Below are 141,270 nucleotides of genomic sequence, written 5' to 3'. Positions count from 1 at the left end.
AAGTACCTGGGAAGGGACGAGTTGACCAGGCAGTTGCAGAGGGAACGGTCTCTGCGGAGAGCAGAGAGGGGTGGTGATGGGAAGATGTGGCCAGCAGTGGGACCCTGTTGAAGGTGGTGAGAATTACATGTTGTATGCGACGGCTGATGGGGTGGAAGGTGAGGACAAGGGGGAAAATGGGGGAGGAGGAACAAGATATCCTGCGGGATATCGAGAAGACCCTAGTGAGAGCATCTATATTGGAAGAGGGGAATCCCTGTTCACTAAAGAATGAGGACATCTCTGGTGACCTGGTATGCAAAACCCTCATCCTGGGCGCAGATGCGGCGTTAACAGAGGAATTGGGAGTAGGGAATAGAGTCTTTACAGGAAGCAGGGTGGGAAGGTGCAGTCTAGATATCAGGGTGGTGTTATGGGAATAGCACACCCGGTGGTGCAGTACCGGGGATATATTACCCATGAGGCTGTAGCCAGAGAAGTCCTGGATTAAAATGGCTGAACCCAAGACTCGAGTGTAAAGCCTCTGTTAATTAGTTGTGTAGCTGTACTGTAGCAGGTTACAGAAAGGAAACACACAAACAAAACATGGTGTCAGATCGGGGCCTGCTTCAGGATCAATCGAAAGGACGACAGCAGACGACGTTTGTGAGTAATTACTGCTGAGAGACGACTGTGGGGCCTACATTGTTTCCATCGATAAAGGGGCAGATTTATCAGGAAAATGGAGCAGCTGAAGCCCCCTAGGCAAATTAATTTTGAGGCAAGGGACCTGCCAATGGAGTGGAGACAATGGAGGGAAGAGTTTGAGCTCTATGTTGATTTGAGCATGGAAGGGAAGGAGGACAAGACAATGAGGAAACTGCTAATGTACCTAGTTGGACCGCAAGTGAGAGAGCGCTACCAGACGCTCGAGACACGGACGCCGGAGGGCAACGTACAAGAGGTTACGCTAGCGCAGGCACTCGATGCTTTCGAAAAGCATTGTCAACCCGTGAGGAACGAGACCGTCGACAGGTATAGATTCTTTATGCGGAGCCAAGAAGAGGGGAAACTTTTGATTCGTTTTTAATAGAACTGAAGCTCTTGGCAGCTCATTGCGGTTTCAGAGAGTTGAAGGATTCACTGATACGTGATAGAATAATATGCGGCATAAGGGATGACATGCTGCGGGAAAGACTTCTCCGAGAAACCTCACTTGACTTAGAAAAGTGTGTGAAGGTATGCCAGGCTTCGGTGCTGGCCAAGGCCAGAGTTGATGTCCTGTTAGGGGACCAGCGACAAGATGTCTGTGCAGTGAGGCAGGAGGGGAAACGATACCAGTCAACCATAGAGTGCAAATACTGTGGATACAAACATGAGAGAAAGAAGGAGAAATGTCCGGCATATGGCAGGGAGTGTTTCAAATGCCATCAGAAAGATCATTTCGCCTCACAATGCATGGAAAAGCAGGGGCAGCAGACGAAAGAAAAGAAAGGGAAAAAACCTGTGCATCCAGTGGTGGAAGTGGAGAGTTCCAGTGATGAATATGATGACAGTCAAGAGGTTGATGAAATTCACACAATGGAACTACAACCAGAAGCAGGAAAAACAGATATGTACAGGAACTTTACATGTATAGCCATAAATTAAGTTCTTCCATGGCATCTTAGTTCAGTGCTCGGAATTATCTAAACTTTGAACAACGCATGTCTGGTTCCTCATTCCCTATGTGACAATAAGATACAGACCAGGGAAGGAGATGCAGCTTGCAGATACGCTGAGCAGAGCATATATTCAGACTGGCAAGACTGACAAGACCATGAGAGAACTGGAGACTGTAAACCTGGCAATGCACATCCCAATAGCACAGCCTCTGCTAAATGGCATAAGGGATGCAACAGGAGAAGATGAGACTATGCAGAAACTGCAAGAGGTGATCAAACGAGGCTGGCCAGAGAACAAGAAGGATGTTGACCCAGAGCTCATCTCCTATTTCCATGTGAGGGACGAGCTGAGTGTTGGAGATGGTCTCATATTTAGGGGAGAGAGAGTAATCATCCCTAAAGCCAGGAGACGCGACATGCTCACAAGAGTACATGATTCCCACATTGGTGTGAATGGCTGTCTAAGAAGGGCAAGAGAATGTCTGCACTGGCCCGGAATGAGTGCAGAAATCAAGGACTTCATACAAAAATGTGAGACATGTCAAGCTCAAGGGAAAGAGCAACCAAAAGAAACGCTGCATTCCCATGAAATTCCAGAGAGACCATGGGCGAAGGTGGGTGCAGATTTGTTCCACTTGGATGGAAGGAACTATTTGATCACTGTGGACTATTTCTCAGGATATTGGGAAATAGACTATCTAGAGAAAACACTGGCAGTGAATGTCATCCATAAAATGAAAGGCCAGTTCACAAGATATGGAATACCAGATCAGCTCATCACAGATAATGGGCCACAGTTCACAGCTGAGGAGTTCAAGAGTTTTACCAAGAAGTGGCAGTTTGAACATACGAGCACATCACCCTATTATCCACAGAGTAATGGAAAGGCGGAGAGCAGTGTGAAAGTTGCGAAGTCATTGCTGAGGAAGGCTAAGGCTGCCGGAGCTGACCCTTACCTGAGCCTACTAGCTTTTCGCAACACACCAACACCTGGCATGAGTAGCAGTCCAGTTCAAAGATTGATGAACAGACGTACCAGGACCATTCTACCGACTACTCAGAGGCTGCTCAAACCTGAAATTCCGAAAAAAGTAAGAGATGAGTTGAGAGCAGCTAGAGACAGACAAGCAGACTACTACAACAGAGGATCTCAAGATCTGATTCCCCTGAAAGCTGGCGATCCAGTTCGAGTGAAGCCGACCGATAATCGACATCAGTCCTGGAGGAAGGCTGTGGTTGTAGGCCGTGTTGCGCAACCCAGATCTTATGAAGTCAGAACCGAGGACGGCGTCGTCTATCGTCGAAATAGGGCACTGTTAATCAGTCTGTAAAGGTCGGGAAGTTGGAGAGAGGACGACCATTGGCTGAAAGTAAGTACCTGTTAAATAGTGGTAGAAACGGCAGTTTAAAAAGAGCGCCAATAGGGCAGTGTTAATCAGTCTGTAAAGGTCGGGAAGTTGGAGAGAGGACCACCATTGGCTGTAAGTGAGTGGGAATTACAGTGTAATAAGTCAGTCAGAAGAGAATACCTGGATTGGTTGATCATTTAAGTGTGAAGTCTGGTAAATTGGACAATCAGGCAATTTAATTGGTGATATAAGCAAGACTTGCAAAAGGGTGCAGCCCTGTCCGGGTGCAGCCCAGTGAGGGAAGTGCGAGTCTTTGTCTGCGAGTCTTCGGTGAGGAGGTTACAATTGTTTTAAGCCAGACACAAGGTAATGGCGGAAAAGTTGGTGCAGTGTGTTTCCTGCAGGATGTGGGAAGACAGGGACGTCGCTAGAGCTTCTGGGAACTACACCTGCAAGAACTGTGTCCAGGTGCAGCTCCTGAAGGGACGTGTGGTGAAGTTGGAGAGGCAGTTGGATGACCTCAGGGCCATCCGGGAATGCGAGAGTTTCCTCGACAGGACCTATTGTGAGGCTGTCACGCCAAGGGTCCAGGTCGAGCGAAGGTGGGAGACTGTTTCAGGGGGGAGTGGACGAGGACTACAGGAGACCCCAGTGGCTGTGCCTATTGCAAATAGGTATACCCTCTTGGGAACTGTCGGGCAGAAGACGGTTCCAGTCCGAGTGGCGGACCTGTTGGCAAGGATACTCGACAGGGGAGACCGAAGTCAGGAAGAGCCGTAGTGGTCGGTGACTCCATCGTCCGAGGGACGGACAGAAGATTCTGTGGCAGCAGGAGGGACTTGAGGATGGTCTGTTGCCTCCCTGGTGCCAGGGATCAACACATCACGGACCGACTTCAGAAAATCCTAGTGAGGGAAGGCGATCAACCTGAAGTCGTTGTGCATGTGGGCACGAATGACGTCGGGCGGAAGAGGAAGGAGGTGCTACAGCGGGAGTTTAGAGAGTTGGGAAAAACGCTGAGAAGTAGGACGTCGAAGGTGGTTATCTCTGGACTGCTACCGGTACCTCGTGCTGGTGAGGCCAGGAACAGAGAGATAGAGGGTATGAATATATGGCTGAGGGGCTGGTGCAGAGAGCAGGGATTTAGATTTCTGGACCACTGGGATCTCTTCTGGGCTAGGGGTGACTTGTACAAAAGGGACGGGTTACATCTTAACAGCAGGGGGACAAACATTCTGGCAGGCAGGTTTGCTAGTGCGACACCTGTGGCTTTAAACTAAGTAGTGGGGGGGAGGGGTTGACAAATTGTGAATATGAAGATGAGGTAAAAAAAGGGAATACAGGAGATATTGCAAAAGACTCTCGGAAGAAGGGGAACAGATGTTCTAGAGGGGAAAAGAAATTAAGGGCAGGGCCAATTGTGACCGATGTGAGAGGGGAGGTAAATACAGAAGTTAAAGTGTTGTACTTAAATGCGCGTAGTATAAAAAATAAAGTGGATGAGCTTGAGGCTCAGTTAGTCATGGGCAAGTATGATGTTGTAGGGATCACTGAGACATGGCTACAAGAGGACCAGGGCTGGGAACTGAATATTCAGGGGTACACAACATATAGAAAAGACAGACAGGAGGGCAGAGGGGGTGGGGTTGCTCTGATGGTAAGGAATGATATTCATTCCCTTGCAAGGGGTGACATAGAATCAGGAGATGTTGAATCCGTATGGATAGAAATGAGAAATTGGAAGGGTAAAAAGACCCTAATGGGAGTTATCTATAGGCCCCCAAACAGTAGCCTCGACATAGGGTGCAAGTTGAATCAGGAGATAAAATTGGCGTGTCAAAAATGTAATGCTACGGTGGTTATGGGAGATTTCAACATGCAGGTAGACTGGGAAAATCAGGTTGGAAATGGACCCCAGGAAAGAGAGTTTGTAGAGTGTCTTCGAGATGGATTCTTAGAACAGCTTGTACTGGAGCCTACCAGGGAGAAGGCAATTCTGGATTTAGTGTTGTGTAATGATCCTGATCTGATAAGGGGACTAGAGGTAAAAGAGCCATTAGGAGGCAGTGATCACAACATGATAAGTTTTACTCTGCAAATGGAAAGGCAGAAGGGAAAATCGGAAGTGTCGGTATTACAGTATAGCAAAGGGGATTACAGAGGCACGAGGCGGGAGCTGGCCAAAATTGACTGGAAGGAGGCCCTAGCAGGGAAGACGGTAGAACAGCAATGGCAGGTATTCCTGGGAATAATGCAGAGGTTGCAGGATCAATTTATTCCAAAGAGGCGGAAAGACTCTAAGGGGAGTAAAAGACACCTGTGGCTGACAAGGGAAGTCAGGGACAGCATAAAAATTAAGGAGAGGAAGTATAACATAGCAAAGAAGAGTGGGAAGACAGAGGATTGGGACTCTTTTAAAGAGCAACAAAGGTTAACTAAAAAGGCAATACGGGGAGAAAAGATGAGGTACGAGGGTAAACTAGCCAATAATATAAAGGAGGATAGCAAAAGTTTTTTTAGGTACGTGAAGAGAAAAAAAATAGTCAAGGCAAAAATGTGGGTCCCTTGAAGACAGAAACAGGGGAATTTAATATGGGGAACAAAGAAATGGCAGACGAGTTAAACCGTTACTTTGGATCTGTCTTCACTGAGGAAGATACACACAATCTCCCAAATGTTCTAGGGGCCGGAGAACCTAGGGTGATGGAGGAACTGAAGGAAATCCACATTAGGCAGGAAATGGTTTTGGGTAGACTGATGGGACTGAAGGCTGATAAATCCCCAGGGCCTGATGGTCTGCATCCCAGGGTACTTAAGGAGGTGGCTCTAGAAATAGTGGAAGCATTGGAGATCATTTTTCAATGTTCTGTAGATTCAGGATCAGTTCCTGTGGATTGGAGGATAGCAAATGTTATCCCACTTTTTAAGAAAGGAGGGAGAGAGAAAACGGGTAATTATAGACCAGTTAGTCTGACATCAGTGGTGGGGAAGATGCTGGAGTCAATTATAAAAGACGAAATTGCTGAGCATTTGGATAGCAGTAACGGGATCATTCCGAGTCAGCATGGATTTACGAAGGGGAAATCATGCTTGACAAATCTACTGGAATTTTTTGAGGATGTAACTAGGAAAATTGACAGGGGAGAGTCAGTGGATGTGGTGTACCTCGACTTTCAGAAAGCCTTCGACAAGGTCCCACATAGGAGATTAGTGGGCAAAATTAGGGCACATGGTATTGGGGGTAGGGTACTGACATGGATAGAAAATTGGTTGACAGACAGAAAGCAAAGAGTGGGGATAAATGGGTCCCTTTCGGAATGGGAGGCAGTGACCAGTGGGGTACCGCAAGGCTCGGTGCTGGGACCCCAGCTATTTACAATATACATTAATGACTTAGACGAAGGGATTAAAAGTACCATTAGCAAATTTGCAGATGATACTAAGCTGGGGGGTAGTGTGAATTGTGAGGAAGATGCAATAAGGCTGCAGGGTGACTTGGACAGGTTGTGTGAGTGGGCGGATACATGGCAGATGCAGTTTAACGTAGATAAGTGTGAGGTTATTCACTTTGGAAGTAAGAATAGAAAGGCAGATTATTATCTGAATGGTGTCAAGTTAGGAGGAGGGGGAGTTCAACGAGATCTGGGTGTCCTAGTGCATCAGTCAATGAAAGGAAGCATGCAGGTACAGCAGGCAGTGAAGAAAGCGAATGGAATGTTGGCCTTCGTAACAAGAGGAGTTGAGTATAGGAGCAAAGAGGTCCTTCTACAGTTGTACCGGGCCCTGGTGAGATCGCACCTGGAGTACTGTGTGCAGTTTTGGTCTCCAAATTTGAGGAAGGATATTCTTGCTATGGAGGGCGTGCAGCGTAGGTTCACTAGGTTAATTCCCGGAATGGCGGGACTGTCGTATGTTGAAAGGCTGGAGCGATTGGGCTTGTATACACTGGAAATTAGAAGGATGAGGGGGGATCTTATTGAAACATATAAGATAATTAGGGGATTGGACACATTAGAGGCAGGAAACATGTTCCCAATGTTGGGGGAGTCCAGAACAAGGGGCCACAGTTTAAGAATAAGGGGTAGGCCATTTAGAACGGAGATGAGGAAGAACTTTTTCAGTCAGAGAGTGGTGAAGGTGTGGAATTCTCTGCCTCAGAAGGCAGTGGAGGCCAGTTCGTTGGATGCTTTCAAGAGAGAGCTGGATAGAGCTCTTAAGGATAGCGGAGTGAGGGGGTATGGGGAGAAGGCAGGAACGGGGTACTGATTGAGAGTGATCAGCCATGATCGCATTGAATGTCGGTGCTGGCTCGAAGGGCTGAATGGCCTACTCCTGCACCTATTGTCTATTGTCTATTGTCTATTGAAATCGGCGCCATCTGAGGAAGACCAACGAGCCATTTCATCGCGTTGATGTTGACCTGGATGACCTGGTGACGTTGCCTGAAACGGAGCGAGAAAATCGACCTATGAGCCGACCACCGGTCCCCAGGGAGCATCAAACCCTGACAACAATATCTGGTAGATGCGTTCGAAAACCACGCTATCTGCAGGATTATGTGCCCACATAAGGATAGGGCCTGTACGTAGTTGAATATAGATGTAAAGGATATTAGGTTATGTTTAAAAAGTTAATGTGATATTTTTGGTTATAGTTTGATATGCATTGTTTTATGTAGAAGTAGTGGTAATGGCTAATAAAAACTGAATAAATAAAAAGGGAAAGGGAATGAGGAACCAGACATGTGTTGTTCAAAGTTTAGATAATTCCGAGCACTGAACTAAGATGCCATGGAAGAACTTAATTTATGGCTATACATGTAAAGTTCCTGTACATATCTGTTTTGTAAATAAAGGGGGATGTTATGGGAATAGCGCACCCGGTGGTGCAGTACCGGGGATATATTACCCATGAGGCTGTAGCCAGAGAAGTCCTGGATTAAAATGGCTGAACCCAAGACTCGAGTGTAAAGCCTCTTTTAATTAGTTGTGTAGCTGTACTGTAGCAGGTTACAGAAAGGAAACACACTAACAAAACAGGTGGGAAGAGTGTAGCTTGCCTGCTTTCAAGAACGGGGAGATCTGTCCCTGCATATATACAAATTTTTGAAGATGGGTGGACAGATTGAGAAGGTGTCATGTTTTAAATGCCATAGCCTGTCTTTTAAAGAATGCAGAAGCAGAGATGTGAGGTGTCGTGAATCTATTACCTGTTAGGGCAGCAGAAACAAATTCAATTGGGGTTTTCAAAAGCTGTTGTGTTATTCTCTCTAGTAGCTGTTCTTTCCTTAAATATGCAACTCCCTGTCTCGTTCTGTAGTTTTTGGGTAAGTCGTGTCAGAAGTGTACTTCTGGGATACTCACAAACCTACAGCATGATTTCCCACCATCCAGGGAACACCCTCTAACCTGCAATCACTTGGTGCTATAGTTGTTGAACTACAATGGGGTGACACCAGATGGTGCTGCAACTCTTGCATCCGTTTTTGTATCTTTTAGAGTATTTTGAGTAATTTTGTATCCTTTGGAGCAATTTGTAATGGTGCTGCCATAGTCAAAATAGTCAACCAAAATCCAATTATAGATTGTATAGGTTGTAGAAATTCTCAAAGACTTCTTCCTGAATCACATTCTTTCCACCTTTGTGGTCAACAAGGTGCACCAGAATCTTTACTTTCTGTTTATTTCCCTTTATATACCGGAGCACCCAGGGAAAACCCACACGTTCAAAAGGAGAATGTTATGGCTAGTCTGGAGGCTTGTACTTTGTTAAAGAAGTTTATTGCGGCAGCAATATTCAATTACAAAGGATAACAAACGAGATTACAGACAACCATTAACTCAAACTGTTCACATCGAAGTTCTCTTCCCACTGACTGGTTTTGGGTGCTAAAACCACCACGTGACCTTGCTGGCCACTCCGAGGGTTCGATTCTCAGGACCAATCCCTATGGTCGCTACATGACCCCCCCCCCCCCAGAACCCGAGGTACGGAACCTAGCAGGGAGCCGGATTTCGCGACCAGAACGAGTAAGGAGAGGGGCTGCAGGAACCACAGGAGCCGACCAGGACAGGGCGGTCCTGATCCAAGTGTGCAGGTTTGAGCCTGGATACAGAGACGAGCTCACTCCTGCCCCCAACATCCAAGGTGAAGGTGACCGTCCCTTTACGCAACACGCGGAATGGTCCTTCATAGACCCTCTGCAACGGGGAACGATGGGCATCTCTACGCAGAAACACAAATTCACAGTCCTTCAAGGCAGGCGGTTCATGCACCATGGAACACCCGTGACGCGAAGTAGGAACCGGAGCCAGGGAACCCACTCGCGCCCGGAGGGATGCTAAAACCGACGGAACCGAGGGCTGCTGACCAGAGGACTCCGGAAGGAAATCCCCGGGCAATCTGAGTGGCGAGCCATATACCAGTTCCGCGGACGAAGTTCCGAGATCCTGCTTAGGAGCAGTACGGATGCCCAAAAGGACCCAGGGGAGCTGGTCCACCCAGTCAGGGCCGTCCAGCCGTGCACTGACGGCCGCCTTAAGTTGCCTGTGAAAACTCTCCACGAGCCCATTAGCCTGTGGGTGGTACGCCGTGGTCTGCTGCAACCGGGAACCGTACAGCTCCGCTAGCGTAGCCCAAAGGGCAGAGGTGAACTGGGACCCCCGGTCGGTGGTAATGACGGATGGAACACCGAAACGGGACACCCAATGGAGGGCCAGGGCCCGGACACAAGAGGCGGCGGAGGTGTCGGACAACGGGAAGGCCTCTGGCCAACGGGTAAATCGGTCAACCACCGTGAGTAGGTGAGTGTAGCCCCTGGAGGAAGGTAAAGGCCCAACTAAATCAACATGAATATGGAAAAAACGGACCGCAGGGACCGCAAACTCCTGCACCGGAGGTTGGACATGCCGGTGAACTTTAGCGGTCTGGCAGGGAACACAGGATCGGGCCCAAGCAGCTACTTGCTTCCGCAGGCCATGCCACACAAACCTAGCGGCTACCAAGGCAGAGGTGGAGCAAATGGACGGGTGCGCCAGCCCATGAATGGCATCAAACACCCGGCGCTGAAGGGCGGCCGGCACCACCGGCCTGGGGCGGGGAAGGGAAACATCACACCAGACTTTTGTACCCGCAGGCCCGCAAGCCACGGGCCAACTTCAACCCCGAAGTGGTGGACTGGTATGCTGAGGCAGTGTCTGCCAGGCGCTGTGCCTCCGCAAGCTCCTGGAAATCCACCTCGCATTCCACCGCTGAAATTGGGGAAATGGCTGGCCTGGACAGGGCATCAGCAACAGCATTAAGCTTACCCGCGATGTGGCGGACATCGGTGGTAAACTCTGAGATGGCAGTCAGGTGCCGCTGCTGGCGGGCCGACCATGGGTCGGACACTTTCGAAAAAGCAAAAGTCAATGGTTTGTGGTCAGTAAAGGCCACAAATGGGCGGCCTTCTAGAAAATACCTAAAGTGGCGGACAGCCAGAAGCTCTCGGTCAAAGGCGCTATATTTCAGTTCAGCCGGATTAAGCTGTCGGCTGAAAAACGCCAAGGGCTGCCAACTGCCATCCACCTGCTGTTCCAAAACCCCTCCCACCGCCACGTCCGACGCATCGACCGTCAGGGCCGTGGGGGCGGAGGCGCTTGGGTGGACGAGCATGGTGGCGTCTGCCAGAGCCACTTTAGCTGCCTCAAAGGCCGTCTCAGCGGCCGCGGACCACTCCAACTCGACAGGTTTGCCTGCGAGACACTGGAAGAGCGGACGCATGATCCGTGCCGCTGCCGGCACGAACCTGTGATAGAAATTCACCATCCCCACGAACTCCTGCAACCCCTTTACTGTGGTGGGTCACGGGAAGGCACGAACAGCCTCCACTTTTTCGGGCAAAGGAGTGGCGCCGGCTGAGGTGATCCGGTGTCCTAAGAAATCAATGGAGGGGAGGCCAAATTGACACGGAGGGGTGGATGATGAGCCTGTGGTCTTGAAGCCGCCGGAACACGGTCCGTAAATGGACCAGGTGTTCCTGCTCCGAGCGACTGGCGACCAGGATATCATCCAAATAAATGAAAACAAAAGACAATTCCCGACCAACATGGTCCATAAGCCGCTGGAAAGCCTGTGCATACCGAAAGGCATACGCAACCATTCGAACAACCCGAACGGAGTGATCGTGGCACTCTTCAGCACGTCTTCCGGATGCACAGGAATCTGGTGGTACCCCCGCACCAAATCAATTTTGAAGAATACCATGGCACCTTCCAGCCTAGACGAGAAGTCTTGGATGTGCGGTATGGGGTAGCGGTCTGCCGTAGTGACGGCGTTAAGGCGCCAGTAATCTCCACATGGTCTCCACCACCCAGATGCTTTGGAGACCATATGCAATGGAGAGGCCCACGGGCTGTCGGACCGACGGACAATGCTCATTTGTTCCATCTTCTGAAATTCTTCACGCGCTACCATCAGTTTGTCCGGCGGCAACCTCCGGGCCTGAGCGAAAACGAGGGGCCCCTCGGTGGAAATGTAATGGACAACGCCGTGCTTTGCAGAAGGGGCGTCGAAACGCTGAACGAGCAGCTCCGGAAACAGCCAGGACCGCAGCATACGGGTCGGAGGCCGCGACAACGGCCTGGACAGTTGGGCTGGGCGGGGTGGCCGGCGGTGGAGCAGCGGCTCATCGCTGCTGGCGGAGCTACGAAGGCCTTTACCTCGGACATCGGCTACTAGCGAAAATGCCCAGAGGAAATCTGCGCCCAGGATCGCCTGACCAACTTCCGCGACGATAAACGACCATTCGTACGTGCGGGTGCCTAAAGACAGAGACATTGCCCGCGTACCATACGTGCGGATGGGGCTACTGTTAACCGCGATGAGGGTAGGCCCTTTCTTACCCGATCGGGCTTCAAGGTCGGTCGGCGGTACGATGCTGACTATGGCTCCCGTGTCGACCAAGAACTCTGTGTCTGTGAATCGATCTCTGACGTAGAGGCGTCGGTTCTGGCCAATCGCAACTGCCTCTATGTACGATCGGCCGAGGCATTTCCCGAGAAAGTGCAAGGTGAGCGGCAGTTGCGGGCTTCTCCACCCCATCTCAGATGATAATAACACCAGAAGCACTTGTGCAGATCTTTTTGGTGGGGTTTCAGAGAAATGGCGGGAGTCGCGGCGCCATTTTGATGCCACTGCGGGCTGCCCGATGGTGCCGAGACCGTGTTGATCGAACTGTGTTTTTTCGATTTCGACGCCATGAGCGCATCAGCTTTCTCCGCGTATGCCACGGGGTCCTTAAAAGAACAATCCGTGAGCATAAGCCTAACATCTTCTGGAAGTTGCTCTCGGAATGCCTGCTCGAACATGAGGCAATGCTTGTGCTCACCTGCCAGCGCCAACATTTCGGCCATGAGGGCGGACGGCAGCCGATCTCCGAGATCCGGTAGGTGCATATGCCTCTCAGCTCGATCATGCCTACTGAACCCGAAGGCTCGAAGCATGAGTACCTTCAGCTCCTCGTACTTGCCCTCTGCCGGAGGGGCGGTGACGAACTGCATCACCCGTGCGGACGTCTCCGGCGGTAGGGCGCTGACCAGGTAATAATACTTTGTCTCATCCACCGAGATGTTTCTCAGGTGGAACTGCGCTTCAGCATGGGCAAACCAAAGGTGTGGTTGATGCGCCCAAAACGGAGGAAGATGAACGCTGACCGCGTTTAGCTGCGGTACGCCGGGTGTTAGAACCAAAGCAGGGGCGTCGTGTCCCTCCATGGTAGATGATCGGCTAGATCACGTCGGGGTCACCAATATGGCAGCAATATTCAATTACAAAGGATAACAAACGAGATTACAGACAACCATTAACTCAAACTGTTCACATCGAAGTTCTCTTCCCACTGACTGGTTTTGGGCGCCAAAACCACCACGTGACCTTGCTGGCCACTCCGAGGGTTCGACTCTCAGGACCAATCCCTATGGTCGCTACAATGTACAAATTCTGTACAGACAGCATCTGTCATCAGAATCGAACCCGGATCTCTGGTACTGTAAAGCAGCAACTGTGCGTCCGCCCAAAGCTGGGAAAGTTATACATTCTACTGTAAGCTATATTCATGAAGTGCTGAGAGGACACTTTAGAAACCAGAGGGTATTTACACATCTCTGCACAAGTGAGGCAGGACATGGAAGCTGCAGAGTAGGCTTTGTTAGTTTTCTATTTTTTAATTTAGAGATACAGCCCGCCGAGTCCGCGCGGACCAGCGATCCCTCCACATTAACGCTACCCTACACACACCAGGGACAATTTACATTTCTACCAAACCAATTAACCTACATACCTGTACACCTTTGGTGGGAGGAAACTGAAGATCTCCGAGAAAACCCACGAGATCACGGGGAGAACGTACAAACTCCGTACAGACAGCGCCCATAGTGGGGATCAAACCCGGGTCTCTGGCGCTGTCAAGTAGCAACTCTACTGCTGCACCACCCAAAATGACGACGTTTGTGGGTATCATCTAGATCAAGTTTACAGGAGACCCCAGGACCCCCAGCCGAGAAATTACACCAACCCCAGCCAGTACCGATGAATCATGTAGAGTCAACAAGTCGGGCCCCGCTGAAAGAGAGGGGTCAGTGTCCCCTGAAAGCCCCTGGTTGGTTGGACATACAGCTCGCAACGATAACAAACAAATTCACAGGGCCAATAAGCCAGTGGACTAATACTTCTGAAAAGTATTTTCTCGATTGCTTCTTCGAGATAGGTTTCATGATGGGGCTCGCCTGATCCTATTTCCCCAATTTGTTCCACTTAGGGCAATTGTGATCGTGGTTTAGAGACAGGAGATTGAGTCAACGCCTTCACATGCATCTGTCACTATGTGATGATACTGGGGATTACTGTGTTCACTGAATCATTTTAATTGTTTGACATGATACCATACCACTTGGTCAGAGTCCAACATCACCTTGTAGACTGAGGGGCTTGCTTTATCAACTACAGAATGGGGTTCAGAATATATGGGGACGGAAAGGTACTTGGTTGCTGAATCCTGAGCATACCTTCTAGCCCTACCTTGGGATTAATAGGCTTCACCTTGCCATTACAGATAAATGATGATTAGTGTCAGAACAGCTCAAGACATAGGACTGATATATAATCTAATCGAGGCATGTGCCTTGTAGGTGGCATAATGTGAGTACATTCTGGTACAGATGCACCATGTTGTAAATGTGCTAATGACGACAGAATGCAATGTATGAAGAGTCCAGAGTTGGTTTGGTGATACTGGAGGGAAGGTTGGATTCCCAATTGAAGGATTACTTATTGTGGACCGAGAAACCCCAGAGTTTCTGAGATGCCCTTCTTAGGGTACTTTGGACCTTATTAAAATGGGCCTACCTGGCGAACAGGAAATGGCCATGGGATGTGCAGAGCTAATGGGAGGCCTGAGGAATCTGATAGGCAGGTGGCCATCTGTTTTACATTTCCATGCATGATCCCATCCAAACCTTCAGCCGCCCGTACAGTCTTTTCAGTGCCTGCTGAAAACAGCAAGAAATAAGGATTCAGACCTAAGACCCATATGAGAAGAGGCATATTTAATAACGTCAGCACAGCCTATAGTGTTGGAATGTCCATTGTCAAAGCCCTTGATCTGGAAAACTTAGAATGCAAACTGCAGGTCCTAGCTCAGAAAGTTAAGCAATAGTGAGTCAAGCCACGTAAGTCAAGTCAAATTAAATAATAATAGTAATAAGATAGACTTGGAAGGAAACATACCCGGGAATTGGATCACGTGACAAGTGATCAAAGCTCTAGAAAGCCATGCAAAACCAATGAATCAGATCATAAAGGGAAGACTGAAGATAATGAGCTCCAACAAAACAGGACACTGTATATTATCTATGAGAAATTGGTGCTACTGTTGGAATGATTCACACTTGACGTGAGTGACTATCAAACTGTAGCTACTTTATTTGCAATAAGCAAGCAACACTCGTCGAACGAGGGAAGCAGTAAATCAAAATACTGCTCTACAGATTCAAAGCATGCCAAACCGGTTTGTGATGCAACCAGTTAATATGCTCTCTAATGTACACCTGTAGATGCTCAAGAGAGTATTATTTCCTGCATATCCATGTCCCTATCCAAAAGCCTCTTAAATGTCACTATCAAATCGGCCTCCACCCCCACTCCTGGCAGCCTTTTCCAGACATCCATCACTCTCTGTGTAAATAATCAGCCCAGCACATCTCCTTTAAACTATGCCCCTCACCCAAAAGCAATGCTGACTATTGTTTGACATTTCAACCCCAAGATATAGGTTCTGACTGTCTACACTATCTGTGCCTCACATACTTTTTTGTACTTCTGTCAGGTCTCCCCTCTGCCTGAATTCACTGCACTTGATTAAATAGAACAACCTGTTGAGGAATGCAATCAATTTTCCAAAAAAACACATCTGCTGCATTATCTCTGTTGAAAGAATCGATAAACATTGGAAAAAAACCTCACATCCTGTTTAATATCCTGGCATGATTTATATCCACCTGTCTAATGTTTATCTTCGGTTTAAATCAGCATCTGCTGTTCCTTCCCATGCACCACCTGTTTCCTTTACATCCGCAAGAACAGGCGACTGTTTCACTGAACACTTGAGCTTGGCACACCAAGGCCTGCTGGATCTTCCGGTTCCTAACCATTTTAGCTCACCTTCCCATTCCCATACTGACCTCCCTGTCCTGGGCCTCTTTCATTGCCAGAGTGAGACCATTCATAAACTGGAGGAACAGCACCTCATATTCCACTTGGGAGGTTTACAACCTGAATGTATGAAAATTGAATTCTACAATTTTAGGTATCTAACCTACAAAGAGCCCCCCTTTCTTTCCTCCTCTCTTCCCTGTGCCTCATCTGGATTTGAATCAATTTCTCTCCTTCTCCCTCCCTCTATCTCCTTCCACTTATATTCTTACCTCTGGTTTCACAATTTGTACTATCCTTATCTCACACTCTCTTTCTTTTCATTTCTGGCCTTTGTCCAACCATCTGCCTATCAACCCCCTCCCCTCCCCCACCTGTAACCACCTGTAACCACCTATCACTTGCCAGGCTTTGTCCTGCCCCTCTTGTCTTCAAGCTCTTCTCCCCCCTATTCCGCGCCCCCGTCACCCCCTCCTCCACTCCCTCCTCCATCCCCTCCCCGACTACAATCAGTCTGAAGAAGGATCCTAACTCGGAACGTCATCTAACCATGTTTCCCACTGATTTGCCTGACTCGCTTAGTTACTCTGCGTCTTTTTTTAAACCGGCATCTGCAGTTCCTTCTATCATCTGTTTCCTTTCAGTTTCTCTCAAGCTTCTTTAAATGCAAAGCAAATGGATCTGCAAAGCAGCTTACCCAGCAATATTTTGCACCATTTGGGTTCCTTTGACTGCTTATTGATGTTCAGTGTTAATGGTTGCAAAAGGGAATGGGAAGGATCACTTACTTTGCATTGGAACTGTGATGGTGGAAGGTGTTTAGCTATAAGCGAATCTCTCGTTCCCAAATTAGGCATGACCTCCCTCTTCACTAGATTGGAGAGGAAGCTGCTGATATAGAGCAGAATCAAGCACTGAAGGTTTTTAATCATCATCCTGGTCCTCTTGCATTAGCTGTTCCTCTGCATGAGTTTCTTGATTCTGTTTTGTTTTGTTGTTCTTCCAAGTGTTATCTTCCATTTGCCAGATTTTGCAGCACTGGGTACTTTGCTGCACCATCACCCTTTGCGCATGCATTGCTGTTTGCCCCTGGAAGGAATGAGGCAGCAAAATCTTATCAGGCTCCAGTGGCATTCTCAATTTAGTTCTTTTAATTGAAGACTTTGATAGGCTCCTTATAGACAGCATCCATCATTGTGCCCTCATCATTCTTCTTGTGTAGGAAGGAACTGCAGATGCTGGTTTAAACCGAAAATAGACACAAAATGCTGGAGTAACTCCAGCAGGACAGGCAGCATCTCTGGAGAGAAGGAATGGGTGATGTTTCGGGTCGAGACCCTACTTCAGTCAGAAGACAGTCTTCTTGGTAACCTCTTCAAAAAACTCCTTCGTGAATGACACCGATCTCAAAAACCCCTTCAAACAACTCCTTCGTGAATTACACCGATCTCCGAAAGTCGGACTACTTTCTGATTAACTAATTCATTGATTCATTTTGAAAAAGTGATTAATCATTAATTAATCACTTTGCCCCATTTAAAATGATTAATTTTCAAAAATCAAATCATTCTTTCTTGGCAAATTTACTTTTCTTTCAAAAACGTAAGCCTACTTTAGATGTGTCATTAGGTAAGATCTCAAAGACGTGAGGTATCAATGGTCTCGTCACTCAATGATGTGCGCAATATCGTGACAGAGAGGCCAGCAGCACTAAAACATTTTTCAGATTCAATTGAACTAGGAGGGATTGTCATGAGTCATCAGTACACTTTTTCAAGTGTGTTTGGGTGTTTCAACGTGCTTTCCAGGACAGCTATTTCTTGCTACGATATCATGGTGGCACAGTGGCCGAGTTGCTGCCTTAGTGCCAGGGTTAAATCCTGACTACAGGTATTGTCTGTTCAGAATTTGTACGTTCTCCCTGTGACCCGTATGGGCTTTCTCCAGGAGCTCCAGTTTCCTCCCACACTCCAAAGACGTACAGGTTTGTGGGCTAATTGGCTTGGTAAAAAAATTGTAAATTGTTCTTAGTGTGTGTAGGATAGTGTTAGTGCGCAGGGATCGCTGGTCGGCATGGACTCGATTGGTCAAAGGGCCTGTTTCCACACTATATCTCTAAACTAAACTAAACTAAACTAAACTTAAAATGTCTTGCGGGTTTGATTATGACTCCATTGACTTTGGCTTCTTGACATTCTTGATGTTGACATTTTTGGACAAAGTGGCTGAATTCTGTCCAAAGCTGTCAAACATGCAATAATAAATTCGTGTGTATCGCTTTTCTTCTTGAAATGCAAAAGATTTATTCCCTGATTTGTGCAGGATGGAAAGCCAATTGACCTTTTTTGTAGACAACTGGTCATACTTGATCACATGTTTGTGTTCCAGATGATATTTGAATGACCACGGGGATGACTTGTATTTGAACGTGGTTTCACAATGTTGGCATTTCACTGAACCCCTATTGTTTTTGTTCAGAAGAAAGTTGTATGGCGTGATACTTTATTTGTCACATACTGAGGTGCAGTGAAATTCAATTTTGTATACAGTTCAGTACAAGTATCACTTAGTATAAGCACTTAGATATATCTTAGATAAGTATCTCAGATACAGTACAAGTGTATTGTAGTGATACACTGAGACACTTTTCAGAGTTGTTTGTTTGGCACCATTTTCAAGTCCCAGTTGTTGTAAATGCAGGGTTCATGTCCATGAAGGCCCGTTGCCCTGCCGCCATTGCAGGGTTGGCCTGGCTAAGTGTAGCCATTGTGTCCTCCACTGTTGCTCCACCACTATATGCCGTGTCCGGTCAATGCGCTCGACCTTTGGGTACGGCACCTGATCCAGCCGAGCCCCAGGCTGTTGCAGGGCCTCCAGCATCACCATCAAGGCAGAGCATTCCCACCCGCAGCCGGTCTGCTTACCGGCCCTCCGTCTGACTTCTTTCACTCTGGGCGGGCGAGCCAGGCGGGTTCCAGTTTGCGGTGCGGGTCTGATGTCCGCGGTGGGTGAGTCCCGCCTACCCAGTGGGTTCTCTCTCCACGGCTGGTAAGTCCCGCCTACCCAGTGGGTTCTCCGTCCGCGGTGGGTGAGTCCCGCCTACCCAGTGGGTTCTCTGTCCGCGGCGGGTGAATTCCACCTACCCAGTGGGTTCTCTCTCCACGGCTGGTAAGTCCCGCCAACCCAGTGGGTTCTCTGTCCGCGGCGGGTGAATCCCGCCTACCCAGTGGGTTTGTCCACGGTGGGTGAGTCCCGCCTACCCAGTGGGTTCGCTGCGGGTGAGTCCCACCTACCCAGTGGGTTCTCTCTCCGCGGCGGGTGAGTCCCCAGTCTGCCGGGTGCGAGCTGGGCCTTCCGGGCAGGTTCCAGTCTGCGGTGCAGGTCCTCCGTCCGCGGTGGGTGAGTCCCCAGTCTGCGGCAGGTGAGCCAGGATTTCTGGGCAGGTCCTCCCTCCTCGGTCCGTGGTTGGCAAGCTTGACTTTCCAGGCGGGTCCTCAGTCTTTTGTCCATGGTGGACGGTCCGGGGCTACTGGTGGGTCTGGCCACGGCTTGCCGGTATACTCCCGCTGCGCACGGCTTGCAAATGTCCAACTTCTTGCCTTGACAATCAATCCAGTTATTGAATATTCTGCTGTTCGAAATTTCCTGAATGCATTTAAATAGTTTAGTTTAGTTTAGTTTATTGTCACGTGTACCGTTACAGTGAAAAGCTTTTGTTGCGTGCTAACCAGTCAGTGGAAAGACATTACATGATTACAATCGAGCCATCCACAGTGTATGGATGCATGATAAGGGAATAACGTGAATAATGTTTTGTGCAAGATAAAGCCCGTAAAGTCCGATCAATGATAGTCCGAGGGTCTTCAATTAGATCGATAATAGTTCAGGACTGCTCTCTGGTTGCGGTGGGGTGATTCAGTTGCCTGATAACAGCTGGGAAGAAACTGCCCTGAATCTGGAGGTGTGCGTTTTCACACTTCTATATCTTTTGCCCGTTGGGAGAGGGGTGAAGAGGGAGTGGCCAGGGTGCGATTCATCCTTGATTTTGCTGCTGGCCTTGTCGAGGCAGCGTGAGGTATAAATGGAGTCAATGGAAGGGAAGTTGGTTTGTGTGATGGTCCGGACTGTGACCACATTTCTCTGTAATTTCTTGCGGAGTCTTGGATGGAGCTGTTAACAAACCGTGCTGTGAAGCATCCCAATAAAATGCTTTCTATGGCACATCTGTAGAAGTTGGTGAGAGTTGTTGAGGACATGCTGAACTTCATAATCCTTCTACGGAAGCAGAGGCGTTGGTGTGCTTTCTTGGCCATTGATTTGATATGGGTGGTCCAGGAGAAGTTGTTGGTGATATTTACTCCTAGGCATCTGAAGTTTTCGACCATCTCTACTTTGGCGCCCTCAATGCAAATCGGGGTATGTGTATCGCGTCACTTCCTGAAGTTGATCACTATCTCCTTTGTCTTGCTGGCATTGGGAGAAAGGTTGTTGTCTCGACACCAGGGCACGAGGTTTTCAATCACCTTCCTGTACTCTGGTCAGGAAGCCGAGGGCCCAGTTACAGAGATGAGTGCTGACTCCAAGTGTGGCGAATTTGGTGATGAGCTTGGATGGAGTAATGGTGTTAATGGCAGAGCTGTAGTCTATGAATAGGAGTCTGACATAAGTGTCTCTCTTATCCAGGTGTTCCAGAGATGAGTATTGGGCCAGGGAGATGGCATCGTCCGTGGACCTGTTGTGGCGGTAGGTGAACTGATGATTGTTTTTTTTTAGTTTTGCTTAGCTTTACTAGATAAACTGGTTGAAAAGTTACCAATCATTTATTTACAAAACTAAGTATTCTTGTACCATCCTATTCTTGCACTAACTTTAAAGATGAGAGAGCTTAAAAATGTAATCACTTTAATTGTCATTAAAGTCATTGCTGATCTCAGGATCCAGGTACAATGTAGTATCCCTGAAGATGTACTATACATTGGGACTGCAGAAGTCACAGTGTAGAGAATCCCTGGGGGTCTCTCAGCTTCCTCCTCGATGTCTCTGGTAATGTTGTCACCAGTGTTACCACTGAGGCATCCGTGGAGTGAGTCCGACAAGCAGGCCAATAGGGAGATTTGCTGATAGCTGAAACAGGGCATGCCAAGGGCAACATCAGGACTCTACTAAGATGAGTGACAGGACCATCATACAGCATTAGCACAGAAATAATCTGGTCTAAGACACATGCAGCCTGGTTCTGCTAGGATCACAGCCCAATAAGGACTAAACAATATTCAGTCCCAAATTGACGACTGATGGTCTGATGGCTTGATGGTCTCTTGCCCAGAGTAGGGGAATCGAGGACCAGAGGACTAGAGGTGAAGGGGAAAAGATTTAATAGGAATCTGAGGGGTAACGTTTTCACACAAAGGGTGGTGGGTGTATGGAATGAGCTGGCAGAGGACGTAGTTGAGCAGGGACTATTGCAACATTTAAGAAACAATTAGACAGGTACATGGATAGAGCAAGATTAGAGGGATATTGGTCAAATGCAGGCAGGTGGGATTTGTGTAGATGGGACATGTTGATCGGTGTGGCCAAGTTGCGCCAAAGTTGCTCCTGTATATCAGCGAGACCAAGTGCAGGCTCGGCAATCATTTCGCTGAACACCTCAGCTCAGTCCGCCTTAACCTACCTGATCTCCCGGTTGCTCAGCACTTTAACTTCCCCTCCCATTCCCAATCTGACCTTTCTGTTCTGGGTCTCCTCCATTGTCAGAGTGAGGCCCAGTGCAAATTGGAGAAACAGCACCTCATATTCCGCTTGGATTGCTTACACCCCAGCAGTATGAACATTGACTTCTCCAACTTCAAATAGCCCTTGCTTTCCCTCTCTCTCCATCCCCTCCCCTTCTCAATTCTCCCACCAGTCTTACTATCTCCGACTCCATTCTATCTTTGTCCCACCCATTCCCCTGATATCAGTCTGAAGAAGGGTCTCAACCCGAAACCCTATGACTAAAATGAAAACCAAAGAAAAACTTCAGATGTTACATATCTGGAAAAAAAACAGTTCTGAAAACACCCAGTAGGTCTGACTGCATCCGTGGAAAACTAAGAGGTTGCAGGTGGACCTCTGCTTTACTTTTCATAGATGTTTTCAGTGTTCCACGATTGCCTCGCTAACAGTCCACCTGTCTTTTTTCTTTTTTGTTATTTATAGTGTGTTCTAAAAGTATGTGTAAATGTTTTCTGGTTTGTTTTATGTGGGGGATGGGGGAGGGGGTCGGGGGAAACTTTTTCAATCTCTTAACCTTGCCGGAGATGTGATTGTTTTCCGGATCGTATCTCCGGTCGCTCTGCGGCCTAACATCGTGGAGCTGGAGGCCTTGCCTGGGACTGACTTTGTACATCAATGCTGTTGAGGGTCATGCCGTTAATTGTATATTTCCCATTATATTTGACCTCCCAAATTGCAACACCTCGTACTTGCTCGGATTAAACTCTACCTGTCATTTAGCTACCCATTTCTATAGCTCATCTATATCTCGCTGTATATCTTGACAGCCTTCCTCTCAATCCACAACTCCAGCAATCTTGGTGTCATTTGCAAACTTACTAATCAATCCGTCTACGTTTATGTACAAGTCTTTTACATATATCACAAACCCAGGACAGATCCCTGCGGAACTCCACTGGTCACACACCTCCAGCCTGAATATTGTCCTTGGACCACGACTATCTGTCTTTTATTGGTAAGACAGTGCCGAATCCATACATCCAAGACACTGTTAATCCTATTCATCTTAATCTTCTGGATCAGCCTACCATGGGGAACTTAACAAAGGGCGGCATGATCGCGCAATGGTAAAGTTTCTGCGTTGCAGCTCCAGAGACCTGGGTGCAATCCTGACTCTGGGTACTGTACGTAGAGATTTTGTACATTCTCTCCGTGACCACGTTGATTTTGTCCCGGTGCTCCGGTTTCCTCCCACATTCCAAAGACATACAGATTTGTAGGTTAACTGGCTTCAGTAAAATTGTAAACTCGTACCAAGTGTGTAGGATAGTCAAGTGTAGGAGGACCAATGGTGGGCCGAAGGGCCTGTTTCCATGCTGTATCTCTAAAGTAAACTAAATTAAACTCAATGCCTTACTAAAATCCATGGAGACAACATCCACCACCCCACCCTCAACGATCATACTCCTACAGTATAGTACAACCTTATCAGAGTGCTTGATCTGGAGAGATCTGGGTGTCACCCAGACGAGATCTGGGTGTCCTTGCTCATCAGTCACTGAAAGTAAGCGTGCAGGTATAGCAGGCAGTGAAGAAAGCTAATGGAATATTGGCCTTCATAACAAGAGGAGTTGAGTATAGGAGCAAAGGCATCTTTCTGCAGTTGTACAGGGCCCTAGTGAGACCACACCTGGAGTATTGTATGCAGTTTTGGTCTCCAAATTTGAGGAAGGACATTCTTGCTATTGAGGGAGTGCAGTGTAGGTTCTCGAGGTTAATCCCCGGGATGGCGGGACTGTCATATGTTGAAAGAATGGAGTGACTGGGCTTGTACACACTGGAATTTAGAAGGATGAGAGGGGATCTTATTGAAACATATAAGATTATTAAGAGATTGGACACGCTAGAGGCATCCAGAACCAGGGGCCACAGTTTAAGAATAAGTGGTAGGCCATTTAGAACGGAGTTGAAGAAAACCTTTTTCACCCAGAGAGTTGTGAATCTGTGGATTATTTCTTTATAATTACTTTGCAAAAATTTCTAAACACCTGTTTTCGCTTTTTTATTATGGGGTATTGTGTGTAGATTGATGATAAAAAAAAAGAATTTAATCCATTTTAAAATAAGGTTATAACTTGGCAAAATGTGGAAAAAGTGAAGGGGTCTGAATACTCTCTGAATGCACTGTGTCTTAGTATCATGTTCAGCACAGACATTGTGGACCAAAGGGCCTGTTCCTGTGCTGAACTGTTCTCTGTTCTATGTTTTAAACCAGTTATCTGTGGTGAACAACACATTTGCTGATTCCTTCGAGTCTCTGCACCATCCTCAAGGCACAAGTCAGCACTGTAATAGAATGGTCCCCGGTTTGCCTGCATGAGCGTAGCAATGCTCAAAGATCTCCATAGCAGCAGAATTGGTAAATAGGATTGTTGGAAATGTGAGTAAGATGTGGAATTGAGAGTGGTGGTGGGAACACATCTGATTAAAATGACATGATATGAGGGAAATAACATGATAAGGGAAATAAGAGATGAGCAACTTCTTTGCAATATCAAGGATAGCATTAATGTCCAAGGAACCAATAAGAATTTTTTTTTTAACTTTAAAAAATAAATAATCGGATCATCCAAGTAGAATTAAACTAAGTACCTGTAAATTCAGTAATCTGTAGTTTAACTTTAAAATCCATGGTGAGAAACTTGATGGACGAAACAGATGGAGGCAGCTTATTTATCGAATGGGCGTCGTCATTATGATAGGAATGCGTGTACCAATTATGTACACAGGGAGAAGGGGATAGGCCAGCCGTGCTGCTGGAGAAACTCAGTGGATTCAGCAGTAGTTGCGGAAGTAAAGGAATAATCAACATTTCAGGTCGAGACCTTGCACCAGGACTAAGAGCGCAGAGGGAAGATCACCAGTACAAAGAGGTAGGAGTGAGAAGTGAGATGGGAACTGGAAGGTGATAGATGGTACCAGGTGAAGGGGGAGAGTAAGGGGGGAGTTTGGAGACAGAGGCTGATGGGTGATCGGTAGAAACAGATAAGGAAATAAATTGGCCAGATGGAGCGAGGGGAGAGAGAGGAGCCAGAAGCTGTAAAAAGAGTCCAGAAGGTCTTAACTGATTTACAGCAAATGTTCATGAAATGGAGATGTGAGTGATGGCAACGTCAACTATGATATTCGAAAAAGGACCAGTAATATATTTAGGGTAATGGACACACAAATGATTAATATATCAATAAAAGGTAAATAAAATAAAAAGTCAAATCGAAAGAAAAAAATTGCAAGGAATATTAAATAATTCTATCGGCACATAAACACCAAAAGAAAAATTAAGATTGGGGATAAGAAGTACATATGTCTTAAAGTAGGGAGGCAGGTTCTAAGAGCCATTCAAACAAAAAGCAGCTCAAACACTTGGGTTCATTTCAGGGGGGAAAGAAATGAGAAGTAGGGGAGTTTTGTTAAATTCTTGGTTGGAATACTTGAAATTGATCCAGATACATAATGATACAGAGGACAGGACTACCAAACAGGGATGACGCAGTCAAAGGAAGATTGAACAAACGGTGACATCCTTCGCCAAAGGCGGAGGAGAACTCCATTTTAATCCATTTTAAAATAAGGAGTGAAAGGCTTAGTTGCGGTTGACGTGAGTGATGTTTTGCTTGAGGAGAAAACCAGAATTTGCAAACACTGCAATCTGTAAAAATTAATCCAGGGAATGGTTGAAATGAATTTTTGCATTGCCAGGATGAAGTAAAGTTAACATTCATGGCACAATCTACAAAACTACTCAATGCAGGCAAGTCCTTCTGCAAATAATTCTGTGCCAAGTAGTATTACTCAACACTCGATGACAGATTCCTTTTCCCCATGGACCTCAGTGAACTGGTTGGACTTTAACAATGATCTAGAAGTTTCCTTCCCCCTGTAAACGAGACTGCGTTTTAAAATTCAAATTATACAATTAATTTAATTTAAATTCCCAGCTGCTCTAGTGACATTTGAAAAGCTATCATTGTGCCTTTGATCCAGGCGTCATGATTAGTTCAGTTTAGTTTATTGTTACGTGTACCGAGGTACAATGAAAAAGGTTTTTGTTGCGCGCTGACCAGCCAGCAGAAAGACAATCCATGATTACAATCGATCCATTTACAGTGTATAGGTACTTGATCAGGGAATAGCATTTAGTGCAAGGTAAAGCCAGCAAAGTCCAGTTATGGATAGTCTGAGGGACATAAAAGGGGTAGATAGTAGTTCAGCACTGCTCTCTGGTTGTGGTAGGATGATTCAGTTGCCTGATAACAGCTGGGAAAAACCTGTCTTGCTTTGTTATAAAATATTGATAACTAAGAATGTTAGTTCAGACTTGAAATGACAGATACATTTCTTGACAGGAAGCAAATGTACGTGCAGCAAGTCATGAGAAAGGCAGAGAGATATTAGGGTAGGTCCATAACTTCCTTAAAAAAGACGGTGTGATAATGAAGGTATATCTGCCCTCGCTGGTCAGAGTGTTAAACCAAGCAGGAAGCCAAGCAGCACAAAAGCCCAGAATTTATTTCTTCAGTTCACATCATTAGCAATATAGCTAAGGGATTAGACAGTTTGTGGATTTTTAAAAGAATTTTTGTTCATACTCCTGAATGAAATAAAGGGGAACTGAAATAAGAAAAATAATTGGAGAGCTGCAGGGGAAAGTAAAAGTTCTAACAGGGAACATTTGATTTGAGAAGGAAGGAACTGCAAGTGCTGGTTTGAACCGAAGATAGACACAAAGTGCTGGAGTAACTCAGTAGGACAGGCAGCATCTCTGGAGAGAAGGAATGGGTGACGTTTCGGGTCGAGACCCTTCTTCGGACTAGAGTGAGGGGAGATCTCCTCAAGGTATGTCTACGTTGAAGAAGTTCTCTCTCTGACAAGAGTTCAGCAACATCCTCTCTTGCAGCTCCCCCTCTGTGATTCCTCATACTCTCCGACCTTTCCCCTAACTCTAGTCTGTTCAAAGGGTAAATGTATAAACGGGCGGCACGGTGGCGCAGTGATAGAGTTACTGCCTCACAGTGTTAGAGTCCCAGGTTCGATCCTGGCTACGGGTGCTGTGTGTACAGAGTTTGTATGTTCTCCCCTTGACTGCGTGGGTTGTCTCTGGGTGCTCCGGTTTCCTCCCACACTCCAAAGAGGTACATGTTTGTAGGTTAATTGGCTTCGGCAAAAAAAAGCTGTCAATTGCCGCTAGTGTCTAGGATAGTGCTTGTGTACGGAGTGATCGCTGGTCGGCGCGGACTCCATAGATGGCACCTGTAGTCAGGATTGAATGTCTTGCTGAAATCCATATATACAAAATCTACAGCTCTGCTTTCATCAACCTCTTTGGTCACATCTTCAAAAGACTCAATCATATTCTTGAAACACAACCTCCACGAACAAAACCATGCTGACAATCGCTAATCAGCCCATGTCCATCTGAATGCGTATATATCCTATCCTTCAGAATACTCTTTAGTAACTTTCCGACCACTGATGTTAAGGTCACTGGCCTGAAGATCCCAGGCTTTTCTTGAATAGGAATGCAGCCCTTCTTGAATAGAGGCACATTTGCCACCGTCCATTCCTCCGGCATCTCTCCTATATTTAATGATGACGTGTAAATCTCAGCCCGGACTCCTGCAATTTCTTCTCTGGCTTCCCAGTGTCCTAGGATATATCTGATCAGGCCTGGGAGATTAGTCTATATTCAAATGGGTCAGGACATTCAGCACCTCCTCGACTTTAAAACAGTGACTGATTTCAAGACACTTCCAGTTACTGCCTCAAATTCCTCAGTCCTCCTGTCTTTCTCCATGGAAAAAGCAGAGGAGAAATATTCATTGAGGACCTCGCCCATCTTCTGTAGCTCCACGCAGAGTTAACTGCTTTGATTTCTGAGGGGTCTCACTCTCTTTTTTCTTTATGTACATAAAATTTATTTGGATTACCCTTAATGCTATCTGCCAGAGCTATCTTTGCCCTTCTGATGTCCTTTTTTAGCTTTATGGGTGTTGAATAACTTTAAATACATTCATTCATTGATTAAGCCATAAATAAATTTGGCAAACAGTGCAAGGTTGAAGATGGATGCAAAGTTACAATACCAACATTGGTCCCTCTATGAGACAATATTACTGCCGATAGTATCGCCTAGCTTGAAATCTGTAAAACTTCACAAGTTCTGATGGTTTACAATTGAAATGATCCTGTAAATTTTGTATTATTTTGGTTCATGTGTCTTTTGGTTTTCATGGCACTGACGTATTTGGTGGTATCATGGGTTTTTTTTAGAACCCATTTCAGTTGGAAGAATGGTCCCTCTACTCTATGCAAATTCCCAGGAGCCCATTTCATCGGGTTCCTGTTTTTATAGCAATGCAGTTTCAGTTTAAGGACTAATATGTACCATAGAAACATATAAAGAAACATAGAAAAATAGGTGCAGGAGGAGGCCATTCAGCCCTTTGAGCCAGCACCGCCATTCATTGTGATCATGGCTGATCGTCCGCAATCAACACAATCAGGATTGAAACCTGGTCTCTGCCATTGTAAGGCAGCAACTCTACTACTGCGCCACCGTGCTGTGCCTACTTTCAGGGGGTAACAAATCTCTGGAATTCTCCACATCAGCGCGTGTTGGAGACCAGGTCATGAGATATATTTAGCTATATTTTAGTTTTTCAGATATTGCATGGAAACCAGTCCTTCCACCCACTGAGTCTGCACTGACTAGCTCATTAGTTCTGTTATCCTACTTTCACATCCATTCCATGCACACTGGGGGCAATTTACAGAGGCCAATTAACCTTCTTAGCTGCACATGTTTGGGATGTAGGAAGAAGTTGGTGCTAGAGGAAACCCACACGGAGAAAGTGCGAACTCCACACCGACAACACCCGAGATCAGGAAGAGGAGTTGATGCCAACCTAGGGATATTGGTTGGTGCATGGAGAGTATGGGAGCGAGTTTCATCAGACTTGGTCATTCAATTGACCTGTTCAATCTGCCAGAAATCTCTCTACGTCCTCCCCAGACAGCACAGCTCGTTACCTTTGTAACGTCGACATACTTAGCTATATTACACGTGTCGACAGACTTAGCTATATTACACGTGTCGACAGACTTAGCTATATTACACGGATGGGTGATGTTTCGGGTCGGGACCCTTCTTCAGACTGAAAGCAGTGGGGTGAAGAGCAAGAGGCAAGAAAAGATCAGGGCCAGCCACAAATGACCTCAGGCAGGATGATGCAGGGTAAACCCATTGTTGGCTATGGAAGATGTTATCTCAAGAGGGAAACAATATGGAGAAATGTAGAACTGGTAAAACAAATATGTATAAAACAACTTTTACCGGTTCCACATTATTTCCACAGGTCTAGAATTCTCAGTTTTCCCTCCCCTCTTTCTTAAAGACATCTATCATCTAAATGGAGAGAGAATGTAAATGAGTGAAGTTAAGCAGCTTAAACCTTGTAAATGAATTACGAAAAGTTTGCAGGCAGGTCCAAATAATTAAGGTTGAAAACAGCATTTTTACCTTTATTGCGAAGAGGTTAGAGTTTAAGAAAATGAATGTTTTGTACTGGGTGTGGGTAAGGCCATAACTGGAATATTGTACATGGTTTTGGCGCATCTACAAAAAAAAGAGGATATGGTAGCATCGGAGGCCGTCCAGAGGACATTCACCAGGCTAATTACTGGGATGATAGGGTTGACCCTATCCTAAATGACTTAAAACATTAGGTATACATTTAGGACCAGACAAAGTTGGGCCCAAACCTCTCCTGCATTGGTACAGCACCCTGTCCCCTCCCCTCTCTCCTCAACCCCCCCTCCCCTCTCCCTTCTCCCCCACTCCCCCCTTCCTCCTCCCCTCCTCTCCTTTTAAAGTTTAAAATGTGAATAACTTAAAAAATATAACACCGATTTGAATAAAACTACTTGCATTATCACTAATGTGACAATGGTGAGTAAGGTGGGCCTAAAATTGTTGCGCTATCGTGTACCGTTTTGGCTTAAGTTCAGTCACAAACAAGATAACAAACGAGAGTTTTAGTATATCTATCTATATATCTATCTATCTATCTATCTATCTATCTATCTATCTATCTATCTATCTATCTATCTATATCTATATAATACTAAAACTCTGCGTTCGTATGTAGGGATGTATGTGTGTATGTACGGAAGTTTAACTTACAAACCCTACTCCTCCAAGACGGTCAAGGGGCTACATTTGTTTCAAAAAGTTTACAGAAAAGCATTTAGTTTTCAGCAAGGATTTAGTTTTCAGCTTGTGACGGCTACATTGTTTCGAAAAGCTTCCAAGAAGTCTTTTTTGTTATTGCAAGTCAAGTCAAGTCAAGTCAAGTCACTTTTATTTGTATAGCACATTTAAAAACAACCCACGTTGACCAAAGTACTGCACATCTGATTAGGAAAAAAAAAAAAAACATCTTGGAGAGTAAGAGTGGGGCTGGGGGAGGAGAGAATGGGGGGTGTGGGGACGGGCCCAACGGGCCCTCCCCAACGGGCACACTTGGAGAGTAAGGGTGGGGCTGGGGGAGGAGAGAATGGGGGGTGTGGGGACGGGCCCAACGGGCCCTCTTTTCTAGTAGATAATAGATCTTGAAACATATAAAACCCTGGGGCGGGGGGAGGGTTTTATGACAAGTAAATGTTTTGTAAATCAGCACCTGCAGTTCCTTCTTTTCACTCTAAGGTAAACGTTAAGATACAATAAAACATTATTCATCCCCGGAGGGAAATTGGCCTGCCAACAGTCACAACAGTACAAGGTACACGAAAACTTGAAATTAAAAGTGAAAAGAAAAAGACAAGCGGCTGTTGGCTTGCTGCCTTGTGCACATTGCCTTAACTGGAACAAATTAACAAACAAACAAAGACAGACTGTAGGAGCCATTTGTGTTTATTAGCTATTTTAGTATATCAGATTTTGTATCTTGTATTATTTTTGGACGCTTGAGGATTGTCATCGGATGAGTACTAGGCTTGCATATATGGTCATAATGGACATATATGGACTGGGAGGAGCCAGGGGTGCAGTTAGAATGTGAGTATAATTTAGAATGCACGGACGTAATGCTTCAGTCACAAGAGGAGCCTGCTAAGATACAAGGTTTTAGCAAGTCAATTACAGGATACGAAGGAGCGATGGTGAGATATTAAGTTCTTACCACAGAAGTTATACGACGGGAGATATACTAATCTGGTTCTATTGCTACTTCAATAAACGACTAACTAAACTGAAACATCTTGAAGATCTCTCTGTTGTTGTTTTGCGTCAAAACATATCGCTCCACTTCTTCAACGGTAAGCTTAAGGACTTTATTGGGAAGGACTAAAGTTGCCACTATACAGACTTATCCCTTAGGCAGAGGATCCCTCTCCACACACCTATACAAATGTAGCTAAAATACTTAGCTATATTTAGGTTTACAGATATAGCTTGGAAACCAGTCCTTCCACCCACTGAGTCCACACTAGCTCATTAGTTCTGTTATCCTACTTTCACATCCATTAAATCCAGAGTTTCTTTCATGACCCCATGAACACCAGGCGCATGTGGCAGGGAATCCAAACCATCACAGACTATAGGACTGCTCCACCGCCCTGTGAAGACAGCACAAACTTTCTCAATGAACAATAAATATTTTGGACGGTTCAAGGCACTCAACAACACACCTGCGAGGAAAGCTATTCCTCACCATGATGAACAGGCACTCAGTCTCGACACAGCAGATGTCCGGAGGACCCTAAGAAGAGTCAACGCACAGAAGGCGGCAGGCCCTGATAACATACCAGGCCGGGTGCTCAGGGAATGTGCTGATCAGGTGGCACATGTCCTCACTGACATCTTCAACACCTTGCTGAACCAGACTGTTGTCCCATCATGCTTCAAGACTGCCACCATCATACCAGTGCCAAAAAAATCCACAATCACATGTCTCAACGATTACCGCCCTGTAGCACTCACTCCCATAATGATGAAGTGCTTCGAGAGGCTGGTCAAGGACCATATTATCTCCAGACTCCGCCCCACACGACCCGTTCCAGTTTGCTTACCGGCCAAACCGCTCCACAGAGGATGCCATATCCTCTGCACTCAACCTGAGCCTGGCACATCTGGAGAAGAACACACATGTGCGTGTGCTGTTCGTGGACTTCAGTTCAGCATTCAACACGATCATCCCTCAGCACTTGGTAAGCAAATTGGGTCCATTGGGCCTTAGCACCCCTTGTGTAACTGGCTACTGGACTTCCTCACTGACAGACCCCAGTCAGTGCGGGTTGGAAACAACATCTCCAACATCATCTCTCTGAGCACCGATTCCCCTCAGGGCTGCATCCTGAGTCCACTGTTGTTCACCCTGATGACCCACGACTGTTGTGCCAGGTTCAGTACAAACCACATCATGAAGTACGCGGATGACACAACAGTGGTGGGCCTTATACGGGACGACAATGAACTGGCTTACAGGGAGGAGGTGAAACAACTGGTGGACTGGTGCAACATGAACAATCTGGTCCTGAATGTCGACAAAACAAAGGAGATCATCGTTGACCTCAGGAGAAACACATCAGTGACACCGCTGTGGAGTTAGTCAGTAGCACTAAGTACCTGGGGGTGCAGATAACAGACAGTCTGACCTGGTCCCTACACACTACATCTCTAGTCAAGAGAGCCCAACAGCATTTGCACTTTCTGAGCCGGATGAGAAGAGCACACCTCCCCCATCCCATCCTCACCACTTTCTACAGAGGCACCATAGAGAGCATACTGACCAACTGCATCTCTGTCTGGTCTGGGGACTGCAAAGCCTCAGACTAGAAGTCCGTGCAGAGAGTGGTGAGGACGGCTCAGAAAATCATCGGGACTTCACTTCCTTCCATCCAGGACATTGCACACAAACGCTGCTTGTCCAAGGCCAAAAACATTATTAAAGACCCCACCCATCTCCATCATGGACTGTTCACCCTGCTGCCCTCTGGTCAAAGGTACTGCAGCACATGGAGCAGAACAGCCAGGTTCTGCAATAGCTTCTTCCCCCGAGCCATCAGACTCTTGAATTCCCAATAATCCGCCACCATTATTTAACTCAGTCATATTCTCCTTCTTTTATGTGCGAGTTACTTTTTTATTTTATTTTATCTATTTTATTATTCTGTTACATTGTGAGCCAGATGCAATTGAATTTTGTTCAAATATGCACTTGTCTGGTGTATAGTTCTGAATGACAATAAAGTCTATTATTATTATATTATTATTATTATTATTATTGTTATTATTATTATTATTTCAAGCACACTCGGGGCAATGTACATAGGCTAGCTAACTTACTTAGCTGCAAGTGTTTGGGATGTAGGAAGAAGATGGATCTAGAGGAAACCCACACGCCCACAGAAAGAATGTGCAAACTCCACACTGAGGTCAAGATCAAATCTGGGTCTCTGGTGCTGTAAGGTCGCAGCTCTAACAGCTGCACTAAACTGTGCTTCTCTAAACTGTGCCACTTTAAGGCAGAGATAGATTAATATTTGACAGATTGAAAAATTGAGCGTTGGAGGAAAATGGCACAGAAGAGGAGTTGATGCCAGCCGAGGGATATTGTTTAGTGCATGGAGAGAGTGGGTGCGAGTTTCATCTGACATGGCCTTGGTCATTCCATTGACATGTTCAATCTGCCAGAAATCTCTTGGCATCCTCCCCATATACAGCATTGCTCGTTACCTTTGTAACATCGACAGACGTGGATGTATTACTGTTGTGTTCGATAAATCACTACATTCAGATAACAGTTTTGATTCACGCAGTCATTTATTACACTACTAAATAAGGCACATACACTCACATATCATCGAATATCCCCAAACGCACTGGCAAACCCCGAGTACACAGCAGAGCATGCCACAGGGTGTTTCTACATACACTCATGTAAACCCGTACGCACTCGCAAACTCATCAGAGCACGCCACAGAATGTTTCATTCAAGATCAACTGGCACCGTTCGCGACTCGGTCCAAGGCTGAGGTTCTTTCACCGAAAGGGTGCCCAACCCCATCCTTTAAGGCATTTCGTATCAGAGCAGACCGCGCCACTGCCCCCTCCCCGAGCCAATCATAAGCCCCGCTTGTCTGCAACGTTTCTGCGCTACTAGCAGCAGGGGGCGTGGGTGGTCTACCCAACTATTGCTGTTGTGTTGTGTTTGCCAACATTACGCTTTCCCATAGAATTGCCTTGAAGACTGCATTCCCAGGCAATGATCACAGGTGCGAGGAGATAACGCGTCTGGAAACTTGTTTTCGAGAGGCTGCTAACTTTGCTGATAAATCCATTTTAAATTTTAGCTGAAATTGTCAGTTTAACCCTTATATTACACTTACACCTGAACTCTCCATTCTAATCACTGATAGACACAAAGTGCTGGAGTAATTCAGCGAGTCAGTTTAGTTTATTGTCACGTGTACCGAGGTATATTAAACAAATTCTTGTTGCGTGCTAACCAGTCAGCAGAAAAACAATACTTAATTACAATCGATCCATTCACAGTGTACAGAAACACGATAAGGGAATAAGGAAATCATACAGCAAACCTCACCTACAGTGTACATGAGCCGCCAAAGTTACAAATTAATGTCTATCTTCGGTTTAAACCACCATCTGCAGTATGGTATGTGTAGGAAGTTACAAAAAGTGAATCGAACAATCTTATCGTCTCACGGCGGTGAACAAGGCCTGCCACCGCACGTGGCAGCAGGTGATTCCCCGTTGCACCCCCCCTCCCCCCCTCCCCCCCCCCCCCCCCCCCCCCCGGGCAGCATCACTGGAGAAAAAGGATGGGTGGCGTTTTGGGTCGGGACCCTTCTTCAGACTGAAAGTAGGGCTGGAGTGAAGAGCTGGAGGTGAGAAAAGATCAGGGCCGGCCACAAATGACCTCAGGCAGGGTGGTGCAGGGTTTGCGTAGCAGGCTGCCCGGATACAGAAATGGCATCATGGAAAGAAACAGAGCGTGTGGTGGAAGGTTTTTATTTGCATTGGAGTCCTGTGGCTAGTGGTGTATCTCAGGGATCAGTGCTGCTGCTTTGAGGTTTATACCAACGATTTAGGTGTGAATGTGCAAGGTTTAGATGACACTAAAGAAGATGGTATCATAGCATGGTTTCAAAGGTCTTTTATTGTCTCGTGTACCAATTCAGGTACAGTGATTTGCGAATTACCATACAGCCATACTAAAAAAAAGCAACAAGACACATAACTACATAAAACTTAACTTAAACATCCATCACAGTGGATTCCCCACATTCCTCACTGTGATGGAAGCCAACCTGTTTCCTCTTTATTCTCCCACGGTCGGGGCAGTCGAACCATTCATCGGGACGATCGAAGCTCTCGCATCCGGCGGTCGAAGCCCCCCATCGGGGCGATCGAAGCTCCTGCAGCTTGGAGCTCCCGAAGTCGGTCTCCAACCAGAAACCACAAGACCACGGTTGGAGCTCAGAGGTCAATCCCTGGCAAAGGGATCACGAGCTCCGCGATGGTAAGTCCGCAGGCTCCCGTGGTTGGAGCCCCTGAAGTCGGTCTCCAGCAAAGGCCGCCAACTCCTCAATGTTAGACCGCTGTGCGGACGAAGATGCGATATACGGAAAAGAAATTGCATCTCCATTGAGGTAAGAGATTAGAAAAAGTCTCCCCCAACGCCCCCCACCCCTCACATAAAACAAGTTAAAGACTTCTAAAAACATACATTTAACACATACTATTAAAACAACAAAGAAGGAAGGGACAGACAGACTTGTTGGCGAGGCAGCCATTGCTGGCGCCACCCGTTGATTTCTTGGGAAGATGGTTATCAAAAATTATAGCAAGGTGTGCAAGCTAAAAAAATGGCTAATGGAGTTTAATGCAGATAAGTGTGAGGTGTTGCATTTAGGGAAGTCAAAACAGGGCAGGACCTTCACAGTGAATGGTAGAACACTGGGGAGTGTTGTAGAGTCCCTGAAAGTGGCATCACAGATAGATAGGGTGCTAAGGAAGGCTTTTGGTACATTGGCCTTCATTCTTCATGGAATTGAGCACAGTAGTTGGAATGCCATGTTACAGTTGTCGAAGCTGTTGATGAGGCCACATTTCAAGTACTTTGATCACTTTTGGTCATTGTGATATAGGAAGGATGTCATTAAGCTGGAAAAGAGTGCAGAGAAGATTTGCCAGGAATATCAGAGATGATATTGCCAGGAATTGAGGGCCTGAGCAAAAGGGAGAGATTGGGCAAGCTAGGACTTTATTCCTTGGAGCACAGGAGGCTGAGGGGTGTTTTTATAGAGGTGTATAAAAAATCTTTGACCCAGGGCAGAGGAATCAAAAAGCAGAAGATATAGGTTTAAGGCTAGAGGGGAAAGATTTAATAGGATACGGTGGGGCACCCAATGATGGGTATTTGGAATGAGTTGTGAGAGGAGGTTTGTGCAGGAAGCAACTGCAGATGCTGGTTTAAACTGAAGATAGAAACAAAATGCTCAGTGGGACAGACAGCATCTCTGGAGAGAAGGAATGGGTGATCTTTCAGGTTGAGATCCTTCTTCAGACTGTAAGACACAGGAAAGGGGAACGAGAGATACAGATGATGATGCAGAGAGATATAGAACAAATTAATCAAAGATATGGACAAAAGTAACAATGATAAAGGAAACAGGCCCTGCTAGAGGAGATAGTTGGGGCAGGTACAACAACAACATTTAAAAGACACTTGGACAGATAAATAGATAGGAAAGATTTAGAGGGGTTTGGGTGCATTGCAGACAAATTAATCTAGCTTAGATGGGACATTTTGGTCATCATGGGCCACATATTACATTAAAACTGTGATCGCTAGTTCCAGTCTTTCCACATTCTCTTTACACCCACTATGTCAAGACTCTCAAGATCCTGTATATTTTAATCGTTCACCCACTCTCTTCTAATCTCATTTGGATAGAAAACACAGTCGAAAGTGCAAAATAGAGTCCACGTTTTGGAAGTTCTGGAGCTCCCCCGATCCAGGTAAGCCTAGGGGAGTCCAACCCAACGTCCCTCTCCTCAGCTGGCTGTCTGCGTCCCGGGAGAGGGGCCTCCTGCAGCCGACCTTTGAAGGCGCTGGAGGTACTTCCCCAGTCCCTCTCCGACCGGTCCACTCCGGTCTTGATCGGCTCCACTGGCTGGCGGCCGGGGTCCACTCCAGCACGGCTGCACAACCCCCGCCGGGAGCTTCCCTCCACACAGTAATCAGGTGCCGTAGGAATTTTCCGAGCTGACATCAAGGAAGATGTACCCTACCTCTGCTTATTCACCGACTCCCATTTAAATGCGAATGTCTTAATCACAAATCAGATGTTATTTCTCCACACTTGCAACATTGACTTGAGTGGTTGTACGGCAGGCGAGGTCACGCCCTCTGACCCGCGTTGTTGCCACGCAACGCTGCCTGGAGGGTATGCCGTGTACTGCAGACAAGCACTCACTAGGGCAGCGGTTCCCAACCTACTTCATCCCGTTTACCCCTGGCAACTTTTCAAACGTGAGTTTACCCCCACCCTGTTTTGTTCAGTAATTTGAGTTTACACTTCTACAATAATAAAGCAACCGACAAAGGGGAAATGTTAAAATACTATTTTTAACCTTATTATTTTAAGTTCAAATAACAATAGGCCTTTCAGTGCAGCGGGCCCGGCTGGTCTTCTCCCATCAGCGCGTCACCTACCCCCCGAGTGTCCCGACACCTCTCCCCATTCCTCCGCTCCTCGCTCCTCCAGGCTTGGCGCCACTGCTCTGCGCCTCGCTTCCTGCGGCACTTCGGCCCCTCGCCGCTCCTGCTGGCCCACCAGCCCTTCTCCCCGCTCGCCATCTCTGTCAGCCGGGGTCCGCTTCCACTTGGCCGGCGCTCAACACCACAAGACTGAGCCTGGGGCCGCCGAGCAGAGCCGTGGCCTGGTCCTCCGCATCGGCTCCCAGTGCCCGGCCCAGCTCTCGCTGCTGCTCGGCCTCCGCCGCCGATCGGCCTCTCCCCGGTCCTCTTCCTCCTCGTCTTTGGGCTCAACACTCCATTCCTCGCCTTCCACCGCCTCCTCCTCCAAGGCCGTCGAGCCTTTCCTCCCTGGGCCCTTCGCCATCAGGGGGGGTTGCCAACCTCCAGCGCTCGTTGCTTCTACCCCTGCAGACCTCCAGGCCCCTCGGCTCAGGTTCTTCCCGCTGCTCCTCTCCCAGCTCACTCAATCCCGTCCTATCATCCTTCTCCTCCTCCTCCTCTTCTCCCCCCGCTGGCCGGTCGGTAGCCCCCTGCTTCTCGGCCTTGCTCCCCTGCCTCCCTCCCCGGCCGCGTTTCCTCTTCTCCCGACGGCTGGCCAGCTGCTTCTTGCGTCTGCGGGTTTGGCAGTCCTTCTCCTGGTTCCTCTTCCTCCGCCAGATCCTCCAGCTTCTTGCTAATTTTTTACAGCGCAAAAATTGGCCTTTTGGCGGCTTTTAAAACTAAGAATGTCCATGTTGCATGTGTTACCCTTGTATGCCGTAAGCTGCCATGTCCTCCAGATGGCTTGATAGACTCCGTGCGTCACGCACTTTGAATGAATGAATAATAAATACGTTTATTGGCCAAGTATGCATATACAAGGAATGTGCCTTGGTGCTCCGCTCACAAATGACAACACAAACATATAGTTAACAATTAAGAATAAAGCATAAACACATCAAAACAATAAGGATACACCATTACGGTCTAAACATGTGGGTGAAAATGAACCAGAGCAAAAAAGAGACTACAGACTTTGGTTATTGAGTAGAACAATCACTCGTGGAAAAAAAGCTGTTTTTATGTCTGGCTGTGGATGCTTTCACAGTCCGGAGTCGCCTTCCAGAGGGAAGTGCTTCAAAGAGTTTGTGACCAGGGTGAGAGGGGTCAGAGATGATCTTGCACGCTCGCTTCCTGGCCCTTGCAGTGTACGGTTCGTCAATGGGGGGAAGGTTGCAGCCAACAACCTTCTCAGCTGTGTGAACGATCCGTGGCAGCCTCCGGATGTCGTGCTTGGTGGCTGAACCAAACCAGACCATGATGGAGAAGGTGAGGACGGACTCAATAATAGCAGTATAGAATTGGACCATCATTGCCTGTGGCAGATTGTGTTTGCTCAGTTGCCGCAGGAAGTACATCCTCTGTTGGGCCTTTTTGACTGTAGAGTCGATGGTGGCCCCCTATTTAAGATCCCTGGAGATGATGGTTCCAAGGAACTTAAATGACCTTACGACCTTGCGTGCAATCACCCAATACTGGTTGCATACATTTGATCTTGGCTTGTATCTGTGCTTTTTAGTACACGCTGCCCTCTCGAAGGTCGCTACCATTATTCAGTTTCCTATCTGCCTGGTTTAAATACACCACACTCTTCAACACTGCATTGCTTATACCCAAGTCAAAGTCATTTAATAATACAGTACAATAACCAGTTACATAAGCAGAAATACGATTTAACGTAGGCTATTGCGGTTACAACTGCAAGGAAAGTACAGAGAACTGGCAATTTGGCACTTAGCGACGAGCATAGGGCAATGCAAATTTCTTTACTATTAATAAATACTCTTAAAAAAACTTCACTGAAGGTTGCAATCTTGGCGTTTTTCGACTGCGGATGCGCAGATGCTGATTGCGCTTTGAGGCCGCATGACCATCACCGCATTTTGCTGCAGAAAGCTGCAAATCGCAGGGGGGGGGGGGGGGGTTGACTTGTACTTCTCGTTCTCGTATGCACTGCTCGTAGCAATCACCAAAACGGTTACCAAATGTAAACCCCAACGAAAGACGGCTGATTTAGTTTGGATTGGTTGGTGGGGTTTTTTTTTTTCGCAGTCGAATAATTCCTAAAATGTGAAGGGGTTTGAGAAAGAAGCAGCTTTCCCCTTGCAGAGTCAGAGCTGGGGGGTGGGGAGCACGATTCCCCCCCCCTACCCTGCAATATAGTCGGTCGGATTAGCGGCTCTGCCAATCTCACGGGCGAGAGGAGACCGTGCCTCCAGACCCTGCCCTTCTCTGCTGCTATTGGAGTGACACCAGGCTCACTCCACCTTCATTGGTGAGGGCTTACAACAGTTTTGCAGCAGCACAAGGTACTGTCAGCGGCGACGCGGTTGTGAGGTCGGAGCTTGATAATGTGTGATACCAACTGGTTCAGACACAAGCTCCTCGCCGTGGCATTCTTATAATCCACACTGCTCTTTTTGCACTATGTTATTTCCTGCTCGAAATACTGCAAACCGTGGCGCAAAGCGAACCGACCCCCCACCCTAAAGTGTAGGTCGAGATGTGTGGGAATTGGGGGTGGATGTGCTACAAAAAAAACGAGCTGAATTTCTGGTGAACACTGAACATTGTGCACTGAACATTGGACTCCTCACCTCGAATCTGCATTGTTGATGACTTCGAGTCTTTCAAATCTGCAAACGTTCGTTAATGCACCTGCAAGAATTGTGCCTTGTTGGTTTTAAAAGTAAGTAGTATTTTGCTTGTAAATAAGACATTTTTTTAAAGTGTCTATGGTAGGTTTGTTAATTGGTTTCTGCGTGCAGACTGGAAAGTCCCTCTAGCTTTACTTCCGCGGTATTCGGCTTTATGTTTAGGAAAATAGCTGCAGATGCTGGTACAAATCGAAGGTATCACAAAATGCTGGAGTAACTCAGCGGGTCAGGCAGCATCTCAGGAGAGAAGGAATGAGTGACGTTTCCGGTCGAGACCCTTCTTCAGACTGATGTCAGGGGAGGGGGCGGGATGTAGTTGGAGACAGGAATAATCAGAATGAGAATAACCTTTATTGTCATCCAAAAAAAACAAGTCTTTTGGACGAAATTTCGTTAACCACAGTCCAACAATAAGAGCAATAAAAATAAGCAATAACACACACAATCACAAACCAACACAAAACAAAAAAAAGAAACATCTATCACAGTGATTCTCCTCCAGTCACCTCACTGTGATGGAAGGCCAGAATGTTTTTTCTCTTCCCCTGCCGTCTTCTTCCGTGGTCAGGCTGTTGAAGTTGCCACGTTCCAGGCCGCGCCGGAGGGAGAACGGTCCGCAGCGGGCCGACCCAAACCCCGCGATTCGGGGCGGGCGAAGACGCTGCCGCTGCACGTTGGGGCGGTCGTGGCTCCCGACATTGAAGCTCCCGCCGGGCAGAGAAAAATCCAACGGCCTATTTCAGGCCACGCCGGACGGTGAAAGGTCCGCAGTGGGCCGACCCAAGCCCCGTGATTCAGGGCAGGCGAAGACGCTGCTGGGGCTCCCGATGTTGGCCCCCACCCAGAGCAGGGCCTGTGAGCTTCCGATATCCATGCGGCCCGCGGCCGAAGCCTTCGGAGCCTCCGAAGGCCAGTCGCAGCCGCTCTCGCAGCACCACCACAGCCTCCGCAGGCAGCCAGCTCCGCAGATGGTAAGTCCGTTCTGCGGGCTCTGCGAACCTGGTCCCAGGTGGAGGCCGCCAGCTCCAGGTGTTTGGCCGATGGTAGGCCGCAGCAGGAACCTTTTTTGTCTGGGTCGTGTTTCCGTTCGGAAGAGACAATTTTACCGTTCCCCCCCCCCTCCCCACACATAGTACACAACCACAAAAAACACTACATCACATCTAAACAGTACAATTAAGACAAAAAGCACAAAAGACCAACGGACTGCAGGTGAGCCGCAGCTGCTGCGCAGAGCCGCCATTTTTGTCGGTGGGAGAACTGGGAAGGGGGAAAGAGAGGGACAGAGGAGCTATCTAAAGTTAGAGAAATCAATGTTCATACCGCTGGGCTGTAAGCTGCTCAAGCGAAATATGAGGTACTGTTCCTCCAATTTGCAGTGGGCCTCACTATGACAATGGAGGACGCCCATGACAGAAAGGTCAAATTGGGAGTGGGAAGGGGAGTTTAAGTGCTGAGCCACCGGGAGATCAGTTTGGTTAAGGCGGACTGAGCGAAGGTGTTGAGCGAAACAATCGCCGAGCCTGCTTTTGGGCTCGCCGATGTAGAGAAGTTGACATCTGGAACAGCGGATACAATAGATGAGGTTGGAGGAGGTGCAGGTGAACCTCTGTCTGTTTGGGTCCTTGGATGGAGTCGAGGGGGGAGGTATCTCCTGCGGTTGCTGGGGAAAGTACCTGGGGAGGGTGTGGTTTGGGTGGGAAGGGACGAGTGGACCAGGGAGTTACGGAGAGAATGGTCTCTGCAGAAAGCAGAGAGGAGAGGTGATGGAAAGATGTGGTCTGTAGTGGGATCCCGTTGGAGGTGACGGAAATGTTGGAGGATAATTTGTTGTATACGCTGGCTGATGGGGTGGAAGATGAGGACAAAGGGGACTCTATCCTTGTTACTATCCTGGATCCTCTACTTCCTCCCCGGTTCAAGAGCCTGATGATTGCTGGGGATGGGGCTGTTCTTGAACCCAGACTTAATTGATTTTAGACTCCAGTACTTTGATTTCTGCAGCCTCCGTTGTTTTTGGACGTTCATGTTACCAAACCAGGTCATGTTGCAGCCAGTTGATATGCTTTCCACAGTGTACCCGTAGAAGTTTGATAGAAGATGATATGCTGAATCTTCTCAAGTTGCTAGGTATAATTAACTCCATGAACGCCCAATGCCCTATAATGCTGACAACTATATTTTGCACTCTGTATCTTCCCCTTTGCTCTATCTATTGTACTTGAGTTTGAACTGATGTATCTATGTATGGTATATAGGTTGCAAAAAAAAAGTTTTCACTGTACCTCAGTACATGTGACAATAATAAATCTAAACCTAAAGGTGGTGTTCTTAACCCAGGTGTGAACCTTGGATTGGAGTAGGGAGAGGTTAAAGATGTCTGTAAATCCACTTGTCAGCAGGTCTGGGCTGGGGCTCCATTTGGGCCAGTTGCTTTCTGCGGGTTCACTCTCGGCAAGGCAGATCTATTGCCTACGGCAAGTGTACCCAGAGCTGTTGAAGCGGGTTATGTCGTTCCTCTGACCCGCTGCTAAAATATGAGCGTAGAATGTATTGTGCTTGTCGTGGAGGGATGCATTGTTGCCAGCAATACTACCTGACTTCATGTGGCCTATTGTGGCTTGCAAGGCTTGTCGAAAAGGACTTCAGCTTGGTGTGGAATTTTCTTTTGGCATCCTTGATGATGAGGTGAAGGTCATGCCTTGATTTCCTGTACATTTTGGGATTGCCTGTCCTGAACAGCACAGATTTTTGACTTCAGGGCATTGATCTCAACCATGGTTTTTAGTTGGGAACACTGATTCTCTTCTTGGGCATGATATTGGCAAGACTGAAGTCGCAATCTTCAATTATCTGGTCAGTGACTTTCTCCTTTTGCAAGGTGGGGCAAAACTCTTTGCTCTTTACTCTTTTCCACCAATCTAAAGTTGTTAGATCTTATTCTATGTCAGCTCATTTGCTGAACTTCACGTGCGGGTGGCACTTTGTTGCCTCTACACTCCAGACTCCAGTTTGATTTCCCTGTTACATTTGAAATGACACAAAGCTCCATGACTTTACTTGCACTGTCCTGCTTTCCTATCAACATGCCAATGCTTGCTCTGGGTAAAACCCATGCCTTGGTGTTTAAAAAAGAATTCACAAGGATGTTAGAAATGGGAGCAGGGGAAGATTGCTCTGCTCCTTGCGCCCAGACATTCTGTATTTGCATAAAAGGAACAAACTGCAGACAGAGTTCCAGTTGAGTTCACCTGTGTTCCTCTTGCAGTTTGTTTTTGGCTCCAGAGGCCAGCACCTATAGTCTCTTGCATCACTGTTATTTCCTGATTGCCATATAGTCCAGAAATCTATCCATCTGAGCTTTGAATGTACATCATGGCAGAGCCTCCATGACTCCTTGGAGTAAACAATTCCAGACATTCACCCTTCTTTTGAGTGAATAAAATTCTTTGTATTGGTATCAGATGCCTGCCACTTATTGTGAAACTCTGGTCCCTGGTCCTAGTCATCTGTTCAGAATAAAGGCCCTGTCGCAGTTTGGCAAAAAAAATTCGGCGACTACAGGCGACTAGGCTGTCGCCACATGGTCGCCGGGGTGTTGCGGGCATGGTCGTGAGTAGTCTCCAAAGAGTCGTAGTGTTTTTCTGGTTGTCGCTGGATTTTGTGAAGGCATGAAATTTTTCGGCGACTGTTGGTTTGACACCAATGAGCGTAGCTTGACGTCTCCTGACGTGGGCGCTGTCGTAGGTTGTCGTCAGGTTGTCGCCTGGTGAAGTAGGTTGTCGCCAGGTGATTAAGGTTGTCGCCGATGCTGACTTCGGCGAATTCCAAGTGTGGACTTGATCTGATCATCCATCAGTGTAATGTGTCCATAAATGATGTTAGGTTTTGTATGTTTTTGCACGTGTATTCTGTTTAAAGTTTATTTATTGAAATTTATTGAAGTTTATTACAATATTTTTGTATGCACTGTTGTATGTTCTTATGAACCTTTAAAAAAAATTTGTTTGTATATCAATAAAGGAAATTCTTGACATTTTGACGGAAAATTGATGTATGAAGTTATTGTATTTCAGAGTAGTTTCTCATGGCATCACTTTCAAATAGTCGTGATGCAGAAAGATTGGAAACCCTACTGTACATAGCAGACGTAGGTTGACTTCGGTTGTCCTAGGTTGTCGCCTCTGTGGTGGTCGGTTGTCGTTGGTGTTGTCGTAGGTGCGGTCGTAGGTGGACGTTCTACTTGCGACGATTGGATCGCCAGTTGTCGGTAGCTTGCCATAGCTTGACGTCGACTAGGTGATGGGTTGTTGTAGCTTGTCGTAGACATTGTCGTGGGGGGGGTCCAGTCACTGTTTTTTCGGCGACCAGCTACCACTATGACAGTCACTGGCAGTCGCCTTAAAAAACACCTAACTGGGACAGGGCCTTAACTATCTTTCCCCGTGTCTCATTTGTCAGGACCTTTTAAAGAATTTGAACATTGCAAAGAGTTCTCCTTTCATTTTTCAAAACTCCAGAGAATGCAGTCTCACTTGACCCTATCTCTCCAAAAGCTCTCAATTGCATTCTCTTTTATGGCAAGTAAACCTCCGAGATCAAAACTGTGCAGAATTCTCCAGGTATGGTCAAATCAAGGTCCAATGCAAACGTAATAAAATTTAGTTTAGAGATACAGCGGAAACATGCCCTTCGTCCTACTGTGTCCGCACCGACGTGTGATTCGTGCACACTTACACTATCCTACACACACTAGGGACAATTTTACTTTCATACGAAGCCAATTAACCTACAAACCTATATGTCTTTGAAGCATGGGAGGAAACTGAAGATCTAGGAGAAAACCCCTCGCAGGTCACGGGGAGAACGTACAAACTCCATACAGACAGCAGGATTGAATCTGGGTCTCTTCTGTAAGGTTGTAGCTCTACCGCTGTGCTACCGTGCAGGTTTATTCCTATATACAAGTCCTCTTTTAATAAAGTTAACCATTTAATTTGCCCACTGCGTATCTATTTGCATAGAAAAAGAACTACAGATGCTGGTACAAATCGAAGGTATCACAAAATGCTGGGGTAACTCAGCGGGTCAGGCAGCATCTCAGGAGAGAAGGAATGGGTGACGCTTTTGGTCGAGACCCTTCTTCAGACTGATGTCAGGGGAGGGGGCAGGACAAGGAAAGGATGTAGTTGGAGACAGGAAGGTAGTGGGAGAACTGGGAAGGGGAGGTTGAAAGGGAGGGACAGAGGATTATCTATCTGGTTATCTATTTGCAATCACTTCAGACTCTTTTGAATGCTATCAATCCCTGATCTCTACCATTCACAAATACTGTGCTCTTCTGTTATGTGACTCAAAGTGGGTACCCTCTCATTTTCCCACACTGTGTTGTTTATGCCATGTTCATGCCTACTTAGCATGTTTCTGTCGCCTTGAAGCATCTTTACATGCTATGAACTCACAACTCACCTCATTTTAATATTGTTAGCAAATACGAAAATGTAACATTTTGCCCCCTTGATCAAGTTATTGATATAGATTGTAAAAAGCTGGGTACCAATGGTTGTGTTGACCCTCTAGTCACAGCCTGTCATTCCGAGAACAATGTCATAGAGTCATAGAGTCCTACAGCACAGAAAGAGGCCCTTCGGCCCGTCGTGTCCGTGCCGCCCGTTACCAAACACAGTCTAATTTTAATCCCATTTTCCCGCATTTGGACCGTAGCCCTGAATGTTGTAGCATTTCAAGTGCCCATCCAAATGCCTCTTAAACGTTGTGAATGTTCCCGCCTCCACCACCACCCCAGGCAGTGAGTTCCAGACTCCAACCACCCTCTGGGTGAAAAAGTTCTTTCTCACATCCCCCCGAAACCTCACTCCCCTTACCCTGTATCTATGTCCCCTCGTTGTTGAACCTTCCACCAGTGGAAGAAGTTCCCCGCCATCTACCTTATCCATGCCCCTCATGATCTTGTACACCTCTATCATGTCCCCTCTCAGCCTTCTCTGCTCCAGGGAAAACAACCCCAGTCTGCTCAGTCTTTCCTCATAGCCGAGGCCCTTCATCCCTGGCAGCATCCTGGTGAATCTCCTCTGCACCCTCTCCAAAGCTATCACATCCTTTCTATAATGTGGTGACCAGAACTGTACACAATACTCTAGCTGTGGCCTCACCAGCGTTCTGTAAAATTCCATCAATACCCCCCTACTTTTATATTCGATGCCCCGGCTAATGAAGGCCAGTAACCCATATGCCTTTTTGACCACCCTGTCCACCTGTCCTGCTGCCTTCAAGGACTTGTGTACCTGTACTCCAAGGTCCCTCTGTACCCCTGTCTTCCCTAGGGTCCTTCCATTCATGGTGTACCCCCTCTCCAAGTTATTCCTGCCAAAGTGCATCACCTCGCACTTTTCAGGATTAAATTCCATCTGCCACTGCTCCGCCCATCTGACCATCTCATCTATATCTTCCTGCAGCTTGCAGATCCCTTCCTCGCTATTCACCACCCCCCCTAACTTTGTGTCATCTGCAAACTTGCTGATCATGCCCTGTACGTTGACATCCAGATCATTAATGTAGATTACAAACAGTAAGGGACCCAACACCGATCCCTGCGGCACCCCACTGGACACCGGCCTCCAGTCACAGAAGCAACCTTCTACCATCACCCTCTGCCGTCTGTCACTAAGCCAGTTTTTTATCCATTTTGCCAAGGTGCCCTGGATCCCATGGGCTCTTACCTTCTTGACTAGTCTCCTGTGTGGGACCTTGTCAAAAGCCTTACTGAAATCCATGTATACCACATCCATGGATTTGGATGCACTACCCCCATCTACCTCCTTGGTCACCCCTTCAAAAAATTCAATCAAGTTAGTCAGACACGACCTACCATTATCAAAGCCATGTTGACTATCCTTAATTAACCCTCGATCCTCCAAGTGAAGACTGATTCTGTCCCTCAGAATCTTTTCTAGCAGCTTCCCCACCACCGATGTCAGACTCACCGGCCTGTAGTTCCCAGGTTTAACCCTACTGTCCTTTTTAAATAATGGCACCACATTAGCTATCCTCCAGTCCTCTGGTACATCTCCTGTTGCAAGAGAGGCTCTGAAAATTTGTGCCAGAGCCCCCGCAATCTCCTCCCTTGCCTCTCTCAGCATCCTGGGATACATCTCGTCAGGGCCCGGAGACTTATCCACTTTTAAGCCTGCCAGAGCCTCCAGCGCCGCCTCCCTGTCAATAGCAATATGCTCAAGAACATCACAACCCTCCTGCTCCATTTCTAAGTCCGCATCGCCCTCCTCCCTCGTAAAAACAGATGCAAAAAAATCATTTAAAACATCTCCTACATCCTCTGGCTCCACACACAGCTTTCCACTATGGTCCCTGATGGGCCCCACTCTTTCCCTCGTTATTTTGTGTTATTTATGTGGTTTTTTTTCTTCAAGATTTCTGTCTGATAACCAGTTTTCCATTTGTATCTTTCTCCATGACTTTTGTATCTAATGACTTAGACGAAGGGATTAAAAGTACCATTAGCAAATTTGCAGATGATACTAAGCTGGGGGGTAGTGTGAATTTTGAGGAAGATGCAATAAGGCTGCAGGGTGACTTGGACAGGTTGTGTGAGTGGGCGGATACATGGCAGATGCAGTTTAATGTAGATAAGTGTGAGGTTATTCACTTTGGAAGTAAGAATAGAAAGGCAGATTATTATCTGAATGGTGTCAAGTTAGGAGGAGGGGGAGTTCAACGAGATCTGGGTGTCCTAGTGCATCAGTCAATGAAAGGAAGCATGCAGGTACAGCAGGCAGTGAAGAAAGCCAATGGAATGTTGGCCTTCATAACAAGAGGAGTTGAGTATAGGAACAAAGAGGTCCTTCTACAGTTGTACCGGGCCCTGGTGAGACGGCACCTGGAGTACTGTGTGCAGTTTTGGTCTCCAAATTTGAGGAAGGATATTCTTGCTATGGAGGGCGTGCAGCATAGGTTCACTAGGTTAATTCCCGGAATGGCGGGACTATCGTATGTTGAAAGGCTGGAGCGATTGGGCTTGTATACACTGGAATTTAGAAGGATGAGGGGGGATCTTATTGAAACATATAAGATAATTAGGGGATTGGACACATTAGAGGCAGGAAACATGTTCCCAATGTTGGGGGATTCCAGAACAAGGGGCCACAGTTTAAGAATAAGGGGTAGGCCATTTAGAACGGAGATGAGGAAGAACTTTTTCAGTCAGAGAGTGGTGAAGGTGTGGAATTCTCTGCCTCAGAAGGCAGTGGAGGCCAGTTCGTTGGATGCTTTCAAGAGAGAGCTGGATAGAGCTCTTAAGGATAGCGGAGTGAGGGGGTATGGGGAGAAGGCAGGAACGGGGTACTGATTGAGAGTGATCAGCCATGATCGCATTGAATGGCGGTGCTGGCTCGAAGGGCTGAATGGCCTACTCCTGCACCTATTGTCTATTGTCTATTGTCTATTGTCCAATTTAGAGTCATAGTCATGCAGGACTATGCATGTATGTATGAAGTTATTGTATTTCAGAGTAGTTTCTCATGGCATCACTTTCAAATAGTCATGATGCAGAAAGATTGGAAACCCTACCGTACACCCCCTTTTATAGGGAAAGTGGGTGAAACGTGAATTGTCTTCAGTTGTCTTCAGTCTTCAGGGTCATAGCTTGTAGCTTGTCGCGGGTGGATGGAGGTTGACTTCGGTTGTCGTAGGTTGTCGCCTCTGTGGTGGTCGGTTGTCGTTGGTGTTGTCATAGGTGCGGTCGTAGGTGGACGTTCTACTTGCGACGATTGGATTGCTGGTTGTCGGTAGCTTGCCATAGCTTGACGTCGACTAGGTGGTGGGTTGTTGTAGCTTGTCGTAGACATTGTCGTGGGGGGGGTCCAGTCACTTCCGAGATCAAAACTGTGCAGAATTCTCCAGGTATGGTCAAATCAAGGTCCAATGCAAACGTAATAAAATTTAGTTTAGAGATACAGCGGAAACATGCCCTTCGTCCTACTGTGTCCGCACCGACGTGTGATTCGTGCACACTTACACTATCCTACACACACTAGGGACAATTTTACTTTCATACGAAGCCAATTAACCTACAAACCTATATGTCTTTGAAGCATGGGAGGAAACGGAAGATCTCGGAGAAAACCCCTCGCAGGTCACGAGGAGAACGTACAAACTCCATACAGACAGCAGGATTGAATCTGGGTCTCTTCTGTAAGGCTGTAGCTCTACCGCTGTGCTACCGTGCAGGTTTATTCCTATATACAAGTCCTCTTTTAATAAAGTTAACCATTTAATTTGCCCACTGCGTATCTATTTGCATTTTGCAAGATTTCTGTCTGATAACCAGTTTTCCATTTGTATCTTGCCTCCAATTTAGAGTCATAGTCATGCAGGACAGAACAGGCCCTTCGTCCCAACTCGTCTGCGCCGACCAAAATTCCCTCCCATCTAAACAAGTTCCATTTGGCCCATATCCCTCCTAATCTAAGTCTGAAAAAGGGTCTCGACCCATTCTCTCCAGAGATGCTACCTGTCCCGCTGACTTACTCCAGCATTTTGTGTCCCGCCTAACCTTTCCATTCCAATCTATGTGCCTGATCATTATTTCTAATCTGTTGACTGACCTTTGTATGTGGGAATTATCTAATGGCTTCTGAAAATCTGAGAACACATTCACTTTTTCCTCCTTTTTCTATTCTCAAAGAGGTATGTCAGATAAATATAACATCACACAGTGAACCAGCACAGATCTACTTGCACTTTATTCTGTTTTAAAACTGTTCTAATTTGTTTAATTGCATTGTTTAAATTAATACTGACTAGCTAATTAAGTTATTGCATCGTATGGGAGGCGCATTCCCAATCTCGTTGACCCCTGTACAATGACAATAAAGATATATTGTATTGTATTATATTGTATTGTAATTGTCCCCTTGGCAACATGGCCCTTTCACTAAAAAACAAGACATGTAGGTGTTCAAGTTGTTGACGTCATGGGTCAGTATGACCAGACATGTTTAGCCTAGTACAGAGCATTGCCCATTTTCATGACAAGATGGAACAGCTCCGTTCTTTCCACAATCCTCCCTTTTATCCTAATACGACGACACGAAAAGGCGTTGGTCAATGTCATTTTACAGAGAGATTGGGAGTTGCAGAAAGACATGCTTAGCAGAATATTGAAACGTGATATGGTGGGGATCGGCATCGAGACGGGTGTGCTGTTTTGAAAAGCAGAGAGCTCGCATGATGGTAACTGGAACTGGTGACGCCAGTGAGCAAAATAATAGCAGCATATTTTTAAATGGTCTTAGAATCGTCCAGCCTCGCTCCCTATATCAGGGAGCCATGCCTACCAGTTAAAGGGCTCTACTGTAGTGAGTCCAGACGAGTGGTATTATCCAAATACTTTATTGGTATAAAACCCGTGACAAACGCAACAGACTTCTTTCTGGACGAACACTAACTTCACTCACTAATCTAATCTCTAATCCTACATTTGGCGCCAAGCATTTAAATACCCCGCGCTTCCTCACCCCGTGACCGTAACCCAATCCGAGGGTTCTATTACCTGGCCAATCCCTATGTCCCTACACTACCTCTTTAGATCTTGCGCAAGATGCTGAATAATCCTTCCATCAGTCTCAATTTGTTTATCTTGGTTGGAGAATAGGCAGCAGGATTCATTGAGGGCCTCAAACTCTTTCCCCCCCCCCACCACCCACGCCACTGGGAGAAGGACTAGAGCCATCCAAATGTCTTCTCTAGCACATTTACTCCCAGGCCAGATATCAGGATGTGGAGACATTTGTGGAACCCTGTATTACAGACTGCAGGTAGGTCTTCGAAGTGTATCCTTTGTCCCTGGAGATTCCTGAATATGATTCCTGATCAAGTGAGGCTGAAGTCTTTATAGGCATTGTCACCACATAACCAAAATATCGCATACTGAATAATCGTAGGGTATCACTCAGTCAGTTCTGGCAAATTAAATTCCAGCGCCTAGCTGGATGTATGTATGTGTACCTTGGAACATTGGACACGCGCTCTAATCTTAGTGCACTACGGGCTGAGAGTTTCCCAGTTACAACCTGGCAATGCGCTGCTTAACAAAAGTGCTGGCGGTCCCATCAATATGAAGTGCCACCATGAGTAATGTTGTAAAATGTCTGACAGTAGCAGGTGGAATTATTGACACAAAGGTATGACAAGTTATTGCCTACAGTGTCTACACAAGTGAGGACTGGGAATTCTCGAGGCCTTCCCAAGGTGCAGTGGCCACGGTGCCCGCCCGGAAGGTTCGTCGCTTGGCGAAACCGCGCCCGACAGTCCAGTGGGATCACGAACCCACCCAAAGGGTTGACAGGATTGGGAATCTGCCCGAAGGTTCATCGACCGGGAGGGAGCTGGAGATGTCGGATGCGAGGAGCATGGGCCGGTAGGCAAACGAACCTGAGTAACGCCTCCTGTGCCTTCAAGGTCAGCTGCAGCAGGCGCCCCCGGGACACAGAGATGGCCGACTGGACTTTGGACTTTCAATAATGGCACCAAAAATGGCGGCGCCCACATGTGTAATATATGCAAAATGAATTTCACTGTGCAGTTGCATATGTGACAAATAAAGCACTATTGACTATTTTCATTAGAGGAGCTACTAAATCGAAACCAACACATGCAGTATCATGGTCTGCTAAATACTGCCATTGTTTTATAATAACGTTTCCCACCTGGGTACCATCTTGTGTGTAGTTCTTTCGGACACACAACTGTGCTCTACGTCTCGTGCCATTGCCTGGATGGCACATGGCCTAACAGGGCCACAGTCCTTCCTTTGTAAACAAGTGTATGTGATTAACTTCACATTTCTGTGATAAAAAAAATGAAATAAAAATGGTAGTTCTTATTGTGGAGTCACACTTGCTTTTCTATATATTTTTTTAACGTATGTGGGGAGGAGGGGCTGGGGTATTAAGTTGCTCCTCAGGTTCTGTGGTTAAGAAAAATCCCCTTTCCTATGGCCCTCTTTCTAATTCCATCTAGCTATTTAAGACACATTTCAACTACAGGTTTCCACTGTCCTGAGCATCCCACTCTCCGGATATTACTTTGCCCGCAAACGGCCTACTCCAATCGACCGTAGCAAACTATTGTCTAATAGCTTCAAAGTTAGCCTTGCCCCAATTCAGAATTTTAGCTTATGGGCCCACCTTTGCTCAGTCTATATTTATCGTATCCGTTTCTCTCCGCGTATTATGTTCAATTGATTCTGCTCCTTAACGGAATAGTCAAGTCTAGTTTATTGTCACAGGGTACAGTGAAAAGCTTTTGTCACATGCTAACCAGTCAGCAGAAAGACAATGCATGGCTACAATTGAGTCATTTACAGTGTAGACAATAGACAATAGACAATAGGTGCAGGAGTAGGCCATTCAGCCCTTCGAGCCAGCACCGCCATTCAATGCGATCATGGCTGATCACTCTCAATCAGTACCCCGTTCCTGCCTTCTCCCCATACCCCCTCACTCCGCTATCCTTAAGAGCTCTATCCAGCTCTCTCTTGAAAGCATCCAACGAACTGGCCTCCACTGCCTTCTGAGGCAGAGAATTCCACACCTTCACCACTCTCTGACTGAAAAAGTTCTTCCTCATCTCCGTTCTAAATGGCCTACCCCTTATTCTTAAACTGTGGCCCCTTGTTCTGGACTCCCCCAACATTGGGAACATGTTTCCTGCCTCTAATGTGTCCAATCCCCTAATGATCTTATATGTTTCAATAAGATCCCCCCTCATCCTTCTAAATTCCAGTGTGTACAAGCCTAATTGCTCCAGCCTTTCAACATACGACAGTCCCGCCATTCCGGGAATTAACCTAGTGAACCTACGCTGCACGCCCTCAATAGCAAGAATATCCTTCCTCAAATTTGGAGACCAAAACTGCACACAGTACTCCAGGTGCGGTCTCACCAGGGCCCGGTACAACTGTACATGATACATGATAAGGGAATAATGTTCAGATGCAAAGTCTGATCAAAGATAGTCCGAGGGCCTGCAATAACGCAGATAGTGGTTCAGGGCTGCTCTCTGGTGGTTGGTGATAATCGTGATAAAACACGTTAACTTCCTATTTCCACTGCACACCAAGATTCTTGGCACTAAAATAAAGCGATTTTATAGAAAAGTCATCTTTTATTGAGATGGATGATCTTATGAGATAAAATAAACATGGTACTTGGTGAATCAAAGGGCGATTAATATTGCAACAAAATACCTGTTGGAATTCTAAAACGTGAACCAGGAATGCTGGAGACACAAGTATGTCGAGCATCATCAATGGGTGAGAAGAAGTTGATTTCAGGCCGATGACCTTTCATCGGAAATGGAAATGTGTGTTAAGTTGCAGAGAGAGAGAGAGAGAGGTAGATGGAAACGTGTGTTAAGTTGCAGAGAGAGAGAGAGAGGTAGATGGAAACGTGTGTTAAGTTGCAGAGAGAGAGAGAGAGAGGTAGATGGAAACGTGTGTTAAGTTGCAGAGAGAGAGAGGTAGAAAAATAAAAGGAATTGAATTGAATAAGTTTATTGGCCAAGTACGTACACATACAAGGAATGTGCCTTGGTACTCTGCTCGCAAGTAACAACACGAACATACAGTAAACAATTAAGATTAAAGCATAAATCATTAAAACATTAAGAATAACTTGTTTCATTAAGGATGGCACAGCGATGGAGTTGCTGCCCTGCCGGGCCAAAGTCCCGGGGTCTATCCTGACTGTATTTTTTGTCTGTACGGAGGTTGTATGTTTGTGTTGGGATGTTTGTGTTGGGGTCGTGTGTCCTGTGTTCTTTTCTTTTCTGCTGTGTCTTGTGACTGCTGAAATTTCGTTCGGTATTTATACCGAATGACAATAAAGTTTTGTTATGTTATGTTATGTATGTTCTCACTGTGAACTCGTGGGTTTTCTTCAGATGCTCTGGTTTCCTCCCACACTCCAAAGCTGTACAAGTTTGCAGGTTAAAATTCGGTTAAAATTGTAATAGACTGCTGACCAGCATTATCAAGTCAGTGATTACTTGCAATTCTGCAGTTGGATTCGAAATTTGGCACCTCTCCTCAAAAGGAGAATGGAACTGAAACATGAAAAGCTACATCTGCAGAGAGGCATGAAGAAATGGTGGTTGGATGAGGGCATGGAGAAGTGGTAGTCCCAAAGATTGCAAGGTGCTTAGAGAGAAGTTGTAGTGCTGTTCATCAGGCTTGCCTCGGAAATGGTTGGGTTAATGTAGTAGGCTGGAGACTGAAGTCGTAGTATGAGTGGGTCAGAGAATGAAAGTGGTTGGCCGCAGGAACACCAGGGTCGCTCTTGTGGACTGAATAGAAGTGTTCTACAAAGCTGTCATCCAGTTTGCATTTGATGTTTCCACTGTAAAGTGGATAGCATTATGAGTAATGCACCAATGTAGCCAATACAATGTGAAAAGAGGATCTGAAACCAGAACTGTTCCATGTGTCCGGTGCAGAACAGGCATCGCTCGGGTCCCATGTAAACGTGGAAGATAATGCAGAAGTTTGGCTGTCCCAGCAAGTTCATCACGATTGTCCGGCAGTTCCATGACGGCATGATGGTGAAAGTGCTAGATGATGGAAACGAGTCGGAAGCCTTTCCAGTGACAAACGGCGTGAAGCAAGGTTGTGTTCTTGCCCCTACACTCTTCAGCATGGTCTTCTCTGCCATGCTGACCGATGCCTTCCATGACTGCCAGGATGGAATACACATCAGGTACAGGACTGACAGCAGGCTGTTCAACCTCAGGCGCCTGCAAGCTGTTACAAAGGTGAAGGAGACCATCATCAGAGATTTCTTATTTCCTGATGACTGCGCCCTCAACGCCAGCACAGAGCAGAAGATGCAGCATGAAATGGACTGCTTCTCACAGGCCTGTGACAACTTTGGTCTCTCCATTAGCACCAAAAAGTCTGAAGTTATGTACCAGCCCGCGCCTGGAAAGCCCTACCAGGAACCACACATCACGGTGAAGGGGCAGAATCTACAGGCAGTCGACAGCTTTACCTATCTGGGTAGTACACTCTCGCGAGTGGTGAACATTGACGCTGAGGTCAACAGCAGGATTGCCAAGGCCAGCGCTGCCTTTGGGCGACTCCATGGGAATGTTTGGGAGTGGAGAGGACTCAGCCTTACCACCAAGCTGAAGGTCTACCATGCAGCGGTACTCACCACTCTTCTCTATGCCAGTGAGACCTGGACTGTCTACAGCAGATAAGCTAAACAGCTCAACCACTTTCACTTAAGCTGCCTACACAGACTCCTTCACATCAGGTGGCAGGACAAAATTCCCGACACGGCTCACCGGCAGTCTCTCTGTCTTTTTTTTTGTTTTTTGTCTGTCATCATTTAATTGTACGTTTTGTTTTATTTTTAACTCTGTGTATGTGGGGGGGGGGGGGGGGGTTGGGGGAAACCTTTTTTCAAATCTCCTCCTCAACGGAGATGCGACCTTTACCGTGTCGTATCTCCGTTCGCGCTACGGCCTAACATCGTGGAGTCGGCGGCCTCCAGCTGGGATCGACCTTGAAAACTCCGGTCGCAGGGCCTGGACTTACCATCTCGGAGGCTTCGGCCGTGGGCCCTGCAGACCGCAACATCGGGAGTTCGCAGGTCCCTGGCTGGCGACCGGCTTTCGGGAGCTCCAGCCGTAGCAGCTTCAACCGAAGTGCGAGGTATGATCGACCCGCCCGCAGGCCCTTCATCGCCCTGCGTGGCTCGGCCGCAGCACTTTCCATCGCCCGATGGGGGCTCAAGACTTTCATCGGCCTGCTTGGCTCGGCCCTGGGACTTTCCATCACCCGGTGGGGGCTCAGGACCTTCATCGGCCTGCTCGGCTCGGCCCTGGGACTTACCATCGCCTGGTGGGGGCTCAGGACCTTCATCGGCCTGCTCGGCTCGGCCCTGGGACTTACCATCGCCCGGTGGGGGCTCAGGACCTTCATCGGCCTGCTCGGCTCGGCCCTGGGACTTACCATCGCCTGGTGAGGGCTCAGGACCTTCATCGGCCTGCTCGGCTCGGCCCTGGGACTTACCATCGCCCGGTGGGGGCTCAGGACTTTCATCGGCCTGCTCGGCTCGGCCCTGGGACTTTCCATCGCCCAGTGGGGGCTTCAAAAAGTTGGGAGCCTCGATCACCTCGTGGCACCACGGGAGAAGAAATCAGGAGGAGATAAGACTTTGCCTTCCATCACAGTGAGGGTGTGCCTAGAGCAATCACTGTGATGGCTGTTTGTGTAAAAAATTGTGTAAAAATTGTATCTGTGTGTCCTGTGCTTTTTGTTGTCTACTGCCGGACCCTGACGTGAGAGGACGCTGGCGTTGTTTATTCGCCGCTTCTCCGTTAGGATAGTTTGTCTGTTTGTTTTTATGTTTGATTGTTTATGTAAAGCGCTTTGAGCACCTGATAAGGCGCTATATAAAATAAATGCTTATTATTATTATTATTATATACAGTGGTCTTGGAACGGGCCGGAATCCCCAGCGTCCACACCTTCCTAGGGAAAGCCCAAGCCAGATGGGCAGGCCATGTCGTCAGAATGCCTGAGAGTCGACTGCCAAAACAGCTTCTGTATGGAGAACAGTGTCAGGGCAAGCGCTCAGTAGGAGGACAGAAGAAACGGTTTAAGGACTGCCTCAAAGTGTCCCTCAAAGACTTGGACATCAACCTCAGCACTTGGGAGTCTCTTGCTCTGGACCGTCCAACCTGGCGTAGCAAGCTCACCACAGGAGCCCTTGCAGCAGAGAACAGATGCACTGCAGAGGCCCAGAGGAAACGCACCGCGCGCAAGGTCCGGGCTACCTCCACTTCCACTGAAGCAGCCATCCACTTGTGTCCTACGTGTGGGCGTGCCTTCCGGGCCCGGATTGGCCTCATCAGTCACCAATCCTCCAACTGAAAGTGAAGTCATGGTCATCTTCGAACCCGAAGGACGAACAACAACAACATGTAAATACCTAAGCATTTACATACATGGTAAATACATGGCCTGGATCAGTGGCAAAGAGTTGTGGAAACAGTGAGGTGCCAAAAATCATCTGAGTTTTTTTTGGGTCAACATAAAATGGGGATTAACTTTTTTAAAGTGAATTCAGAATGCAAGAAGAAAATTTGTTTCATTAAGGATGGCACAGCGATGGAGTTGCTGCCTTGCAGCGCCAAAGTCCCGGGGTCTATCCTGACTGTATGTGTTGTCTGTACGGAGATTGTATGTTCTCGATGTGAGCACGTGGGTTTTCTTCAGGTGCTCTGGTTTCCTTGCACACTCCAAACCCGTACTGGTTTGCAGGTTAAAATTTGGTTAAAATTGTCCCTAATGAGATTATTAAGGGGTTGGACACGTTAGAGGCAGGAAACATGTTCCCAATGTTGGGGGAGTCCAGAACAAGGGGACACAGTTTAAGAATAAGGGGTAGGCCATTTAGAACTGAGATGAGGAAAAACATTTTCAGTCAGAGAGTTGTGAATCTGTGGAATTCTCTGCCTCAGAAGGCAGTGGAGGCCAATTCTCTGAATGCATTCAAGAGAGAGCTGGATAGAGCTCTTAAGGATAGCGGAGTCAGGGGGTATGGGGAGGAGGCAGGAACGGGGTACTGATTGAGAATGATCAGCCATGATCACATTGAATGGCGGTGCTGGCTCGAAGGGCCGAATGGCCTCCTCCTGCACCTATTGTCTATTGTCTATTATAATGTGTAGGTTAGTGCTAGTGTACGGTGATCGCTATTCTTAGTGGGCCGAAGGGCCTGTTTCCGCGCTGTATCTCTAAAGACTTTAAAAAAGTAAAAGAAAAAATTATGTTCAACTTGTTTATCACCTATGGATATGCAAAATAGATTTGTAACTTAGCAACAAATTTGCAAGCAACACAGGTGCTCCGCAACTTACGATGGGGTTACATTCCGAGAAACCCATTGGAAACCGAAAATATCGTAAGTCGAAATGCATTTAATGCACCTGATCACGTGGCCGGAAACGAGCTGCGGCTCGCTATGGGTCGCTGCTGTTTGCACCATCACAAAGTCGAAATATCGTAAGTCGAAGCGTCGTAAGGCGGGGAGCATCTGTATTCTGATATTGACTAGATTGGCTGTTTAAGAGTTAATTGCTTCTGCACTTTGTGGATTTGCTAATCAGAAAGAGAGCAGCATGATTCAAGATAAAAACTACAATCTGGTTTCTAGCCTGGGAGCAGAGCTGCATCCAAAGACATGTGCATTGGCTCTGGGGTAGTTTAAAAGGCAGCTGTTCGATCGGCTCATTGAAAGATGCAGCACTAAGAAGGGAAGGCACATGGCTGTGCTAAGAGAGGTTGTTTATTGAGGCGCAAATGCTGTCTGCAAAGGTAAATATTGAGGCTTGGGGGCTTCGAGGAGACTGAGCGTAAAATAAGATGAGGTTTTTTATTTTCGGAGGTTTCCCTCGTGATCGTGCAGTGAAAATGGCAGTTAGGGCTTTGGTGTGCTCCTGCAGAATGCAGGGAGTCTGCGAGACACCCAGTGTCCCTGAGCATCTCGCACGTGGGCGGTGCGTCCAGCCACAGCTCCTTACTAACTGCGAGAGGGAAGTGAAAGCGTGAAGGAAGAATGAGAGGAGTTTTTGTCAGATGGTCATACCAGAGGTGCAGGTAGAATGTAGATGGGTGACCACCAGGAAAGGGAGTGGTCAAAGAGCACAGGAATCCCCTGTGGCCATTCCCTTTCCAAACAGGTATACCATTTTGGATACTGTTGTTGGGGAGAGGAGGGATGACTGTTTAAGGGAGAGCACCAGCAGCAGTCAGTCTGTGGCAACAGGCCTAACTCTGAGGCAAAGCGGGGAAGCTGAAGTGCTAGGTGTTGGGGAGACAGACGGGAGATTCTGTGGCTGCAGATGGGATTCCAGGATGGAGTGTTGTCACCCTGATGCCAGGGGTCTAGGATGTCATGGAGTGGTTGCACAACGTTCTCAAAGGTGAGCGACCAGAAATTGTGCACGTGGCCACAATTGACATGGGTTGGAAAAGTTACGAGGTCCTGCAGAATGAATATAGGGGATTAGGCAAAAGGTGATGAAGCAGGTCCTTGACGTGCTAAATGCAAGTGAGGATAGGAATGGGAAGATAGGGCAGACGAATGAGTGGCTAAAGGGTTGGTGCAGGAGGCAGGGATTCAGACTTTTGCACCATTGGCATCTCTTCTGGGCAGAGGTGATTTGTCCAAGAGAGACGGGTTGCACCTGAACTGGAGGGAAACCAACATCCTTGCAGGAGGTTCTGCTAGTGCTACTTGGGAGGGTTTAAACTAGAGAGGCAGAGGCAGGGAAGTGGGTACCAGAGTAGAATGTCAAAAATTGGAAGGAATGTGTGAAGGTAGAGGTTATGACCAGTAAGTCTCAAAGGAAGGGCAGACAGGGCTGGACAAGGAACATGGTGAAATGGGTGGTTTGTAGTGTGTTTATTTCAATGCGAGGAGTATTGTGGCTAAAGCAGATGAAAGAGGAGCCTGGATCAGTGCTGGAAACTATGGTGTTGTGACCATTTTGGAGACTTGGTTGTGAGACAAACATGACAGGGTGACCGTCATTGCACGGTTTTGATGTTTCGGACGTGATAGAGGGAGGTGAAAGAGGTGGTGGATTTACTTAACTAATCGGGGAGAATAACACGCAGAGAAGACCTTCGGGGAGACGATCTGGGTAGAGCTCAAAAATTGGAAAGGTGCAGTCACTCTCATGGGATTTTACTGTGCGCCTCCCATGTATGTCTCTTGCCTTTGTGGTCAGGATGATATGGATAATGTGCAGGCAGAGGAGATTAGCTAAACTTGGCATTATGTTTGGCATGGACATCGTGTGCTGAGGGGCTCGTTACTGTACTTTTCTATGTTCCGGAATGAATAATCAATTCATTTAATGGTTGCAAGTGACTAGCTGTAAAAAGAGTTGTGTGTGCTGGACCATGGTAGGAATGATTTGTATATAAATGAGCTTGTGGACACCAAGACCTGCAGATACTGGAACTTTGCTTAGGCCACTGAGTGCTGGAGTAACTCAGCAGGCCGGGTACCATCTCTGAAGGACATGCTTTGGATCAGGACCCTTTAGGCCAAATGAGCTTCCTTAGCTGCCAAACCATTGATCAGTCTGAAGAAGTGTCCCGACCCAAAGTGTCACCTATCCATGTTTCCCCAGAGATGCAGCCTGACTCGCTGAATTACTCCAGTACTTGGTGTCTTTTTTCTGTAAACCAGCATCTGCAGTTTCTGCTACCAGCTATGTTCAAAATCCCCAGTGAACTGAACGTGGCAATTGAACACCATCATCAATCACTTAATGCAATTCCTGGATAAAATAGCAGTGTATTTAAGTGACCCAGGAGTATAAATCTGAGTTATAATGATCACGGTATGTTCCCTTTCTGTTGTTTCAACTCATCGTACTCTGCTTCATATTAATATGGTAAGTGATTGTTGATTTTGTGCCAAAATCCTAGTCGATTACCTGAGCCTTCATCTGTGGAAAAACACATTTAAACATGCTTGAAATATCACACCCAATGGTTCAAGATCCTGACCTAGAATAAGGAAATCCTCTAAGTCAAGAGAAGGCAAAACCGCAGTGCCAATTGCTTGCCAACAGTTTAAATTGACTGTGAACACATCGATATTCTCTCTTGCGAAGCAAGCTTAAAAAGCATTGGGCTCATGCGGGAGTGATGCCTTGCCATCACTTGAGCTACTACTTGGTCTCGTCCTGTAGGAAGCAAGGGTTTCTTCAAAACCAGCCTTGTTCAAGTCTCAGGATGTGATGAGAGGGGTGTTGGGATGCACTGTTCTGTGTTTGTTGACCACAGTGTGCAGCTCTTCCAGTGCTAGCCGACGTCAGAAAGGGGGAATTATGTCGACCGCAGTTAGGATGATGGCGATGAATTTCCCGGGGAGGTAGAAAGGACAGCACTTCACAGCTAAATGCTCCAAGTGCAGACAGCTGGAGTTGGACAAGACTGCTATGTTCGAGCACCACAAGGCTGTCCCATGAGGAAGATGCAGCTGCCTCTCCAACTGCAATATAGCAAGCAGTATGGTGTATTTTATTCCAAGAGGATTCAGTACAAGTGTAAAGCCATCTCATTGAAATGTATGAAATTCTTATAGGGTATGACAGAGTAGATTCCCCTCTGGCTGTGGAGTTGAGAAACAGAGGTTCACAGTCTTGAAACAATGGGGTATATTATTTGGGATGGCATTTCTTCAGCCAGCAGATGGTGAATTTTTAGCATTCCTTATGGGAGAGGGTTGTTGAAGTTCAAATGCAATGTTTAAGTGTTTGAGAAAATGTTCAAAAGTGCATACAAGCGAAACTGAGTCCAAAGATCAGCCATAATTTTGTTAAATGGCAGAATAGGCCAAAATGGCCTATTGGGCAGCACAGTGTCTGCAGTGACAAGAATTTCTTGTTCTGATATGGTTGAGAAGCTCCTTAATCTCTCGATACATAAAATGACTGATGTGGGCAACACAGTGGTGCAGCGGTAGAGTTGCTGCCTTACAGCGCCAGACATCCGGGTTTGATTCTGACTGCAGGTGCTGTCCGTACGGAGTTTTATACATTCTCCCTGTGGCACGTGGGTTTTCGCTGGGCGCTTCGGTTTCCTCTTACACTCCCAAGACGTACAGGTTTGTAAGCTAATTGGGTTCAGTAAAAATGGTAAATTGTTCCTAATGTGTAGGATAGTGCTAGCGTAGGGGGTGATCGCTGGTCAGCATGGACTCGGTGGGCCGAAGGGCCTGTTTCCAAGCTGTATCTATAGTCTAAAACGGCCTGCTCTCATATCTTCTACTGCTGTTTTAAATGTGCACATCCCTATGCTAAATTATAAGGAGATTTGCAGCCAAACAACAGATGCTATCCAACTGAATTCTGATGCTATCATGTGGCCAGTTATTGCATGAATGATTGTTTTGGAAATTTGCTGTGTATGGTAGCTATCATTCTTCCTCACAACGGTAATAACTGTTTTCCTTTTCTGTTCAGCTTGTTGAACTCTGTATGTAGCAGCTCTCTCCTCATTCCTGAACCCTGGGTCCATTTGTTTCAATTCCACACTTCCGGTGCCATTCAAATATGGTTATTAATTGGATAACGGGTCTTTACATCTTTAAGTTATACCACAAAATCTCACCCCACCCTCCAGCAAAACAAAAAACACCCCTCAACTCCATCTATTCTCCAAGGGATGCTGCTGACCTCATTTATACAGGGTGGTGGTTGGGGGCGGGGAGAAATGTTTTACTTTTAGTTCCAACTCTCCTCTCCTCGCAAAATCAACAGCCACAACCTGCTTCCTTGCGTGTGGCGTGACTCCAAAAGATCAATCGAATTGACGGTGTTGATCAATGGTGTACTATTGTTTGCAATGCTTTAATAAAGAATTCATATTAACTTCAGCTGCTTTCTCTATAATCTCAGCTCTATTATTTTTGCAATGAATTTTATCAGGTTTAGTCACGTATGACTTGTCCTTGTTAATGGTTTCTCTTGCACTTTAATCAGACTTAATATTTTTCTACTGCTGAATTGAAACCTACTAGTCCTGAATGACTTGTCCTATCCCCATGTCCCCACCCTTACTGGTTTTGAGATGGAACCTGGCATTAATACTGTTTCTCCGAATCTTTTACAAATAGAATGATCCTTGGGATTGAATTGGACGCTACTAGATTCCCATGATTTGCTATTCCTAAGAGTACTTGTTATTTTGCAATTGCAGATTTACCGAGAAAAGGATACGTGGATTGATTATGCATTGGAGCATAGCAACCTTCAAGTATGGATCAAGCTGCAAGACAAATGTCTCTTGCCGTCTCCCTACAGCGTCCTATCTTCACACTCCTTATGCTGGTGACAGTGTTTATGCTGTATATAAGCTTTCCAAATGTGAAGGTGCGCAAAATGAATAAACTTTTTCCGATAGTCTGAATCACCAACTCTGCTTCCCTCTACATAAGTAGAATGCTCTATTGATAATTGTCAGCTTTTATTTGGTATTTTAAATTGCAACAAATAAATGGTCTGTTTAAAAAAAAGAATTTTGTAAAACCTTGGCGTGGTTTCCTCCCCCCCCCCCCCCCCCCCCCATTCTTTAAATTTAATGTTTTTGTTTTGTGATCTGGGCATTGTGGGTAAGGCCAACATTTATTGCCCATCCCTTGTTACCCTTGAGGGAAGTTGGTAGTGAGTCTCTGCCATGGACCACTGCAGTCATTAGAGTCATAGAGTGATGCAGTGTGGAAACAGGCCCTTCGGCCCAACTGGCCAACATGTCCCATCTCCACTCTTCCAACTTGCCAGCGTTTGGTCTATATCCCTCCAAACGTCCTATCCGTTCTGGTGAAAAAAAAAATCAAAATGATATTGGGTCAAGAGTTTCAGGATTTTGATCTGGCAAAGATGATATTTCCAAGTCAGGATGTGCTGCTTGGTGAGGAATGGTTATTCGCTATGGCCCTTGTTCTTGGTCATAGAGGTGGGATTGGATGATGTTGTTGCAGTAGCCCAGGCAAGTAAGTGCAGTGCGTTTATAGATTGGTACGCAATGCAGTGTCCAACTTTACAGAATCAAGCTAAAATAGGGACATGGAACAATGCCATTCAGTCCATTATCTGTACTGGCTGGAAATCAACAAACGTACTCTCTCCCACTCATCAAACCCTTCAAATACGCATTCTCTCTTTTCAGATTCTTACCCACCACTTTTTTTTTGTGCCTTATTGATTCTGCTTTCAACACCGTCATCATCACTTTTTAAAAAAATTTAAAGAAAAAGGAAAAACATCTTTTTTTCATGCATTCTTTTGATTATTTGTGCCAATCGTCTTTATTCCATGTCCCCTATTTCTTGAATCTTCTTCCAATGTGAACAATTCCTCCATCTTCCTTGTCTATATCATTAGGATTCCAAATGCTGTTGTCAGATCCCCATCACAGCCACACTTGCTTCAAGGAGAGCAACCACAGCTTCTCCAGTCCATTGTGCAAAGAGGGTCCCACATCATTGGAAATATTTTGGTAAATCACTTCCATCCCTTATCCAAAGACTCCACCTTTTCCTCAAGGATACAGTATGCCAAGCTGGACACAACACCCTATTTGTGACTGACGCCATGCCTTACAAACTTGATAGCAACTTCTGTGCCTTGGTATTCTACGCCTCCAGTTCATAAAACCCAGCAACGTTAAGTATTCCCATTTTAATTCTGTGAGGAGATTAATAGGAGTATTGAGGGTAGAGATTTGTTGCGATATTGTAGCAAGGTGCTTGAGAGGGTTACGTGAGGAGAGTACATGGATACGAAAACATTTGGAGGGAGATGGGCTAAATGTGGTAAAATGGGACTTGCTTAAATGGGGCATCTTGGTTGACATGGACGAGTTGGTGCTCAGCCTGTTTCCGTGCTATATGACTCTATGGCAACGACTAAATGTTGATTGAGCCTGTCGGATCCAAGGGAAGGTGCAACGTTGAATTAAAAATTGACTTGGTGGCCTAAAGCAAAAGGCAGTGGTCAATTGAAAATTTGATGACTGGAGAGCTGTTTGCAGTGGAATTCTGCAGAGATCATTTCTAGAATCTTGCTTTTTGTTATGTATAAATAATTTGAGCTCAATTAAAAAGAGTGTTCATAAAGACAAAATTGTAAATGTTGAAAGTAAGAACTTTCTGGCTGCAGAAAGATATTAATGGACTGGTGAGGAGGGATGCAAAGAATAAGTGATATTCAGTCAGGAGAAGTGTAAGTTTAGGGTGTGAAAACAAGGCAACGTGAGAATGCTAAAGTGTACAGCAGAGGAATTTTGGAGTAAGTTCATGTCACTATAGGGTCGGTAGATTAGGTATGAAGAAGGCGCGTGGGCTGTCTGATATTATTGAACAAGGATCAGAATACAGTCGCAGGGAGGACATGTGAGAATGGTTAATCATTCGTAGGCCACAGCTAGACAATGGTATGCTGGAGACTTAAAGAACAGCAGATGCTGGATCTTGAGCGAAGCACAGACTGCTGGAGGAAGTCAGCGAGTCTGGCATCATGTGGTGAGAATAGAATGAAGTGTGCTGTTGTAATCACCATATTACAGGAAGGATGTTGCAACAGTACAGATGAGGCAGGCAAATTACTGAGGAAATTGCCAAAGCTGAGGAACTGAGGAGAGCCTGTTTTGCAATGTGATTGTTTTCTTTCAGGGAGAAAAAGAGATGGTTTTAACTAAGATGTTCAAAATTATGAGTGATCTAGGCAGGGCAAATGAAAAGGACATATCAGTAACCAGGAGGTAAACATTTTAGGTTGATTGTTACAATAGACAATAGACAATAGGTGCAGGAGAGGCCATTCGGCCCTTCGAGCCAGCACCGCCATTCAATGTGATCATGGCTGATCATTCTCAATCAGTACCCCGTTCCTGCCTTCTCCCCATACCCCCTGACTCCGCTATCCTTAAGAGCTCTATCTAGCTCTTACGAGAATTGGGGAGGAGTTAAGAAAGTACTATTGCCTGCTGAATAATGAAGGTCTAAAGGAGTGAAACTTGCCACATTCAAGAGTAGCTCCATGAGTACTTGAAGAGCCACAACCTGCGTGTCCATGCCCATGAGATGAAGTGGGATTAACCCAAGTTGTTGCTGGCAAGGGCTTGACAGGGCAATGGCCTTGCTGTACTCTAAATTACTATGATCCTATGAATGGAGTCTTTGGATGGTGTTCAGGAATGGGAACCCTGACTGGTAAACCAATCTCTCCTTTACTAACTTAAGCATGATAAGATAGATGTTGGGACTTTGCAGGACTGGCAGTCTTGAGGGGTTGTCTCAAACTCATTGAGTTCACTGGATGTTATTGGGCAGGTGTTCTATGGGCTTATTTCTCCTTTTAGTCCCGAGGTAGTAACACAGCAAGTGTTTTGATGAGACAAGGGTACTTTTTTTTTTGTTGGTTGGGGGGGGGGGGGGGCGGATATGAATGTGATGGGTACAAAAAATCTGTTCATTACAATTGTTCTTTCTGCAGTTCAATATAAATCTAATTTCTGGATCAGACTCCCACTGGATCAGATATCCGGCTCCAAAGGTTTATTCCACAATGCAGCTAGCTGGTCAGAAGACTGATTGGATACACAGACTGGAACAATTTGGCTATCTGAATCACAGTTTCAGCCCTGAGGAGAGATCGGAGGGAACAATGCTGATGAATATGATTGAATGGCCAAGGCCTCCCATTCCCAAGGTGCCCCTTCTGAAAAGCAGTGACCCATCGCGTGTTCACTTTGTTATTTTAGATTCCGGGAAGACTTTCTACGTCGGCGATCGATTGCAAGTGATGCTGCGTATGTTTGATTTTGAAGGAAATCCAAAACAGTATGGGGGCGACTATCTCCAAGCACGGATCCACACCCCAGGGTTAAAGGCTGGCTCAGCGGGAACAGTCATAGATAACCAAAATGGATTTTACTACATTAACTTTGTTTTACTTTGGCCGGGGAAAGTCCACGTGTCTGTTATCTTGGTTCATCCCAGTGAAGGGGTCCAAGTGCTTCACAGACTGCGGGAGGAGCGGCCAGATAGAGTGAACTTTAAAAGTGCCTTCAGAATCGGGGCTATCTCGGAGACCACCGTGTGCAATCTTTACTTGTCTTCCACAAAGCCACTCTGCAACTTTACTGATCTCAGGACTGGGGAACCCTGGTTCTGTTACAAACCAGAGAAACTTCCCTGCTCTTCTCGTATCAACCACGCGAAAGGAGCATATGTGAAAGGCCTTTTAAATGGAGATGAGATTGGTTTATTCAGAAGGTTTGTAACCACTTTTATTCATATTTTGTCTCTTTCCTATTCTGAGCAAAGTTCTGACATGACCAAGCAATGGCAATTGAACTATCAGCCCTGGGATATGGTTAAACGAGGACCATGTAATATTCAAAAGGACACAAAGTGCAGGAGTAACTCAACAGCATCTCTGGAGAACATGGATCTCCAGAGTGGCATTTTGGGTTCTGCTGAGTTACTCCTGCACGTTGTGTCCTTTTGTGTATTAACCAGCATTTGCAATTCTTTGTTTCTATATCTAGTCCATGTAATATTTTCTGGAGTATGGTGGTATTTTACAGCAACATGTATTAAAAGTCTGTTTAACATAAGGTCATAAGAGATAGTAGAATTAAGCCCATCAAGTCTACTCTGCCATTCAATCATGGTTGATCTATCTCTCCCTCCTAACCACATTCTCCTGTCTTCTCCCCATAACCTCTGACGCATGTACTAATCAAGAATCTATCTATCTCTGCCTTAAAAATATCCACAGATGCCCTCCACAGTCTTCTGTGGCAAAGAATTCCACAGATTCACCACCCTCTGACTAAAATTTTTTTTCCTCATCTCCTTCCTAAAAGAACGGCCATAGTAAAAAAAATCCTTTGGGTTTTATAGAAGTATTAATCTACAAAACTGGACTCCAAGACTTGTAAGGACATAATAGAGCAGATGAACAAAAGGGGTGTTTTAAGAAAAATGTTACAGTATATGTGAGAGTCAATATAGACACAAAAAGCTGGAGTAACTCAGCGGGTCAGGCAGCATCTCTGGAGAAAAGAGATAGGTGATGTTTCAGTTCGAGACCCTTCTTCAGACTCAAAGAGAGTCAAGGTTTTTTAGATTTAGATTTAGAGATACAGGCCCTTCGGCCCACCGAGTCCGCGCCGCCCAGCGATCCCCGCACATTAACACTATCCTACACACACTAGGGACAATTTTTTAAAAACATTTACCCAGTCAATTAACCTACATACCTGTACGTCTTTGGAGTGTGGGAGGAAACCGAAGATTTCGGAGAAAACCCACGCAGGTCACGGGAAGAACGTACAGACGGCGCCCGTAGTCAGGATCGAACCTGAGTCTCCGGCGCTGCATTCGCTGTAAGGCAGCAACTCTACCGCTGCGCCACCGTGCCGCCGCGGTTTGGGGAAGGAATTCCAGAACCTGTAGGTGTAGTTAAAAACAGCAGCAAGATTGAGAGGAGAGGAGAGATCCACAAGGTCAAAATTTAAGTAAAGCAGAAAACTAAGGTTTACATAATGGGAAGGAATGGTGCTCTGGAAAGATTTAAAACCCCTCTCTACATTGATTTTGGTTCTTATTCCTTTGAATAATTTCAGTCATTTTCCCAGTGAAGAATGGAGTTACAAAGCAATGAACTACTGTTTAGGTGTGTTTATTATTGCCACTCACTGAGGTTCGGAGATAATCTTTGTTTTGCATGCTGTCCCAGCAGATCAGATAATACCCTACGGAAATGTAATCATCAAACTTCAGTACAATAGGTTAAACAAAGCGCAAGATACACAATGCAGAATATAGTTCTCGGCATTATATTCCAGGATGGTGAATCTGTGGAGATCTTTGCCACAGAAGGCTGTGGAGGCAAAGTTAGTAGATATATTTAAGGCAGAAATAGATAGATTCTTGATTAGTACGGGTGTCAGGGGATATGGGGAGAAGGCAGGAGTATGAAGTTAGGAAGGAGAGATAGATCAGCCATGATTGAATGCTGGAGTAGACTTGATGGGCCGAGTGGCCTAATTCTACTCCTACCACATGATCTTATGCATCAGTTCCGTAGAAAAAGGCCGATGGCTGCAATGGGGTAGAGGTGAATCAGACAGTACCCGACCTTACGGAAGGCTGTCATGGAGGGGAAGAGGCTGTTCCTGAGTCTGGTGCGTGCTTTCAAGCTTCTGTATATTCTGCCCGATGGGAGCGGGGGGAAGGCGGAATGACTGGAATGGGACGTCTTTGATTATGTTGGCTGCTTTTCTGAGGTGCTCAAATTATGAGATTAATTGGGACAGACTTCCCATGCGATTTTTAGATGAGACATTGCCATATACAGTTTTCCCACAGATACAGCTGTGGTAAAAGTTTAGGTACGGTTCTGGTCACCTTTTTTTTGAACGGGTGTCATTAAACTGGAAAGAGTGCAAAAAAGCGCTATATAAATGTAATGCATTATTATCTTCCCATCCCCTCTGAAGAAGGGTCTCGACCCGAAACATCACCCATTCCTTCCTGCCTGACCTGCTGAGTTACTCCAGCATTTTGTGAATAAATACCTTCGATTTGCACCAGCATCTGCAGTTATTTTCCTTCAAAACTAGACCATCATTAACACTTCTAAACACTTCTAAACAATGACCCCTGACACCAGAAAAACTGCGCCCTGCTGCAATATCTCTTACATGAACTGCTTCTTGCCTGCATCGCCTTAACTCTTTTAGTTTCAAAACTCCACACATGCATTATTCTTCTGGTATAGCCCTCCAAAGGGCACATATCCTATTACACCTATTCTATTATGTTGCTCATCCTCAAAACCACTTCATCTTCCCCTTCACTCTTTCCTCCTAATCTAATAACCTTCCTAGTCATTCAAACTCTTCCTTCACACTATCAACATCCTCAGCAGCAGCGTGTTCGCCCGCCCCGGATCGGACTTATCATCGGCGGAGCCGGCCGTTTTCGGAGGCTGCGGGAGCGGCTGCGACGCGCCGCGCCTTGGGCTTGGCCCGATGTGGACCGTCCGGTGCGGCCTGCAACCACAACAGCCTGACTGCGGGAGAGGACAGCGGGAGAAGGGAAAGACATTGTGGCCTTCCATCACAGTGAGGAGAGAGAGGACTGGAGGAGACTCACTGTGATGGATGTTTCTTTGATGGATGTTTCTTTTTTTGTGTGTTTTTGGGGTTGGGTAATTTTAATGCCTATTTAATGCTTTTATTGTTGGACTGTGTTTTGGGGGTTTTGGGGTTGTGTAATTTGAATGCATATTTAATGCTTTTATTGTTGGACTGTGGGTGACCGAATTTCGTCCAATATTGGATGACAAATAAAGCTATCTATCTATCTATCTATCTATCTATCTATCTATCTATCTATCTATCTATCTATCTATCTATCATACAATTCAGTTTGTCTTACCACTAACATTCTTGAAGTACCGATACTCTCTAACACCATCTGCATTCTTCTCAATACGCATTTCAGAATAGCCAACCCTACAAAAATACAAACAATTAAAATTCCCATATACAATGCTATATTAATCAACTTGTCCGACCAGCCCCCGAAATCCTAATCACCCCAACTATTCGACTCCTAATCTCATGGTTACAAGCTGATAACTGTGTGTAATATGTACGTTTTCCAGGGTCTAAGAAACACATATCCCCCCTTCCCCTCCAGGAGGGAAACTCGGTTAACACACTGACCAATTTATAAAGTATTTCTACAGACCCCATCCTCCCTGGGACGGGTTACTCAATTTAAAGTCTCCAATTCATAAAACTTTCTTACTGGCTTATTGGCTTCTATGTGACCACTGTGTTCCCAGGAACCTTTTTCAGGAGTCCAGACACAAAGGATCTGATAGTGCACTTTTACTCCCTTCAAGGTCCCGGTCAGACCACAGCCACTTACTCAGTTGTTGGATATAATTTCAGCAGGACTCAGCCGTGCTTCCCCAGCCGGGGTAGTACGTATCTGGAACAGGGCTACGTGAAGTAATTTGACCCATGTAATTCCCATTTCACCCTGTAGTTGGCCAATTTACTTTTAAGGTCTGATTAACCCTTTCAACTAGTCCGGCAGTCTGAGGTCTGTAGGCACAATGCAACTATTACTGGATGCCCATCTGGGTACAGAATTCCTTGTTTATTTGACCCATGAAATAAGAGCCGTTGTCTGAACTTAATCGGCTTGGAATTCCATACCTGGGAATAATCTCATTAACACTTCACGACAGTAGAGGCTTTGCTATCCCTTGTCAGGTGATAAGGTGAGCCTCAATCCATTTACTAAACTCATCTACAATAACTAATACATATTTATAACACTGACATCTCTCCAGCTCACTGTAGTCCATCTGGAGGGTCTCAAAGGGACCCACGGACAATGGTGTTTTACCCATCTCACAAGGTACACCCTTTCCAGGATTATGTTGCTGACAAATCAGGCAACGATTGCTAATACCTTGAGCCAGAGATTGTAACCGTGAATGCCAGCATGTGGCTTGGAGCATATCACTGGTTGCTTTAGCACCACAATGAGTTGCAAAGTGTATATATTCAATAACCCACATTGCTAAATCATCTGACATACAAGCCTGTCCAGCAGGGATGATCCACAATTTAGATTCACAATCAACTGTACACCCGAGCTGTTTCCACAGTACCTTATCTCGGTCAGGAGCGTCCTCCTGTGATTTAATGACGTCTTGGATGGTTGGCATTCCTTTCCAAGGGAGACTTGCTTTTATTTGAGCTTTAAGTCTGGCCCATCATTTTAGGCACAACCACCCGCTGTCCCCGGGACGCCTCTCTAGCTTCCTAAACGGTTCCCTACATCCACCGGTGTTTGACCTGTTGTGTGGGCAGATCATTTCATAACGGAAATCTGCTCTGTTGTATTAGGACAACTAGTTCAGCTGGCTGAGCAGAATGCTCAAAGCTGCTAACTCCAGTTTGCCATCCTGACAACATATGGGGGATTTAGGGACTTCAGGCAATTCTGTGATTCCACTCATCCAAATCAGGAAACAAACAGTCTCCCTTCATTCGGGGAAAGCCAGCCATTGGACTACGTAATCCTTACATCCATATCCCCAGACCCCATCAGGGTCTTACCAGACTTCTGTCTCAAACGTTTCTCATGAGCACATTCCTTCTTTAACACTCCGGCTGATTTAGCCACTCCCCCTTCAGTAATTCCTATTCCCAATTTCAAAGCATTATCCTGCCAACTTGCCAACACTGAAGCTTCCCTTAATTCTTGACAATACTGTTTCCACAGGGCAATAAGTTCCTTTGCCAGAGTACCCCTATTACTCTTCCAAATTATCTCCTGAACCTTCTTAACATCATCCAGAGCCTTTATTCCTTCTAATGGCCAAAAGTCATCCCCTAATTTCTTGTTTAACTCCCCCGACAATTGTCTGAATTGCTCCGATTTGTCAGGATACTGTTCACATAAGATTTGCAAAGCACTGTTTGATTCAGTTGTAGTATCCAAACGATTACCCATCTTGCTGACTGATAATTCAACACAGTGCGTTGCAAATGACACAAATTACACAGTCGCATTCCAAACGTCACAAATCTTAATACCCCCCACAACACTTCACACAAGCTCACACACCTCACAACACTTTCATACACACAATCGGACCCAATCTTACAGCGACTGTAACCCACGCTTTCAGGACTGAAACCTGAACAACGTCCGCACTTTCAGGACTGAAACCTGACCTGTGCCCCACTCTCTCAGGACTGAAACCTGACCCAGTGGTATTGATATCGATATCATTTAATTATAGTCGACTCCCAGTGATACCAATCACTGCCCAAAATATCTGCCGCTTCCAGTATTCACCAGACTGACCTGATTTCGTCAAGATATCACACAAGAGTTAGCGAATGGCCAATTCGTCATCAGACGACAGATCAGAGGAAACCGATGCAGTAAAACAAACCACTTGCATCGGGGGCCCAATTCCACTCTCTGCCTCCGAGACTTCTCAGCTCCTTGGCCGCGAACTCGTGGTAATTGTCTTTTGAAATCCCACCGCTGCCACCAAATGTTAAATCAAGTTCTTTACCTTCAGTCTGAATAATCACACGTGATACTGGATTAGCACATCAGATTTATTCCACCATGGGGTTCTTCCCGAGAAGATCTCCAGACACAACACTAGTGTCTGAAGAGACCTCAACTCAGGGCAGGAGGGGAAGAACAACAACTTCTCCACCATTGTTTACTTTTTTATACAGAAAAAGAGAGGTGTGACAAAAAGAAATCAAGGACCAATTACACATCTAATACAAGGACCAATTACACATCTAATACAATTCCCATGGTTACAGAGAAGACAAAATCATTGATACAGGTCACATGCTCAGAAACCAAACCATTAATATAAGTTTTTAGAGAAACGCATCAATTTACCTAGAGTGGATTCAAAACTTTTCCTACTTTCACACGCACCCAAATAAGGAGTTGTTACTAAGAAAGAAACTTTCTTATCTCCATAGACGAGCAATCTCGTAGCTGCATGACCTTGCTTTACTGTTTCAATACACAGCACTCGCAGTCAGACAGAGTAGTGGGAGAGGACAATAGCCCATCTCTTTTGTACACTCCTTATCATTCGTAAAGGGACAAACACATTCTGTTCCCAAGGATAACATTTCTGCCACAAGCATCCATCTTACTGCTTTCCACTAAAATAAGCATTCATTTTATATTAGCTAAAACAACAAAAGAAACCATCTCTACTACAACAAAATATAATATCTCTAATTGACTATATCAGCTAATAGCATAGATTCTCAGATAGAGCTCTTAAGGATAGCGGAGTGAGGGGGTATGGGGAGAAGGCAGGAACGGGGTACTGATTGAGAGTGATCAGCCATGATCGCATTGAATGGCGGTGCTGGCTCGAAGGGCTGAATGGCCTACTCCTGCACCTATTGTCTATTGTCTATTGTCTATTAAAGGGCCAGATCCATAAAGTCACTGCCATTACAGATGCTCCCTGCCTTACGATGCTTCGACTTATGATATTTCGACTTTGTGATGGTGCAAACAGCAGCGGGCTGCTGCTCGCTTCCGGTCGCGTGATCGCGTGTATTCAATGCATTTCAACTTACAATATTTTCAGTTTCCAATGGGTTTCTCGGAATGTAACCCTATTGTAAGTTGTATAACACTTCCCAGCAACTCATCAGACTCTTCAATGCTACACAACGCTAACCTCAACTATGAAATATGGACTGTCTTTGGTTGCACGAAGGACTTTGTCTTCTTTTTGCACTAGTTATGAATTTGTTTATATTATCTTCGAGTATTGTGTTTACAAGCCTACTATGCTACTGCAAGTAAGAATTTTCTTCTTTCCCTTTGTTATCAGCTTCTGGGCCCATCGGTATGACCTACGGTACTGTCCAATTCACCTCTACCCCGTTGAAAACATTAAACTTAATCTGTGGAATTGATGTGCTACAATGCTGAAAGATATATTCTGCACTCTGTATCTCCCCCTTTACTCTCTCTATTGTACATGAGTTTGACGATTGTATTTATATAAGGTATATCTGGTCTGTTTGGATAGCATGCAAAACAAAGCTTTGCACTGTACCTCAGTACATGTGAGATTAATAAATCCAAATCTAAACGTATGACAATTAACTCCTTTTGATTCTCATTGTGTGCCAGGGCTAACTGGGTGGGTTCCCTGCTGGCGCATTATAATTATTACACTTTAATACTTGACTCCAGACTTTAGGACTCCCCTGATCCCATGGCCTACTCTCCCCACTCTTTGTGTGTCTTGACTCCCCCGACCATTATTCTTTCTCTTTCCTCCACCACATTCTGCTTCCCATTCTTCTACCCAACAGTGAGTGTGGCTGTCCGTTGACATGGGTGACTGATAACCAAAGATTTCTGAAATAAAACAAATGGTGCCCAGCAGTTAATATCCACAGTTTCCCTGGTGAAACTCCTCCCTATCAGCCCCATAATAGAAACTGGCATTTGCATGCTTTTTAACTTATCTTTGGATAATATTGATCTGTATAGATATTAAGTTACTTTGAGGGAGTGGACTTTGGATTCAGAAAATATGGATGGAATATCTGTGATAAGTTTTTAATTGTACTGGCAGATGTTAAAAGTTCAACATGTTTCTCTTTCAGGGGATACAACATCAAGCAGCCCATATTAGCCAATAGCTTAGGTTATATAACAGTAGAGCCTTCACCTCATGCAGGTAAGTTAGGATGTGAATTATTGACTTTTATCAGAGCTGTCAAATGTCCTTTCAAATTTGTTTTTTTAATTGAACTTTAGGGTAGCACAATGGCACAGCAATTAGAGCTTTGGTCTTCTGGTCCAGGTTTGATAATGATCACTAGTGTGTATGTGTGTGATGTTTGCACTTTTACCTTGTAGTTGTGTTTTCCTTGAGCATTCCAAAGATGCGCTGGTTTGAATTCCACAGTACCCCTGGCAGATTAGTTTAGTTTAGAGAAACAGGCCCTTTGGCCAGCGATCTGCGCGTATTAACACTATTCTACACACACTAGCGACAATTCTTTTTGCATTTACTAGGCCAATTAATCTACATACCTGTGCATCTTTGGAGTGTGGGAGGACACCAAAGATCTCGGAGAAAACCCACACAAGTCACGGGGAAAACGTACAAACTCCTTACAGACAGCACCCATAGTCGGGATCGAACCCTGGTCTCCGGCGCTGCATTCGCTGTAAGGCAGCAACTATACCGCTGCGCCAGAATACAACGAATTTTAGGGGGAAAAGGGTAACTAGAGAGAATAGGGCTCAGAAACCAACGTGGTCATCTATGTGTGGAGATGGACAAGGTCTTCAATGAATATTTCTCCCCTGTTTTTACTGCAAAGAAAGGCATGAAGACAAGAGAACTTGGGAAAGTTAATGGTGATGTCTGTATTACAGTCAAGGAGCTGCTGAATATTGTACAATTGCTTTTGTTACTACAAAGCGACCAGGTAGTAAATAGGTGCTCAATATGGTGTCAAGACTACGTAAGCACGGTTGGATGTTTGTTTGTGAACTCTTTTATGGGGAATCCACTTGTAGTTGGTGCTATAAGCAGTAGAATGTATGCTCTTCAAACATTGGAGCTGATGGTTTCCCCGTCATTCATATCTAACCTGTGTAAAAGTATAACGTCTCTCATTTCTTGCATGATCAGATTTTTATTTTTTGCAGTTGGTGTTTCCAAAGAATGTGTCCGGGGAATGCCATTGCTCTCACCATCTGGTTATTATTACAAGGACCTGTGGAATCCAATTACCTGCAATATTCGTCGCTTTGAGACTTCTGAAAAAATTACAGACTGTCTTCGTGGGAAAAAGGTCTATTTATTTGGAGACTCCACTATACGTCAGTGGTTTGAATATTTGATGACGTTTGTGCAAGGTTAGATTTAACAGCCTTTCTGTGTCTTTTTATTGTAACTACCTGTATTGCCTTTTATATGAAATGAATGCACCGTTAAAGAGGTAGGTGACTTTTTAAAGTGCTTTAGGGATTTAAAATTAATATAAGTATACATTTGAACTGGGAACATCAGATAGAAAATTGTAGATGTGAGATCTCTCAAGAGAAGCATGAAGAGAAGCATCTCTCATGAAGCATTCTGTCTTGGATGTGCAGATGGATGAATTGGGGGCAGGGCCTGGCTGTTCGGCCGTTCAAGTTACTCCTTCATTAAGATCAGTGCTAATCTATCACCTGAATTCTGAATTTCTGATTACCTGTGATAACCTTTCAACCCCTTGCTAATCATGTATCAATCCTTAAATTCCCTTAAATCTCTGTTTCCACTATTTTTTATGGAAGGAGGTTTCCAAGAGTTAGATATTCTGAGCAAAAATAAAATTTGCCTCGCTGCATGGTTGAGAATTTAGTGGCAGCAGTTTTACCGACCTATTGGTTGTCATTCCTATGACCATCTGGGGGAACATGGTGGCCCAGCGGTGGAGTTGCTGCCTTAAAGTGCCAGAAACACAGCTTTGATGCTGACCATGGGTGCTGTCTGTACGGAGTTTTTACGTTCTCCCAGTAACCTGTGTGGGTTTTCGCCGGTTTCCTCCCACACTCCAAAGACATACAGGTTTGTAGGTTCATTGGCATGGTATGATTATAAATTTTCTCTAGTGTGTATAGGATAGTGTTAATGTGTGGGAATCTCTGGTCGGCGCGGACTCGGTGGGCCGTAAGGCCTGTTTCTGCACTGTATCTCCAAACTAAACCATACTTGAACATAAACTTTTTGGGTGTTGTGCAGTAGAATTATAAATCTTCCAGTGAACTTGGTAAGTTTTATGGCAGTGCAAGAACCAGTCCCCAGTGTGTTATTGTAGTCATACAGCTTGGAAAAATGGCCCTTCAGCCTACTTCTTCCATGCCGATCAAGCCGCCCTAAGACGTCTAAGCTGATCCCATTTGGCCCATATCCCTCTATTTCTTATCCATGCACCTGTCTGTGTCTTTTAAATGCCATTATAGTACCTGCCTCAACTACCTCCTCTGGCTACTTGTTCCATATACCCACTATGTGGAAAATGTTGCCTCTCAGGTTTGTGTTAAATTTTGCCCTTCTCACCTTAAACCTATGTCTTCTTGATTCCCCTACCCTGGGTAGATTTTCTGCATTCACACTATCTATTTTCCTCATTATTTTATACACTACTGTGAGATTACTCCTTGTGCCAAAAATCTTTTTTTTTGTACATGTGACACCACCTTCAGAGAACTATGCACTTGTACTCCTAGATCCCTCTGCATTACAACACCATCGACTCCTACTATTAATTGTGAAGGCCCTGCCCTGGTTTGACTTTCCAAAATACAGCATTTTGCACTTATCTGCATTAAATTCCATTAGCCATTCCTCAGCCCAGTTGCCCACCTGAACATGAGCCTTTTGTAATTTTTGATTGCTTTGAATGGTAGGGAGGGTGGTGAGCACCCAGTGAGTTGGATGCTGATGTATTGGGATTGCCAAATGGCAGGATGTGTGCTTATCAGCGTGCAGGTGACACCCCACCCCAGTGCTGTTTGGTTATTGAAAATCAATACAGAATTTGCAAATCATTTCCTAAAGTTTTGAACTACCCGCAAATTTTGAGATACAGCATAAACACAATATTTATTGATTTTCATCTTGAGTTCCTTAATGCGTGCACTGATGACATGACTTTGCATTGCGGAAAATACTGATAAGGTCCTTTTCTGGCGCTTGTGTCAGCTGGGGAGAGGGTAATGATGGATAAAGAAAAGGAACGGATAGACCACAAGTGGTCTGCCCTTTCTGAACTTTGGCAGTCTGTACTTACTGCTGTGCTACACTGTGCAATTTCTGTCTTTTAACTCTTCGTTAAATTAGCTGGCTGCTATTTATCTGACTGCTGGGGCTTTGCTGAACTGAACCTCCCCAGTTTCACGTCTGCTATCGTCAGCAAGGTTATGACCAACTGAGTCCAATAATGTCACTTTTTGTTGTTGGTTTTTTTCAGGTCTCAGGCAATTGGACCTTGGCAACTTGGAGAAGATTGGCCCTCACCTTGCAGTGGATGTGGAAAACAACATCATTGTGAAATACTGTCCTCATGGCCCACCCATCCGATTCACCACCATATCAAGCCCGGACCTGCGCTACGTTGCAAATGAGCTGGATGGAATTAAAGGAGGAAAAGACACCGTTGTAGGCATCACCTTATGGTCCCATTTCAGCACCTTCCCCATTGAAGTGTATATCCGAAGATTGCAGAATATCCGGAGATCCATTTTGCAACTGCAGGGCAGGAATTCGGATACGGTGGTTGTACTGAGGACTGCTAACCCCCAGGCCCTTCCAGGGGAAGTCAGTCTCTACAACAGCGACTGGTTCTCCTCTCAGCATGACACCGTGATGAGGAAAATGTTCACGGGCATCAATGTGGCATTTGTGGATGCATGGGAAATGACAATGGCCCACTACCTGCCTCACGAGCTGCACCCCAAAACTGTTATTATAAAGAATCAGATGGATGTGTTTCTTTCACATGTCTGTCCTGCAAGAAAGAAATAAATTCTTGTCCATGGTCTAAGCCAAGCAAGTCACATGATCCCACCACCAGTCACTCCTCTTTCCCTCTCTCCTCCCACACTTTCTGCTTTCTGCAGAGACCACTCTTTGTAACTCCCTGGTCTGCTCATCTTTCCCCTCCTCTCCTCTCCATGTTCCCTTCAACTTCCATGTTCCCTTTTACTTTCCCTTCCAACCATAAGGAGGTGTAAGATGTGACCCTTCTAGTCCTCCCTCTCCACATCCAGGGACCTAATAAGCCCTTCCAAGTGAGATGGGTATTCACCTGGAACTCTTCCAATCCGGTCTCCTACATGTGGTGCTCGCGATGTGGCTTTCTCTACATCAGAGAACCCAAGCGTGGTCTATTGTGACCAATTTGTGGAGCGTCTGTCCTCGTTTTCTCTCTCTCTCGCTGCCATTTTGAGCTATTGCTTGCAAGATGTTTCAACTCTTCTCTCCACTCCCGCACTATCCTGCCAGTCCTCGGAAGAAAAATATCCCTTGCTGCTTAAAACCCAATGGTATGAACATTTGAACTTTGCAATTTCGGGTAACCTCCACTTCCTACACATGTTCACCCATTCATCCAGTTTTTTTATCCTTTTTTTTCACCTGTCCCCTGCAGTGTTCAATAAATCATTGGATTCGGGCAACTGAATTTGTAATAGCAAGGTGTTTTATTACACTTCCAAACAAGGCACATAGACTCACGTATCCTCGTACACGGCAAAGCGTGTCCCCAGGTGGCAACCTGTTGTTGACCTCCAGGCACCGTTTGCGACATGATCCAAGGCTAGGGTTCTCTCCTCCTACGAAACGATATGATAAAACTTTATTGATCCCAGGAAGGAGGGATGTGTAAAGATTGAGGAGGGGAGTCAGTCTACCCCACGACAGAAGGGGGAGGAGTTGTACAGTTTGATAGCTCTTCTGGAAGGGTGCCCGACACAGTCCTTTATTGCGTTTCTCATCCATTCAGACTGTGCCATACCCCCTCCTGTGGGCCAGTCATTAGCCCGTCCCAACAGGCCGTGCCACACTGTTTCTGCACTACTTGCAGTCGGAGGCTTATGTGGTCCGCCCAACTATTGCTCAGCAAACCCAGACTTGTTTGGGAACATCTTTGCAAACATCTACTTGTTTTCCAAGGGTTTGCAATGCTGTATTGCTAATTTAGCTGACAATTTTAGCCAACGTGGTCTTTTTGTCCTTTGCAATACATCCCCATCCTCCCCCCCCCCCCCATCTAGTTCTATTTACACATCATCTCCCATCCACCCACCCTCATTTGCTGCACCATCACCAATCAGCCAGAGTACCATTCCTCCGTCAGACTGCTATGTACTGGCAATCTTTCCTCTTCCCTTTCAATCCTGATGCAGGATCTTGACCTGAATCAGTGACTTCACACCAGTTGCCTCCACAGATTCTACTAGACCCGCTGAGTTCTTCGAGCTTTCTGTTTTTGTTTTGGTTCCTAATTCCAGTATCTGCTGTCTCACATCTTCCGCACAGATTATTTTTAGATTTTGAAATGTCTGATGAATTAATTATAGCACAGTAAATTAATGGAATCATATTAAATTAAAGGGATCATAATTTAAAGGAAAACTAGATTTGGCAATTTCTAAATGCTGGGTATATTTTTTAACTGATAATTTTCAGCTGACATGATTATGGCATTATTTATTGTGATTGCAGTCAAATGCACTTTTGAATGCTGGAGTGTACAAATGCATTTTTTTATTAAAACAAATACTGTGCTGTATTGTGGAGGAACTTTCCTCTCTTGCAGAACACGACATTACCAACGTGCATCATCTGAGGGTCCTTGTGTCAGTTTTCACTGAGGACATTAAATGTGAGCTCGCACTCCTGTCACGCTCTCGGCCTGCTGCCTTTGGGGCTTGTAATGAGATTTGTAATGAGTTTGTGACCATGTAATGAGAGGCCACAAATGCAAGCTGGTCATCAAGAAATCCAGGAGAGTTTTGCGAGGGAATTTCTTGCCCAATGAGTAGTGAGAATGTGACATCTACTATCAGAAGCTGAAATGAGGGATTGCATTTGAAGAGGCGCTGGAGCTGCTTCGAATGGGAGGTGAATAGAGGGTCACACTGATAGGTAGGTCATATGGAATAGGAGTAGAATTAGGCCATTCGGCCCATCAAGTCTACTCTGCCATTCAATCATGGCTGGTATATCTCTCCCTCCAAACCCCATTCTCCTGCCTTCTCCCCATAACCACTGACACCTGTTCAAATCTCCGGCAGCGGCAGAGGCAGCGTGTTCGCCCGCCCCGAATCGCGGGGCTTGGGTCGGCCCGCCGCGGACCTTTCACCGTCCGGCGCGGCCTGAAATAGGCCGCGGGATTTTTCACCACCCAGCGGGGGCTTCAATATCGGGAGCCCCGACCGCCCCGACGTGGCAACTCCAACAGCCTGACCGCGGGACAAGACGGCAGGGAAGAGAAAAAGACATTCTGGCCTTCCATCACAGTGAGGAGGGACTGGAGGAGACTCACTGTGATGGATGTTTCTTTTTGTTTGGTGTTAGTTGTGATTGTATGTGTTATTGCATTTTTATTGATTAATCTTATTGTTCAACTGCGGGTAATGTTTCATTTCACTACACATTTATGTGTATGTGACAAATAAACGACTATTGACTATTGACTAAATCAAGAAACATGTGGGAAGGTGCTTGCGTGAGGCATAATAGCATGGCCAGGAGAGGCTGGCCTGTAAATTTGTCTGATTTTACCGATTAGCTGAATGGCCTTCTCTGTACGCTGGGTGAAGCAGGTCGTCCTGAGCAGAGCTCCGCATTGAACAGCAGAGTGCAGGAACAGGTGTTTCAGCCCACTCGGTCCGTGCCAACTGCAATGTCAATCTAACTAACCTCCAACTGCCCATACATGCTCTGTATCCCTCCATCCTCTGCCTGTTCACGTACCATTCTATACATCACTTTCACATCTGCTTCTGCCACCTTCCCCGACAGCGGGTTCCTGGAATCTACCAGCCTTTGGTTAAAAAATTAGTCCCTTGCAAATCTCCCTTTTTAAACTTTCTCCGTCTCACGTAAAACATGATCTCTACTATTTGATAGTTTCTACCCTTGGATAAAGACTCTGGTTATCTAGAAACAAGGAAGTGCAGATGCTGGTGAATGCACAAAAGGACATAATATGCTGGAGTAACTCAACATGTCAGGCAGCATCTGGAGAACATTGGTAGGTAACATTTTAAGTCCAAACCCTTCTTTAGACTGATTGTTGGGGGTGAGAAGAAGGACAAGGACTGGAAGTGGGGATGAAACGTGGCAAGTAATAGCTGAGCGGGGGGGTGGTGTTGGTTTCAGTATCCTATTATGCCCCACAATTTTATGTTCTTCAATCAATTCCCCCCTCTGACTTTGAGAAAACAGCTCAAATTTGTCCAACCTCTCCTGAGAGCTGAAAAATAAAACTAAATGCTGGAAGAATTCGGTGGGTCAGGCAGCATCTGTGGAGGGAATGGGCAGATGACTTGGGGCCATTCTTCAGAGTAGGAGGGAGAAAGCTGGAAAAGAGAGATGGGGTGGGACAAAGCCTGGCGAGTGATTGGTGAATACAGGTGAGGCAGGGTGTTATTGACAGATATGCCATTCTACAGGGAAGGTGCTGACAACGACTAGAAGTGAAAAGCAGACATAAGGGTATCAGAAAATGAAAGGTGTGGAATATAAAGCTGGAAGTGGGAGGGGGTAAGAAGGAAATGGGATACTAGGGGGTGAGAAATGGGTGCACAATGGAGGGCAAAGGAACAGGTTAATCCGGTGGTGGGAGAAAGGTGTGTGCACTGGGGTTATTGGGTGGGAGTTATCACTTGAAATTTGAGAATTTGGTGTTCTTGCTGTTAGGATGTTGGCTGCCCACGTGGAGTATGAAGTGCTGTTCTGTCAGTTTACTTGTGCACTCACTCTGGCAGTAGAGGCCAAGGAGAGAAAGGTTGGTAAAGGAAGGGGAGTTAAAATGGTTAGCAACCGGGAGCTCCAACAACCCTGGATAGATAGACCACAAGTGTTGGGCAAAACGGTCACCTAGTCTATGCTTGGTTTAGCCGATGTAAAGGAAGCCACATCATGAGCTAATACACTTGATTCCCTATAACTAATGCACATGCACACCAATCCAGGCAACATCCTGGTGGACCTCTTTTGCACCCTCACCAAAACCTCCACATTCTTCCTATATTGGGGTGACCAAAACTGCATTGCTGCCACATGACTACATAGCTGCAACACGACTTCCTGGAGAACTTTTGTTCTCCATGCCCTGACCGATGGATGCAAGCATGTCATAAACCTGCTTTACCTCCTTATCCACTTGTGCTGTTGCCACTTTCAGTGAGATGTCATCCAAGATCAACCCTCAGTCTCTCAGAAGTAGCACCCTCAAAGCATCTTGCATCTTGAGAAGGTCACAGTCTTAGTAAAGCATGTAATCTCTTTGCCTGATGTACACCAGCAAAGGAGAATAAAATATAGTTAGCTCTCTTTGAAGAGCAAGTGTCAGTAACTGCCTTTAGGCAGAAGTGAATGATGAACTGTAAGATGTTCGAAATATATCCAGCTCCAGCCTAGATATTACAGTGGGCATAAAAGGTGGGAGGCACGATGGCACAGCGGTAGAGTTGCTGCGTTACAGTGCTTATGGCACCGAGACCCGGCTTCTATCCAGACTTCGGGTGCTGCCTGCACGGAGTTCGGACATTCTCCTCATGACCGCGTGGGTTTTCTCCGAGGACTTCGCTTTCCTCCCATACTCCAAAGGTTTGTTGGTTAATTGGCTTGGTATGAATGTAAAAATGGTCCCGTGTCGGATAAATTTAATGTGTGGGGATTTCTGGTCAGAGCGATACTGTTCTAACTGCAATGCAGGAGCAACAGAAGTATATATGAATGCAACATCAAGAGGAGATGAGGTAACGAAAGTATGCAAAATGATGGGTTTTATCTCACCCACTGAGGGCCCAGTTCCCTTGCTTTCCTCCTTTACCCCGGCTCCAGTTCTCATTTTCCTTGCAGCCAAGTGAGTGGGAAGCAAAATAGGAACCGGAGCTCAGGGTAAAGAAATGGAGCAAGGGAAGTCACTGGAAGAGGATGTGCTGGAAGCAGACACACTCACTATATTTAAGACAGATTTAGGCAGTTATATAACTGACTAGGTAGAGAAGAATATAGAGCTAGTGCACGCAAGTGGAAATAGCGCTAATGGGCAAAAATGTCACCATCTACGCATTGGCCCCAAGAGCTCCTTTCTGTGCTGGATGACTCCTACTCTTTGACCACTGCTTTGAGGACTGTATTTTTCCCAAATTTATCCCTGCCTTCCAATTCCTGACTTAGAGTTGTCACTGGCATATTACCAGTATCCTCCAGTGAAGATCAATGCATCTCCTCTTTTTAATTCACACTAGACTAAGTTGGGCCCAAACCACTCCTGTATTGGGGCAGCACCCTTTCCTCCCCCTCCCCTCCCTCCCTCCCTCCCTCTCTTCCCCCCTCTCTCTCTCCCCATCCCCCCTCTCCCTGCACCCTCGTCCCCTCCCTTCCCTCCTCCTCCCTCCCTTCCCCCCATCCCCCACTGCCCTCTCCCCTCCCCCCCCCAAGAGACAGGCGGCCAAGCCCTGCTCAACGAGCCCCAACTGCGCAGGAGCGAACGCGTTTGTTCTGCGCACGCGCGGAAGCGGCGGTCTTCTTATGTGAGTACCAGGTCAACAGAGCCCCAACTGCGAATGCGCGGTGTTTAAACTTTAAAATGTGAATAACTTTAAAAATATAACACCGCCTTCAATTAAACTTCTTCCACAGGACAACAGTGAGTAAGTTGGGCCTAAAATTGTCGCACTATTGTGTACCATTTTGGCTGTAGTTCAGGAACAAGCGAACAAACGAGAGTTTTAGTATGTAGTAGATGGCATTTCTTTTACTTCTGCAATTTTCCAAGTTCATTTTTCTCAAACTCCAGTATAATAGGCAGAGCAAAGGAAATGATACAGTTCTCAGCATTGTGGTGCGCCCTTCTCCTGGACTGCAACCTTGACGTGGTGGAGAGCCTTGCGGCGCACTCCAGTGATCCTGTGAGCTATGTCGGATGGGGTTTTATATCCCTGGCAGGTTCAACCAAACCGGACAGGTCATGGGTGAGGAGGCAGACGAAACAGTCCCTGGTCCTCCAGGTTGGAGGTTGGGCTTGGGGTTAACTACCACACCCTGGAAAAAAATGTGAGTTACAGAAACTTTGATGAATGAAAACCAAATTACATGCCTGGTTCAAGCAGGTGACCCAGCGACGGGGAACACGATGCTTCACAGCCAAACCAGCAAGGGCACTGGGAAGCTGACACACCTGACGCCAAAGAAATCCATCCTTGGGGGGACATGGAACATCCGAACCATGTTCCAGGCTGGCAAGGCTGCCACTATTGGCAACGATATGGTGCGCTACAATCTCTCAGTCCTGAGCTTGGCAGAAACAAGATGGACACAGTCAGGGGAGATCAAATTTTGTTCAGCGGGCAGTCCATTATCTACTCCGGACATGAAGATGAGGGAGCGAAGCATACCGAGGGAGTGGCCATCATGATGACGAAGGACACTAGAAAGGCTCTAACCGCATGGAAACCCATCAGCTCTCACCTCATCTCCACAATCTTCAAAACCAACAACAAGAGAGTGAAAGCCCACATAATCCAATGTTATGCACCCACCAATGATGCAGAGGATGAGGTCAAGGATGGGTTCTATGACAGCTTGAACCACATACTTGATAGTATTGGAGCCAGAGACCTCATTATCCTGATGGGAGACTTCAACGCCAAGATTGGAGGCCAAAATTATGGATATGAGGCAGCAATGGGAAAGCATGGAGTGTGGAAAATGAATGAAAATGGCGAGATGATTGCCGAGACCTGTGTTAACAATAACCTAGTGATTGGGGGAAGTGTATTCCCCCATAAAAAATCTACAAAGCAACTTGGGTGTCACCAGATCATGTCACAGAAAATCAAATTGACCACATTCATATCTATAAAAAGTTCAGAAGGTCCATGGAAGATGTCAGAACAAGAAGAGGAGCAGATGCAGCTTCAGACCACCACCACCTCCTGGTAGGGAAATTCAAGCTAAGGCTGAGGAGACACCACCGGGCCAAAAGCCAAAGAGCGAAATACAACACTGAATACCTCAGCAGTGCTCAAGTGGTGAAGAAGTTCAAGGATATCCTCTCAAGGGAAAATACAGAGCTACAGCTGAGGAGGAAGGAAGGTTGGACAATAAATGAGGAGTGGGAATGCCTAAAAGCTGCTTGGAGCTCAACGTGTGAGGAGGCCCGAGGGAGAAGGACCCAAAAGCACAAGGAGTGGATAACACCAGAAACCCTCAACACAATCCAACAGAGGAGAAAGTTCAAAGAGAAGGTGAACAACTCCAGAACAAGACCTGAAAAGGCTTTGGCCCAAAAAGAGTACAACAGATGCCACAAAGAAGTGCAAAAGAACATTAGGAGGGACAAGAGAACACAGGTGGAGAGGCTAGCCAAGGAGGCAGAAATTGCGGGGACTCAAAGGAACATGAGGGAGTTGTATACCATCACAAGGAAATTGTCCGGGACATACCTGCACAGTAATAAACCAATTACAGACAAGAACGGCCAACTGCTTTCAACCCAGGTGGCACAGCTCGACAGATGGGTAGAGCATTTCGAAGAAGTCTTAAACAGGCCACCACCGGCTGTACAGCCACATATTCCCAAAAACAGGATAAGACTACATATTAAGTGTGATAGACCAACAAAATCAGAAATAAATGCTGCAATCAAGCAACTGAAAATTGTCAAGGCTGCCGGCCCTGACAATATTCTACCTGAAGCCCTTAAAGTAGATACAGACTCATCAACAGACATGCTCTATGGCTTCTTTGGGAGAATTTGGGAAGTGGAAAAGACACCCACAGAAAGGGCAGAGGGATACATTGTGAAACTGCCGAAAAAAGGTGACCTAAGAAAATGTAACAACTACCGAGGGATCACCCTACTTTCTGTACCCAGTAAAATTCTCAACCGGGTCAACCTCAACCGTCTTCAGGAAGCTGCAGATGAGAGGCTACGGGACCAGCAAGCAGGATTCAGGAAGGATCGCTCATGCACAGACCACATAGCAACACTACGCATCATCATTGAACAGTCTATTGAATGGAACACGTCCCTGTACATCAACTTCATCGACTTTGAGAAAGCGTTTGACAGCTTAGACAGGACAACACCATGGCGCCTAATGGACCACTATGGAATTCCCACCAAGATCTTAAACTTAATCAACAACTTGTATGATGGAACCTCGTGCAAAGTTATGCATGCAGGTCAACTCTCCCAGAGCTTTAGTGTCAAGACGGGCGTCAAGCAGGGATGTCTACTGTCACCATTCCTGTTCCTCCTGCCAATTGACTGGATCACGATGGAAACAACTGAAGGGAAAAGAAATGGAATTCAATGGACAATGTGGGAGCAGATAGAAGACCTTGACTTTGCAGACAACATAGCTCTCTTTTCACACGCATAGATACAGCAGGGCCGTTTTTACAGCATTATGGGCCCCCGGGCAAAGCAGTGTACTGGAGCCCCTACCGTTACTCTCCCCCATCCCCCTTTCCCTACCAGCCCCCCCCTGTCGTGCCGGCGAAAAGCACTTACCGAAAAGCACTTAGCGATGGACTTAGGGTGCTACATTGTTGCGAAAAGCACTTACAGATCGCTGTGAGAAACACTTAGGGACCGAAAATGTTGCGAAAAAAGCACTTATTGAACCTACATTTTTAAAGTAGTATTTATTTATTGCAAGTCACTTAACATACACAGATCAGCACGGGGCCCCTATGCTCGTGGGGCCCCGGGCAAATGCCCATCAGGCCCATGCGTTAAGACGGCCCTGAGATACAGGTCGCCCCAGGAACAGCTGGAGAAGAGGTGTCCAGGCAGAAAAGTCTGGGATTGGGCTCAACTGGGGAGATCTCGAAAGAACCGCCAACAATGGAGTGAGGTGGAGGACATTTGTCAATGGCGCATGCTTCCAAGAGGAGCAAAGGGCTTAAGAAGAAGAAAATTGTGGTGGGCGAGTTCCAGGCATAAAGTCCAAGGTCCACAATGGTGTAGCGGTTGATCGGACAGTATCCTGGCTTATGGAAGTACCATTCAGAGGCCTGATAACAGAGGGGAAGAAGCTGTTCCCGTGTTTGGTGGTGTGTGCATTCAAGCCATAGAGTCATAGATCATACAAGATGGAAACAGATCCTTTGGCCCAACTTGCCCACGCCGACCAACATGCCCCATCTGCACGTCCCACCTGCCTGCGTTTGGCCCATATCCTTCTAAACCTTTCCTATCCATGTACCTGTCCAAATGTCTTTTATGTGTTGTGATAGTATCTGCCTCAACTACCTCCTCTGGCATTTCGTTCCATATGCCGACCTCCCTTTGTGTAAAAAAATTGTCCCTCAGGTTCATATAAAAATCTTTCCCACCTCCCCTTAAACCCATGTCCTCTGGTCCTTGATTCCCCTACTCAGGATAAAGGACTCTGTGCATTTACCCTATCTAATCTCTTTGTGATCTTATACATCTCTACCTTGTGGAAGAAATTCAGCTGTGAAAGGGTTAATCCTGGTGAGTGTCTTGTTTAGGAGACTGTCTTGCTTAATTGCTTAGCAAATGGTCATCTGGCTGAATTGCTTAACAAATGGTTGTCCTCCTTATTGCTTAACAAATGGTCGCAATGTTTGTGTGAGGAAGTGAGTGTTGTTCTTATCTAGTCCCAGATGGAACCGTATCCTGTGTTTAAGTTTACTTAAGGATTTGCTCACTGACACGTTTTGTATCGTATTATCGGGTTAGATTTTACCAGATGAATTATGGGAACTACCTGTATAAAAAGCCTGAAAAGCGGAACGGCGGCCATGATGGAGACGCCCGGGGTTTAGAGCGGGAAGAAGAAGCAGCGGCGGCAGCGTGATGGATCAGGGGGGCTCCAGGGCCTAGCAGTGAAGGAGACGCCTGGGTTTTGGAGCAGCGGCAGCGGTGATGGCGGGTCGGGGACTCCGGGGCGGAGCGGCGGCCATGATGGTGATGCCCGTGGTCTGGAGCGGCGGCAGCAGTGATTGCGGGACGGGGGCTCCAGAGCGGCGGCCATGGTGGAGACGCCCAGGGTTTGGAGCGGTCGCGACGGTGGTGACGCTCCCCCAACTCCTATCAATCTGAAGAACAGTCTTGACCAGAAACGTCACCTATTCCTTTTCACCAGAGTAACTGCCTGACTCGCTGAGTTACTCCAGCATTTTGTGGCTATCTACATGTGTTGCTATCTGTCTCAGTGTCCCTTGATCTACCATGACTGAACTGCCCTTTTCCAAATTATGTTCAACTTCTCCTGGGAATAAATATTGTTTGGAACCTATACTGACCAGCTCCCCTTGCATCCTTGCTTCTACAGAGAAGATTTGCACACAGATATAATTGTGCATGGTGAATGCTGAGTTACTGCAGCATTTTGTGTCAATCTTCGGTTAAAACCAGCATCTGCAGTTACCTTCCTGTACCTTATGGTCTATCCCTTTCTTTCTCCCTTAGCGTATTAGTGCTTCACCATGTCCAAAAAAAAACAAAGTTATGGTGGGGGGGTTTGTGGCTTAACTATGTCATATCTCTGCAAGTAAATCTGTACTGGATGGTTCCTGTTTCTGCAGCTTAACAAGGGATTAATAAATCAAAGATTGACACAAAATAATGGAGTAACTCAGTGGGACAGGCAGCATCTCGGGAGAGCAGGAATGGGTGACGTTTCGATTCAAGACCCTTCTTCAGACTGATAAACCTGATTAATAAATCAAAGTTGTCAACACCTACTCACAGTTGGGGGTCTGAAGTCAATTGCCAACAAAAGGGCAAATAGGGCAGAATGTGATGAAATTTCCTGAATTACCTCTCTGTGCACGAGAGCAGGCGGTTGATGAGGCAAATTGGATATCTAGGTTGGGATTAGCAACTGCTCTTTGGTCATCTTAGGCTTGATTAGATACATCAAGGAGTTTGTTGAAAATTATTTAGCCACACTGGCTACTCCACTGAGGAATATGGAGGAATCGGAATGGTGAGGAGCGAGTAGGAAGACTGTAGACAATAGGTAGACACAAATGCTGGAGTAACTCAGCGGGACAGGCAGCATCTCTGGAGAGAAGGAATGGGTGATGTTTCAATCGACCCTTCTTCAGACTGGCTAGGGATAAGGGAAATGAGAGATATAGACGGTGATGTGGAGAGTTTAAGAACAATGAATGAAAGATATGCAAAAAAAGCTACGATGATAAAGGAAGCAGGCCATTGTAATCTGTTTGTGGAGTGAAAATGAGAAGCTGGTGTGACATGAGTGGGGAAAGGCAGAGAGAGAGGGAATGCCAGGGCCACCTGATGTGAGAGAAATCACTTGAGAGAATTCATACTACTGGGCTGTAAGCTGCCCAAGCCAAATATGAGATGCTGTTCCTCCAATTTGCGTTTAGCCTCGCTCTGACAATGGAGGAGACCGAGGACAGAAAGGTCTGTGTTGGAATGGGAAGGAGAATTAAAATGTCCAGCAACAGGGAGGTCAGGTTGGTTCATGCGGGCTGAGCCGCAAAAAGGTTGCCCAGTCTGTGTTTGGTCTCGCCGATGTATAAGAGTCCACATCGTGAACAACGGATACAGCAGATGAGGTTGGAGGAGGTGCAAGTGAACCTCTGCCTAACCTGAATGGACTGTTGGGGTCCCTGGAGAGAGTCAAGGGAGGAGGTATAGCAACAGGTGTTGCATCTTCTGCAGTTGCAGGGCAAGGTACCTGGGGAGGGGGTTGGGTTGGGTGGGAAAGGATGAGTTAACTAAGGAGTTGCGGAGGAAACAGTCTCTGCGGAACCAACCGCAGAAAAGGAGTGGAGATGGGAAAATGTCCCAAATTAAACAAACTATCAAGGTTCTTGAATGTCAAATAGAGAAGCCAGGAAAATGTTATACTCAAGTGGAGAAAGCAACAAGCCAGATGATATTTAATGGAATAAATTTGAGAGCTGGTAAAGTACCTACTATACATAGACAACAGTTTTTGAGGAGTTTGGTTAATAATATGAAATCCAGGCTGCTTGAATCTACAACAGCTTCCAATGATAAATGTAAAAAGTTAATTAACAAGTCGAAATATTTAGATATTAACAATATTCTAGAAGATTCACTTTTTACCTTTGGGGATAATGATGTAGAAGAAATGGCAGAACAATTTGGCTTAAATGGTCGGCTTTGTGTCAGAGCCTTCAGAGAATTCAAGGAATCTAAAGGGACGATAGTTTCTGCAGATTTTCAGCAGCTGGCAACGGCTGTAAATACAATTCCGGCATCAACAGCAGAATGTGAAAGAAGCTTCAGTGGCATGAATTTCTGCATGTCACCACAACGTGCAAGACTTCAAACTGATCATCTCTCAGCTCTTCTATTTATTAAGTTGGTGGGACCTCCTCTGTCAAAATTCAACCCGAAGAATGTGTGAGGACATGGCTTCTTAGTGGCAGAAGGCGTGCTGAAGAAACGGCATGCAGAAAGAAAGAGGAGGTGACAGAAAAAAAATGGAGATTATATACCATTATGGAACATTTTGTAATGTAAACAGAGAGAGAGAGAGATGCCAGAAAACAGCTATGACATATAATACACAATAAACTATATTATAAATACACAATAAACAAGTTATGCATTCTTGTACTCTTACATGGGTATGACCGCACATAAAAAAATCCCCCCTTCCTTCCCAACCTCAGCCACACGGACCTTAGAGTACCCCTAGTTCCTAAAACCCATTTCCATCACTGCGTTCCGCTTCTCCAGGGAATAAATATTGTTTGGAACCTTTACTCACTAGCCCCCCTTGCATCCTCACTTCTACAGAGAAGTTTTGCACACAGATATAATTGTACATGGTGAATGCCCCAGGGATTCCCTTTATCCGTGTTTGCTATCAGCGATCTGTATTCTGACCATTGAACTCCCCCAATTCTAGGTTCTCTCAGACACACCACCCCCATGCCTCTCCAAGTCCTTGCCGACAATCGAACGCACCTGCAGTTCTTTCCTACACACTATTTCACACTAGTTCTACGCTAAACCGTTTCGCATCCACCCCCTGCACACTAGGGGCAATAGACAATATGTGCAGGAGGAGGCCATTCGGCCCTTCGAGCCAGCACCACCATTCAATGTGATCATGGCTGATCATTCTCAATCAGTACCCCGTTCCTGTTTTCTCCCCATACCCCCTGACTCCGCTATCTTTAAGAGCTCTATCTAGCTCTCTCTTGAATGCATTCTGAGAATTGGCCTCCACTGCCCTCTGAGGCAGAGAATTCCACAGATTTACAACTCTCTGACTGAAAAAGTTTTTCCTCATCTCCGTTCTAAATGGCCCACCCCTTATTCTCAAACTGTGGCCCCTGGTTCTGGACTCCCCCACGCTTCCTGCCTCTAACGTGTCCAATGTACTCGCTGGAATTTAGAAGATTGAGGGGGGATCTTATAGAAACTTACAAAATTCTTAAGGGGTTGGACAGGCTAGATGCAGGAAGATTGTTCCCGATGTTGGGGAAGTCCAGAACAAGGGGTCACAGTTTCAGGATAAGGGGGACGTCTTTTAGGACCGAGATGAGAACGTTTTTTTTCACACAGAGGGTGGTGAATCTGTGGAATTCTCTGCCACAGAAGGTAGTTGAGGCCAGTTCATTGGTTATATTTAAGAGGGAGTCAGATGTGGCCCTTGTGGCTAAAGGGATCAGGGGGTATGGAGAGAAGACAGGTACGGGATACTGAGTTGGATGATCAGCCATGATCATATTGAATGGCGGTGCAGGCTCGAAGGGCCGAATGGCCTACTCCTGCACCTATTTTCTATGTTTCTATGTAACCCCTTAATAATCTTTTATGTTTCGATAAGATCCCCTCTCATCCTTCTAAATTCCAGTGCATACAAGCCTAGTCGCTCCAGTCTTTCAACATATTCCCGCCATTCCGGGAATTAATCTAGTAAACCTGCGCTGCATATAGGCTCCAATTAACCAGCAAATCTTTGGGATGTGGGAAGAAAATTGAAGCACCCGGAGGAAAACTTGGCGGTCACAAGGGAAAACGTGCAAGCTCCACACAGACACAGCACCTGGGGTTAGGATCGAACCTGGTTCTCTGGCGATGTGAAGCAGCAGCTCTAACAGCTGCGCCACTGTGCCGACCGAGATAGTGAAAAACTTGATTTTGCGTGGTATCCGGGTAAATTACGCAATATATCATGTAGTGCAAAATTAAAAAAATAGCATTTCAAATATAGTACTGCAAAATATGCAGATTATTAAAAAAAAACATTTTAAGAGCTGCAACGAAGTAAACGGGAAGATTAGAAATGTATCTTTAGCATATAAAGATCCCTTCATGAATCTGATAACAGTCGGGAAGAAGAATCTTGAGTACGGTGGTACTTTCATGCATTTTTTCTTCTGTCTGACAGGAGATGGGAGGAGAGAAAATGACGGGGGTGTGAGCAGTCCTTGATTATGTTAGGTTGTTTCCCTAGCAGGATAGATTCTATTAATTGAGGGTTTGTGGGAGGGGAAGGTGGAGGAGACTGGTTTGCGTAATGGATTGCACTGCATTCACAATTTCCCCCAATTTCTTGTGGTCTTGGACAGATCAGTTACAAGCCGTGACACATCCAGATAGGATGCCTTATATGGCCATCTCTAGAGATTGAAAGAGTTAATTGGAGACATGTCAAATTTCATGTGTAGGAAGGAACTGCAGATGCTGGTTTAAAACCGAAGATAGACCCAAAATGCTGGAGTAACTCAGCGGGACAGGCAGCATCTCTGGAGAGAAAGAATGGGTGACGTTTCTTCAGACAATTTCATGCCAGGTTTCTGAGAATGTAAAAGTGTCAGCTTCCTTTCTTGGCCATGACGTCAGTGTGGTTAGCGCCATATTTGCATTAAACAGGTGTATAAGACTTGCCGGTTCATATTCAATCTGTCGTAGATCGAGACTTGTTTGTGACTATCTTCAATTATTACTTGCCTTGCCTCCAATTCTGCAGGTGGAGCAATTCTTTATCATCCTTCTTCACATTCTTAGACAGAGCAAATCCGTGAGTGGAGGCCTTTTACTAATTGTCTGGAATCTCTAACAAACGTCATTCGCTTCAGCAGCAAATCCGGTTGGATGTCGCAATCTCTAGTGAGTCAGCGTTCGAACCTTTCTTCTTGCTAATCCCGTACATTGTTGATTTCTTTGGAGATTCAACATCATTGTTCTGCCGAAGGCTGTTTCCAACACAGCAGTACACACTCAGTCTAAATTCGTGTACTGGCTTTCATTGTTTGTAAGTTTTAACCACAATTGTGTTTCAGCAAATTCCTTGAGGGAACATTTAAAAAAAAAATTAACTGTCTCTCACGCTTTTCTTGACTTTACGCCATTCTAATCTGAAATAATGTGCGGTAATTGCTTAAACAATCTTGCTTAAACAATATCGTTCCAGTGAGTCCGCGCCGGCCAGTGGTGATCCCTGCATCCTACGCACACTGGGGACAATATACATTGTTTACCAAGACGATTCGTCTACTAACGTCTTTGGAGTGTGGGAGGAATCGAGAAAACCCACACAGGTCACAGGGAGAACGTACAAACTCCGTATAGACAGCACCGTAGTCAGGATTGAACCCGGGTCCCTGGCGCTGTAAGGCAGCAGCTCTACTGCTGCACCACCGTGCCATGCTTAATTATTTATAGGAAAATAACTGCAGATGCTGGTTCAAATTGAAGGTAGACACAAAATGCTGGAGTAACTCAGCGGGTCAGGCAGCATCTCTGGAGAGAAAGGATGGGATTATGGCGTGTCCGAAACTTGTTGGTTGTAGACGAAGTTTATTGCAGCCGCAATACACGAATACAAAGTTAAACAACAAGGTACAGGACAACCAATACAAACTTACTGTCTTCCTTGAAGACTTCGCCGAACTGACTAAATCGGGCGCCAAACGCGCACATGACATCGCTGGCCAATCAGCGATGTCGTTCCCTGGACCAATCCCCATGGTCGCGTTCCCACGTGACCTCGCTGGCCAATCCGAGGGTTCGACGACCTGGACCATTCTCTATGGTCGCTACATGACCCCCCCCAGAACCCGAGGTGCGGAACCTAGCTGGGAGCCGGATTTCGCGACCATAACGAGTACGGAGAGGGACAGCCTGAACCACAGGAGCCGGAGGTTCCGGACTTGGTGGAACAGCCGGAACGAGAGGTTCTGGAGGAACTACCGGCACGGGGGGTCCTGGAGGAACTGCCGAAACGGGGGGTCCTGGAGGAACTGTCGGAACGGGGGTTTCTGGACTGGGCGGAACTAACGGAGGTCGGCCTCGCCTAGGGGTTTGACCGACCAGGACTGGTTGATCCGGGTCCAAATGGGCAGGTTTGAGCCGGGACACCGAGACGAGTTCACTCTTGCCGCCCATGTCTAAGGTGAAAGTAGCCGTTCCCTTACGTAAAACCCGGAACGGCCCTTGATAGACCCTCTGCAATGGGGCGCGATGGGCATCTTTACGCAGAAAAACAAACTCACAGTCCTTCAGGGAAGACGGTTCATGTACCATGGGACACCCATGACGTGAAGTCGGCACTGGAGCCAGGGAGCCCACCCGTTCCCGGAGAGATGCTAACGCTGATGGGACTGTAGGGAGCAGGGCTGAAGGGTCCGGAAACAGATCTCCGGGTACTCGAAGTGTCGAGCCATATACTAGCTCTGCGGACGACGCACCGAGATCTGGCTTAGGAGCAGTCCGGATGCCCAAAAGAACCCAAGGGAGTTGGTCTACCCAGTCCGGGCCTTCAAGCCTTGCACTGAGGGACGCCTTAAGTTGGCGGTGGAACCTTTCTACGAGTCCATTTGCCTGGGGGTGATATGCAGTTGTGGGTTGTAACTTGGACCCGTACAGTTCCGCCAGCGCGGCCCAGAGGGACGAAGTGAACTGTGGCCCTCTGTCAGTTGTAATAACTGCCGGGACCCCGAAACGAGCTACCCAATGAAGGGCCAAAGTCCTAGCACAAGACGCTGACGAGATATCAAACAATGGGAAAGCCTCTGGCCACCGGGTGAACCGATCCACCACCGTGAGGAGGTGGGTGTAGCCCCGGGAGGAAGGCAAAGGCCCGACCAAATCCACGTGGATGTGGAAAAAACGAACAGCCGGGACCTCGAAATCCTGTACGGGGGGCTGGACGTGGCGCTGGACTTTAGCGGTCTGACAGGGCACGCAGGAACGTGCCCACCCCGCTACCTGTTTCCGCAGGCCATGCCAGACAAACCTCGCTGCTACCAAGGCAGAGGTGGAGCGGATGGACGGGTGCGCCAGCCCATGAATGGCATCGAAAACCCGGCGCTGAAGGGAGGGCGGTACTACCGGCCTGGGACGAGGAAGAGAAACATCGCACCAGACTTTCGTGCCCTCCGACCCACAAGCTACCTGGGCCAACTTCAATCCCGAAGTGGTGGACTGGTAAGCCGAAACGGTATCCGCTAGGAGCTGTGCCTCCGCGAGCTCCTGGGGATCCACTTCGCAGTCCACCGCCGAAATAGGGGGAAAAGCAGGTCTAGACAGGGCGTCAGCAACGGCATTAAGCTTACCCGCGATATGACGGACATCTGTGGTAAATTCGGAGATAGCAGTCAGGTGCCGCTGCTGGCGGGCCGACCATGGGTCAGACAATTTCAAAAAAGCAAATGTTAATGGCTTGTGGTCCGTAAATGCCACGAATGGGCGGCCCTCGAGGAAATACCTGAAATGACGGACAGCTAAATAGAGAGCTAGAAGCTCTCGGTCAAATGCGCTATATTTCAGCTCGGCCGAATTTAGTTGCCGGCTGAAAAACGCTAAAGGCTGCCAACGGCCACCGACCTGCTGCTCCAGAACCCCACCCACCGCCACGTCAGAGGCGTCAACCGTCAGGGCCGTGGGGGCGGAGGGGCTCGGATGGACCAACATGGTGGCGTCTGCCAAGGCTGCCTTAGCTGCCGTAAAAGCCGACTCTGCGGTCGGGGACCACAACAACTCTACCGGATTCCCTGCAAGGCATTGGAAAAGCGGGCGCAGGACTCGCGCCGCTGCCGGAACGAATCTATGGTAGAAATTAACCATGCCTACGAACTCCTGCAGCCCTTTTACTGTGGTGGGCCTGGGAAAAGCCCTGATAGCTTCCACCTTCTCGGGCAAAGGGGCGGCGCCGGCAGGAGTAATTCTGTGCCCTAGAAAATCGAGGGCAGGCAGGCCGAATTGACATTTGGAGGGTTGGATAATGAGCCCGTGGTCTTGGAGCCGCTGGAACACGGTCCGCAAATGGGCCTGGTGTTCCTGCACTGAGGGGCTGGCTACCAGGATGTCGTCTAAATAAATAAACAAAAAGGGTAAACCCCGGCCCGCGCGGTCCATCAGTCGCTGGAAAGCCTGTGCCGCGTTCTTTAAACCGAAATGCATACTCAACCATTCAAACAACCCGAACGGAGTAATAGTTGCAGTTTTTTGTATGTCCTCCGGTCGCACCGGAATCTGATGGTATCCTCGCACCAAATCGATTTTGGAAAACACCACCGCTCCTTCCAGCCCAGATGAAAAGTCCTGTAGGTGCGGTATGGGGTAGCGATCAGCCGTGGTGACAGCATTGAGACGCCGATAATCGCTACATGGCCTCCACCCCCCAGATGCCTTGGAGACCATGTGTAACGGCGAGGCCCACGGGCTGTCAGACTGACGGACAATTCCCATTTCCTCCATCTTCCTGAACTCCGCCCTTGCCACCACCAGTTTGTCTGGCGGTAGTCTCCTGGCCCGAGCGAAAACGGGAGGGCCTTCGGTGCGGATGTGATGGACCACACCGTGCTTAGCCGAAGGTGCGTCAAAACGTTGGACGAGCAGCTCTGGGAACTCTGCCAGAATCGCAGCATACGAGTCGGGGGCCGCGACGACGGTCTGGACAGTAGGGCTGGGCGAGGAGGCGATTGTCGGAGCGACGTGCTCATCTTCGGCGGAGGGTCGGAGGTCGTTACCGCGGACATCAGGAACCAGTGAAAAAGCCCAGAGAAAATCTGCGCCCAGGATCGCTTGTTTGACGTCGGCTATGATGAATGGCCATTCGTACGTGCGGAAGCCTAACACAAGGGACATCTTCCGTGTACCGAAAGTGCGAATTGGGCTGCCATTAACCGCGATGAGGGTGGGACCTGTCTTACCCGATCTGGTTTCGAGGTCGGTCTGCGGCACTATGCTGACGATGGCTCCCGTGTCTACCAAAAATTCTGTGTCCGTGAATCGATCATGGACATAGAGGCGCCGGTTCTGGCCAATCGTAACTGCCCCTATGTACGATCGGCCAAGGCATTTCCCGCGAAGGTACAAGGCAAACGACAGTTGCGGGATTTGTTACCCCATCGTAGGTGATAATAGCACCAGCCGCGCTTGTGCGGATCTTTTTGGCGGGCTTTCGGAGAATTGGCGGGAGACGTGGCGCCATCTTGCCGTCGCTGTGGCGTGGTCACCGATGTCGAGACTTTGTTGATTGAACCACTTGCCTTGTTTTTTGCCGCTATGAGCGCGTTCGCTTTCGCTGCATATGCTTCGGGGTCCTTAAAAGAACAATCCGTAAGCAGCAGCCGGACATCCTCGGGAAGTTTCTCGCGGAATGCCTGTTCAAACATCGGGCAATCCGTATGCTCATCGGCTAGCATCATCATTTCGGCCATGAGGACGGAAGGCAGTTGGTCTCCAAGATCCGGTAGGTGCAGAAGTTTTGCCGCACCACCATGCTTATTCAACCCGAAGGTTCGCAGTAATACCTTCTTCATGGCCTCGTACTTGTCTTCTGCAGGTGAATTTACGATGAACCGCATCACGCGCTTGGTTGTGTCCGGCGATAGAGCGCTGACGAGGTAGAAGTACTTCGTGGATTCGTCCGACACCTTCTTTATATGGAATTGAGCCTCGGCGTGGATAAACCAAGCTTGCGGTGCGTACGTCCAAAATAACGGAAGATGAACGCCTGCCGCGCTTGACTCCGGTGTGCCCTGCTCGGTCATCGTCAACGAGGCGTCGGGTTCCTGCTCAGTCGGTGATCGTCCAGATCACGTCGGGGTCACCAATATGGCGTGTCCGAAACTTGTTGGTTGTAGACGAAGTTTATTGCAGCCGCAATACACGAATACAAAGTTAAACAACAAGGTACAGGACAACCAATACAAACTTACTGTCTTCCTTGAAGACTTCGCCGAACTGACTAAATCGGGCGCCAAACGCGCACATGACATCGCTGGCCAATCAGCGATGTCGTTCCCTGGACCAATCCCCATGGTCGCGTTCCCACGTGACCTCGTTGGCCAATCCGAGGGTTCGACGACCTGGACCATTCTCTATGGTCGCTACAGGGTGACGTTTCGGGTTGAGACCCTTCTTCAGACAATTTCATGCCAGGTTTCTGAGAAAGTAAAAGTGTCAGCTTCCTTTCTTGGCCATGACGTCAGTGTGGTTAGCCCAGGACAGGTTGTTGGTTTTAGTAGCGCCATATTTGCATTAAACAGGTGTATAAGACTTGCCAGTTCATATTCAATCTGTCGTAGACCAAGAGACTTGTTTGTGACTATCTTCAATTATTACTTGCCTTGCCTCCAATTCTGCAGGTGGAGCAATTCTTTATCATCCTTCTTCACATTCTTAGACAGAGCAAATCCGTGAGTGGAGGCCTTTTACTAATTGTCTGGAATCTCTAACAAACGTCATTCGCTTCAGCAGCAAATCCGGTTGGATGTCGCAATCTCTAGTGAATCAGCGTTCGAACCTTTCTTCTTGCTAACATTGTTGACTTCTTTGGAGATTCAACATCATTGTTCTGCCGAAGGCTGTTTCCAACACAGCAGTACACACTCAGTCTAAATTCGTGTACTGGCTTTCATTGTTTGTAAGTTTTAACCACAATTGTGTTTCAGCAAATTCCTTGAGGGAACATTAAAAAAAAAAATTAACTGACTCTCACGCTTTTCTTCTTGACTTTACGCCATTCTAATCTGAAATAATGTGCGGTAATTGCTTAAACAATCTTGCTTAAACAATATCGTTCCAGTGAGTCCGCGCCGACCAGTGGTTATCCCTGCATCCTACGCACACTGGGGACAATTTACAATTTTTACCAAGACGATTCGTCTACTAACGTCTTTGGAATGTGGGAAGAATCCAGAAAACCCACACAGGTCACAGGGAGAACGTACAAACTCCGTATAGACAGCACCGTAGTCAGGATTGAACCCGGGTCCCTGGCGCTGTAAGGCAGCAACTCTACCGCTGCACCACCGTGCCATGCTTAATTATTTATAGGAAAATAACTGCAGATGCTGGTTCAAATTGAAGGTAGACACAAAATGCTGGAGTAACTCAGCGGGTCAGGCAGCATCTCTGGAGAGAAGGATGGGGTGATGTTTCAGGTCGAGACCCTTCTGCAGACTGAAAAGAAGGGTCTCGACCGGAAACGTCACCCATTCCTTCTCCCCTGAGATGCTGCCTGATCCGCTGAGTTACTCCAGCATTTTGTGTCTCCCCTTAATTATCTGATCTCTCAGAACTTTACACCGAGAGTCAACAGGCTTTTCAGTTTTTGTTTTGAATTTCTAGTACCCTCAACGTTTTATTATTGTGAAGTTTCTTTTACTGCTTTTTAGCAAGAATTTCAGGTTTGGTGCATCTCGTATCAGCTCACAAAGATCATCAGGTAACCTACATGGTTTGCATTTTTTTCTCCTGGTATCTTTGTCAATCTTTTTTGACCGCCTTCATTCTGGTTTTTGCTTGGTTTCTGTGAACAAGCGTAGCTTCAAGAATAGCCTCTTCCCAACATAGGGAAGATACCTAAAATAAATTCTGGTATCGACCTACTTATCGGAACGAATGCTTTGAAGGCATTGGAACCCAAGGAGTTTGTCAGCAGTCAAGGGGATGGACCATTTGCTGTGAGAACCCTACTCGGATGGTTTATCTATGGGTCCTTGAGAAGGAACAGCAAAAGCAGGAAAAGGAATAACTACCTTGCTGCTGCTGTTAATCGAATATCTACTGTAAATCTAGAGGATCAAGCAATATCATCACGACTTCAATGAAAGAACCAGCAAGGAATCAGAAGAAATGTCCTGAGAAGAGGTAAAGTTCTTGAGTATTATGAATCACTCAGTAAAGATGAAAGAGGACACTATTGTCTACACTTACCTTTCAAACAAGAAAGTGTTCAATGACCATTGCACTGCAGAGCAAAGCATTCAGAATCTGAAATGCAAGTTTGGCAAGAATACAAAATTTCTATGGGTATTATTGCGGCAGCAAAACTGCTCTCCTTAGGTTCTGATCTTCCCTTTGTTTTAGTAAAAGCAGAACCTTTGACAGTTACTGGTTTAGGATCTTGAATATTCCCATGGCATAAATTTGACATTAACCATACTTCTCTTTCCATGAAATCCACCAGGTCATGAAGCATGGCCTCTCTGTTTTCAACTTCCTGTATCAGGCCTGCTTTATCTCTCCACTTTTCTCTAAGCCTATAGGGCAGTTTTAGAATGATAGCCATATTACTAATGACATTCATTTCATCCATATCATTGATATTTCTCATCGAGTTACAACAACCCCAAAGAAATATCGCAAGCTCATGCAACGCCTTCACATCTTCCGCCTTGATAACTGACCAAGCAAAGGCCTTCTTCATGTATGTATTAGCAATCTTCTGTTTGTTACCAAAATGCTCTTTAAGCAACTCTCTTGCCGTTCAATAGCCCTCATCCGCAGGCAAATGTCGACAACTTTTAACAAGCTGCTTCGAATATCCGTTTGTGTATTGCTCCAGAAATCGTAAGCGATCTCTGTGACTTGTAGTTTTCATTTCCACTCCTCCTTCAAACGCTACTATGAAAGTTTCATATTGTAAAGGATCACTGTCATACATAGGAATTTCCATTGGGGGCAAGGTGGAAGAGAGATTTTGTTGAGCTAGGAGCTCGCTGATTCTAGTTTGATTCCTCACCATTTGTTAGAATTCACTTTGAGATCCCTGGCTGGGCGCAGATGAATGATGAACAGGCCTTTGAAAAGAGTGCTGGGTCGCTGGCTTATTACGAGCCTCAACAGACAGCCCAAACGTTGTTTGCTTTGGTCTAGCACCCGGTTGCTGAGATGAAGTTTTGTCGCCCATCCACTTACTCAGTATGCCAGTTCTGCGTCACGAGACCAGATTGGCTCTGGCTGTGGGTTCGATTTAGCTGTTGTTTCCAGCTTAGTAGCTCCTTCTTGGAATAAGGAACTCTTCTTCTGAGATACTCTCGAGACTCATTTTGATCCTTGGCCTTCCAGTATGTCCCTCCTTGCTCCGGCAACTGCCAGCTTTCTGCCGATTTCTTGCCGTTTCTTCTCCTTCCTCAACTGCCTTTTATGTTCCTCAGCCTCTCTCTTCACGGATGCTTGGCAGATGCAGTTTAATGTGGATAAGTGTGAGGTTATCCACTTTGGTGGTAAGAATAGGAAGGCAGCTTATTATCTGAATGGTGTCAAGTTAGGAAAAGGGGACGTACAACGTGATCTGGGTGTCCTAGTGCATCAGTCACTGAAAGGAAGCATGCAGGTACAGCAGGCAGTGAAGAAAGCCAACGGAATGTTGGCCTTCATAACAAGAGGAGTTGAGTATAGGAGCAAAGAGGTCCTTCTGCAGTTGTACAGGGCCCTAGTGAGACCGCACCTGGAGTACTGTGTGCAGTTTTGGTCTCCAAATTTGAGGAAGGATATTCTTGCTATTGAGGGCGTGCAGCGTAGGTTTACTAGGTTAATTCCCGGAATGGCGGGACTGTCATATGTTGAAAGACTGGAATGACTAGGCTTGTATACACTGGAATTTAGAAGGATGAGAGGGGATCTTATCGAAACGTATAAGATTATTAAGGGGTTGGACACATTAGAGGCAGGAAACATGTTCCCGATGTTGGGGGAGTCCAGAACCAGGGGCCACAGTTTAAGAATAAGGGGTAGGCCATTTAGAACAGAGATGAGGAAAAACTTTTTCAGTCAGAGAGTTGTGAATCTGTGGAATTCTCTGCCTCAGAGGGCAGTGGAGGCCAATTTTCTGAATACATTCAAGAGAGAGCTAGATAGAGCTCTTAAGGATAGCGGAGTCAGGGGGTATGGGGAGAAGGCAGGAACGGGGTACTGATTGAGAATGATCAGCCATGATCACATTGAATGGCGGTGCTGGCTCGAAGGGCCGAATGGCCTACTCCTGCACCTATTGTCTATTGTCTATTCAGCTGTTCTTCTTCTTCCTCAATCTCATGTTTTTTTTCCAAGGCACCAGCTTCTAGCGAGAGAGCAGCCATCTCAGCTTCCATTTGAGCAGAGACCCTTGCAGTTGAACTGGCTACAGAACCAGATTTATGTCTTGATCTGCATGTTGAAATGTTCAAGACACTATCCTGAGGTGTAATTTGTTCTCCCACTTTCTTGGAACCACTGAGTGTCCCTTTTACGATGCTTCTCAGGGCAGTTGTTGTAAACGCAGTATTGAGTTTTGCTTTTCTCCAACCTCATGGCAGAGGTTGACTAATTGATCCAGATTAGATTGTACTCTCCTCGCATTCTCATTCGATTCCATTAGTTCCTTCTGGTATTCAATTGACTTGATGACCTGCTTCCACAACTTGTCTCTATCCTTCTGGCATCATTCCAGGTAGGTTGCGTCTCCCTTCTCAGTGAGGTTGACATTTCTCTTCTCATGACTTCTTGAATCTGGCTGCGCACCCCCCTCCTGCGGCGGTTCTTCTTCATCCTTACCTGCTGGAAGATCCATGATGAACTGGTGCTTATAGCAATGTTCCATAAACAACCGAAGAATTCAAAACAGAACTGGTCTTTCTTCAAAAACACATCATTACTTTCAAGGTTATGAAGGTCTTCTTGCCAGTATCTGTTATAAACAATCGCTAGCTGAGTACACCTTATCTCGTAGAAGTGCACAACATTGTTATTTTCAAGATCATATACTCAGCGCTGGCTGCTTATCTTCAAGTAGCATCAACAAGCTTCTTACTGCTCTCAGTACTTCTGCAGAATGTTCCCACAGGCTTTTAAACTTGAACTTCTTAGCTTACAAATACGGCTAAACAGTCGGTCTCCTCACAGTACCCAGTCAATGAAGTCTTCAATCGTCCAATGATCCAGGTGTAGACCGTGCCAATTTGCCTGCGACCGGCAGATTCTTTATTCCAGGATTTAAGCTTTAATCTCTGGCAGAGATTCAGCTCCTTCTTCAGTTCCACTGTTGAATCGGATTTTACTTATCCACTCATAGAACGGTTTTTTACATAAATGTAATGGCAGTTTCTATGCTTCAAAGTCAATAGACAATAGAAAAAAGACAATAGGTGCAGGAGTAGGCCATTCGGCCCTTCGAGCCAGCACCGCCATTCAATGTGATCATGGCTGATCATTCTCAATCAGTACCCCGTTCCTGCTTTCTCCCCATACCCCCTGACTCCGCTATCCTTAAGAGCTCTATCTAGCTCTCTCTTGAATGTATTCAGAGAATTGGCCTCCACTGCCCTCTGAGGCAGAGAATTCCACAGATTCACAACTCTCTGACTGAAAAAGTTTTTCCTCATCTCTGTTCTAAATGGCCTACCCCTTATTCTTAAACTGTGGCCCCTGGTTCTGGACTCCCCCAACATTGGGAACATGTTTCCTGCCTCTAATGTGTCCAACCCCTTAATAATCTTATACATTTCGATAAGATCCCCTTTCATCCTTCTAAATTCCAGTGTATACAAGCCTAGTCGCTCCAGTCTTTCAACATATGACAGTCCCGCCATTCCGGGAATTAACCTAGTAAACCTACGCTGCACGCCCTCAAAGTCCAACTTCGATAGCCATTACTGCTCGGGGATGTGGTGGAGATATAGCTTATCACACTCTGATAGCAAAAACGAATCTTCCAAACGCTGTTTCTTGATTAATTGGTCTTTATTAAAGTAGCACAAATCAAAAGAATAATTCCTAACTTATCGTTCTTATCAACTGCTTCCTCTTCAGACAACACATTTGTGACCGTGCGGTTGTTACCATATGGTTGTTACCGTGTAGTAAAAAACTGTTTTCTCTCCATCCTCCGAGACTAAACTGACCACCAATCTCTGTGGCTACGCGAGCCTCCTCACTCCCCCTTCTACGTATCAAATCCCACTTTCCAAAGTACAGACAGGTAGAAAGTAGAAATATTAACTATGACCATAATATAACAGTAGCTAATTTAAGCATAAATGGTTCCTACAGAGGTTATGGGGAGAAGGCAGGAGATTGGGGCTAAGAGGGAGAGATAGATCAGCCATGTAGGAAAATAACTGCAGATGCTGGTACAAATCGAAGGTATCACAAAATGCTGGAGTAACTCAGCAGGTTAGGCAGCATCTCAGGAGAGAAGGAATGGGTGACGTTTCGGGTCGAGACCCTTCTTCAGACCAACCCGAAACGTCACCCATTCCTTCTCTCCTGAGATGCTGCCTGACCTGCTGAGTTACTCCAGCATTTTGTGATAGTTCAGCCATGATTGAATGGCGGAGTAGACTTGATGGGCCAAATAGTCTAATTCTACTCCTATTCCTTTTGACCTTATCAACCTTGAGAGAGAGAGAGAGAGAGAGAGAGAGAGAGAGAGAGAGAGAGAGAGAGAGATAGAGAGGGAGGGAGGGAGGGAGGGAGGGAGGGAGGGAGGGAGGGAGGGAGGGAGGGATGGAGGGATGGAGGGAGGGAGGGAGGGAGGGAGAGAGGGAGAGAGAGAGAGAGAGATGTGACCTTATTCCAACCTTTTTCGTTCTTCTTGATATTGCTTTATGCAGGTAGAGGGGATTGGAGCGGGCGACACTACTATGTTTTCGTTAACCACCTGGTACAGTCTGTTTTTTTTTTGGTTTTTTTTTTTTTGGTTTTTTTTTTTTTTTTTCCCTCTCTTTTTTTTTCTTTTTTTTTTCTTCTTTTTCTCTCTCTTTTCGTTTTTCTTTTATCCTTATCTTTTTCATATATATACCGACATATCTTCTAGGTATAGATAACAATTTGTATTACACAACCTGGGGATATTTATGTTATACATTGCCATTGCTTATGCTTATGTATTCCCTTATATTTATCCACTTATGTATTTTTGTATGCCTATTGAAAATACTATAAATAAAAAATTTAAAAAAAAAAAAAAAAGGCCTAATTCTACTCCTATTCCTTATGACCTTGTGACCTTATGAAGTAGCTCCTTAATGGGAGGAGGATAGCTGGTAGAGGAGTATTTGGTTAAGGAGCTTCCTGAGAAACTAAAGATTAAATCACACGCAATGGAACAGCACATCAAAGGGGACACAATGGTGAACAAATTAGAATATGTCAACAGATGTCTTCTTTGAATGCATACTCAATAAAATTGCCCAGATCATTCACCGGGCGAAAACTTCAAGAAAGGCTGGGATATTCTAGCCTTTGGAGCCTGTATACAGAGCCTGAATCTTGGTAAACATAACACAGCGCAGTTGGGGAGAAACAAGCAGAACATACAGGAGCACCTGGAAAGGTCGCTCTTGCTGGGATCGTTCAGGTCGCACGTGGGAAAATCAAGAGGTTGTTGAGGCTGGAAATCTGAAATTAAAACAGAAAATGCTGGAAGCACTCAACAAGCCGGCATTCTCTGCTTTTATTTCATTTGTCAGTTTAAATAATACTAAAATTATGTACGGACTCACACATAATTCCAGATAATGCGGAGGGGTAAGATTTGCTTAAAATTTGCTTACACCAAATCATTGCCTACTCCCACAGAATTCAAATATTAAGTATCTGGAAAAGGAAGCTGATATCAAGGTTTCAAATGTCCATCGGGTTTTAGGTTGTTCGGGTTGATAATGTCACGGCAGAACAAATAAAAGTGCTTAATCATTTTTAGAAGGGCACATATATGAAAGAAGCACATCTATTTCATTCTTTATAATGACTTGATGAGGGTGTATGTCATGGGGCAGGTAGTGGGCTATGGTCATTTCCCATGCATCCACAAATGCTACGTTGATGCTGGCAAATATCCTTCTCAGCACTAAATCAAGCTGATAGGAAAACCAGTCACTCTGGAGGAGACTGAGATATTGTGTGAGGGCACGAACGTTCGCTGTCTTTATCACCACCAATGTATCAGGACTCCTGCCCAACAGTCGTAGAACTGATCTCCGGATGGACTGTAGCCTCCAAATATACACTTCTATTGGATAAGTGGCAAAATGGACACATAAGGTAATTCCTATAACTGTGTTTCTCCCTCCTTTAATTTCATCTATTTTGTTTGAAATGTACCGCAATTGCTGACTCCAAATATTGTAGAATTGAACTGGTGGACCATGTACGGAAAATTCCACCATGATGTTGTGTTCCTTGTCCAAAGCCCAGAGAGGGCCAGCTTTCCCAGAATAGCCAAGGTCAAATGCATTGAGACCTGAAAGGAAAAGGTTACATTAAGTTAGTTTGTTTGGCAAATATTTCCATTGTAGAGGTCCACACGTTGTGTAAACACTCTGTTTTAATCATTAACCGAATACAGCTCCCGTCATTCACCCGCGCGTGCCCAAATTCAAATCCCAACTGCCAAATCCTTCCTTCTCCTGGAACATCAAGCCCCCCCCCCCGACCGCGTGATTGGTCAACCCAGATCACGCCCGGTCCACGCGAGAGTTCGAGCCCGATAAATGACGATTCAATACCAAAGTGGCTCGGCCGGAGTAATGGAGTAATGGAGGCGGTTAGGCTGGCGAGTGTGGCAGCCTGATCGTGTGGACACATCTCCTGTGTTCAGGCTCGCAGCTGGCAGAGTCGAGGGCAGGTGCGGTCGTGACGGTGGACGCCCCTGCGGTGGGGTTGTGCCACCGGCACTGGTTGGTCAATGTCCAAGTGTGCCGGCTTAAGATAGTTTATGGAGACAGTCTCCTGCCTGCCGCCCACGTTGATGACAAAAGTCATGGTGCCATGTTGCAATAACTGGAAGGGTCCCTCATAAGGCCTTTGCAGTGGCGTACAGTGGGAATCGCGGCGAAGGAAAATGTACTGGCAGTCCTGGAGAGCGGGTGGTGGTGAGTCCGTGGCGGGTTGTTGGGACTGGAGAGAGCGTGCCCACCTTCTCACGGAGGCGCATCAGCATGGATGTGGCCGGTTCCTGATGTCCGCATGCCGCCGGGATGGTGTCCCCTGGGACCGTAAGCGGGGCGCCGTACACCAGCTCGGCCGAGGAAATTGCCAGATCCTCCTTTGGGGCAGTACGTATCTCCTGCAGGAGCCACGGCAACTCGTCCATCCAGTCCGGGCCCGCGAGCCGTGCCTTGAAGGATGCCTTCAGGTGACGGTGAGAACGCTCCACTCGGTCGGTGGCTTGCGGGTGGTAGGTCGTAGTGTGGTGCAGCTGAGCGTCAAACAGCCGGGCCATTGCTGACCACAACTCAGAGGTGAACTGCGCATCTCTGACGGAGGGGATGTCCACTGACACACAAAAGCGGGTGATCCAATGGGCAGTGAGGGCACGTGCACACATCGCAATGGAGGTATCCGAGAGTGGGACGGCTTCCGGCCATCTCGTGATGGTGAGAAGGTGAGAAGGTGGGTGACACCTCTGGATCGGGGCAGAGGTCCAACGATGTGGATGTGGTTGAAACGCTGGTGTGGCAGGGTGAAATTCACCAGCGGCGCCTTGATATGTCGCTGAATCCTTGAGGTTTGACAGGAAATGCATGCCCTGGCCCAGTTGCCGACCTGTTTGAGCAACCCGTGCCACATGAACCTGGCTACTACCAGTGCCGTTGTTGCCCGGATGGAAGGGTGAGCCAAACCATGAACCATGTTGAAAATCTGGCAGTGCCAAGCCACGGCGATGATGGGTCTTGGTCTTGGTAGGCACATCTCAAAAGAGCGTGGTGTCAGCAGACCTGAAATGCACATCCTCCAACAACAGATGGCGGTGCGGTAGACTAGCATCTACTCATCCTCTTGCTGGGTGGCTGCCACGGCTATATAGTCAATACCTAGGGCCAAAGCGTGGATGGCATTGATGGTGGTGTGGGACAATGCATCTGCGACCTGCTTACACTTGCCTGTGATGTGCTGGACCCAAGTCGTATACTCAGAGATGTAGGCCAAGTGACGCTGCTGCCGGGATGGCCACGGATTAGACACCATCGCAAAGGCAAACGTGAGTGGCTTGTGGTCGGTGAAAGCTGTGAAATCCCTGCCCTCGAGGAAGTAGCAGTAATGCCGGATGGCCAGGTAGAGCACGAGGAGCTCCCGGTCGAAAGCGCGGTATTTCTGCTCAGGAGGTCTCAGGTGATGACTTAAAAAAGTGAGGGGCTGCCAGCTTCCATTGATCAGTTGTTCCAGCACTCCACCCACGGCAGTGCCAGATGCTTCAACCGTGAGAGGTGTTGGAGCGTTGGCCCGTGGATGTACCAACATTGCCAGCGCCCCTTTGGCGTCGTTGAAAGCGGTCATGGCTGCGTCATCCCAAAGGAGCTCTTTCGGCTTGTTGGCCAGAGCCTTGAACAGGGGTTGCATGATCCTGGGGCTGCTGGCACGAAATGGTGATAGCAATTTACCATGCCGACAAACTCTTGGAGTCCCTTCACCTTAGAGGGTTTGCGAAATTGGCGAATGGCCTCGACCTTGGTCGGGAGCAGGAGCGCACCATGCTGGCTGATGTGGTGGCCGAGGAAGCTGATGGAAAGGAGGCCAAACTGACACTTGGCAAGGTTGATGGCCAGCCCATGCTCATTGAGCCGCTGGCAGAGCAGCTGGAGTTGTGCACGGTGTTCCTGGCGAGAGCGGCTGGCGACGAGGATGTCGAGGTAGATGAATACGAAGTCCAGCCCACGGCCCACCGTGTCGCTGAGCCATTGGAAAGCCTGGGGGGGGGGGTTCTTGAGGCCGAAAGGCATCCGTAGGGGTGATGAGAGCCGTCTTGGGGATGTCGTCTGGGTGGACTGGAATCTGATGGTAGCCACGTACCAGGTCAATTTTTTACAAAATCTTGGCACCGTCCAGATTGGCCGTGAAGTCTTGATGGGGGGAGGTGAAAAGCAGAACAGGAGAACAAGACCAGCAGGTTGGGTTAGGTATGTCCTCCACTCCCAAAGAAAAAGTGTAAGCACAATATCACAGATAGATGACTGATATAGACCATGAAATCAAGACACCTGAAGATCTAGAATTCAATAGTAAGTCCCAGAAGTCTGCAAAATGTCCAGAAGGAAAATGAAGTGTTGTTCCTCAAGCTTGTGACAGGCCTTGTTATAATAATTCAGGAGGCTACGGACCGAGAGGTCAGAATAAGAACGGTACGGGGAATTAAAGTGACAGGTAATGGACAGCTCGGAATCACAGGGAATGATTATAGGCGTTCTGGCATCTTCTGTTTTGGTTTAGATTTCCGCTAATTGTCTTTCAAATTTCATTTGACTTTTAAATTACAGGCAAATTATTCAAGGAACAGTAATAATATTGTCAAATTAATCTCAATACAGATAAATGTGAGGCGCTGCATTTGGTTGGAAGCAGAGGGGAAAGTATGAGTCTCGGAGGAGTTGGAAGAGCAGAGGGATCCCACAGCACAAGTACACTAATCACTAAAAGTTGCACCATGGTTGGCATTAAGAAAACAAACTTATATTTTATTTGCAGAAGGGCAGAATTAAAATGTAAGGAAGTTGTTAAATCTGTATTAGACCTTAAGATGCAAGGAAGACTTACAAAGATGATTACCAGAAATGTTAGAGTGTATATATCAGGAAACGATGAACAGAATTAGTCTCATTTCCCTCGAGAATCAAATGGTCTGGGGTGAATTAATAGAAGTCTTTAAAATTATGAAATATTTTTAAAGTGTGGGCAACTTTCCACTTGTATGGAGGTGAATGAGAGATCATCAATACAATGTAGTCCCCAAAGAAATCCAAAGGGAATTCGAAAGAAATGTCTGAAAGAATTGTGAGAATATAGAACAGCAGATAGATGCATCTAAAGGGAGGTTGAACAAACAAACCAAGGATAAGGGCGTAGAACCTTTGCTGCTAGAGTGAGACGAGGGGAGACAGAGGAAGACTTGAATGGGAGCACAATCACTGCTATGGACTGCTGAGTTGTATGGCCCGACTATGTAATCCATGGGACAGCAAGGTGGCACAGCAGTAGAGTTGCTACCTTGCAGCGCCAGAGATCCGGGTTCGATCCTGACTACGGGTGCTATCTGTACAGTGTTTGTACATTCTCCCCACAACCTGCATGGGTTTTCGCCAAGATCTTTGGTTTCCTCCCACACTCCAAAGACATAATTGACTTGGTAGAAATGTAAATTGCCCCTAGTGTGTGTAGGATAGTGTTAATGTACGGGGATCGCTAGTCAGTGCGGACTCGTTTGACTGAAGATTTCCACACTGAATCTCCAAACTAAACTAAACTAAAGAAGAACAAATTCAAATGTAACATAATGCATTTAATATGCTACCCTCAAAATGAGGACAGAAAAATGAACACAATTCACCTGGAAGAAATCTAACCAAGTATTCAAACCACTGGTACATTGTGGAATCGCCAAGCAGATAAATCCTTTTCCCACGAAGGCAGCTTATAACGTTTGCAGGAGTGTTAAAGTGACGCATATTGCAGGTTGTTGACATCCACTGGTTCTTATAATAAAAGCCAGATGGTGTTGTCATTGGTTTTCCCTGGATACACTTACCAAGAGCTGTAGCTGGAGATAAAGTGAACAGAGATGCAAATGCTGCATTACTATACATTTGGCTGTACAGTCCTGGTTAATGCATTTGTTAAGACACCAATCAAGTAGACAGCTTTTACCCAGCTGACGTTGGAAGCAATTGGAGGGGATCTCAACCAGAAGGTTAATCAATGGCAGTGGCAAATTCCAGGAAGTCCTTCAGCAAATTTCCACCAGGTTTTGTTTTATTCATTTATTACATGTGGGCATCACATGTGGCTGGTATTTATTCGTGTCAGTGAAGTCCTGGTGGTGAAGATACTCCAGACTGTTGGGTGGGTATTTCCAGGATTATAGGCCCAGCAGCAATGAAGAAACACTGATTTTGTTTCAATTCAAGATATTACCTGTCTTGGGGCAAACGTGGAGGTGGTAGAATTGCCATCACTTGCTAAGTGGCACTTCTGATGAGTGGACGTTGAGCATTGTCAAAGAATCCTTGGCAGGGTGATGTAGTGAGTTTTATGATTTTATGAATGGCTCACTCTCCAGTTATGGTGTGTCAGGTGTGGAAGGAATGATTACTTAGGGTGACGGATACGAAACCAATCAAGTAGACTGCTTTGGCCTGGCTGGTGTTGAAAGCAACTGGAGCACACTCATCCAGAAAGATGGATGGGGATCTATCACACTCCTGTTTAATATGTGTGGAAAGGGTACAGAGTCGTCAGTAAATAAGTAACTCCTCACAGGACACACAGACTCTGACCTGCTCTTGCAGCCACAATATGGTTGGTCCAGTGATGTTTCTAGTGAATTGTGGTGACCCTCAGGTTATTGATTGTGGGAGACTCAATTGTGGGTGTCAAGGATACATAGTTATTCTTGTTATTTGAGAAGATCATTATCTGCTCTGAAGTTCTCCCATCCAGCGTACTCACTCTGCGACCTACTATTTCCACTGTTTCCATGTTTTGTACAAACTGTAAGGGTTGTCGACTCAACCACTGAGGAAGAATGGTAGCAATACACAGAAGGAGATTCTCGCCTTTGTTTGATCAGATGTTGTAAGACTTCATGGAGTCAGGAGTCAGTCTCCCAATGTGGTCTACTCCATCTGCCTGCAGACCATATTGCCACCGCTTCTGATACATAGAAACATAGAAACATAGAAAATAGGTGCAGGAGCAGGCCATTCGGCCCTTCGAGCCAGCACCGCCATTCATTGTGATCATGGCTGATCGTCCACAATCTGTAACTTGTGCCTGCCTTTTCCCCATACCCCTTGATTCTACTAGTCACAAGAGCTCTATCTAACACTCTTTTAAATGCATCCAGTGAATTGGCCTTCACTGCCTTCTGTGGCCGAGAATTCCACAAATTCACAACTCTCTGGGTGAAAATGTTTTTTCTCATCTCAGTTTTAAATGGCCTCCCCTTTATTCTTAGACTGTGGCCCCTGGTTCTGGACTCCCCCGACATTGGGAACATTTTTTCTGCATCTAGCTTGTCCAGTCCTTTTATAATTTTATATGTTTCTATAAGAAACATATTTCTAATGAAGCAGAATATCCCCCAGAATTGTGCTTGAGGATTCTGTGATGCTCTGAGTCTAAAGGTACAACTATGGATGGCTATCGCTATGGACAGGATCACCTAATTCAGGATGACTTGGTTAACCAGTATGAGTTTGCTACTACCATGCCCACATTCAGCACCTTGGTCAGCACTGGGATGATTTATTCTTATTGAGAATTGTTGGAATCAACCACATTGCTCTGGCAATGATGAGCTCAGTAAATAAATGCCGTCCCTAAACATGCATGCAAAGAGAAAAATAATCCAAGAAGTATACTGAAAAATGTTGGATACTCGTGTCTAAATAGTGCCTGATGTTACACTAAGAGGGGTTACTTCATTGTGATTGGGTGGTAATACACTGTACTGTTATTATTTGCAACAAAAAGTACAACTGTTTCCAGAAATACAAGAAAAAGGAGTACAGAACTTAGAGATTGTACCTCATCCCTAATTTTCAACAACTGGATTCTTTGCAGTGGGTCCAAATCCAATCTGCATTCCACCGGGGAAAAGAGTTTTCCCCCACAATAAAGTTGCCCACCTGCTGCCCCAGCCTTAGAATATGGGGAACATGAACTGTTTAAGGGGATACACAGATACTTCTACATGTATATGACAGGTTTTGAGGGATATGGGCCAAACAAGGCAGGTGAGTCATGTTGGCCGATGCAGGCAGGTTGAGCCATAGGGCCTGTTTCCAAGCTGTATGACTCTATGACTCTATTCATTCCAAAGTGCAAGGATGACCATGGGATGCGGTGGTATCAATGTTATATCAATCAGACCTCAGACGCTGAGAATTTAAATATAACCTCGGTTGTTAAAGCCAGAGTTGGCTCTATTGTATGCTGGTAATGAAGGAGCAGGGAGGGGAGGTGTGGGGGGTGGGGAGTATATGTGATACTGTGTGATTATTATGATGGGACTTACGGTTTTGGGTGGTGGGACACATAATGCAGTGAAGAAAGCCAATGGAATGTTGGCCTTCGTAACAAGAGGAGTTGAGTATAGGAGCAAAGAGGTCCTTCTACAGTTGTACCGGGCCCTGGTGAGACCGCACCTGGAGTACTGTGTGCAGTTTTGGTCTCCAAATTTGAGGAAGGATATTCTTGCTATTGAGGGCGTGCAGCGTAGGTTCACTAGGTTAATTCCCGGAATGGCGGGACTGTCGTATGTTGAAAGGCTGGAGCAATTAGGCTTGTATACACTGGAATTTAGAAGGATGAGGGGGGATCTTATTGAAACATATAAGATAATTAGGGGATTGGACACATTAGAGGCAGGAAACATGTTCCCAATGTTGGGGGAGTCCAGAACAAGGGGCCACAGTTTAAGAATAAGGGGTAGGCCATTTAGAACGGAGATGAGGAAGAACTTTTTCAGTCAGAGAGTGGTGAAGGTGTGGAATTCTCTGCCTCAGAAGGCAGTGGAGGCCAGTTCATTGGATGCTTTCAAGAGAGAGCTGGATAGAGCTCTTAAGGATGGCGGAGTGAGGGGATATGGGGAGAAGGCAGGAACGGGGTACTGATTGAGAGTGATCAGCCATGATCGCATTGAATGGCGGTGCTGGCTCGAAGGGCTGAATGGCCTACTCCTGCACCTATTGTCTATTGTCTATTGTCTATCGTCAAGGTACAGATGTACAGAATGCTCTCAGCATCTGTGATGAGGGTAACAGAGTTAATGTTTCATCATTCCAACGATGGGCCATTTACCTGACTATGTTTCTCTCTCACAAATACCACTTGACCTTGATCTTCTGTTTCATTTCTGGTATCTAGCATCTGCAGTCTTTAGCTTTCCAATTTTCATTCCCTTATTTTATTACAGTGCATGTTAAGAAAATCCTAGTGTTAAAACTAACCCACTAAATACTGTACATTTTGAGATGGCAGCAGGTTTATCAATGCAAAAACACTATTTAAAAACATTGGAGTTCGGCATCAAATGTGCAAGACAATTCACCTTAATGTTGCAAACAAAATTATATATTTACAGAACTGAACATATTATATCATAAATTATATTTTTCAAATCACCAATTAAAATGAATGTCTTTACTATAATGCATGATGCTGAATGTATATATCTGAAATTTTTGGATCCTATGCCAATATATAAAACATATTTTGTGGGGTAAGTTTTACTTGGTCCAGCTAAGCTTAACATAAGCTTAACATAAAATGTGAATACAGTTCAGTGAATAACTACATGGGCCTTTACACATGGTCTTGCATATTTACAGCATGAAACTGCCCCACCATTCTGCTTCTAGTTCTTACCAAACCATTAATTTATTAATTATAGATATAAATAATCTTACGTGCCCGCGGCGAAGGTTTCACAGTTACATAATCAGTGGCATTGGGTAATAAACGCATCTTGATGTTGACTTTACTGTAAATGGAAAAATATTATGGCATCAGACATCAAATCAATGTATTAAAAAAATGCTTACACACACACAAATGCACACTCACACACACATAATATATATAGTATATATATATATATATACTATATGTGTATATAATAGATATAATAATAATGTATAAAACATTCGATAATTTATTGTATAGCTATTGTTGTTGAACCTAACGTGCCTGTAAAGCTGCAAGATGTAAGAATGCTACATCTGGTTCATAAGTTCTCGATATTGATCTCTTGATACTTTCTTAAGATCTCTACTACAACCTTGAATCTTCTCTCTTTGCTACCTCTGCAGGTACAGTGTTATATTTTTCTATTGAACAATATTCTCAACTTTAAGGTTTCTAGGTTTCAAGGTCTCAAGGTCAGTTTATTGTCACATGTACCAATTAAGGTACAGTGATATTCGAATTGCCAGACAGCCATACTAAAAAAAAGCAACAAGACACACAACTACATAAAAGTCAACATAAACATTCAGCACAACGGATTCCCTACATTCCTTACTGTGATGGAAGGCAATAAAGTCCAATTTTCTTCCTCTTTTTCTCCCGCGGTCGGGGGAATCGGGCCATCTGCTGTCGGGCGATCGAAGCTCCCGTAGCCAGTGGTCGAAGCCCCCGCATCAGGGCGGTTGAAGCTCCTGCGGCTTGGAGCTCCTGAACGTCAGTCTCTGACCAGAGACCGCGAGCTTCACGATATTTAAGTGTGCAGTTCCCATAGTGGAGCCCCAAAGTCGCCCCCTGACAGGGATCACGAGCTATGTGATGGTAAGTCTGCAGGCTCTGCAGTGAAGCTCTCGTCGGTCTCCAACAAAGGCCGCCAACGCCTCAATGTTAGGCCGCAGTGCGGACGGAGATACGATACAGAAAAAAATCGCATCTCCGTCCCATCGAGGTAAGAGATTAGAAAAAGTTTCCCCCAACTCTCCCCCCCCCCCCCCACCACATTAAAAAAGCTAAAGAACACTAAAAACATACATTTAACACATACGAACATACTACAAAAGAAGGAAGGGACAGACAGACTTGGCGAGGCAGCCATTGCGGTATAACTTGACCTGCCTTACATAGACTATGTATGAACAAAATTCTCTTTGTTCTTGTACCCTTTTACAATGGCAATACTAATTTTTGTAAATATTACAACTAAATTCTTCTTTTCAATCTGCTTTATATTTTATCATTTCCTGCATGTTTACTGTTATCTTTGTTTCTCCTATTTTACCTCTCCCCCCCCCCCTCTGTATGCCTGTTTCCTCGCGTTTTCATTATTTACTTTACACAACAAAAAGAGTGAACTCAAATTTGTAGGTATTTGTCCATCATTTTCAAAATATATCACTTTCTCTTAACCGGACAAAATTGCATATAATTGGACCCAGCAGCAACCACCAATGGATGGTGGCCCTTGATCTCACAGTTGGATGAGTTCTTAAGGGACAAACTAGTTCAATTGTAGATTGCGTCTGCAGTTCCACTTGCTTCTCCTCCCTCTCCTTCTACTCCTCCACCTCCCTCTTCTTTTGGACCTTGGTTTTCAAGGTTTTGCTTGTGTCAATGGCTGTGCTTCTATTCAAAAAGGGAGTGAGGCAGAAAGGAGAAATCTCTCGGACAGAGAGTTCAACAGCAGTCAGGGGGAAATTTAAAAAAAAAGTTAATTATGCCATAGCTCAAAGATAAAAGATCAAATTGCAAGTACTATACATTGATAGAAGATTGCTGGGCTAACAGAAAAAAAGATAGTGGGCATAAATGGTTCTTTTTCTTTATAGAAATGGTGTTAATGAAGAGTCTGAGGGAATGGTTGAGAAGACTGATCGGAATTTAAGCTGTGAATGGATATAAGGAGACTACAAAGGGATAGATGGGTTAAATGAGCAGACAATTATTTGACAAATGGAGAATAATTGAGAAAATATGAAATTGGCCATTTTGGCAGAGAAATTTACGATATCTACTAAATTCACACATTTTATCGAAATACTGAGAGATTACAGAGCTCTGTGAGACAGAGGGATCGAGTGTCTTAGTGCAGATTTCAGGGAGTTGACACGAATTTGGAGATCAAGTTACAAATAGGTCAACCATGATTTTATCAAGTGATGGATCACAGTCAAAGAGTGGGCAGCCTTCACCTAAATGTCAGTCTGTTTGAATGTATGGCTAAGCAATTTACAGGATACAGCCTGAAATCTTGAAACCTGCTCCAGAGAGTAGTTTAGTTTAGTTTAGAAATACAGTGTGGACACAGGCCCTTCAGCCCATCGAATCCCACCGACTAACAATCACCCATACACTAGTTTACTCCTACACACCAGGGACAATTTACAGAAGCCTGACTCTGGGTGCTGCCTGCACGGAGTTTGTACGTTCTCCCTGTGGTAAAACCACATGGCTTTTCTCCGGGTGCCCCGGGTTTTCTCCCACACTCCAAAGACGTAGAGGTTTGCAGATGAATTGGATTCTGTAAATTGTAAATTGTCCCTGGTGTGCAGGATAGTGCTAGTGTACGGGGTGATGGCGGGTCGGCGCCGACTCGATGGGCCTCTTTCCATGCTGTACCTCTGAAGTCTAAAAAGTCTAAAGTCTACTGCGAGTCTGGTCACTGTCGAACATGGCGTCTTCTCCAACGCCACAATAGCGTTATCTGATTTGATCCAAAAACATGCAAAACAAAGCTGTTTCATAGACTTCAGAACATGTGACAACCATAAACTTAAACCTAAACCTAAACCCATTGGGACTGGCAGGTTTGGGCACCATATCTGAGGAAGAATGTGCTGGCTCTGGAGAGGGTCCAGAGGAGGTTTACAAGAATGATCCCAAAAATGAGTGGATTAACATATGATGAGCGTTTGTCGGCACTGGGGTTTAGAAGGATGAGGGGGGACCTCATTGAAACTTACCAAATAGTGAAAAGCTTGGATAGAATGGATGTTTCCCCTAATGGGAAAGTCTAGGACCAGAGGTCATAGACACAGAATTAAAGGACATTCCTTCAGGAAGGAGTTGAGGTGGAATTTCTTTAGTTAGAGGGTGGTGAATCTGTGGAATTCTTTGCAACAGTAGGCTGTGGAGGCAAAGTCAATGGATATTTTGAAGGCAAAGATAGATAGATTCTTGATTAGTACGGGTGTCGGGGTTATGGGGAGAAGGCAGTAGAATAGGGTTAGAAGGGAGAGATAGATCAGACATGATTGAATAGCAGAGTAGACTTAATGTGCCGAATAGCCTAATTCTGTTCCTATCACTTATGACCTTATGATCAGAAAAGTAGTGTGGCTGTTGCAGTTAAAGCAATTAGATTCAGGCACAATGCTGTCACTATAGAATGTTCTGAGCTGAGCCATTTAATACTGACTGTTACAGTCAGAGCGTACAAAGATAATTACCTGCACCTTTAAAATTACAGTGTGGCGGATCAGGTTCTTGTTTATCCTATTTAACGTCACAGAAGGTTAATTGCCTGGCGGCAACTGAAACAATATCACTCATGAGCCCAGAAACACGATGTGCTACATTCTGGGTGAATAATGTGCAGCAGTTAGTTTTGCCTCAGTAGATTACACTGAGGAACACTTTAAACTGAACTGCACTATGGATTTCCATGTGAAAATATGAAATCCACGTTTATGTACCTGACCCTTTGCTGACTGGACAGTTTCAGAATTCACTGCTCAATACCTTAAAGCACTATCGTAACGTTTAAGAAACACTTAGATAGGTACATGGATAGGACAGGTTTAGGGGGACATGGACCAAATGCAGGCAGGTGAGACGTGTAGAAGGGGCATGCTGGTCGGTGTGGGCAAGTTGGACTGAAGGGCCTGTTTCCTTGCTGTATGACTATGACTCTCCGACTATGGCTCTAAGGTTAATGGGCATGCTACTATGAACAGGGTGTTCTTTCCAGCATTTAGCTGCTGAGACACCAATCCAATTAGTGCTGCAGTAGTGACATCACTGGAAGCTTTGTTACGACAATGGCTGTCCACTTAGGTGGGTCAGGCATGTTGGGGCTGAAGGCAAAGGCATATACATCAAGGCGGCGGTCAGGCCAGAGTCTTTGAAGACGCTAGATCTACCTGGATCTCTGATGAACAATGTATTTGTGGGACTCAATTTTGCCAGGACAGTCATCACTGAGAGATGTGATCTTCTGTGGCCAGACCTCCAGCCATACTCTTGTACCTTGGCTAGTCTATCAACTGAGGTGAAGATCACATTGATTCACGATCTCATCGCCACTGGAATTTTCTCATGCAACTGAAGGAAATCTCTGCTTGTATCTCTGAACGTGTTTTAGAGATACTTTGTGGAAACAGGCCCTTCGGCCCATCGAGTCTGCGCTGACCAATGATCACTCCTTCACACTCTTTACCCCTTGTAGAAGTTTGAAAAAGCACACCTCCAGATTCAGGAACAGTTTCTTCCCAGCTGACCAATGATCACCTGTGCATCCTCCACACTGTTACTCACTGCTACTTCAGAAAGTTTCCCCAGACTCTGTATTCACAAAGGAAAGATTTCTCTTCTGACGTGGAGAGTACGTGGGAGTCCTGATGTGGACACCACGCGGCGCTCTGATGGAGAGAGATCTCCCTCCCAGCTGTGTTCCAAGGTTCAAGGAAGACTGAGCCACTGGGACAGACCCCAGACCATGAGCGATCCCATGTGGTCACGAATGGACTGCTGGAAAACAAGCCCTAAATAGCCAGGGTAGATTCAAAATGCTGGAGTAACTCAGAGGGGCAGGCAGCATCTCTGCAGAGAACGAATGGGAGACCCTGCTTCAGACAAATAGCCAGTGCCTCTACCCAAGCCTACGACAGAGCGGCCAGGGCAAGGCTGAGATGCCGGAACCTCTTCCTGCCCACTGACAATGGGGGACTATGCCCACACACATGGGAGCAAAGACTGGCCATCAGGATAACCCAGAGGCCACCAGCGTCACCTCATCAAGCCCCGAGCTGAGCCGCCAGGAAGAAACCTGTACCGTCAGCACCTCCTCTTGAGGCAACGGTGACCTGCAGAGAGAAGCCTGAGACCGCCAAGCCTCCTCCTTCGAATCTGGCAGGACAAGCCCGAGATCGGCAGCATCATTCCACATGCATCTTGCCGGTGAGGGACAGTACCTCCTGCGGTCCTGGACTTTCTGACAACTGTAAATAGAACAAACCATGTGCGTTCATCCCACTGCGAGTGTTGGTGTGGTCACTGCCAAACCTGGCGTTATCCCCTGATGCTATATTTCATATAAGGGACCAGCTAACAGCAAATCAATTCTGTAGACTGTGGAGTTCCAGCGACATAATACCGTTGGTTTAGGAAAGGTAATTGCACATATCCTGTCAGCATTTTGTCTGGATCTAAACCACCCTTCCACTGTTTCAAAAGGCCTTTTAATCAATTTTATAATTTTTGGGGGGGTTGAGGGGTTATTTGATTGAGCATTAATATTAAATGGAGCCATATTTTGGTACAGCAAAAACCAAAGCAATCTAATTCCTAGACAATGAGTTATCAAGCTATCATCAAAAGAATAAGAAGATTGCCCAAATGTACCTATTCATTAGGGGTGGCATGGTGGTGCAGCAGTAGAGGTGCAGCCTTACAGCACCTAAGACTCAGGTTCGACTATGGGTGCTGTCTGTATGGAGTTTGTACGTTCTCCATGTGACCACGTGGGTTTCCTCAGGGTGCTTCAGTTTCCTGCCACACTCCAAAGACGTACGGGTTGTAGGTTAATTGACTTCGGTAAAAATTGTCCCTTGTGTGTAGGATAGTACAAGTGATCGCGGACTCGGTGGGCTGAAGGGCTTGCTTCCGCACTGTATCTCTAAACTCTGAACTAAACTCTCAACTCTATTTAGTAGATATATTTTGGCATCTTGAGATGGACTTCCATGATTTTTAAAACTAATTCAATTCTTAAAATGTTGCCTAAACTCTCTTTATACCAAACACCAGCCTGGAATGAAACAACATTTTTGTGGTATATGCAAGCATTAATTCCCATTTTGAAGCACCAGAAATCTATTACACTAATATTGACTTCAAGTCAATGAGACAAAAATTGCAGGTTTTCCATATTGTACTTCACAATTGACATTCCAGCATTGGGTAACTTTCCTGAGCTCTGTGGGAATGAACAGATGGAATTTACAGGAAAGTACTTACAATACTCCTCCAGTCTGAGATACCACCATCAAATATATATTATTAAACACTGCTTTTTTTTCTCCTTTTGGCAGTTGCATCTTTAATTTCTGCAGCTGACTCCCGTTGGAGCAGATATCTAACTCCAAAACAATCTTTCCATAGTAGAGCAAGGCATGCAGATGCTGAAAAATAATTGGGCACTACAACATGAAATGATTGTAAACTCCCACATAAAAAACCTGCAACACTCTGCTCTTCCATACCTTGCATACATACAACAGCCTTGCTAGGCTGAAAAATGAAAAAATATGGTTCGAAATGAAAGAACATAAGCAACATACCTTTGGAAAAACTTGAGTTCTTCAGCAATTAATAGGGGCTTCATATATCCTCCTCTGTCATAGTTCACACGGGCAGAGCAAGGAAGCTTCTTGGGTTTGTAACAGAACCAGGGCTCCCCAGTCTTAAGATCAGTAAAATTACAAAGTGGTTTAGTCTGAGGTAAAAAGAGATTGCACACTGTGGCATCTGCAATGGCCCCGTATTTGAAGGTGCTTTTCAAAAACACTCTAAATGGCTGTTCTTCTCGCATTCTCTGAAGCACCTGGACCCCTTCACTGGGGTGAACCAAGATAACAGACACGTGGACTTTACCCGGCCAGAGTAAAGTGAAATTTATGTAATAAAATCCATTTTGGTTATCTATGACTGTTCCCGCTGAGCCAGCCTTTAACTCTGGGGTGTGGATCCGTGCTTGGAGATAGTCGCCCCCATATTGTTTTGGATTTCCTTCAAAATCAAACATACGCAGCATCACTTGCAATCGATCGCCGACGTAGAAAGTCTTCCTGGAATCTAAAATAACAAAGTGAACACGTGATGGGTCACTGCTCTTCTGAAAAGGTACGGCAGCTTTGGGAGGTGTTGGCCATTTAAGCATCTTGATCAGGGCTGTGCCCTCTGACCTTTCTTCAGGGCTAAAGCAGTGATTCTGGTAGCCATACCCCACCAGCTTATGTGTCCAATCATTTCTCAACATTTCCATGTCGTGCCCTATTGTGGAATGAGTCTTCGGAGATGGATATCTGCTCCATTGGGAAACTGAATACGTATTGAGCTGTGGAAAGAAATTCAACATTGTATATTTTATGGTAGTGTCCGAGACAAAAAAAGTATGTTCCTTGAAATTCTAACTGGTAACTTCCCGAGAGCACGGAATTTATCCAGATATTTGATTTCTGCTCCTTCTTTTGCGAAGGAACTTTGAGATTTGAGCAAAGGGTTAATGAAGTGTCAGTGTGCCTTCCTTTGAGTGTTTTTAGCATCGGTAAGAAGCACCCATCTCAATTCATTATTCCCTGCGGCACTTGAGAAAAAGGGAGCCTGAAGCTTTCCAGACCAAGGAAGTCCCAGAGGGGATTTCAGTCTGTGTAAAGGCAAACTCAGTGTTCCCGAGTTGATGAGGGAAAAAGCAGTTGCCAAGTCAGTTGCCTAACAGTTGCCGAGTTGGCACTCCTGATCATGGTCCTGTTGGGCAGTGAAAGGAATGAGACCTCACCATAATGATCTAATACTGGTCAGGTGTTTTGTTTGCACTCATGGTCAAGGTTAAACAGTGGAAAAGAATCTAGTCAAAGTGCCAGAAACTACAGGTTAGCTACAGAGCTGTTCCCTATCAAAATTAGTTTTCTTGCTTCATTCATAATCTTGAAAATTCCATGTTTAGCAATACAGTGTGGAAACAGGCCTTTTGACCCACTGAGCCCATGCCAGTCAACGATCACCCCTACGCTAGTTCTATGTTATCCCAGTTTGCCATCCTACACACAAGGGGGCAGATTACAGAGGTCAATTAACCTACAAACCTGCAGGTGTTTGGAATGTGGGAGGAAACCGGAGCACGTGGTCACGCGGGTGGCACAGAGGTAGAGCTGCTGCCTTACAGCCCTTGCAGCGCTGGAGACCCGGGTTCGATCCTGGCTACAGGTGCTGTCTGTACTGAGTTTGTACGTTCTCCCCATGACCGCATGGGTTTTCTCCGAAATCTTCGGTTTCCTCTCACACTCCAATGACGTACAGGTATGTAGGTAAATTGGCTTGGTGTATGCGTAAATTGTCCCTAGTAGTAGGATAGTATTAATGTGCGGGGATCGCTGGTCAGTTCGAACATGGTGGGCTGAAGGACCTGTTTCCACGCTGTATCTCTAAATTAAACCATACACAGCGAGGAAGTACAAACTCCGAACAGACAGCAACTGTAGTCAGGATCGAACCCGGATCTCTGGCGCTGTAAGGCAGCATCTCTACCACTGCACCATGTTGCATGAACACCAAGGTATTCATGTCCAAGAACACCAAAACCTTTTCTGTCACGGATTAGTAATAGCACAATTGTGCATGAGAACGGAAGATAAGGCCGACCAACTGATGATCTGTGTGCTGAAGTGTTACCATCACCTCAGTTCTTTGATAGATATTGCTGGAGGCAATAGTGGACAAAGATGTCAGAAAAAAAATTGTACATTCAAAACATTCTTAAATTGTATAATCTTAATATGTTAAAATTATCTTACATGCTTTTAAGGATACAGAGACCATAAATCAAAACGAGTCTGCTCTGCCCAGATCCCAAAGTAACTTTATAGTGGTGGTATCAATAAACAAGACTACTTGTAGAAGGATAATAAGGAATTGGATGAGGGAAAAGGGGAAGATAACCTCACTACATATGTGTTGTGCGTCTCCCAGCTAACGGTCAAATATGTAGAGCTCTCGGCCACATGTGGAGTGTGCACAACCCAGACGAGCCAAACAGGGAGAAACCCAACTCTCGGTCAAATGGGCAGCAATGGGTCTGTGATCCATCTGATCCTTTCCTTTGGAAACAGGTGCTCAATAAGAACCAAACTGTCCTGCTTTTAAACGCTGCTACTCCACCCCTAGTTTACTTAACAGGTTTTTCTGAGACCTTTGGTTTTACCGTTCAACACACCTTGACGTGATGTATGTTTAGGATCAGCAACAGAATTGACAGCAACACCAGAAACATGTAAAGAATGCAGAAGTGAACTTTTTTTTTTGTAGGTTGGTCGTTCATACTGGAAGGGCCGCCGCCGTGCTCCCACTTCTGCTCAATAAATCTGAAATTAAAAAGCTTCAAATAAATTTAAGATTGCCAAGTCACTGGAACCTGAGAGTTCCATTCAAACGTGTCAAAGAGAAATCTGACCATATTTTCTATATCCCATGAAAGTAAAGTAGTGCCAGAGGACAGGAAGCTTATTTCAAGGAAAGGGCAGGGTAGTCAGCTAATACTAGATCAATCAATTTTATTTCTGTTTATGATAAACTGCTGGTCCACAGCAAAAAGCAATTTGAGGAAATCGCATGGGAACAGCAGGCAGATCAGATATCAGCAAAGGTGGGACTGGAGGACCAACGCAAATAGAATTTAGAAGGTGTGCACATTTGTAGGTTAATTGGCCTCTGTAAATTGCCCCTAGTGTGCAAGGTGTGGATGGGAATGCGGGATAGCATAGAACTAGTGTGAATGGGTGGTCAATGGTCGGAGTGGACTTGGTGGACCAAAGGGCCAGGTTTCTCTGCATCTTTCAATCATTAATCACAGTTCCAGAGACTTGGGTTCGATCCTGACCTTGGGTGGTGTCTGCAATGAGTTTGCACATTCTCCCTGTGATCATGTGGGTTTCCTCAGGATGCTCTGGTTTTCTACCATATCCCAAAGACATGTGTTAATTGGCCTCTGTAAATGGGATAACATTGGACTAGTGGGACCAGATAATGGATGATTAGCATGGACTCGGTGGGCTGAGGGCCTGTTTCCATGCAGTATCTTTCAATCGATCTGTTAAAGATATGGCCGTGGGGCATTGTGACAGGGATTGTTTTTGACTATGTGGCATTGAGAAGTTTGTTTAAGTCTTCAAATTCTTCATTGTCTAGATCAAGATGGCGGCAGCGCTGGACGGAAGAGAAGATGGATACCTGTGAGAGGCTGTGGGCTCGCCTCGGAAGCGGTCCATGGGCTCTGAGATCAATTATGGGGGGCAGCCGGTTGCACGGAACCGGAGGGTCGCAGCGGGAGATGAGGGGACGGCGCATCGCGGGTTGAGTTCACCAAGGCGTGGGCCGCTGAAGGTCCTACAGCAGCCAAGGGTTTGCATGGAAACAGGTCCTTCAGCCCATTGAGTCCATGGTTATAGATTAGATTTCTGTGATGTTTTTCATCCAGAGAAGGCTGGGTTTCTTTGGAATGTGTGAGACGGAAGGGGGGGGGGGGGGGAATGTTGCAGATGGTAGATTTTCAGTTGTTCATTGGCATGAATAGGACTAGGGGCGCTATTTTTAAATGCTACTTGGTATCACCCCAAAATGAATAAAGGGATGACGAAAATTACTTCTGAATGTGTGATTTGTGCAAAGAACAACCCCGACCGTACTGTGCCGACAGAGCCACGAACCACGCCACTATCCCGGCAACCGTTTGAATGTTTACAAATTGATTTTATTGAATTGCCACGTGTACATAGTTATAAGTATTGTTTAGTTACTGTTGATGTGTTTAGCCGATGGATTGAAGCGGTGCCAACGGCTAATAATACAGCTACCACCACGGCAGCTGTTTTATTAAGGGAGATAGTACCACGATTTGGATTACCATGTACATTAAGCTTGGACAATGGACCCCATTTCACAGCTAAAGTTAATGAGGAAATGTGCAAACAGTTGAATATTAGCCAGCAGTTCCACAGTGTACACCATCCACAGGCTGCAGGTATAGCGGAACGTGCAAATGGCACACTAAAAAATAAATTGGCCAAACTCCAAGAGGAGACTAAATTAAATTGGGTCCAGGTCCTGCCGATGGCATTATTCTCTATGCGTATAACCCCCCACTCTACTACAGGTTTAACCCCAGCTGAGGTATTATACGGGAAACCACTCCGAACCCCTTGGGGGGCAGAGGAAGAGGGGTGCATCAACCTCAATGAACTGCACGCCCTGGATGAGTGTTTAATTCAATACATGAAATTATTAACTCAATCTTTATCAGCCTTGCATTCTCAGGTTCAAGACGCTCAGAAACCAGGGGACGATTCGCCACCGCATGATTTACAGCCTGGAGACTATGTATGGATCCGTAACTGGAATCGTGAGAAACTAGGAAAAAGGTGGAACGGACCAGTCCAGGTGTTACTAACTACCCCGACGGCTGTGAAGGTGGAAGGAAATCCTCGCTGGATACACTGCTCAGACTGCAAGAGAAATTTGTCCCAGGGGGGAAACCACGGAACAACACGAGGCTGACATGGGGATTGTGTATTATATTAACCCTTGGTAGTCGGGTAGAAGGTCGAACCTCGGGTCTCCGACGAACTAATCATTTTCTTTCTTTATGTCAGACATATGCTTCACAGGTGGAAAGGTCTGCCTGTTGGGTATGTGCTCAGGTTCCAACACATGGTAGAAGCATGATACCTCTTTACCCAGTCCCCTTTACTCCGAGTGAAGTCAGGTCTGCTGGGTTCTTTTTGAATCACTCACAGAGCCCTGGCCCCAATAATTGGTGTACGGATTATGACAACCAATCAGATGACTGTGGATGTCAGTGTTTTAATGGGTGGTCCTTTAGACCCTATCTTAATCAAACACAGGAAAATTGGCCCAGGATACAAATTAATTCTCCTCATGACTCTCCAGAAACGCCAATAAATACAACCTGTTTCTGTAGAATGGGATCTAGACCAAATGAAGTTAGCCTGTCTGTAGGATTCAGCACATGCACCCATATCAGTACTGCAATTCCCCCAAGACCTCTTAATGGGACGTACTTAATATGTGGGAGCTGGGCATATGTCTGGTTACCAGGACTTTCGCCACGGTATGATCAAGGATCTTATGAGACCTGGACAGGGTGCTGTTATCTAGCTTTTGTAATCCCACATTTACGAATTATAAATCATCCCCTACAGCATCCAGAGTGGCGCTCTAAACGAGCTGTATCGGAGTTTGAGAGGTTTTGGTGGATAGTATTCCCAAGATGGGGAACTGCTCGAGCGGGAACTGAAATTAGAAACTTAGCTAGTGCCCTGGAACAATTAGCAAATTGTACTGCTGATGGACTGTACGAGACTCAGGAACAAATAGGCCAGCTAACAACTGAAATGGTGGCCCTGCGTTTTGTCGCTCTCCAGAATCGTATGGCCCTAGATTTCCTGCTAGCCGAGAAAGGGGGTACCTGTGCTATGATAGGGCAAGAATGTTGTACATTTGTACCAGATATATCCTCTAATATCACCAATATCGCGGGGCACGTGAGGGAGGTTATAGATGGGGCTAGGAAGATAGGGGCAGATTTAGCCCAGGATCGAATTAATGCTTCCAGATGGGATTGGTTTGGTTTAGGATATTTGTGGGGGCCGATTTTCCATTATGGCAGTATCTTTCTGTTAATTGTAGTGATTCTGTTAATTTGTTATTGTTTCGGTCCATGTATACGCCAACTATTTGTTAATCGGTCAATTTAAAAAGAAATAATTTTAAAAAACAACACAAACTGTGATTATAGCATAATCAAAGAGGGGAATGTAAGGGGTTAAAATTTGGCATGTGGCCATATGGGTTTTATTGCAGGGGTGTAAAAAAGGTGTAAAAGCTCCAGCTCGATTATGTTGCCAGGACATCCTGTTGTCAGCATGGAAGCGCGGTTTATGGCTAAGTGTATCCTGGCCTGTTTCCGGCTGTATATATATGATATGATATGATATGATATGATATGGGCAACTGGCTTTAAGGCTTTGATGGTTAACCATCCTTTGATATGGGCAGCTGGCTTTAAGGCTTTGATGTTTAACCATCCTTTGATATGGGTAACTGGCTCTAAGGCTTTGATGGTTAACCATTCTTTGATGGTTAAGGGGAACATTTGGACATATGGACTGCTCTTTGGTCCTGGGAATACCGAGGAAATGTAGGTCACACAGGACAGAGGACATGGGGGTCCTAAAGGGGACATAAAGATCTATAGGACATTGTAAAACTTGCCATATAAGGTAGCAACGGAAATGTACTGGCACATGTATTAAGGGTATAAAATGTGTGTAATTGTGAGCATTCGGGGAGAGAGACAACACTAGCTTCCTGAGCGTTTCTGAACGCTTCGGTTTCTAGACTCTCTCCCACCTGGGTGAGTAGAATAGAGAGGTTAAACGAATTCGGTTGTCTGACTATTCTGTTCATAGGGCACGAACTACAACACCCTGACTCCGCTATCCTTAAGAGCTCTATCTAGCTCTCTCTTGAATGCATTCAGAGAACTGGCCTCCACTGCCTTCTGAGGCAGAGAATTCCACAGATTCACAACTCTCTGACTGAAAAAGTTTTTCCTCATCTCAGTTCTAAATGGCCTACCCCTTATTCTTAAACTGTGGCCCCTTGTTCTGGACTCCCCCAACATTGGGAACATGTTTCCTGCCTCTAACGTGTCCAACCCCTTAATAATCTAATACGTTTCGATAAGATCTCCTCTCATCCTTCTAAATTCCAGTGTATACAAGCCTAGTCGCTCCAGTCTTTCAACATATGATAGTCCCGCCATTCGGGAATTAACCTAGTAAACTTACGCTGCACGCCCTCAATAGCAAGAATATCCTTCCTCAAATTTGGAGACCAAAACTGCACACAGTACTCCAGGTGCGGTCTCACTAGGGCCCTGTACAACTGCAGAAGGACCTCTTTGCTCCTATACTCAACTCCTCTTGTTATGAAGGCCAACATTCCATTGGCTTTCTTCACTGCCTGCTGTACCTGCTTGCTTCCTTTCAGTGACTGATGCACTAGGACACCCAGATCTCGTTGTACGTCCCCTGTTCCTAACTTGACACCATTCAGATAATAATCTGCCTTTCTATTCTTACTTCCAAAGTGAATAACCTCACACTTATCTACATTAAACTGCATGTGCCATGCATCCGCCCACTCACACAACCTGTCCAAGTCATCCTGCAACCTCATAGCATCTTCCTCACAGTTCACACTACCACCCAGCTTTGTATCATCTGCAAATTTGCTAATGGTACTTTTAATCCCTTCATCCAAGTCATTAATGTATATTGTGAATACCCCACTAGTTACTGCCTGCCATTCTGAAAGGGACCAATTTATCCCCACTCTTTGCTATTTGTCTGTCAACCAATTTTCTATCCATGTCAGTACCCTACCTCCAATACCATGTGCTCTAATTTTGCCCACTAATCTCCTATGTGGAACCTTGTCAAAGGCTTTCTGAAAGTCAAGGTACACCACATCCACCGGCTCTCCCCTGTCAATTTTCCTGGTTACATCCTCAAAGAATTCCAGAAGATTAGTCAAGCATGATTTCCCCTTCGTAAATCCATGCTGACTCGGAACAATCCTGTTACTACTATCCAAATGCTACGCAATTTCGTCTTTTATAATTGACTCCAGCATCTTCCCCACCACTGATGTCAGACTAACTGGTCTATAATTTCCCGTTTTCTCTCTCCCTCCTTTCTTAAAAAGTGGGACAACATTAGCTACCCTCCAATCCACAGGAACTGATCCTGAATCTATAGAACATTGGGAAATGATCTCCAATGCGTCCACAATTTCTAGAGCCACCTCCTTAAGTACTCTGGGATGCAGACCATCAGGCCCTGGGGATTTATCAGCCTTCAGTCCCATCAGTCTACCCAACACCATTTCCTGCCTAATGTGGATTTCCTTCAGTTCCTCTGTCACCCTAGGATCTCTGGCCACTAGAACATCTGGGAGATTGCTTGTATCTTCCTTAGTGAAGACAGATCCAAAGTACCGGCTCAACTCGTCTGCCATTTCCTTGTTTCCCCATAATAAATTCCCCCGCTTCTGTCTTCAAGGGACCCACATTTGCCTTGACTATTTTTTTCCTCTTTACATACCTAAAAAAGCTTTTACTATCCTCCTTTATATTATTGGCTAGTTTACCCTCGTACCTCATCTTTACTCCCCGTATTGCCTTCTTAGTCATCTTCTGTTGCTCTTTAAAAGAGTCCCAATCCTCTGGCTTCCCACTCTTCTTTGGTTTGTTGTACTTCTGCTCTTTTATTTTTATGCTGTCCTTGACTTCCCTTGTCAGCCACGGGTGTCTCTTACTCCCCTTGGATTCTTTCCTCCTCTTTGGGATAAATTGATCCTGCAACTTCTGCATTATTCCCAGGAATACCTGCCATTGCTGTTCCACCGTCTTCCCTGCGAGGGCTTCCTTCCAGTCAATTCTGGCCAGCTCCTGCCTCATGCCTCTGTAATCCCCTTTCCTAGACTGTAATACTGACACTTCCAATTTTCCCTTCTCCCTCTCAATTTGTAGAGGGAGTAAAACTTATCATATTGTGATCACTGCATCCTAATGGCTTTTTACTTTGAGTCCCCTTATCAGATCAGGTTCATTACACAACACTAAATCCAGAATTGCCTTCTCCCTAGTAGGCTCCATTACAAGCTGTTCTAAGAATCCATCTCGGAGACACTCCACAAACTCTCTTTCCTGGGGTCCATTACCAACCTGATTTTCCCAGTCTACCTGCATGTTGAAATCTCCCATAACCACCGAAGCATTACATTTGCGACATGCCAATTTTAGCTCCTCATTCAACTTGCACCCTATGTCGAGGCTACTGTTTGGGGGCCTGTAGACAACTCCCATTAGGGTCTTTTTACCCTTACAATTCCTAATTTCTACCCATACTGATTCTATGTCACCCCTTGCAAGGGAGTGAATATCATTCCTCACCAACAGAGGGACCCCACCCCCTCTGCCCACCTGTCTGTCTTTTCTATATGTTGTGTACCCCTGAATATTCAGTTCCCAGCCCTGGTCCTCTTGTAGCCATGTCTCAATGATTCCCACAACATCATACTTGCCAATGTCTAACTGAGCCTCAAGTTTTTATACTTTGCGCATTTAAACACAACACTTTAATTTCGGTATTCACCTCCCCTCTCACACCGGTCACAATTGGCCCTGACCTTACCCTCTTATCCCTTCTAGAACTTCCCTCCCCATTCATTCGAGTGTCCTTTGCAATTTCTCCTGTATTTGCTTCCTCTTTAACTCCATCTCCATATTCCCAGTTTGTCAACCCCTCCCCCCCACTACTTAGTTTAAAGCCACACTTGTAGCACTAGCAAACCTACCTGCCAGAATGTTGGTCCCCCTGCTGTTAAGGTGTAACCCATCCCTTTTGTACAGGTCACCCCTACCGCAGAAGGGATCCCAGTTGTCTAGAAATTTAAACCCCTGCTCCCTGCACCAGCCCCTCAGCCATACATTCATATCCCCGATCCCTCTGTTCCTGCCCTCACTAGCACGAGGTACAGGTAGCAGTCCAGAGAAAACCACCCTCGACGTCCTACTTCTCAGTCTTTTTCCTAACTCTCTAAACTCACGTCGCAGTATCTCTTTCCTCTTCCTCCCGACGTCGTTTGTGCCCACATGCACAACTACTTCCGGTTGATCACCTTCCCTCGCTAGGATGTTCTGAAGCCACCCCGTGATGTCTTAAACCCTGGCACCAGGGAGGCAACAGACCATCCTCGAGTCCCGCCTGTCGCCGCAGAATCTACTGTCCGTACCACGGACAATGGAGTCACCCACTACTATGGCTCTTCCTGACTTCGGTCTCCCCGGTCGAGTTTCCTTGCCTGCGTTAGATCTGCCAACACGTCCGCCGCTCGGACTGGAAGCGTCTTCTGCCCCAACTGCTCCCAAGAGGGTGTACCTGTTTGCAATAGGCACAGCCACCGGGGTCTCCTGTAGTCCACGTTTGCTCCCCCCGAAACGGTCTCCCACCTTCGCTCGACCTAGACCCTTGGCATGACAGCCTCGCAGTAGGTTCTGGCCAGGAAACTCTCGCATTCCTGGATGGCCCTGAGGTCTTCCAGCTGCCTTTCCAACTCCGCCACACGTCCATTCAGGAGCCGCACCTGGACACAGTTCTTGTAGGTGTAGCTCCCAGTAGCTCCAGCAGTGTCCCTACCTTCCCACATCCTGCAGGAAACACACTGCACCAACTTGTCCGCCATTACTTTAGTGAAGTCAAAATCAATTCAGGCGCAAAAACAAGCGTAACCTCCTCACCTCAGCCTCCTCGCCGAAGACTCGCAGCCAAAGACTCGCACTTTTCTCACAGGGCACTTCCCTCGACAGGGCTGGACCTCTTGTGCAAGTCTTGCTTATATCAGTCACTAAATTACTTAATTGGCCAATTTACCAAACTTCTATTTTAATTGATCAACCCATCCAGGTAATCCAGATACTGCCTTCCTGACAAGCTTGGAGTTATGCACTTTTCTGACAATTTTGTAATACAAGACGCAAAGTACCAGGGAAACATTGACAGGGTAGAACTGTAATTAGTGACAATGCTTCAGGGAGTCTCAGACTCCCATACAAATGCAGACAGCGCAGAAATCTGAATTGCATAGAAAATTAGAGCCCTTTTAATTTTTCAACCTAAAACCCTGCAACAAAGCAGTGACTCACCACAGGGAAGATCTTGGTGCCCTTTGCACTGAGCTCTCTGTTTCACGCCAAGGAGGACTGGCGCTAAGCATCCATTAGACTGGTATTAGGAGAAACTTCTTCACTCAGAGGGTGGTTAGTCTGTGGAATTCGCTGCCTCAGGGAGCTGTGGAAGCAGGAAAGTTAAATAAATTTAAAACGGAAATAGATTGTTTTTTAATAGACAAGGGAATTAGGGGTTACGGGGAGCGGGCAGGGAAGTGGACATGAGCTATTGTTAGTATAGTAAGACCCGAGTAATCTCCTGGACAAGTTTCGATCGCCTAGCTTGGGGTCGGAGAAGAATTTCCCGGATATTTTTCCCAAATTGGCCTGGGTTTTTATCTGTTTTTTCGCCTCTCCCAGGAGATCACATGGTTCTTTTGGGTGGGAAGAAGGGCGATAGTGGGAAGGGGGTTGGGGTAGGATCAGTCATGATCGTATTGAATGGCGGAGCGGGCTCGAGGGGCCGGTTGGCCTACTCCTGCTCCTATTTTCTTGTGTTCTTGTGTTCAATGGAAGAGGCTTCAATGCATTGTTAGTATTTGATTGTGTTTAGCTTTTTCAAATACATTTAATTTTTTTAATTGTTGTATTCTTTCAAATGCTTTCAAATTTCACCAGGTTTAAAATCTGTTAAGAAATATTGAAACCTTTAACACCCCTGCTCCCCCTCCCCTTTCTCCCCCACACCTGCCTTCCCTTGGACTTGCACCTATTTCTCCCCTCCATCTACATTCCTTCCTTATCTTCATTATTTGGAATTTCTTCAATCTTTTATTCTCGCACTTTCAAAACCCCCCTCGCCTGTGATCACCTATTATCTGCCGGGCTTTGTCCTATCCCCCCACCCCCCCACCCCCCCAACCCCACATCCTGTTTTCTACCCCTGCCACCCTTTCCCCTCCCCTCCCCCACAATCAGTCTGATGAAGGATCTTGACCCGAAATGTCACCAATCCATGTTCTCCAGGGACCTGACCCGCTGAGTTACTCCAGGACTTTGTCTTTTTTGAAAGAAGTAACTCATAGCCAGGCATGTGTCAGTGAGTTCTAGGGTCATGGGCCAGCTGCCTGAAGCCCAGTCGTACCACAGAATCTGCTCTGTCTCACCAGAAGCACGTCGGAGAGGGACCTAGTTTGTTTTGCCCTCTGCAACAGAGTAGGAATATGGATGGCAAGCACTGCAGGCAGCCAGGTCAAGTGGGAGGTCAATCCAGCCTAATGGGTTTATAGTTCAAATAATCTGGATTTCTGTGGAATGTTGACAGTGGTTTAAATATAATCCTGGGCCACAAGGATTCCCCAACCCACTCTGAATAAGATATGAGTTTAAAGAAGTGTCCCGAGATAGCATGTAGTCAGAGACAGTAAGACTAGTGGAAAACTGGGAAGGGGGAGGGAATGGAGAGAGAAAGCAAGGGCTATCTGAAGTTAGCGAAGTCAATGTTCATGTCGAGTTCGCGTTCGCGGTCAGTTGTTTGACAATAATCAGAGACGGCACAGACTTTACCTGTTAGTTTATTAGAGATCTCGTAGACAGGTTTCTAGGAAGGATCGTTGAGTCTAAATGGTAAACGAGGGTTAAAGGCCCTGAGGTTTCAATCCTCTAAAGATTTAAAAGTATAGCCAGGTGGAGGGGGGCGATCAGCGGTAGGGTATATGACTGCGGGAGTAGGAGGTGCACTGGGGCTCTGAGCCAGGTCCTGAGTTCCTGATTGGAAGCCTCTACTCAGGCTGGGATCGGGAAACCCGCCACCGGTTGGGTGTCTCAAAACCGGAGGGGGTGTTTGGCTACTAAGGGTGAGATACAATAGACCCTCGTCCCATATGCCCATATGGAGTTGTCATCCCCCCCCCAAACCTATGCCAGCCATTGAATTGCGCAATTCTTTTGATTGTACATCTTTAGTTTGTTTAGTTACGGTCGCCCGTTTCCGTTTTTCTTCTCCCACCTCCTTTTTTAAAATGTCAACAGTTTTAGGGCTTCCTTCGTCTGTCAACTTAATGCCCAATTTTACGGCGTTGTCCTGCCAACTAGATAAAATCTCCTTATCCCTCTTTTCTTGGCAAAACTCCCGCCACTTCTGGATCAGAAGTTTTGCTTCCTTACTGCAGTTTCGGGTCCAGATAAGCTCCTAGGCTTTTTTGACAGTCTCCAGGTCATCTGACCCCCCTAATGGCCACACAGTAGGTCCTAGTTTCTTATTAAGGGCCCCCGATAATAGTCGGAATTGTTTAGCATATTCCGGGAGCTTATCACATAAAAGGTTAAGAGGGGACCTGTCGTCCGAGGTGGTGTCTATTATGTTCCCCATTTGTATTTTACAACAAAAGGAGTTGTATATTCCCTGAGTTTCCTTTCGTGCCTTGGCAGCCCACTTCAGGGTCCTGACCTTCGCGTGGGGGATTTCCCCTCTTAACAACCGGTCTAAGGCTGGGTGTTAGGCAGAGAGGTACTCCCTTGTCCGATATACAACTCTTTAACTTTAACTCTTTACATGCAACACACTTATGCTCTATAATTTACCCGAGGATCATTATTGGTTGAGTCTTATTATACCTTTGTTCTATGTCCCCTAGTGAGACACGGTTCACCTTATTAGCTGCTAACGCGTTAGACCTTTTAAATCTTTAGAGGATTGAAACCTCAGGGCCTTTAACCCTCGTTTACCATTTAGACATGGCGGAGACACACAAGGCACCGTGCACTCACACGGGATGCCAATTCTTGGAGCCGAGGGTGCCACCAGGTGTTAAGAAGTAACGAACTCGTTGCTTGTGCCCCGCAGTGAGTGGCCAGATGGATACATTCAACCACCCATAGGGCTATTGTATCAGTCATACAGGTCTGACCCACAGGTGTGGTCCATAGCCCCGTCACTTCATCAATTCTACAGCCAGAATTGACCCATAAAGCCTTATCTACATCACGAGTGTCCTCCTGTAACCGAAGTACTTCTTGGATGGTTGGCATAGGTTTTTCAGAGGTTGACCGTCCCTTGGGGGGGGGGGGGGTTAGTGGACAATCTCATCATTTTTGACACAACATTAGTCCTACTTCGTGCAGCTTGTTTGGCTGCAAGGTCGGCATTGTGATTTCCGAGGTCGACGGGGGATGTGCCAGAGGTATGGGCAGAGCATTTAATGACAGCGATACTTAGGGGCAATTGGATGGCTAAGAGGAGGGCAGAAACGAGGGCTTGATTAGAAATAGGAGTGCCTGAGGAGGTGAGGAATCCCCGGTTCTTCCAAAGTTGGCCAAAGTCGTGCACCACGCCAAAAGCGTATCGAGAGTCCGTATATATGTTAATGCTTAATCCCTCCCCCATAATACAAGCCCGAATCAGGGCATAAAGTTCGGCCTTTTGGGCAGACACAGGTAGATCAAAAGCCCCAGATTCTAAAAGGCGATTATTGTCAGTAACTACTGCATAGCCAGAGAGATGCTGACCGCGCTCATCCAGGGAGGAACTGCCATCAGTGTACATGACCAGGTCAGGATTGAGGAGCGGTGCGTCGGAGAGATCAGCCCGCGGGCTAGTGTCTTCTTGGATCAACTGGAGACAATCATGCCCAGAGGTTACTTGTTCGAGAGGTGGGTGATCAAGAAATGTAGCAGGATTGATGTTAGAGCAATATTTAAAAGTCAGCTGGAGGTTATTTAACAGAAAGATCATAACGGTTTTGTCGTGCTGAAGTCAGATGTTGGGTCTGCAGTTGACCGAGTAAGGTGGTAACCGAATAGCAACTATAAACGATAATGTCTTGTTGAAGTGTGATGTTGGCTGCAGACTGGAGGCTATTGTAGATGGCGGTAAGGATCTGAGTACATCGCGGGTAGCCCAAAGCGACCGAGTCCAGTTTGGAGGAATATCAATGGGTTTTCTGAGGACCCCATGACAGGCGTTAATGATGGCATCTTCTCTTATGTTTGGGGCATTACCGACAGCGTTTGCCATAGCCGCATGATCCTGATGCCCCCCTATTATCTCGACAAACTTCAGCCATTCATTTCGATTCAAGACCTGTCTGACCAGGGACCATAAATCTCTGCTATCAGCCTGATACACCGATATTGTAGTACGTAGCCAGTCGCAGAATGCCTGGGGGGATGTTTTCTGTCCGGAGCACCATTAAGGAGGGAAACAATTTCATGCGGTTTCCAAGGAATGTACACTTCTATGGTATTGGGGGCTGCTGCACCTCCACCGGGCGGAACTACCCCGGCTCTTGGATTGGGCACATGACGTACAGGGAGTTGCCGATTAGTATTTTCCTCATCACCAGACCCAGACGAGTCCGTGTCCGTATCCCCCTTATGAGAGTGGCTCCCTGATCTGGGGTGTACCGATCGTTAAGCTTGGACGTGCTGCGGGAGTGCAGTGTTCAAATCTGCGGTTGTTTTCAGATGATCTTTACTCCTTGTCCCCTCACATGGTCCTCGGTGAAAAGTCACCGCATCTGTATAGCCAGGTGGAGGGGGGCGATCAGCGGTAGTGTATATGGCTGTGGGAGTAGGCCTCCTGTTTTTTAAATCTTTTTGTGAGTCTTTTGTTTTTCAGACCAATCCAGATTATCATTCATACTACTGGGGTGTAAGCTACCCAAGCGAAATATGAGGTGCTGTTCCTCCAATTTCCATCCTGCAATCAAATTCACTTGGACCATCTCCGACATCTCCCTACTGTTTCTAGATCTTACCGTCTCCATCACAGGAAACAGACTATGGACCAACATCTACTACAAACCCACTGACTCCCATAGCTACCTTGACTACACTTATTCCCGCCTTGCTTCCTGTAAAGACTATCCCCTACTCCAAATTCCTCCGTCTACGCGCATTTGCGCCCAGGATGAGGTGTTTCATACCAGGGCATCGGAGATGTCCTCATCCTTTAGGAAACGGGGCTTCCCCTCTTCCATTATAGATGAGGCTCTCACTAGGGTCTGCTCAATGTCCCGCAGCTCCGCTGTTGCTCCCCCTCCCCCCATTCGTAAGACTAGTGGGAGAACAATAGACAATAGACAATAGGTGCAGGAGTAGGCCATTCAGCCCTTCGAGCCAGCACCGCCATTCAATGCGATCATGGCTGATCACTCTCAATCAGTACCCCGTTCCTGCCTTCTCCCCATACCCCCTCACTCCGCTATCCTTAAGAGCTCTATCCAGCTCTCTCTTGAAAGCATCCAACGAACTGGCCTCCACTGCCTTCTGAGGCAGAGAATTCCACACCTTCACCACCCTCTGACTGAAAAAGTTCTTCCTCATCTCCGTTCTAAATGGCCTACCCCTTATTCTCAAACTGTGGCCCCTTGTTCTGGACTCCCCCAACATTGGGAACATGTTATCTGCCTCTAATGTGTCCAATCCCCTAATTATCTTATATGTTTCAATAAGATCCCCCCTCATCCTTCTAAATTCCAGTGTATACAAGCCCAATCGCTCCAGCCTTTCAACATACGACAGTCCCGCCATTCCGGGAATTAACCTAGTGAACCTACGCTGCACGCCCTCCATAGCAAGAATATCCTTCCTCAAATTTGGAGACCAAAACTGCACACAGTACTCCAGGTGCGGTCTCACCAGGGCCCGGTACAACTATAGAAGGACCTCTTTGCTCCTATACTCAACTCCTCTTGTTACGAAGGCCAACATTCCATTGGCTTTCTTCACTGCCTGCTGAACCTGCATGCTTCCTTTCATTGACTGATGCACTAGGACACCCAGATCTCGTTGAACTCCCCCTCCTCCTAACTTGACACCATTCAGATAATAATCTGCCTTTCTATTCTTACTTCCAAAGTGAATAACCTCACACTTATCTACATTAAACTGCATCTGCCATGTATCCGCCCACTCACACAACCTGTCCAAGTCACCCTGCAGCCTTATTGCATCTTCCTCACAATTCACACTACCCCCCAACTTAGTATCATCTGCAAATTTGCTAATGGTACTTTTAATCCCTTCGTCTAAGTCATTAATGTATATCGTAAATAGCTGGGGTCCCAGCACCGAACCTTGCGGTACCCCACTGGTCACTGCCTGCCATTCCGAAAGGGACCCATTTATCCCCACTCTTTGCTTTCTGTCTGTCAACCAATTTTCTATCCATGTCAGTACCCTACCCCCAATACCATGTGCCCTAATTTTGCCCACTAATCTCCTATGTGGGACCTTGTCGAAGGCTTTCTGAAAGTCGAGGTACACCACATCCACTGACTCTCCCTTGTCAATTTTCCTAGTTACATCCTCAAAAAATTCCAGTAGATTTGTCAAGCATGATTTCCCCTTCGTAAATCCATGCTGACTCGGAATGATCCCGTTACTGCTATCCAAATGCTCAGCAATTTCGTCTTTTATAATTGACTCCAGCATCTTCCCCACCACTGATGTCAGACTAACTGGTCTATAATTACCCGTTTTCTCTCTCCCTCCTTTCTTAAAAAGTGGGATAACATTTGCTATCCTCCAATCCACAGGAACTGATCCTGAATCTATAGAACATTGAAAAATGATCTCCAATGCTTCCACTATTTCTAGAGCCACCTCCTTAAGTACTCTGGGATGCAGACCATCAGGCCCTGGGGATTTATCAGCCTTCAGTCCCATCAGTCTACCCAAAACCATTTCCTGCCTAATGTGGATTTCCTTCAGTTCCTCCATCACCCTAGGTTCTCCGGCCCCTAGAACATTTGGGAGATTGTGTGTATCTTCCTCAGTGAAGACAGATCCAAAGTAACGGTTTAACTCGTCTGCCATTTCTTTGTTCTGGGAGAAAACCCCATCAGCCATCGCGTGCAGCATACAATCCTCCAACATTTTCACCATCTCCAACAGGATCCCACTACTGGCCACATCTTCCTATCACCACCCCTCTCTGCTTTCCGCAGAGACCGTTCCCGCCGAAACTCCCTGGTCAACTCATCCCTTCCCACCCAAATCACTCTACCCCCGGGCACTTTCCCCTGCAACCACAGGAGATGCAACACCTGTCCCTTTACCTCCCCCCTCGACTCCATCCAAGGACCCAAACAGTCTTTCCAGATGAGACAGAGGTTCACTTGCACCTCCTCCAACCTCATCTACTGTATCCACTGTTCCAGGTGTCAACTTCTCTACATCGGCGAGACCAAGCACAGGCTCGGCGATCGTTTCGCTGAACAACTCCGCTCAGTCCGTCTTAACCTATCCTATCCGGTGGCTCAGCACTTCAACTCCCCCTCCCATTCCCAATCTGACCTCCATTGTCAGAGTGAGGCCCAGCCCAAATTGGAGGAACAGCACTCCATATTTCGCTTGGGTAGTTTACACCCCAGTAGTATGAACGTTGACTTCTCTAACTTCAGGTAGCCCTTGCTCTCTCTCTCCACCCCCTCCCCTTTCCCAGTTCTCCCACTAGTCTTACTGTCTCCGACTACATTCTATCTTTGTTCCGCCCACTCCCCCAACAGTCTGATGAAGGGTCTCGACCCGAAACATCGCCCATTCCTTCTCTCCAGAGATGCTGCTTGACCCGCTGAGTTAGTCCAGGATTTTGTGTCTCCCTTCCATGTTAATCCTATCTCTCAGATGAGCTTGATGCCCGTGGCCTTTATTTTGAGGGGGTTGAAGTACTTGTCTTGATAATAGACAAAGGACAGGCAAGGACCGCTGAGAACAAGGGCAGGCCTGGTGGCCGATGAGAACAAAGACCCTCCGGCCGCCGAGAACAAAGACCCAACAGCCTCTTGCGGGGGATGCTCGGAACTCCAAAGACAAGAGAGTCGAGGAGGGAGCAGTTGGTGGCAACGGAAGTGAGGACGGTAGGAATGGGATTAGCTCAACGTCAGCTGTAGGAGGTGCCCCCCTGGACACAGGGGCAGTGT

General features: G+C 46.2%; 2 protein-coding genes across 3 annotated transcripts; one reads left to right on the top strand and one right to left on the bottom strand.

Annotated features, from left to right (window-relative positions):
- Positions 1-20,362: 20,362 nt before the first annotated feature.
- On the top strand, positions 20,363-81,369 carry LOC144598918 (NXPE family member 3-like). 2 transcript variants are annotated; one of them, XM_078409499.1, is made up of 6 exons: positions 20,363-20,422; positions 62,764-62,936; positions 66,060-66,841; positions 74,791-74,864; positions 75,848-76,057; positions 78,160-81,369. In XM_078409499.1, the coding sequence occupies exons 2-6, from the start codon at positions 62,823-62,825 to the stop codon at positions 78,711-78,713; spliced, it is 1,734 nt and encodes a 577-aa protein (XP_078265625.1). In that variant the 5' UTR covers positions 20,363-20,422; positions 62,764-62,822; the 3' UTR covers positions 78,714-81,369. The 2 variants fall into 2 exon arrangements, with proteins under 2 accessions (XP_078265625.1, XP_078265624.1); XM_078409498.1 differs by lacking the exon at positions 20,363-20,422 and adding an exon at positions 39,293-39,970.
- A 25,463-nt stretch (positions 81,370-106,832) lies between these two features.
- LOC144598565 (NXPE family member 3-like) lies at positions 106,833-124,915 on the bottom strand. The gene is made up of 5 exons (XM_078408744.1): positions 124,811-124,915; positions 122,160-122,935; positions 115,548-115,621; positions 111,467-111,676; positions 106,833-107,386 (listed from the first exon to the last, which is right to left on the bottom strand). The coding sequence occupies exons 1-5, from the start codon at positions 124,913-124,915 to the stop codon at positions 106,833-106,835; spliced, it is 1,719 nt and encodes a 572-aa protein (XP_078264870.1).
- Between the last annotated feature and the right edge of the window lie 16,355 nt (positions 124,916-141,270).

The sequence above is a fragment of the Rhinoraja longicauda genome, chromosome 12 (genome assembly GCF_053455715.1).
Source record: "Rhinoraja longicauda isolate Sanriku21f chromosome 12, sRhiLon1.1, whole genome shotgun sequence".
NCBI lineage: Eukaryota > Metazoa > Chordata > Chondrichthyes > Rajiformes > Arhynchobatidae > Rhinoraja > Rhinoraja longicauda.
Note: the sequence above shows the minus strand (reverse complement) of the source record. Positions and strands in the feature narration are given on the sequence as shown.

Bases quoted from the DNA above. Each gene is read 5' to 3' on its own strand.
- LOC144598918 (XM_078409499.1), top strand. From the start codon at position 62,823: ATGGATCAAGCTGCAAGACAAATGTCTCTTGCCGTCTCCCTACAGCGT. The intron at 66,842-74,790 runs GTTTGTAACCAC...TTTCTCTTTCAG, and splicing joins GAGATTGGTTTATTCAGAAG to GGGATACAACATCAAGCAGC. The intron at 76,058-78,159 runs GTTAGATTTAAC...GGTTTTTTTCAG, and splicing joins TTTGATGACGTTTGTGCAAG to GTCTCAGGCAATTGGACCTT.
- LOC144598565 (XM_078408744.1), bottom strand. From the start codon at position 124,915: ATGAACGACCAACCTACAAAAAAAAAAGTTCACTTCTGCATTCTTTAC. The intron at 115,622-122,159 runs GTATGTTGCTTA...TTCCATTTACAG, and splicing joins GAACTCAAGTTTTTCCAAAG to TAAAGTCAACATCAAGATGC. The intron at 107,387-111,466 runs GTGAATTGTGTT...TTTTCCTTTCAG, and splicing joins CTTGGTTAGATTTCTTCCAG to GTCTCAATGCATTTGACCTT.